At 40.9% G+C, this 123,825-nt stretch overlaps 2 protein-coding genes across 7 annotated transcripts; one reads left to right on the top strand and one right to left on the bottom strand.

The window, feature by feature from the left end:
• Positions 1-19,669: 19,669 nt before the first annotated feature.
• On the top strand, positions 19,670-63,586 carry ncoa4 (nuclear receptor coactivator 4). Of its 6 annotated transcripts, none has more exons than XM_072282503.1 (12): positions 19,670-19,753; positions 39,170-39,330; positions 39,488-39,628; positions 41,139-41,227; positions 41,708-41,816; positions 43,573-43,650; positions 45,463-45,573; positions 52,325-53,572; positions 54,707-54,787; positions 55,486-55,572; positions 59,816-59,904; positions 61,566-63,586. In XM_072282503.1, exons 2-11 carry the CDS (start codon positions 39,181-39,183, stop codon positions 59,867-59,869), a joined length of 2,148 nt encoding a protein of 715 aa, XP_072138604.1. In that variant the 5' UTR covers positions 19,670-19,753; positions 39,170-39,180; the 3' UTR covers positions 59,870-59,904; positions 61,566-63,586. The 6 variants fall into 6 exon arrangements, with proteins under 6 accessions (XP_072138604.1, XP_072138601.1, XP_072138603.1 ...); XM_072282500.1 differs by lacking the exon at positions 19,670-19,753 and adding an exon at positions 35,711-35,834; XM_072282504.1 differs by lacking the exon at positions 19,670-19,753 and adding an exon at positions 37,441-37,549.
• A 1,914-nt stretch (positions 63,587-65,500) lies between these two features.
• On the bottom strand, positions 65,501-123,565 carry timm23a (translocase of inner mitochondrial membrane 23 homolog a (yeast)). The gene is made up of 7 exons (XM_072282506.1): positions 123,315-123,565; positions 118,924-118,982; positions 97,891-97,984; positions 94,951-95,035; positions 81,784-81,842; positions 70,172-70,282; positions 65,501-66,625 (listed from the first exon to the last, which is right to left on the bottom strand). Exons 1-7 carry the CDS (start codon positions 123,436-123,438, stop codon positions 66,510-66,512), a joined length of 648 nt encoding a protein of 215 aa, XP_072138607.1. The 5' UTR covers positions 123,439-123,565; the 3' UTR covers positions 65,501-66,509.
• Between the last annotated feature and the right edge of the window lie 260 nt (positions 123,566-123,825).

The raw sequence follows: 123,825 nt of genomic DNA, 5'->3' as shown, positions 1-123,825 counted from the left end.
ATATTTTGTCTGGGTAGCCTCAACCTCAAACGATTTCTCAAACTTCCGGTAATGCCCCCCCCCAACTTTTTCCCTCTCTCACCTTATTTCCTTACTTGCCCATCACCTCCCTCCAGTGCTCCTCCCCCTTCCATTTCTTCTATGGCCTCCTTTCCTTTCCTATCAGATTCCCCCTTCTCCAGTCCTTTATCTTTCACCAATTGATTTCCCAGCTCTTTACTTCACCCCTCCCCCTCTCCCAGTTTAATCTATCACCTTGTACTTCTTCCTTTCCGCCCCACCTTCTTCCACTGACTTCTAATCTCTTTTTCCAGTCCTGATGAAGGGTCTCGGCCCGAAACGTCGACTGTACTTTTTTCTATAGATGCTGCCTGGCCCTCTGAGTTCCTCCAGCATTTTGTGCGTTTTACACTGCAATGAACATTTTTGTTTTGAGCCTAATGATGAACATTCATTTCCCTCTATAGATGCTGTCTGACTTGCTGAGTACCTCCAGCATTTAGAGTGAGGTCCTCCAGCATCTCTTATGTCTCCAAGGAAGGAGTTAAAATGAGGAACAGGATAGATATTAAATACAGAGAATGAAGGGTGCCCTCAATAAGAAAAAATACGAAGCAATTAAGAGGGAAGTTGGAAAAACAGATAAAGGAAAGGAGGAATTATGAAATTAAATCATCAAAGAAGATAAGCAAATTAATAACATATTTTAAGAGCAAATTAATGAAGAAAGGAAAATTGGGACAGGAATAAGGCAACCAAGTGATGAAGAGGGGTTCTCCCTAGTTTAGAGCAAAGTTCTGTCTATGTGAACTGCAAATCAATCCCACCACCTCCCAAACGCTTGTCCATATGGATGGGCTGTACATAGTTCAGGTGTTCATAAGCTGGCACACAGGCAATGACAGGACGATGGCAGAAATGTTAACTTATTATCTTGCTGTAGTATTTACCAGTGATATGGAATCAGATAATGAGATGAATATGGAATTAGTGCATTTAAAATGGGAAACTTTATTGAGTAAACTGATCAAAAAAGATCATAAACTTTCATCTGGAAAGATGGCATCAATAATGTTAAAATCTAAGAAAAAGATAGTAAAGATATTAGTACACATATTTAATAACTTATTTTAAAAAAGGCAGATAATTAATATACTACCAATATTCTGAAAAAGGGGTTAGAATCTCTCCAGAGAATAATAGACCAATCAGCTTAATATTGCTGGAAAGAATTCTGACAAAAAGAGATGAGAACAGCATTGAAAATAAAATCTATAATAATCAGCACCATAGTGGCTTTGGAATGATAAAGAGTGACTGGAAGAGTAATCTTGCTGCATTGTAAAAATGGAGTAGGTATTGGTATTGAAATATATGTAATTCAGCTAGGTTTCCCATAGAACTCTAAAGAATGTAGTTAGAGGCAGAGAGCAAAGTAGATTGCTGGCTAGATACGAGACAGAAACAAGGAGTAATGGGCAGCTAGTAGGCAAGAACCAGAAGCTGGGACCACCATTCCTCACAAATTACACTGATGATCCAGACAAGGAATCAAAAATATTTTTTATGGTTTACAGATTGAGGAAAGAATAATACTAAGGAGGATGGCAACAAATCACAAAAGGATAATAAATGTGCAGAATGGTTCGGCAGAGATACATTGGACCATACTTGGAGTACAATTCTGATCACATTATTAATAAACCTGATTCTGATTCCAAGGTAATGGAGAAGATACAGATCTGTACAAACTCCACTTTCCCCAATTGAAGAAAAATGAAGAATGATAAAGCAAAAATCTTTAAAACAAGAAAGAGGTTTTGATAGAGTGGATACAGAATGTTCCACTTGTTGGTGGTATTGTGTATATCTCAGTAATATTGAAATATATTATATTGTTTGGTTAAGCATTGTTTTGTTGTTTACATAATTCATTATGGATTATATGCAAAAATATACAAATTCCATACATCTTGATGCTCCCATGTGATACATACACACCTCGCTTAAAACTAAACACAAAGTTAGGATCTCATTTTGGACTCCCTTGCTTGTCTTCCAATTAGTTTGTTTTAAGTTTTGCGATTACAAAACATAATAGGTGGGACTCAACTACAGCCCATGAATATAAGAATGCCATCAAAAAATCCAATAGGGATTTTGATTAAATGTCTTCACCCTGACAGTGGGAGACTGGGAGTGGTTGAGGTTTACAGTGTAAATCTTCTCTGAGGATAGAATATAGAACATAGATCATAGAACAGTACAGCACAGTACAGGCCCTTCGGCCCACAATGTTGTGCTGACCCTTAAACCCTGCCTCCCATATAACCCCCACCTTAAATTCCTCCATATACCTGTCCAGTAGTCTCTTAAATTTTACTAGTGTATCTGCCTCCACCACTGACTCAGGCAGTGCATCCCACGCACCAACCACTCTCTGAGTAAAAAACCTTCCTCTAATATCCCCCTTGAACTTCCCACCCCTTACCTTAAAGCCATGTCCTCTTGTATTGATCGGTGGTGCCCTGGGGAAGAGGCGCTGGCTGTCCACTCTATCTATTCCCCTTAATATCCTGTATACCTCTATCATGTCTCCTCTCATCCTCCTTCTCTCCAGAGAGTAAAGCCCTGGCTCCCTTAATCTCTGATCATAATACATACTCTCTAAACCAGGCACCATCCTGGTAAATTTCCTCTGTACCCTTTCCAATGCTTCCACATCCTTCCTATAGTGAGGCGATCAGAACTGGACACAGTACTCCAAGTGTGGCCTAACCAGAGTTTTATAGAGCTGCGTCATTACCCCGCGACTCTTAAACTCTATCCCTCGACTTATGAAAGCTAACACTCCATAAGCTTTCTTAACTACCCTATCTACCTGTGAGGCAACTTACAGGGATCTGTGGACATGTACCCCCAGATCCCTCTGCTCCTCCACACTCCACAAGGATCTTCACCTTGCTGTGGTGAAGAAACATGTGAGTTCTTTTTATCATTAGGATTATGCTATCTAGAGTTTAGCCATAAAACCATAAAATTCAGGAGCAGAATTAGGCCACTTGGCCCATACAGTCTGCTCTGCCATTTCATCATGGCTGATCCTTTTCCTCTCAGCCCCAGTCTCCTGTCTTCTCCCTGTAACCTTTCATGCCCTGACTAATCAAGAATATATCAACCTCTACCTTAAATATACCCAATCACTTGGCCTTCACAGCCACCTGTGGCAATGGAATCCACAGATTCACCACTCCCTGGCTAAAGAAATTCCTCCTCATCTCCGTCCTATGTGGACATCCCTCTATTCTGAGGCTGAGGCTGCGTCCTCTAGTCCTAGGTTCCCTCAACATAGGAAACATCCTCTCCCCATCCACAGAATCAAGGCCTTTCAACATTCGATAGGTTTCAATGAGATAACCAACCATCTTTGGTATCACCTTTAATATTATTGGCTAGCTTACCTCTGTATTCCATCTTTTCCCTCCTTCTGACTTTTTAGTTGCCTTCTGTTGGTTTTCAAAAGCTTCCCAATCCTCTAACCCCACTTATTTTTTATCTCTTTGGCTTTTAAGTTGGCTTTGACTTCCCTTGTCAGCCACAGCTGTGTCATCCTGCCTTTAGAATACTTTTTCTTCTTTAGAATGTATCTATCTTGTGCCTTCCTAATTGCTCCCAGAAACTCCAGCCATTGCTACTCACCATCACCCCTGCTAGAGTCTCCTTCCAATCAACTTTGGACAGCTCTTCTCTCATGCCTCTGTAATTCCTTTTACTCCACTGTAATACTGATCCATCTGTCTTTAGCTTCTCCCTCTCAAATTGCATGGTGAATTCTATCATATTATGATCATTTCTCCCAAGGGCTCTCTAATCAATTCTGGTTCATTGTGCAACACCTAATACAGAATAACTGATCCATAGTTGGGTCAACTATGAGCTGCTCTAAAAAGCCATCTTGTAGGCATTCTACATGCTCCCCCTCTTGGGATCCAGCACCAAACTAATTTTCCCAATCTACCTGCATATTGAAATTCCCATGACTATTATAACATTGCCCCTTTGACATGCCTTTTCTATCCTTTTTTGTAGTCTGTAGCCTACAATTCCTGGTAAGACCAGGAGCTAAGTGCCATATGGTGGTAAGTTCAAGGGGAAGGCTCCAGACAAAGATCAAACCAACCAAGACCTCAGTGATCGAGCTGGCAGAAAATGATGACACAAGGTGGAGGAAGGCTGCAGCAGTGAAGAGTCCTCAGTCATCGTACATTCCATGCCACTGGACCCTCGCCCCCAGATCTGTCAAGGACAGTGTGGTTTCTGCCATGTGTCAGTCTCCCTACATTAAACAAAGTCATGCAGAGGCATTCATCATTAAGTGTGTCAGCCTTCCTACATTAAACAAAGTCATGCAGAGGCATTCATCATTAAGTGTGTCAGCCTCCCTACATTAAACAAAGTCATGCACAGACATTCATCATTAAGTGAATTAACTGACAACCCTTTCGGAGAACATCATACTCAATTCAAGTGATCACAAGATGCAAGAAGCTTCAAGTGGATCAACTGGTTTATTTCTAAACTGTATACCTTCTGTTATCCTGCATACATCCTCTTGAAGTCCATTGCCATCCTCTGGTATCATCTGTAAATTTGGAAACTGAGCAGTCAATTGTAAGACAATACTTCAAATGATGGTAGCTTAAAGTAAGGGCACCCTTAACACACAAATATAAACACACTACCTAATGCTGACACAATTGTGTTCATGAGGCCAGATCATATTCTAAGCAAAGTAGCTAACTGGCATCAGTGTCCTGGGTTCTTTGTGAAACCTTGTGGGTGAGGAAATACACATGCTCACAGACCCAGGAACAGTTGCAAGAGTGGGGCCATTTAGTACAAGGAGCTCTCCAAAACACTGCTCTATCCTACAGAGCAGTCAATTGCAAGACAATACTTCAAATGATGGTAGCTTAAAGTAAGGTCACCCTTAACACACAAATATAAACACACTACCTAATGCTGATTGCAAGCAATCAACACTACAGAGTTCTCACAACACACACAAACTGCTGGAGGAACTCAGCAGGCCAGGCAGCATCTATGGAAAAGAGTACAGTCGATGTTTCAGGCTGAGGCCCTTCAGCAGGACTGGAGAAAAAAAGATGAGTAGAGTTAAAAGATAGAGGGAGGGGAGGGATAAACACAAAGTGAGGTGAAACCAGAAGGGGTAGGTGTCAGGTAAAGAGCTGGGAAGTTGATGAAAAAGATACAGGGCTGGAGAAGGGGAAGTCTGATGGGAGGGGACAGACATCCATGGAAGAAAGATAAAGGCAAATGATACTTAAAGGGTTGACGGTGGATATGCAATGGCAAGCATTTACAGATCGCATGGATGAACTACAACAATTGTTCATCCCAGTTTGGCAAAAGAATAAACCAAGGAAGGTAGTGCACCTGTGGCTACAAGGGAAATTAGGGATAGTATCAATTCCAAAGAAGAAACATACAAATTAGCCAGAAAAAGCAGCTCACCTGAGGACTGGGAGAAATTCAGAGTCTAGCAGAGGAGGACAGAGAGCTTAATTAGGAAAGGGAAAAAAAGATTATGAGAGAAAACTGGCAGGGAACATAAAAACTGACTGTAAAAGCTTTTATAGATATGTGAAAAGAAAAAGATTGGTTAAGACAAATGTAAGTCCCTTACAGTGAGAAACAGGTGAATTGATCATGGGGAACAAGGACATGGCAGACCAATTGAATAACTACTTTGGTTCTGTCTTCACAAAGGAGGACATAATTAATCTTCTGGAAATAGTAGGGGACCGAGGGTCTAGTGAGATGGAGGAACTGAGGGAAATACATGTTAGTAGGGAAGTGGTGTTAAGTAAATTGTAGGGATTAAAGGCAGATAAATCCCCAGGGCCAGATGGTCTGCATCCCAGAGTGCTTAAGGAAGTAGCCCAAGAAATAGTGGATGCATTAGTGATAATTTTTCAAAACTCTTTAGATTCTGGATTAGTTCCTGAGGATTGGAGGGTGGCTAATGTAACCCTGCTTTTTAAAAAAGGAGGGAGAGAGAAACCGGGGAATTATAGGCCGGTTAGCCTAACATCGGTGGTAGGGAAAATGCTAGAGTCAGTTATCAAAGATGTGATAACAGCACATTTGGAAAGTGATAAAATCATCGTACAAAGTCAGCATGGATTTGTGAAAGGAAAATCATGTCTGACAAATCTGATAGAATTTTTTGAGGATGTAACAAGTAGAGTGGATCAGGGAGAACCAGTGGATGTGGTATATTTGGATTTTCAGAAGGCTTTTGACAAGGTTCCACACAGGAGATTAGTGTGCAAACTTAAAGCACACGGTATTGGGGGTATGGTGTTGATGTGGATAGAGAATTGATTGGCAGACAGGAAGCAAAGAGTGAGAATAAATGGGACCTATTCAGAATGGCAGTCAGTGACTAGTGGGGTACCGCAAGGCTCAGTGCTGGGACCCCAGTTGTTTACAATATATATTAATGACTCGGATGAGGGGATTAAATGCAGCATTTCCAAATTTGCGGATGACAGGAAGCTAGGCGTCAGTGTTAGCTGTGAAGAGGATGCAGGGTGACTTGGATAGGTTAGGTGAGTGGGCAAATTCATGGCAGATGCAATTTGATGTGGATAAATGTGAGGTTATCCTGTGGCAAAAACAGGAAAACAGATCATTATCTGAATGGTAGCTGATTAGGAAAAGGGGAGGTGCAACGAGACCTAGGTGTCATTGCACACCAGTCATTGAAAGTGGGCATGCAGGTACAGCAGGCGGTGAAAAAGGCGAATGGTATGCTGGCATTCATAGCAAGAGGATTCGAGTACAGGAGCACGGAGGTACTACTGCAGTTATACAAGGCCTTGGTGAGACCATACCTGGAATATTGTGAGCAGTTTTGGTCCCCTAATCTGAGGAAAGGCATTCTTGCCATAGAGGGAGTACAAAAAAGGTTCACCAGATTAATTCCTGGGATGGCAGGACTTTCATATGATGAAAGACTGGATCGACTAGGCTTATACTCACCGGAATTTAGAAGATTGAGGGGGGGGATCTTATTGATATGTATAAAATCCTAAAGGGATTGGACAGGCTCGATGCAGGAAGATTGTTCCCGATGTTGGGGAAGTCCAGAATAAGGGGTCACAGTTTAAGGATAAAACGGTAGTCTTTTAGGACCGAGATGAGGAAAAACTTCTTCACACAGAGAGTGGTGAATCTGTGGAGTTCTCTGCCACAGGAAACAGTTGGGGCCAGTTCATTGGCTATATTTAAGAGGGAGTTAGATAGGGCCCTTGTGGCTAAAGAGATCAGGGGGTATGGAGAGAAGGCAGGTACAGGGTTCTCAGTTGGATGATCAGCCATGAGCATACTGAGTGGCGGTGCAGGCTCGAAGGGCTGATTGGCCTACCCCTGCACCTATTTTCTATGTTTCTATAAAGAAAAAGTGGGAGGAGCACCAAAGGGAGGCAAGGTGAGAAAGAAAATAGGGGATGGGGAATGGTTGGGGGGGGGGCATTACTGAAAGTTTGAGAAATCGATGCTCATGTCATCAGGTTGGAGGCTACCCAAACAGAATATAAGTTGTTGTTCCTTCAAACTGAGTGTGGCCTCATCACGACAGTGGAGGAGGCCCTGGATAGACACGCAACCACACATCAAAGTTGCTGGTGAACGCAGCAGGCCAGGCAGCATCTCTAGGAAGAGGTACAGTCGACGTTTCAAGTTGCTGGTGAACGCAGCAGCAACTTTGATGTGTGTTGCTTGAATTTCCAGCATCTGCAGGAATCCTCGTGTTTCCCTGGATAGACATGTCGGAATGGGAATGGGAAGTGAAATTAAAATGGGTGGCCACTGGGAGATCTCGCTTTTTCTGGTGGTCAGAGCGTTGAGGTCCAGCTGAAGTGTCTTGGCCCAAAACATTGACTGTACAGTATTCTTTTCCGTAGATGCTTCTTGGCCTGCTGAGTTCATCCAGCAGTCTGTGTGTACTGTATTACTTGGATTTCCAGCATCTGCAAATTTCCTCTTGTTTGTGATTGCAGAATTCTCTCTCGCCCAAGAACAATGCTGCATTGTCACTGTTTCCCATCACTTAACCACCTTTACCTGTGAACTCTTTCTCCCCTATGGGTTTAAATCAGTTTATGAAAGAGATTAGCACTTTATTAAACACCTTTTTAAAAATCCTAATATGGCACATAAATTGTACTTTGATCATTTACCCTCAGGAACCTCAACATAAAGCTTTACCAAATTAGTTAAACAAAGTTTACCTTCAACAAATCAAAGGTTTTTTTCTCATCACTCCACATTGTCCAAAGGATAGCTGATTATGTTCTTGATTATCATTCTGAAAGGCTGAAGTTAAGCTGACTGGGCTGTAAATGTTTGTCCTTATACCCTTTCTTGAATAAGGGTCATGTTTGCAACTCTTCAGTTGTGTGTCACAACCCCATTAGCTTCAGGTGGTTTGAAAATGATGAACAATACCTCTACAATTATCAGCCCATCTTGTGTGCTGATAGGAGATGTGCTGATAATTGTACATTCACTATTAGGACTTGGATACTGTTACATAACCACCAACCATGTCTACTGCTCCATCCACTACAAGCATTTTGAAAAGGTAGATAATCAAGCTGTGTTCATTCAACAGTTAACATCTTAGTCCACGTGTATTTTTGAACTCCTTCAAGCATACAAACCGAAGCTGAAACATGAGGATCTGGTATGGTGCTGACCTGAGGAAAGAGATGAGCTCTTAACTAGCTGCTCTGAGTCAGTGCAGTCAATTAACCCAAATGACTAAGCCAATGCGTAACAGATTTTACCAATAGGTGTGTAAAGGGCTGTGTATCAAAGAAGTGTTCACCAACAGGAAACCATGAGAGATCCATTCCCAAATGAAGTCCAGGTCTGAGGCATTCAGCACAGTTGACCATGATCTGTAGGAGAAATTGAAGTACAGAGGTATTGAGGTGCACAGCGTTCAGAGGTGCCAAGATAATCCTCCCAGCTGTCAGTTCAGAGTTCAAATTTATTATCAAAGTATGCGTATGTTACCACATACTACCTTGAGATTGACTTTCTTGCAAGGCATCTACGGGAAAAAAGAAATACAACAGAATTTACAAAAAATACATAAAATAAGACAAAAGCTGACAATTAGAATTTATTCTTATTTTTTACATCCATCTCACAACATGAGGGAGAAAATATCTTTATGTTACGTCTCCGTTACAATGTACAAGCAATAAGGAAAGGAAATGTGGGAGGATGTTGCCCAAACATAATTGTTTTGTAGATATGTATGTACAGTCAGATACAATGTAACCAATGTGCAAAAGAAGACAAACTGTGCAAATAAAAAAATTATACTGAGGAAGAGATGTAGAGTCCTTGAAAGTGAGTCTGTAGTTTGTAGAATGAGTTCATAGTGGTGACTGAAGTTATCCACACAGGTTTGCGAGCCTGGTGGTTGTAGGATTATAACTGTTCCTGACCTGGCACTGTGCATCTAAGGCTTCTGTACTATCTTCCTAATGGTAGTAGCAAGAAGAGGGATTTGGCTGGATGGTTGTGGGGAGGTCTTTGATGATAGATGCTGCTTTTCTGTGGTGCTGAATCAGCATATAGGAGGGAGATTGAAAACCTAGCTGAGTGGTGCCACAACAAGAAGCTCTCACTCAATGTCAGCAAGACTAAGAAGCTGATTATTGACTTCAGGAGGAGGAAACCGGAGGTCCATGAGCCAGTCCTATATATCCAAAAGTGCAAGTTGCATAAAAGCTCACATGCTATCATAGGCTGCAAAATAAAGACGGGTAGCATCACACCCATCCTTGATGAGGTCAATCTATTCTATGCATGCTTCCAACAGAAGGTCAGTGAAATAAGAACAAGTGAAATGAATACAGCAGAATAGAGAGATTTGGGAATACAGATCCATAATTCCTGGTATGCAAAACACCAATGCCCTGGAATGGAAAATCCTAGGCGCAGTCCATCATGAGTAAAGCCCTCCCCATCACTAAGTGCACTTACACAGAGCTCTGTTGCAGGAAAGCAGCATCCATTATCAAGGACCCCACCACCCAGGCCATGCTCTCTTCTTGTGGCTGACATCAGGAAGAAGGTGCAGGAGCCTCAGCACCCACACCACCAGGTTCCTGAACAGTTATTACCCCTCATCCATCAGACTCTTAAAGCAGTGAGAATAACTTCATTTGCCCCATCACTGAACTGCTCCCACAACCTATGGACTCACTTGCAAAGATTCCATTTTATTTTCTCAATACGTATTTATTCCCAAAAGAGAGACATAATTAGGAATAGTCAGCATGGCTTTGTTAAAGGCAGGTCGTGCCTTACGAGCGTGAATGAACTTTTTGAGGATGTGACTAAACACATCGATGAAGGTAGAGCAGTAGATGTAATGTATATGGATTTCAGCAAGGCATTTAACAAGGTACCCTATGCAAGGCTTATTGAGAAAGTAAGGAGACATTGCTTTGTGCATCCAGAACTGGCTTGCCCACAGAAGGCAAAGAGTGGTTGTAGACAGGTCATATTCTGCATGGAGGTCGGTGACCAGTGGTGTGCCTCAGGGATCTGTTCTGGGACCCCTACTCTTTGTGATTTTTATAAATGATCTGGATGATGAAGTGGAGGGACGGATTAGTAAATTTGCTGATGACACAAAGGTTGGGTGTATTGTGGATAGTGTGGAGGGCTGTCAGAGGTTACAGTGGGACATTGATAGGATGCAAACCTGGGCTGAGAAGTGGCAGATGGAGTTCAACCCAGATAAATGTGAGGTGGTTCATTTTGGTAGGTCAAATATGATGACAGAATATAGTATTAATGGTATGACTCTTGACAGTATGGAGGATCAGAGGGATCTTGGGGTCTGAGTCCATAGGACACTCAAAGCTGCAGTGCAGGTTCACTCTGTGGTTAAGAAGGCATACGGTGTATTGGCCTTCATCAATCATGGGATTGAGTTTAGGAGCCCAGAGGTAATGTTGCAGCTACATAGGACCCTGGTCAGACCCCACTTGGAGTACTGTGCTCAGTTCTAGTCACCTCACTATAGGAAGGATGTGGAAACCATAGAAAGGGTGCAGAGGAGATTTACAAGGATGTTGCCTGGATTGGGGAGCATGCTTTATGAGAATAAGTTGAGTGAACTCAACCTTTTTTCCTTGGAGTGATGGAGGATGAGAGGTGACCTGATAGAGGTGTAAAAGATGATGAGAGGCAATGATCATGTGGATAGTCAGAGGCTTTTTCCCAGGGCTGAAATGGCTAATATGAGAGGACATAGTTTTAAGGTGCTTGGCAGAAGGTACAGAGGAGATGTCAGGGGTAAGTTTTTTTACGCAGAGTGGTGAGTGCATGGAATGGGCTGCCGGTGGTGGTGGTGGAGGTGGAAACGATAGGGCCTTTTAAGAGACTCCTGGATGGATACATAGAGCTCAGAAAAATAGAGGGCCATGGGTAAGCCTAGGTAATTTCTGAGGTAAGGACATGTTCGGCACAGCTTTGTGGGCAGAAGGGCCTGTATTGTGCTGTAGGTTTTCTATGTTTCTATTGCTTATTTATTTATTATTTTTCATTTTTTGTATTTGCACAGTTTTTTATCTCTTGTGCATTGGCTGTTTGTCCTGTTTGATGCTCTTTCATTATGTTTCTTGGATTTACTGTGAATGCCCGCAAAGAAAGAATCTCAGGGTTGTATATGGTGACATATATGTACTTTGATAAATGAATTTACTTTGAACTTTGGAAGAGTACAGTGAAAATTGACAAGGATGTTGCCAGGACTTGAGGAATTATAGGAAAAGTTAGTAGGTTAGGACATTTTCCTTGAGAGAAATAGACTGAGAGGAGATTTCATAGAAGTATACAAAATTATGACGATACAGATAAGGTCAATACAAGCAGGCTTTTTCCACTGAGGTTGGGTGAAACTAGGACTAGAGGTCATAGGTTAAGGGTGAAAGGTGAAATGTTTAAGGACAGCCTGATGGAGAACTTCGTCACTCAGACGGCGGTGAGTGTGGAATGAGCTGCCAATGGAAGTGGTGGATGTGGGTGCAATTGCAACAGTTTGAATCAGTGCATGAATGGGAGAGGCATAGAGGGCTATGGTCCAGATGGGAAGAGGCAGAATAACAATTTGGCATGGAGTAGATGGGCTGAAGAGCCTGTTTCTGTGCTATGGTGCTCTTTGACTCACCTGCCCTAACCTACAATCACAGTCACAAATGTCAGTCAACCTCCCTGGCAGCCAACCTGAATCAAGTCCCTAGCCGCATCTTCAGATCCTGCGTAGACCAGCTGGCAGAAGTATATGCAGACATTTTTAACCTCACCTTACTCCAATCAGAGGTTTCCATCTGTTTTGAGAAGACCACTATCACCCCAGTGCCAGAGAAAAACAAGGTAATGTGCCTTAATACCATCATCCCCTCAAAACTAATCAGTAAAATCCAAGTCCTAGGCAATCCTTGTGCAATTGGGTCCTGGATTTCCTCACTTGCAGACCACAGGCAAAATAGCAAAAATATCTCCTCGACAACCTTCACCAGCACAGGGCTGTGTGCTTAGCCTCCTACTCTACTCGTTTTACACCTATGGCTGTGTGGCTAAGTACAGCTCCAACACCATATTCAAGTTTGCTGATGACAGCACTGTGGTGGGCTGTATCAAAGGTGGTGATGAATCAGCATGCAGGAGGGAGATTGAAAATTTGTCTGAGTGGTGTCACTACAACAACCTCTCATTCAATGTCCGCAAGACCAAGGAACTGATTGTAGACTTCAGGAGAGGGAAACCAGAGGCTCAGAAGTCAGTTCTCATCAGAGGATCAGAGGTGGAGAGGGTCTTGATTTGTCAGGGCTTCAAAGGTCATGGACAGCAGGCAGGAGAGTGGGATTGAGAGGAAAAACAAATCAGCCCGATTGAATGGCATAGCAGTCTCAATGGGCTGAATAGTCTAATTCACGGGTCCCCAACCTTTTTTGCTCCGCGGACTGATTTAATATCGACAATATTCTTGTGGACCGGCCGACAAGGGGGGGGGAGGGTTGTTAATCACGACCGGCGTATAGGTGATAAGTCAACTATAAGTCACTTATCAGTGGCTAATACACTCAATTTTGTTTCTAAAAGGGTTTATCTAACGAATTTAATATTAAACACACAGTGCATATTTTCCTCGCATGAATATAGTGATGTCAATTATAAGTCATAAGAGGGTTCCTTATGTCCAGTCTATTCCGCAATTTAGTTTTCGTTGCATTCATTGCAGAAAACTCTGCTTCGCAGAGATATGATGTTAGAAATGGAAGCAAGGTCTTCAGTGCTTTCGTGGCTATCTCAGGATATTCAGCCTTTGATCCAGAATGCCGGCAGAGATGTTATGTCAAATATACTTTTCAGCCCACCGTCATTTGCAAGTTCGAGAAGTTGATCTTCTTCTCGCACTGACATGGACGATTCACCAGGAACATTCACAAATGGGTCACGGACCCATTCCTTTGCACGTCTTGGGTCATTTGCGGTTGGGAAGTAACGCTCAAATTCTGTTAACAGTGAAGATAGGTGTTCGCGCACCAGCTGTGAGCCTCAGTCTCTCCCAAATTCCCAGCTAATGTTGGGAACATGTCAAATATGCCCCTGTCCACTCGCCGTCCCCACAGTTCCAGTTTGGTTGTGAAGGCAGACACTTTGTCTGCCAACTTGAAGACAGTTGTCATTCTCCCCTGAAGTGACAAATTGAGTTCATTGAGCAGGTTGAAGATGTCACACAGATAAGGGAGTTTTGGTATCCACTCCTCGTCACTGAAGTGTGCTGCCAGTGGTGACTTTTTTCCTGAAAGAAATCTCTGTAGCTGCTCTCTTAACTCAAAAACCCTGGCCAGGGCTCTCCCCCTTGATAGCCACCTGACTTCAGTGCGTAAGAGAAGGTGTTTGTGCTCTGCATCCATTTCCTCACAAAATTGCTCAAACAGACGTGAGTTAAGGGCTTTTGCTTTGATGTGATTGATAACTTCAACAACGTCACTCAACACACTGTTAAGATCAGGTGACATTTTTCAGCTAGCCTGCATTTCCTTGTGTGTGACACAGTGTGTAGACTGGCATTCAGGAGCAACCTCTTTGACTCGGGTAGTGAAACCAGACTCGTTAAGCCATTCTCCAACAGCTGTGCTTCGATGTCCTCCGCTATGTCATCGATTCTCCTTGAAACTGTGGTAGCTGAAAGAGAAACCTGTGCCATCTTGTTAGCTGCAGCTTCTTCCAACAGTTCACGGCACATGTCCTTGGCAGCAGGCAGAATCAATTCTTCACCAACAGTGAAAGGCTTCTTAGCCTTAGCAATACGGCTAGTCACTAAGTACGATGCTCTCAGAGCACTTGCTCCTGTCCCACTTGCTCACGTTTTTTCTGCTCAAAAAACTCGATGGGTTTGTCTTTAAGTGCAGGACACTTGAGGTTCCAAAGCAGTTTTGAGGGCTTCATTGCCTCATTAGACAGCTTGTCTCCACATTTCACACACAGGGGGCTTGGACTGTGCGAGCCACCGGTCGCAATAAGGCCATATTTTATGTATGACTCATTGTATTTTCTGTTGAAGGAAGCTTTTTTTTTGCAGTCTCGGCCTCAGCTGTATGTGCATTATCATCATTGTTAGGCTTTTTATGTCCCCTACCATCTCTTCCAAAGAAACTCTCAAGCGACGTTTGTTTTTCACTCATCGAGTAGTTGTAGGTTAATGACCGACTGATGTCCTCGCATGGGTAATGACCTTGTGTGCATTCAAGTTCAACAGTGGGTGTGACAGGGAATGAGGAAAGGTGCAGTTGATTCATATCGTTTCCTTGTTGCCCGGCAGCATATGCTTAGCGGCCCGGTGGTTAGGGACCACTGGTCTAATTCTGCTCATATGTCTTATGGTCATATAAGAACCAGCTCCTCCTGTCAATTGTTCATTTTCACTAAGCGGCCACTGTTTTAGGTACCCCCTCCACCTAATAAAGTGATAATTGAGTGCAAGTTTGTGGTCTTCTGGTGCTGTAGCCCATCCACTTTAAGGTTCAACTTGTTGTGCATTCAGAGATGCCCTTCTGCACACCATTGTTGTAATGCGTGGTTAGTCGAATTACTGTCGCCTTCCTGTCAGCTTGAACCAGTTTGACCATTCACCTCTGGCCTCTTTCATTAATGAGGCATTTTCGCCCACAGAACTGCCACACACTGGATGGAGACTGTTGTACGTGAAAATTCCAGGAGATCAGCAGTTTCTGAGATACGTAATCAAATTGTCCCATCTAGTATCAACAATCATTCCATGGTCAAAATCATTTAGATTACATTTTTTCCCATTCAGATGTTCGGTATGAACCACAACTGAACCTCTTCACCATGTATACATTGAGTTGCTGGCATAAACAAGATTGGCTGTTCAGATATTTGCATTAATGAACAGGTGTACATTGTATCTAGTAAAGTGGCCACTTTATTGCTAGTTTTTGTTTCCAGTTTAGATTTGTTCTTATCCTATTGAAATTCCTTCTCCAATTGACTATTTTAACCTGAAAGTGGTACTTTCCCTTAACTCGCCTAAATCTTATGATACTATGATTGAAGTTCTCTAAAAGTTCTCACCATTTTGCTTGTTCCACTTGGTCCATCTCATTCCCAATTCAATTCTGCCTAATGACTCCTTCATTGTTGGTTGGAAACATACTAATCAAAAAGATTTCCTGATCCCATTGCAAAAATTCTTCCCCAGCATTCTTCCCCTTATATGGCTCATATTCCAGTATATGGTGACCCATGCATGGCTAAAATTCTCCATTATCTCACTCAATGGCTTTTTTACATCTCTGTAATTTCTCTGAAAATTTCCACCTCTATGTCCTTCCCACTTTTGGGTGGCCTATAGAATACTCATCCAGTACTGCGATTGTACTCCTGTTCTTTCTCAACTCTAACAAGATTGATTCTGTCCTTCACCTCCCCTTTCTAGTACCGTTCTATGTTGCTCAATCAATGTTGCCAACACCACTGTGTTTCATCCTCATCTTCCTTAACTTCCCAAACTTCTAGCAATGAATATTTATTAGCCCAATCCAGACCTTTCTTTTACCAATGTAATAGTCCCATATACCTTATTACGCTTAAAACACTCAAACCTTATAGTAAGTATATTACAAACCTACCTTACACCTTTTCCATACTCTCTTTTGGTCTGGTCCTTTTTTAAAAATTTTAGTACAGTCTCAGCCCTTCATGCAACCTTTAATCTATTTCTACACTACATCTTGGTGCCCAGACCCTCCTGCTACATTAGTTTCAAATTCTCAAATGACAGCACCTAATGTTTTCCTGACAATACATGTATGGCCTCGTCAAATTCCATCTTTGAGAATCAATCCCAGTGTCCTCAAGGATCTGAAGCCTTCACTCTTGCACCATCTTTCCAACCATACACTTCTCCATAATATCCTTCTAATTTCTATATTCAACTGAGCTGTAATACCAAGAAGTAATCTTCAGATTACTAACATTAAAGTCCTGTTTCATAAGTATTTTTAATAAATTTTTAAAATCTCATCCCTTGTTCCTCCTAGACCATTGCTGGTGAAATGGTCTGAGTCACCTCTGGATGACCTAAGGTGACTGACACAGGTGCTGGGGGGACGGTGGGGGTGGAACTGCAGACTGTTTCACAGATGGTGTAGGAGATACCTAATGGGATGGGGACGGTGGTAGTTTGTAAGGTTGTGCATTCCTTCCCCAGTTATGTTGGGCTTCTGCGTGCTCCCAGCACATGACAAAGTCAAAGAAGCATAATCTGATTCTAAATACCACAGTTACTTATTTAATCTCATCCTGTCAGAGATATTTTCCTTATTCAAAGTACATTTATTTTCAAATTATGTACACATTATACAGAGATTTCTCTCCTTCCAGGCAGCCACAAAACAAAGAAACTCATTAAAAGAATGTCAAATAACCAAAGTGCAGAGAGAAAACAAGTTGTGCAAATGATAAAAGTAAGCAAACAGCATTTAGAACAAAAGTGAGCCTACAGACAAAAAGAAAGGTATCACTGCATTCAGAGAAGGCCATAGCCTCAGTTCAGCACAGAATTGAGTAAACATCGCGGAGCAGCGAGCAGAACTGGCCCGACCCTTGCCTTTTCAATCTGTCCCAGCATTTAAATCACCCAAACATTGAGTCATTCCTCACTCTAGGCCCCGAGTCCTGATGACTTCATACCTTCTGGGCCTGGATCTCACCGCCATGTTTCGGCCCGTACCTGACCTTTCCATATCGGCCTGGCGCTTAGAGCAATCAAAACTCGGGCCTTTCCTTGCTTTCGTTTTAGTGGATGGGCCTCGCCTCCATTGTTTGTGATCGTTTACCAGAGAAAGTGTTATTAATAAAGTATTCTTTGCTTTGTCTGCTGCCAAAAGGAGGGAGAAGGTGGCGACGCCACGCAGTGCGTGCGGCTGTTCTGAATGATATCGTATTTGTGAAGTAGGATGCCGTGCACAATCCTGATTTGATGGAGACAGACGTGAGAAGCACGGAGGAACACCTGGAGAAACTTATGAAATGCCCGCTTTGCTGCCACTGCTACTGTGCGATCGAGAATCTCCGGAGGGAAAGACCCCAAATCCTCGGCTTTGCCAATTGCCAGGACTGGAGTCGAAGCGCTTGGCAGAAATGGTGCTCAGTGTCAGAGAGCTGGTCGGAGGCTCGGAGTTTTTGGACGGACTCGGACGGTGGTTGGATACTTCCAGGATGCTGCATCAGCAAGTTTGCGGCACTGGAGGTTTACCATCTGCGTGAGATGATGGGACTTCTGAGAGACTTTGAGACTTTTACCGTGCCCATGGTCTGTTCTTATCAAATTACGGTACTGCTTTGCACTGTTGTAACTATATGTTATAATTATGTGGTTTTTCTTAGTTTTTAAGTTGGTTTGTCATGTGTTTCTGTGATATCATTCTGGAAAAACATTGTATCATTTCTTAAAGCATGCATTACTAAATGACAATAAAAGAGGACTGCATGTCCTCATAATCTAAAAAAAAGTAGTTGCTGGACTTCACCAGCACCACCTTAAATGGGAAGCTACTTATACCTCCCACATCTTCTCTGCAAAAGGTAAACTAAGTTGTTTCCCCTTTCCCAGTTATGATGGTCTCAGGCCTAATCTGTCCTGTGACCAGCACGTAGGTGCCATCACAAAGAAGACACAACAGCACCTCTACTTTCTTAGAAGTTTGTATAACATCTAAAATTTTTACAAATGTCTATGGATGCACAGTGGAGAGAATCCTAAATGGTTGCATCATACCCTGGAATGGGAAAACCTCCAGAAAATGGCGGATACAGCCCGGTACATCATAGGGAAAGCCCTCTCCACTATTGAGTACATTTACATGGAGCACTGTCACAGGAAATCAGCATCCATCATCCACATTTTCATCTCGCTACTACCATCAGACAGGATGTAGAGGACCCTTAGGTCCCATGCTACTAGATTCAAGAGCAGTTATTACCCTAAAACCATCAGGCTCCTGACATAGGAGCAAAACCAAGCCATTCAGCCCTTTGAGTCTGCTCCCCGTGGCTGATCCCACTCAATCCCATACACCTGCCTTCTCACCATAACCTTTGTTTCCCCTGGCCAATCAGGAAACTATCTATTTCCACTTTAAATATATCCACAGTCTTAGGCCTCCACAGATGTCTGTGACAGAACTTTAGAACTAGTGTGGATAACTTCACTCACAACTATGAACAGATTCCACAACCTACACTTACTTTCAAGGACTCCACAACTTTTTTTTACTGGCACTTCTTGTGTTCTTTTAAACAACGGTTGTTTGCCAGTCCTTCTTTATGTATAGTTTTCCATAAATTCAAATATATATTTCTTAATTTCTGGTAAATGCCTGCAAGAAAATGAATCTCAAGCTAACTTTGATTCTTGACTTTGAAACATCATCCACAAATGTTGGCTGACCTGCTGAGTGTTTCTGCGGGAGCTACATTTCAGTTTGATTTCCAACTTAATATTCTGGAAGTTTAGGAATTAATTCGGAACTTGATTGTAGCGGGAAAAGGGACTGCCTATAATGTTCCACGATCTGAAGCTGTTGAACTCACTGCCAACTGCAGCTTAGAACAATGTAGGAGGCCGACGAGAAAGTTGAAGGCCTTATGAAGGGTCTCGGCCCGAAACGTCGACTTTCATTTCCTTCTATAGATGTTACCTGACCTACAGGCTTTCCTTGGCATTTTGCGCCCGTTGTGTAATGCGGCTGCGCAAACACGGGCTGGACGGTGGACGTCACTAATAAAGACGTGGACCAAATCATTTGGGAATAAAGAGGGATTCAAATTGAAACTATTATAAACATTTATTCAAATATCGAGAGTAATTTATCTCCTAAAGTATAGCTACTGTAATTAAAACAATTTTATGTGTTTCTTGTTTGTGTTTGATGTCGAATCTCCGAAACTGTTTAAAGTTACTAGATTTCACCACCCCTCAGCTTCCGTCGTGATTGGGTCGGTCCGAGATGTCGCCCCGGTTTTCGCGAGAGTTGGTGCTGGCGGAGTGGCGGTCGGCTGAAGGTTACGGGTGGCCGAAGTGACGGCTCTAGCGGGACATCGGGTGAGTGACTGGGCGGGGTGGGAGCCCGCATAGTGCACTGATGGGGAAGGAGATTCGATGTTGGGAAGGGGTGAAAGGGAGAGGAGGTGGCTGGAACCTGGGGGTCAATGATGTTGGCGGGGGGGTTCAGGGTGTATGCAAGGAGGGTGGGGGCGTCGTTGCGACGTGTGGCTGGAGGAGGGACGGGGGGTGGGGAAGTGCTGGGCGAGGAGGGATGGGGAGGGGGGGCTGGGCGAGGAGAGAAAAAGCTGAGTAGATTTAAAATGTTGGAGGAGGGGAGAGGAAACCACCAGGTGAGAGGTGAAACCTCAAGGGAGAAGGATGAAGTAAAGAGCTGGGAAGTTGATTGGTGAAAGGAGCATCAGAGGGAGGTGATGGACGGGCAAGGAGATGAGGTGAGAGAGGGAAAAGGGGTTGGGGGACATTACTGGAAGTTTGAGAAATGGATGTTTATGCTGTCAGGTTGGAGGCTACAAACACAATGTAAGGTGTTTCTCCGTCTCCGCCGCATCTGTTCCCAGGATGAGGCTTTCCGTTCCAGGACATCTCAAATGTCCTTATCCTTTAAGGATCGTGGTTTCCCTTCTGTCATCAATGATGCTCTCACCTGCATCTCCTCCATTTCCTGCTCCGGCCCTCACCCCATCCTCCTGCCACCACAACAGGGACAGAGTTCCCCTTGTCCTCACCTATCACCCCACCAGCCTCTGCATCCAGCACATTATCCTCCACAACCTCCGCCGCCCTCAACAGGATCCCACCACTAAGCACATCTTTCCCTCTCCACCCCTCTCCGCTTTCCGCAGGGATCTGTCCCTCTGCGACTCCCTGATCCACACGTCCCTCCCCACGAATCTCCCACCCGGCATTTATCCCTGTAAGCGTAAGTGCTCCACTTGTCCCTACACCTCCTCTCTTGCCACCGTTCAGGGCCCCAAACAGTCCTTCCAGGTGAGACAACACTTCACTTGTCAGTCTGTTGCGGTCATCTATTGCATCCGGTGCAGCCTCGTCTACATCGGTGAAACCCGACACAGATTGGGGGACCGCTTCATCGAGCACCTCTGCTCCATCCGCCACAACAGACAGGATCTCCCAGTTGCTCCCCACTTCAACTCTGCTTCACATTCTCATTCGGATATGTCCATACATGGCCTCCTCTACTGCCATGATGAGGCTAAACTCAGGTTGGAGGAGCAACACCTCATATACCATCTAGGTAGTCTCCAGCTTCTTGGTATGAACATTGAATTCTCCAACTTCTGGTAATTCCCTTCCCCTATCCCTATTTCACTCTGCCCCCTCCCTCAGCTGCCTACTACCTCCCTCATGGTTCCGCCTCCTTCTACTACCCATTGTGTTTTCCCCTATTCCTTCTTCATCTTTCCTGCCTATCACCTCCCTGCTTCCCCTCCCCCATCCCTTTATCTTTCCCCTTACTGGTTTTTCACCTGGAACCTACCAGCCTTCTTCCCACCCTCCCCCCACCTTCTTTATAGGGCCTCTGCCCCTTCCCTCTTCAGTCCTGATGAAGGGTTCCGGCCCGAAACGTTGATTGATCGTTTCCACAGATGCTGCCCGACCTGCTGAGTTCCTTCAGCTTGTTGTGAGTGTTGCTTTGACCCCAGCATCTGCAGAGTATTTTGTGTTTACAATAGAAGGTGTTGTTCCTCCAGCCTAAGTGTGGCCTCATCATGACCGTGGTAGAGGCCATAGATGGACATAGCAGAATGGAAAGTGGTATTAAAATAGGTGGCCACTGGGAGATCCGGATTGTTCTGGCAGATGGAGTGTAGATACTTGGCAAAGCAGTCTCCCAATCTGCATCGGGTCTTACTGATGTATATGAGGCCACACCAGGTGCATCAAACACAGGAAATGACCCCAACAAACTCACAGGTGAAGTGTCATCTCACCTAGAAGGACTGTTTAGGGCCCTGGATGATAGTGAAGGAGGAGGTGTAGGGGCAGGTGTAGCACTTGTTCCACTTGCAAGAATAAGTGGCAGAAGGGAGAGCAGTGGGGAGGGACGAATGGACAAGGAAGTTGTGCAGGGAGCGATCCCTATGGAAAGCAGAAAGTGGAGGGGCAGGAGGGATAGACGTGCTTGGTGGTGGGATCCCGTTGGAGGTGGCAGAAGTTTCGGAGAATTGCGTGCTGGATGTGGAGGCTAGTGGGGTGGTAGGTGAGGACAAGAAGAACCCTATCCCTGGTAGGATGGTGTGAAGGTGGGGTAAGAGCAGACGTGTGAAATGGAAGGATGTGGTTGAGGGCAGCATTGATGGTGAAGGAAGGGAAGCCCCTTTCTTTGAAAAAGGAGGACATCTCCTTTGTTCTGGAATGAAAAGGCTCATCGTGAGAGCAGATGTGGCGGAGATGGAGGAATTGAGAAAGGGGAATGACGTTTTCACAGGTAGTAGGGTGGGACGTGGTGTAGTCTAGGTAGCTGGGAGAATTTGTGGGTTTGTAATAGATATCGGTGGATAAACTGTCTCCGGAGATGGAGACAGTAAGATTGAGAAAGGGAAGGGAGGTGTTGGAAATGGACCAGGTGAATTTGAGGGAAGGGTGGAAGTTGAAGGCAAAGTGGATGAAGTCGATGAGTTCAACACTGATAAAGTATGTAAAAGGATTAACACTTCATTAAACAATAGCAGCATGTTTTTCTGAAAGAAACCACTGATCAACAGATGTGCTAATTTTGTTATTCAATGCTAAACAATATTTCTTCTTGAAGGTAGCTAGGTAGGGTTTCAGGATGCTTATCTCCTTGTGCAGTCATGCGTAGAGATAGGACAGCTCCAGTCTGTTTCATACATTTAGGCCATTATGCCTATTCTGTAACTTGTCTTTCGGTAAACTGTCAAGCAACAGGTAAGTCTGATTCCAACTTGGTATATGCGGGGGTATCTGAACGGATATATCCCTTCTGTAAGGGGAATTGTGAGTTAGTCGGTGGATCGGCAAGAACAGTCACAGTTGGATTGTTCCAGTTCGAGCTACTAACTGAGTAAGCCCCGGGTGCTTTGAATAAAGAGTTTGTACTTATACGGTCTCTGAGTGACTTTATCCGGACTCGACTTCCACAACACGGGTGCAGGAAGCAGCACCAAAGCAGTCGTTGATGTAGCGATGGAGAGAGAAAGCTAGGTTAAACAGGAGTATGTGGAAAAATTTGTTCAGGGTACTATTTTGATCTTGAGTACTATTATTAGACATTTACCTAATCACTGAGCAGTTGTGGAACTTGGCTAATCAACACTTGATGCTAGAGCTTTCAGTTATAGGCCCATTATTCTTAAACCCTGTTGTATTTATCAGAGGTTTCCAATGTTTAAGGTGATCTTGGTCTCTGCCCTTATCTATTCACCAGGTCCCCCTTTTGGAAGTGGTTTCTTGGCCATTGGAGCTTCTGCATGGAAGTGACTGAATAAATTGTATACTCAATAAATGCAGATCTGCTGAAGCCAGAGTAACACACACAAAATAGTGGAGGAACTTAGCAGGTCAGGCAGCACCTATAAAGAGGAATAAGAAGTCGACATTTCAGGTTGAGATCCTTCATCAGGACTTCAAGGGTCTCAGCTCACAACATTGACTCTTTATTCCTCTCCATGTTGCTACTTAATCTGCTGAGTTCCTCCAGTATTTTGCATGTGTTGCTCTGGATTTCCAGGGTCTGCAGAATCGGTTGTTTATGATCTGCTACAGCCAGTTGATTTCCTTTAGCAAAACAATGATATAAAGCAGAAAGGATGGGATCTTTAATCCATTTTATTCCTGTGTGGGAATTTGATGCAACATGAGGACACAATGTCACTGGGTGCATAACTTGTAGGAAAACATTGTCTTGCAAGTTTGTTTTGTAGCCCATCCACTTCAAAGTTCAACCTGTTCTACGTTCAGGGATGCTCCTTTGCACGCCACTGTTGTAACGTGGTGATCTGAGTTACTGTCATCTTCATGACGGCTTGAACCAGACTGGCCGTTCTCTTCCAACCTCTCTCATTTACAAGGTGGTTTTTGTTGTATTTTGCATCATTCTTTGTAAATTCTAGAGACAATGGTGCATGAAAATCCCAGGAGATCAGCAGTTTCTGAGATACTTGAACCACCCCACCTGGCACCAACAATCATTCCACAGTCAAAGTCACTTAGATCACATTTCTTCCCCATTCTGGTATTTGGTCTGAACAACAACTGAACTTCTTGATGTCTGCATGTTTCAATGCGTTGAGTGCTGCCACATGATTGGCTGATTAGATATTTGTATTGATGAGCAGGTATGCCTAATAAAGTGACGGCTTAGTGTACTTCAATACACTGTAATGATTTAATCTGTATGAATAGTATGCAAGACAAGCATTTCACTATCTTGTACAAAGGACATAATAAACCAATTTCAAATCTGACCAGAATATTTTATTAAGTGAATATATAGTCCCACTTAGCTAGCGCTATCAGAAAAAAAAGTAGTTAATCTCCAACCTGGACCAAATGATGTTCCCAGTGTTGGAGTGATCTGTTCATTAATAGTAATTCCAACATACTCGAGGTCAATGTGGATATATTTGTCTGAGCCGCAAGTTTGAACCCCAAGAGTAAGTTCAGGGTGTTCACTGTCAGCCTGCACCAAGAAGACACTCAACCTATCGACACACACACACAATGTTGGAGGAACGCAGCAGGCCAGGCAGCATTTATGGAAAAGGTCACAGTCGACGTTTTGGGCTGAGACCCTTCATTAGGACTGGTTTAAAAAAAATGAGTCATCTGCCCTGGTATCTAATGGCCGTATGAAGGGTAGGGATCATGATTATAAACTTCATATATAGTCATTCCACAAACAAGAGAAAGTCTGCAGATGCTGGAAATCCGAGCAACACACACAAAATGCTGGAGGAACTCAGCAGGCCAGGCAGCATCTATGGAGAAAAGTAGTCAATGTTTCAGTCATTCCATTTCAGGTGAGGTCTAAGAAGAGTAGCAAGACAATGGTGACTTGTGCTCTCCTAGATCAAGGAAGTACAGCGGTGTTCTGCATAGTGGGCCTCATGAACAAGTTCAACCTGACAGAAAAAGAAATGCATTCTCTTATGCACCATGGGTCAAAAGAAGGTCGTAAGTATTTGTGTCATTTCAGGATTGGAAATGGCTGGTCAGATGGTGAAGACTTGTGAACTGCTTAACATGTACACAGGAATATATGCTTGTCTACAAAGGGAACATTTCTTGTCAGAGAGATATTCAAGAATGGTCTCACCTGAAACATGTTTATCTGCTGGATATTAGGGCTACATCCACACTATACCAGATAATTTTGAAAACAAAGCCTTTTCTCATCATTTTGACCCTCCATCCACATTGAAGTGGCATTTTCATCCCCTGAAAATGGAGCTTTTCTAAAACACTCTCCAGTGTGTGTAAATTTAGAAACGATTGTTGCACGTTGCAGTGTGGACGGGGTAAACTGAGATATTTAAAAACGCTGTCATGACAACACCACAACAGCAATGCTTTTTCTGCTTCTGCTTGGTACTGCGCAGGCACTGCTGGATGGCTGTTATAACGTGCAGTCGGTGTGAACGGTGTGTGAGTTAAATTGTAAAGTGAGCTTTTTTGACTTGATCCCCTAAATTGATTTGATTGAGTCTACCTTTAAAAATATTAATGTCATAAATATTGCACAGGTCTGGTGGCAGAAGATTCCATTCTCTTGTTGATCTTGGGTAGAGGATGGCTTCATGTGTGTGTTGTTTACTTTATTGTCTACATTAATAGCTTGTTTGGAGTTAATCATCCCCACATTCTCCACCGCTTTGCTGAATTTGTAGTCATTTGTAACTCACAGAAACAGCTGGACTTCATTGTCTGTCTAAACGAAGAAGTCTGGTCTGCTTTTTCCAGCAGAGGTTTTCTTTGTATTCCTCAAAGACATTGTTGAAAACTTTCTTTCACTGTTGTTGTTGGTACTCTAGTTTTTGACCAATGGAAATAGCACAATGCTGCTGCGAAAATGTAAATATTATACTGTTGCCTCTTTGCTTGTTTTCTGTAGATGTGTCTACACATGCCCAGTAGGAGTAGATTCACCCAAATATCCGTTTTAATGTGGACAGAGATATTTTGAAAAACGCCTAGTGTGGACGCCTGTCGTTTTTACTCGAAACCGGTGTTTTCAAAATTATCCAGTCTAGTGTGGACGTAGCCTAAATTAGAAATTGAGCTGCTGGTGGGGGTGAATGTGCCTGAGGCATTGGAGCTGTTGCAAGTGATTTGCAGTGTTAATGATAGACCCTATGCAATCTGAACAATGCTGGGTTGGACAGTTAATGGATTGTGGAAAGGAGACAATGGTGGTGGAAGAGACCGTTAATAGGATTTTAGTTTTGCGCTTGAATGTGCTTTGGCAGCAGTGATTAAGGACAGATTTTCCTGAATGTAGTCAAGAGGGACAACTGGGTTTGTCAGGAGAAATCACAATCTAGGACAGACAGCTGAACAAAAGAAGATATTTGTGTAGATGTTGAAATTTTGTGTCTGCTGTGTATTGGTAACATGTTTTTGTAATTGTAGAATAATAATTAGGGGACCTGGAATGTGGGAGCCATGTATCTGTTCTCTATCTGCTTGTTCTATGTTGCATGTTTACTGTTTATTATGGTCATACATGAGTGGGGGCATGGTAAATGCAAAGGGAATAAGTTGTGTATTCTTGCTTATTTTGGCAGTTTGTACCTTGGGACCTGCGGAGGTTGTATCCTTTGCTGACTGGCAAGGTATTGCTGAGATAACACTCAATAACACTTATTTTTATGGTTGCTAATTGCTAATAAAGGGCTTCGACTTTTGGAACAATCATTGGAGTTGTGGGTGTGTCACACAAGTATGGTTGCAGCCAAGTGGCAATTGTTTTGATTTTATTTTGGATTAAGACTTGCCGCAAAAATGTGTATGGTTGAATAACAATAAACTTGAACTTGAAACATGTCCTGACGAAGGGTCTCGGCCTGAAACGTCGACTGTACCTCTTCCTAGAGATGCTGCCTAGCCTGCTGCATTCACCAGCAACTTTGATGTGTGTTGCATGCTTTTGTTATGTAGCCTCATGTGTGTGGCACCTTGTCAAAGGCCTTCTGAAAATCCAAGTACAGAGCATACACTGACTCTCCTTTGTCTATACTGCCTGTTATTTCCTGAAAGATTTCTAACAGATTTGTCGGGCAAGATTTCCTCTCAAGGAAACCCTGTTGCCTTTGGCCTATTTTATCATGTGCCTCCACATATCACGAAACTCTTCCTTAGAAATAGACTCCACTAAGGTCAGGCTAGCTGGCCTATAATTTCCTTTCTGCAGCCTCTCTCCCTTCTTAGAGTTGGGTGTCACTTGCAATTTCCCAGTCCCTCAATCATTCAAGAGTCTAGTGATTCTTGAAAGATCATTACTTATGCCTCCAAAATCTCTTCAGCTACCTCTTTTTCCTCCTTTTGACTTTTATTTGCATTCTATTGTTTTTAAAAGCTTTCCAATCCTCTAATTTCCTACTAATTTCTGCTATTTTCCTTTTGTGCTGTCTTTGAGTTCCCTTGTCTGCTCCAGTGACCTCATCCTCCCTTTTGAATACTTCATCTTTGGGATGTATAGTTGCAAGAAAGAGTTCGTGAACCCTTTGCAATTACCTGGTTTTCCGCATAAAATATGGTCTGATCTTCATACAAGTCACAATAATAGACAAACACGACCAACCTATACTAATAACACACAAACGATTGTACTATTTCTCATCAATACTGAGTACACCATTTAAACAATCACAGCCTAGGTTCAAAAAAGTATGTGAACATCGGGTATTGCCTTTTATAAAGGCTATTTGGAGTCAGATGTTCCAGTCATTGAGATGAGATCGGAGGCATAGGTTGAAGAGGTGCCCTGCTTATAAAAAAGACATGCAAAGTCAGATTACTGACAGAGCCTACTCTTCTCAGGAAAGAACTGTTTATGTGCACCATTCCTTGATCAAAACAACTTTCAGAGGTTCTTAGAAGAAGGATTGTAGAGATGCACGAAGCTGGAAAAGGCTACAAAAACATTTCTAAATACCTGAGTGTTTGTTAGTCTGCAGTAAGAGAAATTGAACTACAAATTGAGGAAATGCAGTACTGTTGTTACTTTTCCTAGGAGTGGTCATCCTTGCAAAGATCACACCAAGAGCATAATGTGTAATGCTGAAGGAAGGGTAATAGCAAAAGACTTTCAGAAATCTCTGAAACTTGCCAAAGTCTTTGTTCATGTGTCCACTGTAAGAAAAGCACTGAACAAGATTGGTGCTCTCCAAAAAAAAACATTGCTGCACATTTCAAGTTTGCAAAAGACCACCTGGATATTTCACAATGGTTCTGGGATAGTGACAAATGAGGCAAAAGTTGAACTTTTTGGCAGAAATGTAAACCACAATGTTTGGAGGAAAAAGGACACTGCACACCACCACCAAAACCTCATCCCAACTGTGAAGCATAGTGGAAGGAGCATCGTGGCTTGGGGCTGCTTTGCTGCCTCAGGGCCTGGATAGTTTGCAATCATTGAGAGAACAATGAATTTAAAATTGTATCGAGACATTTTACAGGAGAATGTCAGGGTAGTGATCCATCTCCTGAAGCTTAATAGAAGTTGGATAATGCAACAAGGCAATGATCTGAAACACGAGTAAATCAACAATAGAATGGTTTAAAAATAAGTAAATTTGTGTTTTGGAATGGCTGAGTCACAGTCCAGTCCTTAACCCAATTGAGATGCTGTTGCATGACCTGAGGAGGGCTGTTCAGGCAAGTTATCTCAGAAATATATTGACGAACTGAAACAGTTTTTTAATGGAGGAATGGTCTAAAATTCCTCCTCACCATTGTGCAAATCTGATCAGCAGCTACAGAAAACATTTGGTGGAGGTCCTGACGAAAGGTCTCGGCCTGAAACGTCGACTGTACCTCTTCCTAGAGATACTGCCTGGCCTGCTGCGTTCACCAGCAACTTTGATGTGTGTTGGTGGAGGTTATTGCTGCTGAAGGAGGTTCTGCCAGTGATTAAATACAAGGGTTCACATACTACTTCCAGCCTGGACAGTGAATGATTAAACCAGGGAATTATAAAGGGTTTACAAACTTTTTCTTGCAACTGTATGTATTGTGCACCTTCTGATGACCCCCCCCCCCCGAATTTCCAGCCATTGCTGTTTTAGAGAAAGATGGAACATTGTTTCCATTAAAAATGTTAAATTGCTCATGCTTAATCTGGATTACAGAGATTTAAATTGGAATTACATTTGTATTCCTGCATATCTTGGTTACAAGTGAATCTTGGTAACAATCCCAAAATGGAACAGAAACCTGATTTTCTTGTCAGTCAACGTGAGTTACATAACCAACCTGTTTAACTGGATTCGTGACATCCGATCTCTATTCAATAATAACAGCACACACTTCTGTCGTGAAATTATTGATGTTTGTTGTCATTGCATTGAAAAAGAGAGCAACTCTTTCAGTCTCGAATTGTGAAAATCCTGAGCTGCTCTCAGTATTTGTTCGTTTTAACATTCTTGTAAATAAAAATCTGTTTATGAAGTTCAGCAATATCAGTTTATCAACTATTCTTCCTGTTGCCAAACATTAAAAAAACAAAGCTATTTTGAATGAATTGAAACTGATTTCAATGCTGCAGTTATTCATAATTACTGGACACTTCTCTGATCTTAAATATTATATGTCTAATTCTCTCAGAATTTTCAAACTTCCTTGATCTTTCTGTTGTGATTGGTTGCTTAGCCTGCTTGATGATAGCAATATTACTGAATCTGAACAACCCCATTTGTTGACATTGGCATAAAATTGAAATGGTAAAAGGGTCCTTTACACAGGTTACCTGACCTTTATATGCAGCTGTCTTTGAGGATTTCGGCAAACATTGCCACTTCACTGCTGACTAAAAATCCAGGACATCCGAGAGCACTTTTGTGTTGTTTGTGTAAATCATATTGTGTCTCTGCATTGCAGGTTTAATGTTCCACTATTCTAAAATCACCACTAAAATATGTGGCTTATAAATGATCTTTTCACCACTGATGTCTGCAAGTATGCTTGCGCATCTGGTTGTAATTCATTTGTTTCAGTTTTATCATTTTAAAATTATCTGTTTATTTTGGTAATACAAAGTATTGAATAATCACCTTTGAGTCATCAGAAATTGTAACATTTAACATAAATTGTAAAATTTTCTTGAATCTTTTCCCTTCCCCCTTTCTAAAACAAACTTTTGAAAATGGATATCGGTTGCATTCTTTACAAGGATTAAAACATGTTATTAAGTGATTGTGATGTACAATATTAACTTTGAAATCTAGTAGAGATTGCAAATGAGGACAAAATCCAAATAATTTGCTGAGCATGTCTTTGAAATAAACTTTTACCTCCAGCTGGAAGGTGGGTGTGAATGCTGTGCATCTTGTGATATTTACTGATCGCGTCATGCTACCTTTTCTTTTGGTTGAGAAACTTAAGTCCTAAATCGATTATGAATTTATTAGACAGTATATATCTGAAGTTAAATGTTAAAGAGAAAGGTTCAGAAGTTCTGTCGTCTAATTCAAACAAAGGCTTGCAATTGGAAATGGAACAAACTTTGATGACAGAGCAACACACAAAAATGGTGGAGGAGCTAAGCAAATAAAATAGCATTTATAGAAGGGAATAAATAGGTGTCTTGGGTCAGGAATCTTCACTTCGTTTATTCCCATCATAGATGCTGCCTGACTTGCTGAGTTCCTACAGCATTTTGTGTGTGTTGCTCAAGATTTCCAGCATCTGCAGAATCTCTTTTGTCTGTGTTTGATGACTGACTTTGTACCTTAGACAAGAATGTAATACATTTGTATTTAAGGAAGCCTAAAATGGAGGGGGCCCTCACCTGTGGGAAAGGGGGAGAATATTGGATCTCACAGTTCCAAGTTTTCTGTAGGGTGGTTTTAATTATGGCCTTCCACATGAAGGAGCCTAGAAATGTGCATTATAAACGTAAAAGGTTGGATATGCTGACAGGTAGTTTCAGCTGGAACAGGGGTTATTTAGGGCTTAGCCGCTGGTTGGGCTGAATAGCTGTTGTACCTGTTTCTGCTTGGAGTCCTGTTCAGCTGGAGTTATTGGTCAAGGAAAGGCAGAATCTTCACAGAAAGAATTGATGACCAAGGATAAATATGCTTTAAAGAAAATCTTTTCTACTCAAAAGTGACAGACTTATTCAAAGAGTCTAATTTGAATAGAGACAATTAAATAGGTATTTTGAATGTTGGAAGCGTATGGGGGAAGAGTTAGGGTATGTCCACACTACGCTGGATAATTTTGAAAACGAAGCTTTTTCTCTTTGTTTTGCCCTCCTGTCCACACTGAGCCGGCATTTTTGGCCCCCGAAAATGGAGATTTTCGAAAACACTCTCCAGAATGAATAGATCTGAAAACGCTTAATATCCGGCGTAGTGTGTATGGGGTAACCGGAGAGATTTTAAAACGCTGTCATGACAACACCACAACAACAATGCTTTTTTCTGCTTCTGCTTGGTACTGCGCAAGCTGTTATAACGCGCAGTCGGTGTGAACGGCGTGAGAGTTAAATTGTAAAGTGAGCTTTTTTGACTATTTAAAAACACTGTCATGACGTGCCGGAACAGATGTTCATTGTTTTCTTGAACGCCACCACCTAACAATTTCAGAACAGATGGACGAGACTGAAGCCAGTTGACCCATAGCTTACTGAATAAATAAGTATACTCACTTCGCCCTGTTTTCTGTCCTTGCTTGTATGAAGGTGGTTTACCTATTTATGCAAGTACTTCTCTGACAATAGATGTATAACAGCCTAATGTAACATTGTATGGAAATACAAGATAACGCTGATGCAGACATTTTATACATTTAACAAGGTGCTTTATTAATGCAACAGAGTTAAACAATGTTCGTCGTCAGCTGGGTTATACTGTCTGTGAACTCCCTGTTGGTTGCCTCCATACGCTCCAGTATTTGTTTTTTTTTAAGTTTTAAGTCCTCCTCCGCGACAGTCAAGAGCAATTCCTTTAAAGTTTTTCTACTCTGTAACTGGGCAAACCCGCACTAAGTATATCGTTTCCTCTTCGCTTGTTTTCTGTGTGTCCTGCGCATGCCCAGTAGGAGGAGATTCGCCCAAATATCCGCCTAATGTGGACGGAGATATTTTGAAAAACGCTTAGTGTGGACGCCTGTCGTTTTTACTCGAAACCGGCGTTTTCAAAATTATCTGGCGTAGTGTGGACGTAGCCTTAGCTGAGCGACTTCAGGAAATTTAGTTTAAGGGATATGACGGTAGTTAAACAATGGTAAACGTCTAATATACAGTGCCTTGTAAAAAAATGTGGCCTCCCCCCCCCCCCCCCCCCAACCCTTTGTTCACATGAATGAGTATTACAGCCAGGGTAAACACGAGGAATTCTGCAGATGCTGGAAATTCAAGCAACACACATCAAAGTTGCTGGTGAACGCAGCAAGCCAGGCAGCATCTCTAGGAAGAGGTACAATCGACGTTTCGGGCCGAGACGTCGACTGTACCTCTTCCTAGAGATGCTGCCTGGCCTGCTGGATTACAGTCAGGGATTTTGATCACTTTAACTGAGAATTTTTATTTGTGAATCACATCCTTTTTTTTAAACAGTAGAGCCCAAAAGACAGGGACAGTTGTAAGATATTAGAAACTTAAAATTCAAAAACTGAAAAGTTAGCATTTCCAGAATTTTTATTCCCCTTTACTCAGTACTTAGTTGGACCACCTTTCACAGCTATTACAGCCTGTAGTCTTTTGGATAAGTCTCTATAAGCTTTGGAGAATGTGATGGAGCAAGATTTGCCCATTCCTCTTTGCAAAATTGCTCAAGCTGTGCCAGGTTAGTTGGGGAATGACGGTGGACAACAATCTTGAGGTCTTGCCAGAGACATTCGATCAAATTAAGGTCAGGACTCTGGGCCACTCAAGGACATCAATAGTCTTCATTTGAAACCATTCCATGGTTGCTCTGGCAGTATACTTTGGGTCATTGTCCTGTTGGAAAGACAAACTTCCTCCTCAGTTTGTTTTCTGGCAGAGGCTAGCAGGGTTTTTTTTTGTCCAAGATCTTTCTGTATTTAGCAGTATTCATCTTCCCTTCAATCCTGACCAGATTTCCAGTCTCTGCTGCTGAAAAGCATCCCCATAACATGATGCTACCTCCACTATACTTTACAGTAGGGATGTTGTGACCTGGCTGATACACAGTATTGGATTTATGCCATGTGTATCACTTGGTGTTTGTGCCACAAGACCACCTTCTACATCTTTAAAGTATCTTCTAGTGACACTTAACAAAGCTTTGATGGCCAAGGATGTGCTTTCTATTTAGCTGGGGCTACTTTCTTGTCACACTTCCATAAATACCCTTTTTGTGCAAGGCCTTAGAGATTGTACAGCCATGAACTTCATCTCTAGTTGTAGCCACTAACTTCTGCAGCTCACTCGGAGTGACTCTTGGTGTTAGAGTAACCTCTTACTGAAGTGCCATTTTTCCTCGGCGACTAAGTTTAGAGGGGCATCCTGACCTAGGCAGTGGGACCTGACACTGAGCTCTGAGGTATGTTCAGTGCTTTTGAGATGGTCTTGTACCCTTCCCTAGATTTGTGCTTCCCTGACTTGCCTCAAATGCTCTTTTGGCCTCATTTTGGTGTGGTCTGTTGAAAATCTGTCATCCTGTTGGATCTTACAGAGAAGGAGAGTATTTGTTATGGTGATCCTCCAATTTGTGAATTGGTGAGCTAATGTACAGTATTGCAGCTGAGAAAAGTTAGTGTAGTAATTACAAAGGAGATGAATACTTTTTCAGACTTACAATTTTGGTTTTTAATTTGTAGATGTTGACAAGTTTTGGATTTTTTCTTTTGATTTGAAATAATGCACAATGTTTTGCAGATTTGCTCAGAAATCCTACTTCAGTATATTTTAAATTTAGAAAATGAGAGAGTAAAATGTAAAAATTGTGGGGGCTGAATACTTTTTCAAGGCACTGTATTTTGCAACTTTCAATAAATACACCAATCATTGGCTAGTTAAATGTAGGTTGTATAAAATTGAAGGAAATAAAACTGATGAAGTGCATAAAAGGTCTGCCAATTTCAGAGAATGTAGAAACATTGATAAATATGGAATAAATAGAATGAGAGTGGTCTAAAGGGTTGTAGGAACATAAATCTTTAAACCAAAAAGCCACACAAATATGTGCTCCATTTGAAGCTACGATTAGGGAATTATGAGAAATAGATGACATGGGGAGTTAATATTTTACTTTAATGGCATTAAAATCATTTCTGTAATAGGTAACCAAAAAAAAAGAGACTGAAGAATTAATATCAGTAAATAAGAAATATTGGCAAAACTAGAACTCATGACTTCAATATTACTACTGTTCAGATTATGGAAATTCACCTTGGCAAGATTCACCCAAGTCGCCCCAATCACATACTGTTCCAGCTGCTACCATCCGGGAAACGGTACCATGGCGTAAAAGCCAGGACCAACAGGCTCCGGGACAGTTTCTTCCACCAGGCCATCAGGCTGATTAATTCACACTGATATAGTTGTATTTCTATGCTATATTGACTGTCCTGTTGTACATACTATTTATTACAAATTACTATAAATTGCACATTTAGACTGAGACATAACGTAAAGATTTTTACTCCTCATGTATGTGAAGGATGTAAGTAACAAAAGTCAATTCAATTCAAATCTATCCAAAAATTTGAGATATGGAATAAAATTCACTCTCGCACAGAAAGAAAATATAAATAAATACTTTTTTAAAACTCTCATTTCTTGACGCATATGCAGATGACACAGCTTTGTGTGACTGAAATCAGGATCTGCCCATTTTCTAGGAATGCAAACATGTTGATGCCCCGGGAATCTATGTCTGCCTTTCTCAGAGCACTGAGCATTGGTTCAATAATGTTCTTGCTGTTGCCATGGTAACACATCAGTTAGAAAGACACTGCACTACACCAAAATGATGCAAATGTGGAACTAGTTAATTTCTCATAAAAATTAATATTATGAAGTCCTAGTTCCAAATTTCAGATAGCTAATATGACATTTGTTATACTCGCTATAACCTCCAATTAGCGCAAATGGTGCTATACAGCGGCACTTTTTTTGGTTAAATTGAATTAAAATGCGCTAATTTACAGAATGCAGGCAAAGTTCAGGGTTATATATTCGTATAAAATTGCTCATTCTCCAAAATCAGCAGGCTCACTTTCACCCGAGAGCCGATACGCCATCACAGAAATCAGGACATGACAACCCGACGCATGCACATGGCCAGCCTCAGCAGCGACACCTACCAGAGCAGAAAGGCGGGGCAGCTCTATTTCGAGGCGTCACATTCTGCTAATCACTATCAGCATGTGCAGGGTTGGGACAGATCAAACTGAGACCCATCAATAAGAGATAATTAAATCTTATTGTAATGACGTACTTCGAGACACCCATAAAATCCTTTGCTGCAGTCAAAGGACAGCAGTGACTATATCATGTCCATTTAGGAGAGCACCAACCACATCATCGAGAATTTGGTGTTACTGCTTCGTATCTTCTATCCAGCATTAGGGTAAAAAAAATGTTCAGCCTCATTATGCCATGTGGAAAGGGAATGGGGACATTATGGTCAAGAGATGACGCCAAACGTCATCGGGAAGCGGCAAGGAGAGGGAGAGAACAAGAATCGGATGAGGCCAGGGCCGCACGACTCCAGGATTAGAGACAAACAACAAACAGCAGAAGAGATGAAGAGACGGGGGATGAAAGGGCTGCACATCTCTAGAATGACAAAAACAGGCACAGAAGGAGGAGAGAGGAAGAGACAAAGGAGCTGAGAAATGCACGTCTCCAGGATCAGAGACAAAGAACAAAGAGCAGAAGAGATGAGACGGGGGATGAAAGGACTGCACGTCTCCAGAATGAAAACAAGAGGCACGAGGGTGGAAGGTAAACCAGAAATGACGCCATCAAGAGTGTCTTTCGTTAAATGAGGAGGAGCTATATTTGCTTTGCTACGCTTCGTTCTTCTTTAATAAACTGAGCTTTTCTACTTCAGTTGCCAAAGCAAAGCGATGCCAATAGCATTCAGGAACATTTAGTGTTCATTCTGGTCACATCAGATTGCACTACCCTTCTGTCAAAGGGTGCCCCAACAGGTCACCCCGTTGTCTGTAATGCTATATAATTGTATTTAAACTGTCCACCTTTGGTGTCTTCCTAACAAGTACATCCTATTTGCAGAGTAAGCTTGCACTTGCCCCTCGTAATTTGGATGAACAATGTAAACTGGCCCTACAGTGCACTGTCACTTGTGCTTTCATTAGGATGAGATGAAGATTTGGTGTATTTTACCCCTGAAGGGGGCCCAGTTGGGCAACTAAAAACTCTTGGGATCTCTCAACTAGCTCAGGTCACACTTTAGCCACACATAGTAAAGTTCAAAGTAAATTAATTATCAAAGTACATGTATATCATTGTATACTGCCCTGAGACGGATTTTCTCGCAGGCATTAACAGTAAATACAAAGAAGCACAATAGAATCAATGAAGTACTGCACACAACAAAGTAAAGAACCAATGTGCAAAAGACAAATTGTACAAATACAAAAAAAAGAGAAAATAAATAAATATTGAGAACATGAGTTCTAGAGTTTTTGAAAGTGAGTCCACAGGTTCACAATGGATCAACAGCCTGATGGTTGAGGAGTAATGACCTCCTGAACCTGGTTGTATGGGATTTAAGGCTCCTGTAGCACCTCCTGAATGCAGCAGCAAGTTGAGAGCATGGTCTGAATGCTGGGGGTCCTTGATGATGGATGCTGATTTCCTGCGACAATGCTCAGTAGATGTGCACAATGGTGGGGAGGGATGGACTGGACTGTATTGCCTACTTTTCATAAGCCTTTCCGTTCAAAGGGAATTAGTTTTTGCATACTAGGCCGAGATGCAACTAGTTCATTCTACTCTCCACCACGCATCTATAGAAGTTTGTCAAAGTTTTAGATGGCTTGCTGAATCTTCGGAATCAGAATAATACATAAGGAAGCGTTCAAGGCAGTTGGCATTTGTGAAGAAGACAAGTCAACTTTCAGGTCGTTTGCCAGGTGCCGTTTTCTTAGCAAGTTCCTTGGCAAAATTGGTTTTCTTTGCCATTGCTGCTCAGCCTTCATTGTGTTGCTTTGTATTATTTGTAATTGTTACTACAAAGTGTGCGTGAAACGAGTTTAATCTAGTTTTAATCTCAAAGAATTTTTTGGGGCATTGCCAATGTTTCAAGCCGAATTTATCTTTTTATAATGTGAATTTTGCAAAGTTGGACAATCATTGGTAGGTTGCATGTTTTTTTCATGTTTTGTTTGAACGGTCAGGCAATCTTATCTGGCAGCTGTCAGCCTCTCCCGATAGGGTGCCCCTGAGCCTGTGTGCGCCTGTGATCTGCTGCTGCACTCTCTCCTGTGTACGTGCGCCCGGGCGACCTGCTAGTGGCGGATCGCTGACGCGTGGAAGCTTGTGGGCCGAGGCGGCGTGACGTCAGCGCGCAAAGCGCACGCGCCCCCCGCCAACATAAATAGCCGGGTGGAAGGCGGCTGGTACTGTAAAGCTGCAGAGTCGGGTCGGTGGTTTTGGGGGAAGTACACCGGTTCCTGGTATCCTGATTACGGGTACGGCACCAATTCCGGGCCGAGGGCAGCGTACTGAGTTAGGGTACTCCCTTTTCCTACCGTATAATCGGGATGACGTGGAACTGGGTCGGCGTCTTCCTCTGGCAGGGGCCTGCGCTCGGTTCTGGTGCCACTTTCGACGGCATCCGCACCGGTCCCGCGGTCTGTCTCTCTCACTCACTGACCCTGTGGACGCTCTCTGCTCGGTAGGAAGCAGAGCAGGCAGAGTCTTGGTTGGGATGACTTTGTTGGGCCAGTTGCGAAGAACCCGCTTACTCGTGGGTTTGAGCACACGGCTTGTCTTTTTTTTAAGACTGCAGTACATTGTGTCTGCACAGGTCGGCGACGGGATCTGTCTTCACCTCTGGTAGAAGCCAATCACAACTCCGCGTACTTTCGGCTAACGGTGGGTTTTAACTAGAAGTGAAGTGGCCAAGAGACTGGAGGTTAGGTGAATGTTCTGCTGGAGGAACTGCGTGGGGAGGAAGGAATTGTTGGCATTTCGGGTGCACACTCTGTATCAAGAATTGGAGATCCACCTAGGAATTGGAGATCCCACCTAGGCAGCATTAGAATTTTCATATGAGATTTTGCAGATGCTGGAAATATGAACAACACACAAAATGCTGGAGGAACTCAGCAGGTCAGGCGGTATCAATGGAGAGAGAGAGATCATTGTTTCTGCCCCAACCCATTTTTTTTTGGTTCGCAAGCCAAAAATATTAAGATGTGTTTTATTTCGTATCCGCGAAAAGGGATTTTAATGGAGATTACTGTTACCTTCATGTGATCACACTATGCGTAATCCTTTTTGGTGAAGTATTATAAACAACTATATGTCAAACCAAGGAGTATTGACGAAAGCTTTTTGAGCGTTTGTACTGATGCAGTTAAGTGTACTTATTGTCCTTCGATGGTTTGTCTTATTATCTTTTAGCTGTGACTCAATCTGTAGTGTATTTGCATATTCTGTATGGTCATTGCGTTTAATTTCTTATATATAGAAAATGTCATAGTGCATGGCATACTATTTTCCTCAGCTTGTGGAACTCCTATTTCAATTTAATATTTTCACTTTGAATTTCCATCATTATCAAAGGAAGATTACAGTAAATAATCTGGCAATTTAAGACATTCTTATACAGGGAATTGTAGCCTGTGCATGCAAGTGACTTTGTGACAAATTTCCAATGGCTTGTCAATGCTTTATTTTTTTGAAAGTAATCTATCACAAAACAGGATTGCTTAATCAGGAAATGCTTAAGTACATTTTTGTGTGTATGGGTATAAGTACCAGAGTAACAGTGCTCAACTGTTACAATATTGTAGTAGGTAAATGAGTTGATTTACCTGTCAAGGCACTTTCCATATGAAAACTCACCAATCTTGGTTGTTTGGGTGAAATTAGAGCAGTGTTTAAAGTAATTCACTGAAAGTTAATGCTTTTGGATTTTTTTCCCTTCTAGAATAACTAAATTCAATTTTGAGTTATCAGCATAACACTGAGCTGTTTTTAAAGTTCTGCCATTTGGTGTGGGTTGTCTAAGTGTGTGACCCTCCCTGCTAATCTTGTGTAGCCATGAATACAGTCGAATTTTATCTACCTCTCTCTTCTTTCAGCTAAGGCCAAGATGAATTCGATACACGCCCATGCTGGGGAGAGTGCCAGCTTCCAATTCAAAGATTCCTTAACTAATTGTCTACAGGCTAAGCGAGATCTTGAAACAGCCATCAACAATATCATTCAGGCTGAAAAGGAAATAAAAGCAAACAGCCATGAGGTAAAATAGCATGGATTGTAATAAGTGGTGGTCAAAAACAATGCGGCAAATGTAATAAGGATGATTTTAAATAAATCTATCTGTGGTATTACGCTGTAATGTAGGTGTATGAAATTTCCTGAATAGTGAAAGCCATTGTTCACTTATTCTTCTGTAGGTAAAATTCCAAATTCATAGTTGTATCAGCCGTCATATGGAGTGCCTGCGGAGTAGAGAAGTTTGTCTCTTGGAGCAGATTGACCTTGTTCAACAGCTGAAGGAGGAATCCCTGCAACAGCAAATTCAGCAGCTCTATTGGGTAAGGAGCATGTGTATTTGAGTATTTCCTTTAATAAGATGCAGCATGACATATCGACCCTTTCACCAATGTTTTCTCATAGGTTCAACTATCCAAAGTCAGTGGGATAATTAAAAAGCTGCAGCTAATGACTCGTTCATAATGCTCTGTTACTGCCTGATCCTCTTCACCTTGTTCATTCTTTTATCCACATGTTGCTTTTCTCATTGTTCGCTTTCCACTTGTATTGCATTTATATTAATTTTTTTTTTGCTTATTTATTCCCCATATGTCTAAAAACATAATCTGGCCTAAAGAACCGCCTGTCTTCAGTCGGGCACTAAATTACATTGTTCTGCCTGCTGACTCCAGGTTCATCCAACTTTGGAATTTTACTTCTTGCTCTCATTTTCATATCCCCAGCAGATCTTGCACTCTATGATCCTGCAGATTTTATATATTTATCCTTGTTTGATGTTGTGACCATTTGTGTTTTGCCGCCTTAAAATTAAAACCGCCTTTTTCAACTCCCTTACTGAAGCTCATTTGACCTTTAGCTTTATGGTTAGGTGTCCACTACGTGTGAATGTTTCCTCCTGGCCCCAGTTCTTTGCACTGGCAGCACCTCAGTGGAGTAGTTCTGGAATGAATTTTACCTTGTTCTTGAATTTTCAGGAATATACTATTACTATAATCTAAGTAGTATTCTGGGTTAGTATTCTAATTGGATTTTATCACCTCAGTGGCTACTTAGACCCCTCCCTCAGATCAAGGCTACTAAATCTAGTTTCATTGTGATGCAAAAAACATGCCCGTGCCACTGAGTGAAACTTCAACAGATCCACTCTTGGCATCTTGCTCCATTGGTTCGTCCCTTTCTCTCTGGATTCCAAGTTGAACAAGAGTTCTGTAATGTTTCGTGAGTGCATCAGTTTGAATTAAACAAACAGATCATGGTGATCTTAACCCTCAATAAACTAAGGTCCTTATGCCATGACCCCATTTGAAGTCGAGCCCTTTCTCTGCTGTACCACTTAGGCAGATGCTTCATCTCTTTTTTTGGACCAGAACACCGTTGATATAAATTGACTGGACACTGTTGCCCTCCCTGTGCACAAGTAACTTTTTATAAGGAATGACTTTTTATTGGTCACACCAACATCTCCTTGAATTGACTGTGCTGCTGGTCCACGTCAGAGGGTTGTTTTCTATGAAGCGGGTCTTTGCAATTATGCTGGACGAAGCGTGAACAGTCTATTACCTTTTGTTTTCAAATGACATTAATGTACTAGTTATGATTTTGTAAATCTCATATTTTCATAGTCATGTAAGTTTGCATGCAAATATCTATCAATTAGCTAAGTATGGTGTACTTCGAACTCTTATCTCCAAATAATTTGGTCAGGGCTCTGAATTATTAATCCTTTAATACAATCATTAGGCTATCAATAAATCTCATAAAAGAATTTCGACATATGTTAAGATTATATGCTTTATAAATGTATCAATGCAAATTTTCATTTCCTCCCAGCTGCTTGGTCAATTCAATTGCCTTATTCATCAATTGGAATATCCCCAGAATAACCATCCAACAAGTGAAGTTACAGCCTGCCTGGAGAGGTGAGTTACTTCAAATTGTAGCAGCTTTTTGTTGCTATTGTACCCAGCGTGATCTCTAATGAGAAATTTAAGGCTTGTGATATAAGTAGCTACCAGAAGCACCGCATTAATACTGTTGCCTTAGTTTCATGGATCTAGGTTTTCTATGAGTGCTCTAGGTTCAACCCACATCCCAGAGACATACTGGTTGTTTAGTTAATTGGTTACTGTAATCAACAAATGATAAGTGACAAAAGAATTAAAAGACCATTGATGGATATGTGTGAGTATTGAGTTTCAGGAAAATGAGTCTAATGGGAGTTGGCATGAATCTGACATTAAGGAAAAATTTGCTGCACAGTTGAATAGAAGTGTGAGATGTATTGACTTAGTTAATAGCACCTTTATTAAAAGATGAGCATTTTTCTCCAAACAAAATCTTAAGTAATCAATAAAACCTTTTACGAACACATTGATATTAAAACTTAACTCCATTTCCAGATTGAAGAGCCTAGCCCTGAAACCAGAAGAATCTCCAATCCTGAATTTTGAAGCTGATGTCCCTTCACTCCGCCAAGCCATTACAAGCTTTGGGGCCATTAAAACTCCGGTAATGGTCTTAACCTTTCTTAAATTAAGAAATATTTATTGTAATGAATAGGTGGGGAGAAGCATCTGTTTTTTCCTTCATTAGAGGATGCTTTTAAGAGGCGGGGTGAATATGCTTTATTTTGTGTCCATTTAGTTGAAGAACAAACTATTTCATTGGTAGTACTTAAACATTCACTAGCCTCTTACCTACAGTTGCAAGAAAATGTTTTTGAACCCTTTGTGATTACCTGGTTTTCTGCATTAATTACTCATAAAACATGGTCTGATCTTCGTCTAAGTCACAATAATAGACAAACACTATCTAAGCTAATATCACAGAGAATTGTACTACTACTACTAGTCAATACTGAGTACACTATTTAAACAATCACAGTCTAGGTTCAAAACAGGATGTGAACCTCTGGGGTAATGCTGTCTACAGAAGCTATTTGGAGTCAGATGTTCCAATCAATGAGATGAGATTGGAGGTGTAGGTTGTAGTTGTGCCCTGGCCTATTGAGAAAGACCCACAAAGTCAGATTACTGACAGAGCTTGCTCTTAAGAAAGATTTGTTTATGTGCACCATGCTTTGATGACATCTTTCGGAGGACCTTAGAAGAATTGTAGAAATGCTTAAGCTGGAAAAGGCGACAAAAGCATTTCTAAACACCTGAGTGTTCATCAGTCCACAGGAAGAGAAATAATTATGGAGGAGATTCAGCACTGTTGCTACAAAGTTCAGTACTGAAGGAGGTGAAGAAAAACCCAAGAGTTCATGAGTTCACTGTAAGAAAACCACTGAACAAGAATTGTGTTCATGGAAGGACACCATGGAGGAAACCACAGCTCTTCCAAAAAAAAACATTGGTTCGTCTCCAGTTTGCAAAAAACCATCTGGATGTTCCACAATGCTTCTGGGACAATGTTCTGCGGACAGATGAGATGAAAGTTGAGCTTTGTGGCAGAAATGCATACTGCTATGTTTGGAGGAAAAAGGGCAGTGCACATTAACACCAAGCCCACATCCAAACTGCGAAGGATTGTGGAAAGAGCATCATGGCTTGGGGTTGCTTTGCTGCCTCGCGGCCTGGATAACTTGCAATCATTGAAGGAATAGTGTTCAAAACTGTATGAAGACATTTTACAGGACAATGTCAGGGTAGTGGTCTGTCACCTGAAGCTTAATAGAAGTTAGATGATGCAGCAAGCCAATAATCCAAAAGACAAGGGTAAATCAACAACAGAATGGTTTAAAAGGAAGAAAAATTATGTTTTGGTATGGCCAGGTCAGTCCTGATCTTAACCCAGTTGAGATGCTGTGACATGACCTGAAGAGGGTTGTTCAGGCAAGGTATCTCAGAAATTTTGATGAACTGAAACAGTTTTGTATGGAGAAATGGTCTAAAATTTCTCGGGAATGAAAGGGTTGATGTACCCTTAATCTCAGGAATCCCGGAGAGGTTCTCCTCTTCCTTACTCCTACTTATGATTTTATTAGGCGTTGGCTCAGTGACCCTGCTACCTATGCTCTTTGCCATGCAAAAGCTGCTTTCGTAGCCAAAGTGGTGGGCACATTCATGATTTCTCTATTATAACCACAATGTTTTTTGGGCTGAATTTAAACCTTTAAAGTAAAATTAAGGTGACCCAACACATTTTTAGGACAGCAAATAAGTTTGTGTTCATACCACTTATAAATGTGGGTGGAAGTTTGGTAGCACTGATATTTGTTGTCTGCCTAAAATCAAAGGAATTAATTTCTGGTCTGGTGCAGGGTTCAGAAAAGGACTGCAAGAGTACTTGCGGCATGTCAGTTGATCTGGATTACTGCTTTGTACCAATGCTAGCAAAGGTAAACAATCTTTTTAGATATTACATCATTTGCAATCCTGATGTGTTGATTTTTTTGCTCTTGATTATCCAGTGTTTACTGGAGTTTACAAAGTACATTAATTATGCAGTTATTGAATGAATACCATGCAATGTCTTGGGAATGGTGCAGTTACTAAATACATGCTTTTGATCTCAGTAGGCACACACATATATTGCAGAATATTCCATCAAGAATTGAGTGTAAACTTGTGTTGGTGATTACATGCTTGCTCTTCAGACACAGGTTTTGTGGTTTCCAAAGCACCATACTAGTCTCCATCATTACTGAACTGATCGATCAATTTAAGTCCAATATTAATCAGGGTTTCCTGGAGTACAAGCTGATTTGCAAGTGAATTTGCCATGAAATGTTATGGAACTTATCTATTAAGCACCTTGCTGTTGGTCTCTTACCAGTTGTAACTTTGCACTTTGTGATGCCCTCTCTGAAACTGTAAAGGCACGCACATCATCCACTTTGGAAGGAAAAATTAAAGAGCAGATTATTATTTAAATGGTAAAATATTGCAGAATGCTGCTGTGCAGAGGGACTTGGGAATGCTTGTGCATTAATCACAAAAGATTGGTTTGCAGGTGCAACAGACTATCAAGAAGGCAAGTGGAATGTTGGCTTTCATTGCTAGAGGGATTGAATTTAAGAGCAGGAAGGTTATGCTGCAGCTGTACATGGTATTGGTAAGTCTGCAGCTGGAGTACTGTGTGCAGTTCTGGTTTCCTTACTTGAGGAATGATATACTGGCTTTGGAGATGGTGCACCAAGTTGATTCCAGAGATGAAGAGGCTAGACTATGAGGAGAGATTGAGTTGCCTGGGACTATACTCGCTGGATTTCAGTAGAATGAGAGGAGATCTTATAGAAACATAAAGAATTATGAAAGGGATAGATAGATAGAGGCAGGAAAGTTGTTTCCACTGGTAGGTGAGACTGGAACTAGGGGCCATAGCCTCAAGAGTTGGGGAGTAGATTTAGGGTTGAGATGAGGAAGAACTGCTTTTCCCAGAGAGTGGTGAATCTGTGGAATTCTCTGCAAAATGAAGCAGTGGAGGCTATCTCAGTAAATATGTATAAGACAAGGTTGGATAGATTTTTACATAGTAGGGGAATTGAGGGTTATGGGGAAAAGGCAGGTAAGTGGAGATGTGTCCATGGCCAGATCAGCCATGATCTTATTGAATGGCGGAGCAGGCTCAACAGACCAGGTGGCCCACTCCTCCTCTTTTCGATGTTCTTAATTATGAAAGCTGTATTAATAATTTTGATAAGCAGGTATTCATTTTATAAAAAGCTATATGTGAATGTCTACATTTCAAGTGTAGCATTGATTATAGTTTGCTGTGGTGGTAAGATATTATAGTGTTTTCTGTGCAACTGGTATTTATTTTGTAATCTTGCTGAGACATTTTCAGTTTCATTTGATGTATATAGATTTGTTTTGTGAATGATGTATTGTGGAGCACGTTTATGCATTTCAGTGGCATTGAATGATCATCAAATGGGAGCTTTCATCTTGTGAGAAGAATTACAGGTGTTGGTTCTATGCCTAAGGTGGGGGAATATGGCTTGTTTGCTTATAGTGCTTCTGTATTTGAAGAGTGCAGTATAGGTGACAGTGGGATACAGTAGACAATGTTCTGATGAACTATCATTTATATTAACATGAACTCTTTCTCTATCTCTAGGGTATTGTTGACTTAAATTTTTGAAACCCCACATTATTTTGTTTTTATATTAATGCATCTCTGATTCATATTGACTTTCTTTTTCTTGCAGAAGACATTCCCCAATGGTAATGAATGCCCACTTGCTGACTGGCTGTATGGCCCTCCAGTGAAGCGGATGCCATTCCTAAACATAGACTATCCACTGAAGCCACCCAGCCAGGTAGGTATCAGTGTCCTGCCTTTTGCAGTAAGCTATATAGCCTGGAACTGGGTTCCTTACCACTGAGTCCACCCTTCCTCTCCTCCAACAGATTCTGCCATTTTTCTACTTTAACAAAGGTAATTGGCCATGGCCAATCCTAATATCTTTGAACGTGGGTGGAAACCTGAGGTCACAGGCAGAACTTGTAAACTACAAATAGCACAACATTCCTTTCAGCACTGATAATTTAAATATTTCCATTTATGATAAAATGGTTATTTCTAAACCACTTACGAGTCATCTTTCTCACAGAGAAGACCTGTTTGTGCTGATGAGCTAGCAACTGTGTATTGCACTAAATTTCCCCAACTCCATTGTGTGACACTGTTCAATATTCTAAAACAAATACAACAGGTGCTGAAAATCTGGAAAATAAATCTGGAAATGCTCAGGAGATCTAGCAGTATCTGTGCTGAAAAAATGTTCTTTGATGACATTCATCTGAACAAGGTGGAGATAAAAGTTCTATGATGTAGTGAAAGAAGGAAAATATTCTGCAGGTGTAGAAAGGTGCATGGCTTGTCCCGCCAGTATCGCTATGGACCGCCACAGCTATCCAGATCAGGCAATGATTCATATCCACTTCTTCCACCCTCTGTTATATTTGGTGCTCTTCTTTGTGTCTTCCTCTACATTGGCAAGATCAAGTGTAGACTAGACATTGTAGAACACTTGCACTGTCCATTCGCCTCTCTGAACTCCTCATTCCATGCCATCGCTGTGTCTCCTAATCTGTCTCCACCTATAAGCTGCTGTCTCCCAATATCCCAACACTGCTTAGTTCCAGCCATCTGGTTTTTATTTACTCCAGACCACAGCGTCTATAATCTCTTGTGTTTCCAGAAAATCCTGTGTTGGATTGTACTTGAGAATGTATTGAACTTTGTTGGAGTGCCCAGGAGGCAGTGGATAGTGATATTGAGAATTAAAATGGTGGGTGGTTGGAAGCTCAGGATTCATGTTTCCCCATTGTAGAGGACACTACATTATTAGCAATCAAATATTTGTCATGGAAACACTAACTAAGAACACCAGAGTGACTTTTGAGTTTCATTTTAAGAGTTTATTAACATGATATCATGGAGAGTCTGCAGCAGTCTCCATTGCCACCAGAACTCTGAATTTTAAGTTGTACAGAACTCATTTGTACAGCAAGACAGATCCTGCTGGCTGTTGATGGAATAGCAGCACTTTTATAGGTGCTCCTACTCTTTTTAATTTACTGCTTCCAACTTGTTTTGAAAACTTACTTTTAAACGCTTTATAATGAGTTGTGCTAAAGCTACTAAAAAAGAAGAGGACCCTCCGGTAACTTTGGAAACTATTTTGGTGACACTTCGGCAACATAAAAATGAACTTTCGGAGAAGTTACAGCAACTCAGCGCTGAATTTAAACAGATAGATGGAAAATTGGATTCTATTCAAAAACTTTTAAGTGAACATGATAAACGGATAAAAGAGAACGAAGATATTTTGACGACGTTTGACACGAAGATTGACGACCTGGAACAGATCTGTGATAAACAGTTAAAGGCTAATGAAATATTAAGGCAGAAGGTTATCAACTTAGAAAATAGAAACAGAAGAAACAATCAACGTATTTTAGGTTTTAAAGAGTCATTCGAAGGCAATCAACCTTCGGAATTTTTTGCAAACCTTTTGGCTAATTTATTTCCGAATATTTTAAAATCTCCACCCAAAATAGACCGAGCTCATAGATCACCTGTACCAAGACCTCCTCCGGGAGGATGACCCTGCTCAGTGTTAATTTGTCTTCATGACTTTCAAACAAAGGAACTTTTAATTCGTGGAGCTCGTAGGAAAGGTATGATTGATTATGAAGACCAGAAATTCAGAAATGTGGAAGATTTTTCACCTGAGGTGTTGAATGAAAGCTTCAAGTTAAAAAAAAGTCATGTCTGAGCTGTATAATAAAGATTTAAAAAACACTCTCTTTGATACCCTGCTTGTCTTAGAATCATTTTGAAAAAGGGTTCTGAGAGATGGTTTTGCTTGACCGAAGAGGTGCAGGATTTCTTGAATGCTGAATCAATCTCAGAAGTTGTTAAGAAAAAAGCTAATAAGGAGAGAATTGAATTAATTCTGATTTCTTAGATTGATTAAACGTTCCTACACTTTCTGATGATAATCGAAAATAGCTGGATCAACCCATTCCTTATGAGGAAATTGCACTCGAGGAAGACTCCGGGTCCTGATGGATTTTTGGGAGAGTTTTATAAGGCTTTTTTCTCTTTGCTTATACCTCACTTATACTCAGTCCTTCTGGACTCTTTTAAATTAGGTAGGTTGCCACAATCTTTTTATGAAGCCTGCATTTTGCTTGTTCTTAAAAAGAATAAGGATCCAACTGAATGTTCTTCTTTTAGACCAATTTCCTTAATGTTGATACTAAAATTTTATCTAAATTTTTGGCTAGTAGGATTGAAAATATTTTGCCATCTATTATTTCTGATGATCAGACTGGATTTATCAAAAGTCGATACTCCCACTTTAATATTCGTTGTTTATTGAATGTTATTTATTCTCCTTCTAAAGAGATATCGGAATATGTGATATCCTTAGATGCTGAGAAAGCCTTTGATCGGGTTGAATGGAATTATTTATTTAAAACTTTAGAAAAATTTAACTTTGGGCCAGATTTTATTCAATGGATTAAATTACTTTACCTGTCTCCCTCCGCTCAGGTTCTTACTAACTCTCAGAATTCTAAACCATTTAAACTTCAACGTGGAACCAGACAAGGTTGTCCTTTGCTTTTTGATTTGGTCTTAGAACCTTTAGCTATTGCTTTCCGGGAATCTAATGATATCACTGCTATTTTAAGGAGGAGTATTACTCACAAAGTGTTGCTTTATGCTGATGACCTTTTGCTCTACATTTCTAATATGAAGTCTTTACCTTCCGTACTCTGTACTTTCCTGCTTTAGTCAGTTTTCAGGATATAATCTTAACCTTCATAAGAGTGATAATAATTTGGTATTAGTTAATACTAACCTTCCTTTTAAAATTGTAAGAAATCAATTTACTTATTTGGGCATAACAATTACTAGGAATTATAAATTCCTTTTAAAAGAAAATTTTTTTTACACTTCTGAATTATGTTAAGAAGGCACTATCAAATTGGTCACCCCTCTCTATGTCATTGGTTGGCTGAATTAATTCTATTAAAATGAATATTTTGCCAAAATTTTTATATTTATTTCAGGCCGTACCTGTTTTTATTCCTAAATCCTTTTTCTGGATTCTATTATATCTTCATATATATGGAAAATAAAATTTTTTCATTAAATAAAGTTGATCTTCAGAAAGCAAAAAAGAATGTAGGTTTAGCTTTACCCAATTTTAGGTTTTATTACTGGGCAGTTAATATACGGAATTTTACGTTTTGGTTATATTATATTAATCGAGAGGACTGTCCGGTCTGGGTTTCTTTAGAAGCTAATTCTATTAATAAATTTTCTATCATTTCTCTTCTGGGATTCTCAATTCCTTTATCTTTAAGTAATTTAACTGTTAATTTTGTAGTTAAACACTCCTTGAGGATTTGGGTACAGTTTAGAAAATAATTTGGTTTATTGAGTTTTTCACTTTCATATCCCATTTTTTAAAACTTTTTTTAAACCTATGACTGATGTAGTTTTTAAAGAGTGGAATAGTTTGGGTATTTTCAGGATTTGTTTGTTGGAGGTGGTCTCTGTTCATTCGAACAATTGTCAGCTAAGTATAACCTACCCAAAACTCACTTCTTTCTATATTTACAAATTAGAGACCTTTTGTGTTCTCAAGTACATACATTTCCTAAGAGTCCAGATAAGAATTTACTTGATACAATTTTTAATTTGAAACTCTTCCCTACTGGATCTATATCTAATATTTATGGCATGTTTTTGGGAATGAGAAATATTCCTTTAGACAAAATTGAAAACCTCTGGGAACAAGATTTACAGATTCCAATTTCTGAGTATACTGGGAATGAAATTTTTAAATTGGTTAATACCTCGTCATTCCCTTCTATAATTTAAAGTGGTTCATAGGGCCCATATGACTAAAGATAAGCTCTCTCGTTTTTATTCGGATATATCTCCCTATTGTGATAGACGTGACAGTTGAGAAGCTGCACTAATTCATATGTTTTGGACTTGTCCGAGTCTTGAAAAATATTGGAAGGAAGTGTTCCAAACTTTTTCGGTGCTCTTTAAAGTAAATTTTAAACCTAATCCTTTGACTGCCTTATTTGGTGTTGTTGGAGGAAATGATAGTGGAGTCAACGTTTACATATGTTGGCTTTTATGTCTCTTATAGCCAGGAGGGCGTTGTTGCTTAAGTGGAAGGATGCCACTCCGCCTACTCATACTCATTGGTTAAATGATGTTATGTCATGTTTAAATTTAGAGAAGATTCGTTGTTCAATTTCTGAACCTACAGAAGATTTTTTTTACATTCTGGGGACCTTTTTTGAATTATTTTCAAAGTCTTTGATTTGCTATTAAGCACAGATATTGGCAAAAAATTTTTTTATTATATGATAATTCTTTCCTCTTTTTAAAAAACTAAACAGCTGTTTTTTTTCTGGTAGTGGATTTAGATTTTTTTTGTATAACACAGTATATTTTTTCAATATTATGTTTAAATTTAAGAGGAAATATGTTCAGGAAGCAACTTCCTGAAGAGATGACATTTTAAAAAAAGAAATGTTAATAAGTACTTGTTATGTACCCTCCATGTTGATTATGCATAATAACATATAGTGTGAGGTAAAGATCCTTTGCCTACAAGGCAAATGTAATATCTTCATTTAATTGATCTGTAAGGCTTTGGTAGAAGGTTTCATGTACCTTTGTTCATATCACTTTAATGGATTATTGAAGTATTTGAGTAATTTATTTTTTCAATCTCTAATTTAGTGCATTCCATTCACATTTAGTAGATAGAACTCTTGAGGAAGTGGTTTCAAGGTAGATCAAGGTTTTGCTTTTATAATCCCTGAGCCAACTTAATCAGTCCTTTGATAAATTGATTATTATTATCACCTGTACTGTGGGGTGGCCTGATAGTGTAGTGTTTAGTGTAATGCCGTTACAGTGCCAGTGACCTGTTTGTAAGGAGTTTGCATGTTCACCCCATGACTACGGGTTTCCTCCAGATGCTGTAGTTTCCTATGAGTTAGGGCAAGTAAACTGAGTGCAATGTTGCCGCCACAATCAACGACATGTATGGGTTGCCCTCAGCACATCCTGGGACTCTGCTAGTCATCAACGCAAGCGGTACATTTCAGTGTTATGTTATGATGTACATGTGACAAATAACCCTTTATGTACCAAGGTGCAGTGTAAAACTTGTCTTGCATGCCATTCACACAGAACGATCCATTACAAAACAAAAGAGGGGCTTATCATGCTGCTTAATTTAGGATTGTTGAGGACCATTGCTTTATCATTGATTGTGATTTGTTTTATTGGACAACATAGGAAGAAATGAATTAACATTTTGTTAAAATGAGCCAGTGTTCAAGTAGTAATAGCAATAGTAATTGGTATGCAGTGAAAAACTTAATGAAGTCATCTGGTTATTAATTACAATTACACTTTATTACGTCAGAATGCAGATTGGATCATGCCAGCACAGTATAGATCTGGCTGTATCAAACACTGAATTCACACTGGTTAGATGATTTTTAGTTACCTAATAAATATGTATGTTGAATGATTTTTTAAAGTGGACTGCTGTCATTGGAATGAATTGACCATGTTAACACTGCACAGAGGGGACATTTTGAGATTTGGATTCATTAAAACTCATCAAATAATTTTTGAGACGAGCTAGTTAGGAACCATCCTTGGACTAGAGAAAAGTCTCAAATGGAGGAAGGAAGAGAGTTGAGTATGTCTGGAAATAGGAACCTATGAATTTGTACAGCTTCAAAATTGTATTAGGAGATGGGTGATTAAATTATACTTGACAAAGTACCTTGGAATTTGCTTATTGGAGGCAACTTTATAAGGAAAACATGATATTGAGCAGTGGTATAGTAAAATTCCAATAATCTGCCATCTGACTATTTAGAAATCTATTAACTCATTAGGAAACATTTTTACTTGCTGTGGGGAATCAGTTCCTGTGGGACTCCACATTTACTGAAATATTACTGTATAATATCATGTTTAGCTTTTTTTATTTAGCGATACAGTGCAGAATTATCCTTTCTGGCCTTTCGCACTGCACTGTCCAGCAACCCTGAAACCCCAATTTAACCCTCACCTAATCGCAGGACAATTTGCAATGACCATTTAATCTACTCAGTACATCCTTGGACTGGGGGAGAACCCTGAGAAAACCCACACATTCCACGCAGAAGGCGTACAGACTCCTTACAAATGATGTTGGAATTGAACTCTGAACTGTTTGACACCCTGAGCTGTAATGGCGTTGCGCTAACCGCCAAGCTACCATGGTGCCCAGGTTTAAATACCGAATTAGAAATGTATTGGAGTATTAATAAATTAACATCTGAAAGCTTGGAAAATGTGCACGTCCTGAGTGGCTGGATTAACAATTTTACTGTATTTGGAATTTTATGCATACTAATCAAATTAATGTTAAAATTTATCGTAGTGTTGAGATCATTGTCTGATTCCTTGTATTGAGGTTAGTATCTAAAATTAATTGTAGTATTTAATTTTCCCCACAGGCAGCATCAAATGTTCGAGCTTGGGAATGTCAACAGGGCCTTGACCACTCGCTGTCTTTCAGTAACCAAAAGAGCAATCCAGCTGAGAACACCACTACTCAACAATCCACTGAAACCACCAGGATCTGTAATCGGGAACCAAAGGACGCAGACTACTACAGAGAGCAGGCCTGGGGTGATCGACGGGGTCTTGAGCACTGGCTGCTTTCTAGCGAGCTGGAGAATGAATCCGCAGAGAAGAATGAAGCTGCAAAGAAGAATGAAGCCGCAGAAAAGAATGAAACTACAGAGAAGAAATCTGCACAACAATGCATGAGTTCTGCCCGTGAGATCCAAATTGATCTTAATTACTATAAATTACAGGCTTGGAGGCATCGTCAGGGCCTTGAGCACTGGCTCCTTCCTGTTGAGCAGAAGTCCAAACCTAGCAAGGAAGCTCCTGCACGTGAACGTTCTGAATCATCTGGTAGTTCTTCCAGTTTTGAGCTAGTAGAGCAATTTGACATGGAGATTGTGGACCAAGACGAGAAAGAACTGAGGGCACTCACTGGAAAAATGAGTGGCTGCAATGTGAAGCGCACACATGCTGAAAAATTGAGTAGCAGCAATGAGGAAGATAAGTGGAAATCCATAACTCGGCCTTTCAGAGAGAAGTTTATTGCCAGTGAGTGGCTTATGCCTAGCAAGTCTGAATCCTGTGTCAGTTGCTGCGCAGTTAAAACAAAAGCAATAGAAATAGAAAATCTTGGAAATTTGAAGTGCCTGAGTGAGCACCACAATGCCAAAAAGTCCCCACCTGCTTCACCAAATGCTGCTCGGCGATTTCAGCAGTCCATGTTGCCATTTCAAGTGGCTGATGTCTGTAAGGCTAATGAGCAATGCAGCAGCTTCTCTGAATGTGTGTGTGGACGGAGTTGTGAAAAGGAAGCAATCAATGAGTGGCTTCTCAAACAAGGAGGGAAGGACAAGAATGGAGTGCAGACAGACCAACCAAACAAAAGTATTACAGCACCAGAGAAGGTCGAATTAGAGCAGTGGCTGCATCCCTTGTCAAAATCAGCAAGACAGCTACTTACAGAATCTTCTGTCAATATTCCTGTAAAGTCACTGGAAGACTTGAAGTTAAGCTCTCCATTCAACACTCATATAAATCTAGTGGATAAGTTGATGTACAAAAAAAATGAGGATACTGAGAAAGGAGCTGAGCTTGAAGTGGAAAATAAATTTTTGTTACGCAAGAAAACACATGTAAGCATTTCTCCACTCCCTTGCTGCTCAAAAAAAAAACTGATTTGAATGATGGTAGTACCTTCACTATTTGTTCACTTAGCAGTTGATTTCTTATTTGTCACATGTAGGTAGATAATTCAATATTGAGAAGGAAAAGCATTAAACTATGACGTTACTTTAAAAAGAACAGCCACTTGGCATCGTGTTTTATAGTAAACCATTACGAGTTCATGATGAGTAGCACAAAATACTGGAGGAACTCAGCAGGTCAGGAAAGGAATAGTCAGCATTTTGGGCCAAGCTCCTTCATCAGGAGTGTATGGTGAAATTTTTTTGGATGAATCACAGTAATCAGTTTTATTTAGAAGTACCTGCGTTATTTCTCCATACAGCTTTGGGGTTATCTCTGCTAGGATCCTAGCTATTGTAGGTGATTCTTGGAATTGGGCAAGCTGCATTGCGCCCTGCATCTATGATAATAGGAGGCTGTCATTTTTGTCAGGTGTGGACTTAGTAGTGTAGGGGTAGATTTGGAATTTTTGTTTCTCAAATGTCTGGTACTGTAACTTGGGCCTCCCTATAGGAAGGTGGGCTAGCAGAGTGGATATGGTCTTGTGAATTGGATGGGATTGTTTGACTCAATTTATTCAGCTTGGTTTTGCTGAATTGTTTGTATTCCCATAGTTATGCCACTGAGGCACATTTGATCATACCAAGATAAGTGAGGTATATTTTTAAAACTGAGAAGATGAGTGATCTTGGGAAGGAATTCACATTTACAGTTCAAGAAGATAAAGATACTAAGCTGTAAAAAGACTCCAACTTCTAATGGAAAAGCCATGAAACAAAGCAGTCCCAAAATGACAAATAATGTAGCTTGTCTGATATTGGTACCTAGGTTTACCTGAGCTGTTATCAACTTGGATTTTTATATCTAGCTCAATACTATTAAACAAGAGGTTAAGAAGGTATAATGACTTATTAAGCATTACTTCACTCCTAATTGGGCAAAATGTTTTGAGATATTTGCCTGTTTAACTGAAATGTGTTCAGTGCAGTGCAGGTTTAGTGGTGCATTGAAAATTCTTTCAAAATAACAAAATTCAATAGCTACTTTTTTTTTTCACAAACATTTCCTGTGTTTGTCTACAGGGATTGAATGGTATCCCTGAAGTGTCCAACCTTGTATCTAATCTGAGCCTTTCTGTTGGTCGGGAGAAGCTTCTGGTGAAGGTCAGTATCTGTGTTACTAATACAAATATACTAACTTTGCTTATATAAACTTTGTTCAGCAAATCTTACAGTGATTTACTCTAACCTTTCAAAAGAGGTTTCCCAATAAGTTGTGCCAGTTCTGCTCTTGGGCCTTTATCCATATACTTCTTGATACTGAACATGGGATGGCACTGAACTGATTTGTACAGTGCTGTGGAATCATTGCACGTAGTGATATCTTCATTTTCATGTATTGCTAGGGACAGTGTCACAGTGTGAGGATAGCTTACTACTTGGATTGACACTGATTTATGTGTCGCTGCTCCTTGATATCTACCTGTAAAGTTTGTCAATGCCTTCTGTCCCCCAAATCTTTTGTCAGCTGCCCCCTTGGAGCTGTAGAGAAGTTTTAGATTAGACAAAACTGCCTTTAAAAATGTGGATTTCTTTGAAAATAAAATAATCTTTAGCCTATGTTTGATTTATTGAAGTGTTAGAGCTCTGATAATTTATGCATGTGGGGAAGAAATCGAAGTTATGTTTTCCAATAATTATCTTTTGATGGTGTATGGTTTTTATTGTAATAGAAAGGTGTTGGATTTAGTGTAGCTAAATACAATTTTCTTAGAGCACAGTCTTTGTCATTTAAATTATATAAATTTTTCATTGCATTCTGATTTGTGTTATCTGATTATTTTTTTTCTCTTTGCATTCAGGATCAATCTAAATTGTTTGAAGATTTGTTTTCACCCTTTAAGGAGCCTTTTGATCCAGAGAAATGGCTCTATGAAGGTTCTCACCAGGTCAGTAAGAATTAAATTGAACAATGATGAAAAAAATTCTGTGGTATATAAACCAGAACCATAACTCATTTGCTACGTGCTCAGTATTGATTTCTGCTGCACAATCTTAGGTGGACACGGAAACTAGTCAGCCTTTTGAGGCTGGATTGGTAGCAACTGACTACTGGACGCGTGTTATGCACAGAGACAGTGCTCTGATGATTTATTCCACACTATTGTTTTGCTTGGAAATTGTGATTATTAGAACCAGGATGATACATGAACTTGTGATACAGAGCACTCAGCAATTAAATTTAATGATGAGATGGCCATGGGTGTACTGATCTGTACATGTTCAGCATTTAACAATAGTCAAAAGTTTCCTAAAAGAAATCCACATGTTAAAGGAAGTTTTGTCTAATCGAAAACTTCTCTGCAGTTCCAAAGGGGCAGCTTTGAGAGACACAAAGCATCAACAATAGTCAATAGTCCTGCTGAAGAACGTCTACCTGAAACGTTGATTTCTTTTTTCTATAGATGCTGCCTGGCCTGCTGAGTTCCTCCAGCATTTTGTGTGTGTTGCTTGGATTTCCAATGTCTGCAGATTTTGTCATGTTTGTGATTGGATTACTACACTGTGAAGTCTCTTCCAGGGATGACTACCCTGAAGAAGTTTAATTCTTCCATTCAGGAGTTCAGTGAAACCCCCTCTCACTGCTCCCTGCTGCTCCCCTGTCCTATCGAAAGGTCTTGGCCCGAAACGTTGACTGTATTTTTTTTCCATTGATGCTGCCTGGCCTGCTGAGTTCCTCCGGCATTTTGTGTGTGTGTTTCAATAGTTCCTTTTAATATCAGAGAAATTATTACACTATATATTCTTCGCTGACATCCCTGTAAACAAGAGTGCACCAAAGTATGAGTGACAGTAGAAATGTTAAAACCCAAACACCCCCCCAACTCTCCCCTCTCCCACTTACTTCAGCAAAAAAAGCATCAGCATTCTCCACCCACCAAGCAAGCAGTAGCAAAACCCTCAAGAAAGACCATGATCTTGCAGTACGACAAAAAATAATTATACACCCCGACAGTTCAATATATCACAGGCTCTCTCCCCAATGAAGGGACAGAGAGGTATCACCCTTTCAGAGTGAGGAGACATAACAAAACAACTCGCTGATTTGTGATGAGAAAGTCTGCCGCATCTCCAGCTCGTTTTATCACTTGGCTTCTTTGCTCGTAGGCTTTGTCCCCTAAATTGTATTGAATGCTTGAGGTATTACATTTGGTTGGCGACAATGATGAGAGAATATATAATATGGGAGGATATTAAGTGATCTGTGGAATAGAAGAATTGTGTTTGTTCACAGATCCCCTTACCAATTGTTATTGATGCACCACAGAATGCATTCTGTCTGGGTGCATAGCAGTTTGGTATGGCAATTGCTCTGCATGTGATTGCAGGCAACTGTGAAGAGTTGTATGCACAGGTCAGCATTAGAAAAACCAGATTCTCCTCTACGAACTCTGTATGTCTATACTCACTGCCTCGGTAAAGCAGCCAGCATAATCAAATAACCCTTCCACCTTGCACGTTATCTCCTCCCTTCTTGTGTGAAGGAGGAGATAGAAAATCCTGAAAGCAGGTACCACCAGGCTGAAGGACAGCTTCTATCCCATCAACTTCAGCTGCTGAGTGGACCTCTAGTAGGATAAGATGGACTCTCGGCTTCACGGTCTACCTCTTCATGATCATTCACTTTATTGTTTACTTGTACTGCACATTTTTGGTGGCTTTTACACCTGCGTTGTTATTGTTTTACTCTAGCTCAATGCACTATGTAATGATTTGATATGTATAAAGTTTGCAGGACGTGACAATAACAAATGAATGGTTGCAGAATAGGTGAATAGCTGGTCACAAATGCAAAAGGGTCTCCCATATTATCAGAAGTTCCCTACTTCAGACTTTATCCAATTTATTTTGGAAATATACAGTTAAGAACACAAGAAATAGGAGTAGGCCATCTGGCCCATCAAGCCTGCTCTGCCATTCAATAAGATCATGGCTGATATGGCCATGGACTCATCCCCATCTATCTGCCTTTTCCCCATAACCCTTCATTCCCCTGTTACGCAAAAATCTATCCAACCTTGTCTTAAATCTACTTACTTGAGTTGCAAGTAAAAGTTTGTGAATCCTTTGAAATTACCTGGTTTTCTGCATTAATTACTCATAAAATGTCATATGTCACAATAATAGACAAAACAATCTGTAAACTAATACCACACAAACAATTGTACTTTTCATGTCTTTATTAAACACGTTGTTTAATTTTTCACAGTCCAGGCTGGAAAAAGGTATGTGAACCCTTGTGTTTAATAACTGGAAGAACCTCCTTTAGCAATAGCCTCCACCAAGTGCTTCCTTTAGGTGTTCATGATACTTGCACAATGGGAAGGAGGAATTTTAAACCATTACTCCATACAAAACTGTTCCAGTTCGTCAAAATTTCTAGGATACCTTGCATGAACAGCCCTCTTCAAGTTATGCCACATCTTCTCAGTTGGGTTAAGGTCTGGACTCTGACATGACCATTCGAAAACACAAATTTTCCTCCTCTTAAACTATTCCATTTTTGATTTATTCTTGTGTTTTGGATCATTGTCTTGTTGCATCATTCAACTTCTATTTAGCTTTAGGTGATGGACTGCTACCTTGACAATCTTCAGTAAAATGTCTTGATGCAATTTTGAATTCATTTTTCCCTCAACGATTGCAAACTGTCCAGGCCCTGAGGCAGCAAAGCTGCACCAAACCATGATGTTCATTCCACCATGCTTCACAGTTGGGATGAGGTTATGTTGTTGGTGTGCAGTGTCCTCTTCCTTCCAAATATAGCGGTGTACATTTCTGCCACAAAGCTCAACTTTTGTCTCGTCTCTCCACCGAACATTGTTCCAGAAGTGTTGTGCAACATCCAGGTGGTCTTTTGCAAACTTGAGACACGCAGCAATGTTTTTTTGGAGAGCAGTGATTTCCTCCACTGTGTCCTTCTATGAACACCATTCTTGTTCAGTGTTTTTCTTGTAGTGGACACATGAACAGAGACTTTAGCTGGTCTTTTGCTGTTATCCTGGGGTTCTTTTTCACCTCCTTCAGCATTGCATGTTGTGCTCTTGGTGTGATCTTTGCAAGGTGCCCACTCCTTGGGAGAGTAGCACCAATACTGAATTTCCTCCAGTTGTAGACAATTTTGCTTACTGTGAACTGATAAACACTCAGTTCTTTTAGAAATGCTTTTGTAATCTGTTCCAACTTCATGCAGCTTTATAATTCTTCTATGGTCCTCTGAAAGTTTTGATCGAGGTACGGTGCACATAAACAGATCTTTCTTGAGAAGAGCAGGCTCTGTCAGTAATCTATCTTTGTGTCTTTTTTTTGTATAGGGCAGGGCACCCTTACAACCCACACCTCCAATCTTATTTCACTGATTGGAACACTTGACTCCCAAGTAGTTTTTGTAGAAGACATTACCCCAGAGGTTCATATATGTTTTTGAACTTAGACTATGATATTTAAATGGTGTATCAGTTCTCAAGAGAAGAAGTACAATTGTATGTGTATTACTAGTTTAGGTAGATTTTGTCTATAATTGTGACTTGGATGGAGATCAGGCAAAAATTTATGAGTAATTAATGCAGAAAACCCAGCTAAGTGCAAAGGGTTGACAAGACTTTTTCTTGCAACTGGATGTAACACCAATTAGGCTACAGCTCGAGTACAGCATATTAAAATAAGTGTATAATTGTTCTAGCATGACTGCAGAGAATGTTGAATATTCAAGAAAATGTTGCAAGAAAATTTTAGCTATAAAGAAAGATAGGGTGGCTGGGATCATTTTATATAACAAGGGGTCAGTCAAAAAGGGATCTAATTGAGGTATAAAACTGAGTGATCTAGATCAAATAAGTAGGAAGGACTCTTCTACTAGCTGATGGGACACAACTTTAAAGTAACTGATAGAATTAAAGAGGATACTAGGGAAGTATTTCAGGTATTGCCTGAAAGGGTGATAGTGTTAGAAGTTCTCATTATATTAAAGAGGATAGTTTTGGTGGAAGAGCTGTCATCTCTAGGCTGTGGCCTTGGTTCTAGAAGGTGACATTTCCTTGACCAGCATAGATGTGAAGGGCCACAAGGCCTTTTGTATTGTAAATTTTCAAAGGTGTAGTGGGTTAACTAATGATCTCTGTCTGCATGCAGATTGAACAAGACCCAAAGGGAGCTCATACTCCAGAGCTTAGTGGAGTATGTTGATTGTGAGAAATGACCAGACATGGACCCTCTGTTAGGTTGGTATTTTCCCGTATTGCTTCTCTGTAATATAACCTAGAGCAGAAGTTACAGAACTTTTGAGTTAATGCTATGATGGGATGCCCTAAGCACCAGAGTTCCTGGGTTTGAAGTAGAATTAAGACTACCTATTTATTTATTTCATTGAAATGGGATGTCTATTTTGAGTGATTTTCCACAGACTTGGTCTTCTCATGGTATAGTTTACCCCCTTAGCTGGAGTTGATTTCACACAGGAGTCTTCATTCCTCTTGCTAGTTCATATCCAGTGGAAGGGGAAAAGTAATGCAATGGGAAGAAGTTCATCCCCTTGTCTAATCAGTGTTTAAATCAGAACCTCAGTTTCTGGGAATATGGGAGCTGCAGATTTGTTGCTGGAGGGACTTTGAGTGACATTTAGCATCAGTGGAGGCACAGAATGGCTGACATTTCTGGTTGAGACGCTGCATCAGGACCAGGTGTGTAGAAGAAAGATAAACGTTTTTCAGGAGTGAAGGAAGAGCAAAATGGAGGCCGGCAGGTGACGAAGAGCGGTTCCCTATCACCAGCCTCTGTCTCACATCTCTGTACTGGCTACCTTCCCTCCATGTGCTGTCCTGTTAGAGGGTCTTGATGCCTAATGTGGACTATCACTTTGCCTCCACAGATGCTGTCTGACCCACTGATTGTTTTTTGCTCAATTTTTTTTTATAACTTAAGTAAGGGCTATCAATAAATGGTGGTCTTCAAAGTAAAGATTTAGACTGTTTCAAATTGTGCCATCTGTTAAAAAAAAACTCTTAGCATGTCCCCATCCACTTAAATCCGCTCCCATGATATCCATTTATTGATTGATCAAATTAGTGGTAGTGATCAGTCCCACTTATTTGGTTTGCTATTTTATGTCAGGCTGTTTCACTGACCAAACTCTGGATTTTGAAGACCACCTCTCTGTTAGTTATCTGGAGTTGCCAAATATGCAGCTTTTCCTGAGACTTTTAATTCGGCGTTCTGCTGAAGGTGTATTTTTCTCTTTCTGATGTTCAGATGCAGCTGTTGCAATTGGTCAGAGTTGATCTCCCCCAAAGTAACGTTGGAAAATGGACACCTTCATTTTTGTATCTGCTGTGTTAGCCTAGTACAAGCCCTTAAACCATTTATTTCCAATTATCCTTAATTGTTGGTCAGTGGACTAGAATATGATACTCTGTTTTGTAGTACAAGGTTTTTTTGTTGATGTGTTTTAGCTGATTTTCTGTTCTTTCATTGACTGCTCTTGGGGATCTTCTGCTAGCCATGTTCAGTTTTTTAGGTATGTGTTTTTCTTGTGAGTGCTGTTTATCTGATGCAATGTGCCTGTGAGGCTGCTCTTTCTTTGCACCTGTGCATACTTGTACTTGTGAATATGACAAACTTGACCTTGACTTTAAAGCTTGAATGATAGTTGATTGACATCATTGGAGTAAACAATGATTAGATTGTTTGTTCTGTCCCAATCTGTTTGTTTTGTCACAAGCTTCAACTGGTTCCAGCAAATGTTCCAAATGTGTAGTGCTGCAATATGGTATTGATTGACTTAAAAGTTACAGGAGAAAGAGAAATTGGAGATTGGTGAATGTTTTCTGTCCTGTAAAAATTAATGTTCAGCTGATAATTTTATCTATCTTCTCTCTTTTTGTAGCTTTGAACCATCCATGCTACAGATGAATTGATTGACCGGCCTTTATTCTGGAGTGACATCAGGCACATTTATCACCTCAGATTCTGCTGAATTAATTCTTTGCTTCTGCCTTGAAGACCATTTTTGTGTTCAGATCCTTTGTGTGTGAGTTGTACTGTGAAACTCTGTAGCCTCAACATGCTAGGGAAGTCTATGTAATTGGGATTCCTTCATTCCTACCCCTCCTCTCCAGAAAATGACCATTTTCATTCTAGGCATTGTGCAACTGGTCTAATAGCTAAAATCCTCCAGAACAGGATTCATAATGCTTAGTGAGGTGAACGAAGCTCATGAGACTTGCCCTGTATTGGAGGATTTCTAGTTGATTTAGTTAGCACTACTGCTAATTACACTGTTGGAAAAGGTGGTGATGAATTATATTGACACAGTAATCTCTGCTGTTATAAACCAATACCTCATTGCCTTGTGTTGGGCATTAGAGTTGATGCAGTAAGTGCTTGCAGCAGAGAGCATAGTGCACCAGTTTCTGTGTCGGCAGGCTCAGTTCACATTTCACTAAGCCACTTCTATAGTGGATTTAATATACTTTGTGGTCTTTATCTGTCATGCAATATAGTAACCCAGTCCAGTGATAGACTTTAAATTACTGCAGTACAATCTGAGCTCAGCACAAATGAATACACCATTTCTTCTGAGATTGGTGTATTTGTGTTCAAGGTGTGTTACTTGCCTTTGGTGAATGTTAAGTCTTCTCAGACAGTTTATTTGCAGCAGATGTTCGCATTAGAAGATGAAATATATTGGATCTGTTGTTTTGACATTTCTAGTTAAATGCTTAGAGTCTTGAAGGAGGGTCTTGGCCCAAAAAGTTGACTGTTCATTTCCATAGTTGCTGCCTGACCTGCTGAGTTCCTGCAGCATTTTGTGTGTAAATGGTTCAGTTTTATTTCCTTATTTAAAGAAAATTGGGTTCTTTAGTAAGTTGCAAAACCAGTCTAATCCAGGATGACCAGTTACCGTAGTGGAATGTGCACAAGTGAAGAACACGGTAATCTGTCCCATTTCACTAGTTTTGCCAACAACAAATCCACTTAATCCATAACAAAATATTTGGTGCTAGCCAGTACTAATTTGGCACAAAAGGAATCAAGAACTTTATTCCATCAGTTGTACCCATGGGGGGGGGGGGGCGGGGAGGAGAAAGAGAAAATCCTCTGTCTAGTATAGTTGGAATTAACCACTTACTGTATTGGCTTTGTCTGTCACCCTCACAGAATGGTCATGATCTGACTACACGCCAGGTATTTAAGTTGTACTTGACAACTCCAATTCAGTGTGTGGCCTCCTTCAGTCTCTTCTAGGTGCTGTTTGATCCTGAAGATTAGGTCAGGACTCTTGATAATGGGGCTGAAAAATGCTCTGGGTGGATCTGTCAATATGTTGTAGGGCTAAAGAGTGGGTGGGCCTGGCAGTGACTGGCAGGTGACAGAAGACACAATACTGTTGCCTTGCCACAGGCTGGTGGAATGTAAATCCATTTAAGAAATTTAAAAACAGGTTAGGAAATAGCAGATTGCCATTGAGGACATGTACACAACTGGCCTTGTGAAAAAATTGCCATCAGTGGGCATGTTCTCTGTACAGCTTTGTAAACTTACTCAGTTTTTAATTGAATAGAATCCATCCCAATTTCAATATAATGATCAACATTTGCTTTTACCTTTTCCCACATCTGCTCACCTTGTGTTTCAGCTTAAATTGTATAAAGATCTGGGCATTGTCAAGTCCTTAAACTTGGTGACTTTCAGGATTGTGCAAGCCCTTCTGGTCTCACAGGACTTTAGTATTAACTGTTGTAATCAGTTTCATTACTGCTTTTGTGTAATCAAAATAAATAAACTACACTAAGTTACATCTATTCTTCCCTTTCTATTGCAAATATACCTTGACATTGCTTCAGCAATCATATTTATAGATTGTTTTGAAGTATGTAATCATCTCAATAAAATGCTGTAGCAAAACTAAGTGCCTTCATGTCTTTTATATACTGTACACATCGATTTTAAACTAGGCTCAGATGATATTGAATGAGATGAAACCTCTTGCCAGTGGGCTATGCTTTGGATCTGATGGGGGTGTTAAATGTGATTTTAAATACAAGAGTGCTCCATTTTTTTTTAGTTTTTGCTGGGTGCCTGTCACCATTTGTGAGGGTCTTGACTCTCCCCACAATTTTGACTACTCAGTTTTACCCCTGCCTCTTGTAGCTGATATCAATCATGGCTGATTTTTTAATCTGTCAACCCCATTCTCCTGTCTTGTCCCCGAAACGTTTACTAACCAAGAACCTATCACTCTCTGCCTTAAATGCACCCAATGACTTAGCCTCTGCAGCTCTCTGGCTATGAATTCCAGATTCACTATCTTCTGACAGTTTATTCTAAGGCTGTGCTTATGGATCCTAGACACTCTACTAATGGCAGATGAGGGCTGAACTTGTTAGTGGTTGTTGCAAATACATTTAACCCTGACAGGTTAGTAGGACTGCTGCTCAATCCTTCAATAACTACCACAATTGAGAGGTCAATGACATCTTTACAAAGGGCAGCTTTCATTATTGTGTCACTTCATTTGTGCTGTGGTATAAATCTGGCTGTTATAAACTGAGCATCCATGAGGTATGCAAGCCATCAGTGGCAGCAACAATTGAATTCCATTGCATGGTTCTGAATATCCCTCATTTTGTCACTAGACCAATTCTGGGTTAATAAAGTATATAGAAGGCCACATCCACCAGACAAAGTAAAAGCGAGATGCTAACCTGACAACTGCAAGATCTTCATATGCTCCACAATCCCACAGATACATTACATCAGTGTTTTGCAGTATACCATGTCAATTTAAGTCATTGGGCTTCAAAAGCATTTCTATTGTCTATAAGCACTCAATGATGTGAAAGGAGGTGTAATATTTTGCTAAGATTAGAACATGAGAAACTGCTTCATATAGAAAGCAATGATATGGAACTTTTATATGTCAAGGTGATTTGGAGGGAAAAAAATCTTTTGAAAGAGAGCTGAGTAGTTATGCAAGGGAATGGAGCAGGAAGATCTAAATCAGATTGCTCAACAAGGACTCAGCATACTCTGCTGCAGTAAGTCTATTAAACATTAGCAATCACCTTCACAGAATTTGTGGGTGAATGCTAAAGAAGTCCGAAGGGCGTAAAAAAAAGATTCTCAGAAGAAATTCTGCAGTCTTCTGGTTATAAGAAATTGAAGACAGTGCAAGATTAAGGAACTACCTCAATAAAACCATCCTTTATGCCCAGTTCCACTTCTTAAGACCATAACAGATCTTTTACCTCGGCTTCACATTTCTGTATTAAACCTTGATTCCCTTATTACTGGAAAAAAAACTGCCATGTTTTGTCTTTGCATACGCCACACTTAAAGCAATTTAAAAGGTGCTTTTACATGATTTAAACTGAGTTAAATAGTTCTTTAAGCTCCAAGCATTTGTGTAAATGTTAAAAATAAACATCATTTATTAACACAATAAATAGCTTTTCTTTATTTTGTTCTGTGCTTGCCATACAGTTTGTGACGAGATTCCTCCAATAGAATACATTTGTTTAAAAAAATACAATAGAACAGTTAAAAGGGTGGTGGCTTCAACCCAAATAACTCAGGTAATAGAGGAACAGTTCACAAGTTATTTTTCCAGCAGAGTCCCTATGGCCCTTTTCCTGGATTTCTCCAATATTTTACAAGTGATTAACAGATCGATGACAAGCTTCCCTCTTTGATACTCATTCTGAACAACTTTATTTTCAGGCACCTTAGTTTTCCCATTCCATTCCAGGCTACAATTTTATTTTCTTCACAACTATTGCTCTAAGATTTTTCCAAAGCATGTCCATGTACATAATTAGCAAGTATTTATATAGCTTTATTGCATGGGAAGTATATCAATATAACAAATGGTATGTGGTTTGCTTTGTTTGGACAAAATTGTTGAATCTGAAGCGATTGCAAATTAGACCAGAAGGTGGGGACCAGCACATCACCTCGACATTCTCACAAAAAAATTTATGCGCATGGAACTTTTTTTTAAACTAGGCACAACTTGGGCAAAGTTGGGCTGCATAATAAAGTAAGGAATTTAGCTAATCCATTTTCAGAGTGTGCTGCACAATACAGGAAGTGAGAGAAAACCATCTGATCAGCTGTCTTGCCATAAGTATGTTAAATCACTTGAATAAAAATCTAATTTGCTTTTTGGGGAATCAGCAGAACAGTTAGTGAACAATCAGGGCAAATCCACAAGGTTGCTGCTCTTAGATCAGACACACTGAGTAAAGGTATGAATGTTGTCAGATGGGATGATTATACTCTGTACCACTGCAGAGACTGAGATACCCATTAAGAAAAAGGTACCTCAATAACTTGAGTTTGGACATTATTACAAAGCTGGATATTGAAAACAGTTAAGAGGAACATAATGAAATAGCCTGAAGATACCCCAGGTATGGAAATATCCAATGTCTGATTGTATCACTACTCAACACTAGTGCAGTCTGCAGTTTCTGCTGATGGAGGGTTTGATTAATTAATAAATTATCCCACTGCTCATGACCCAAAAGTCATTCTACTTTGATCCATTCTATTTGGGATTGCTGCCAACCTGAGAGCTATGCCTGAGGGAGTTTGTTACTTCTGCAGACTCTGCTCGCCTCAGTGTCACAGTAAGACTGGGACCAATTAACCAAAAGAACAATACAATTCACTCACAATGTGAGTGCCTTCCATGTCAAATCACAAAAAAAAAAGGATAAAGTGGCATTTAATGCATATTTTTTTAAAAGATCAAGTCATTTACTGTACTTATTTCCTATTCAGATGTCTATCTTGGCTCTTCCCACAGAATTCCCATAGTGCAGTCTCAGAGGGAATGTCGCACAGATACACCCTTTATATGGTCCCAGTTGTTATAGAGAGCATAGAGTCCAGTCAGAGTGAAGCCGATAAATCCTCCCCGTGCAGCTCCACGAAGTCCAGCTGGGTAAAAATACAAGAATACAAGGAGAAAAGAAAGTTACGTTGCATGCTAACCACAGAAGATCTTCTAGTGCAGAGGTTCCCAACTTGGGGTCCACAGAGCACCTTACTTAATGATATTAGTCCATGGCATTAAAAAAAAGTTGGGAACCCCTGTTCTAGTGTTTTTTCTGATACAGGAGCTCTTCAGCAAAACTATAGAGAGGCAGATTAATAATGTCACCTGTAACAGTGAGCAGAATTTGTGAAGAAAGGAACCTACAAACCCCAACACCAACCCTCATTCTCTGTAAGGGATAGACATTTGTCAGGAGAATTACAGCTAGTTTGTTTGCAAGTGGGCTGAATTGACGAACTAGATCTCTCTAGATACACTTTAAGACAACAAAAATTAAAATCATGCAAAGTACTCTAAAGCCCTTTCAAACTCAGTGAATGAGGGCATTGCACTGTGGATGCATAGAAATAGACTAAGCAGGTTCTGTCATTCTGTTTGAATTACTGCAGTGTAGTCACACTGATACACAACGAGTGAAAACAGAGTCAAGCAGGGTCTGGTTGAACAGTTTTACTGTTTCAATCCCCGCGTGCTTAAGTGCCCGCTCCCAGCACCTCCCACACTTTGCGGGGCCGAAGTGACATCGGCTTCCGGGCCGAGGTCTGCCCCACACTCAGCCTCTCGGTTGCTGCTGGCTGGGGACTCGCCCACGACTGCTGGAACCAGTTTGCTTGCCGCGTGGACAAGCCGCCACAGCAGCTTTTTTTTTTAAAACCTAATTTCCTACCATATGTCTTCATACAATCTGTTTCAGAGGTAAGTGAATCAGGAGAATCTTTACGCTTCCCCTCAGTCTTTGGACTGGACAAAATTAACCATTGTTACAAATAGTTTACATTTAGGATTAGTCTAAATGGACTATACAAGAGGTCTGCCCTCACCCTTTTAACACAAATCTGAAACATAGAATATTATTTAATTTTATTAACCTAAATTTAGTCTGACAAATTATAATAACCCAAATATTTCCAATTACTAAGACTACTGCTAGGCATGCCCATAATTCAGTACCCCAGAGTTCTTTCACCACACCCAGCATAAACTGAGCTGAGAATGCAATGTACTTTATTCATCTTTAAAGCAGCAAGGCAAGAGGGCTTCTGACATACTTAGCTGCACTGCATTTCCAAGCCACAAAGGCAAAATGATTGGGAAGACACTCCAATGCAGCATTTTTACAAAATTAAATGAAATGGTAAGATAATTCTTGCGTTTGGGTCAGGGTCAACATTCAGTAGGAAGGATGGTGCCAGGCCAGTGACTCAGCCCTCAGAATCTGAAGAAGGTCACAGAACATCTGCCTGCAAAGATCTGAGGCAAGGGCAGGATATGAGGTTCTCTAAACCATTTGCTTCAATACACATCGCCAAATGTGTTCAGTAGCAAACCACAACAATACAAAAATAAACAGGAACAAAGACATTTGCACAATTCACAAGCGCACATCATCCCACAGCATTTCAAAGATAGGCACAGAAGGCTATGGGATACAAATTAAGACTTCAGATTTACCTTTTGTTTAATTCTTCTCATATTGCTAAGTAAATATTTGCAGAGGGAATACATTTAAATATTACAAGTTCATATAATACACTCAGTGAACTAAAGTGTCAAGACAGAGGTTATACCGTAGAAATAAAAATCTGATGGAAATCAGCACCTGTGGTGTTAATGTGGGTCTCCAGTGAAGCTGACCATTTAACAGTGAAGTTGACCATCATAGAATTGGGCCCAAAGTCAAAGTTAAAAAATACATCCCACCCAGCCGAGCATACCATGAAACAAAGTCGTCCATATTAACACCAGATTTGAAGGCAACTCGCAACACTCCATTTATATTCAACAACTGAATTGAACACATGGTATATCACCAGAACATTGAGCAATGCTCTGCACCACCATCACAAACTTTGCTGAATGAAGGGCTCTGTGAATTGAATTTGAAAGTTTGTATGACAGGCAATGTGGCTGTTAAAGGGGCCCATTTCTTTAAGTGTAGATCTTGATAATAGAAACCTTACACTCTGCCCTCTTCCAAGTAATTTAAATCAGAAATAAATGACAGCCTAGAACCAATCAATCCTTGCAGCCTGTTTAGTGTCTCCCATGAACTAGGAAGGCAGAAACATCAAGTCACCTCAGTAGCAAACAATCATTCAGTGGGCTGCTGGATTGTTTTTGTTGGAGCTGCATCTGTGCGGGCAACTAATGTGTGTGCTGTTTTAAACCGATCTCACCACAATGTGGATTTCAAAACCAAGTTTTGCAGTTGTATGACATATCCCAGGGTTACTGCTGGCCTTTGACTTTATCAGGGAGACTTCAGTGCCTAGTGGAGTGCCCAAAGAGCCAGTTCTTGGCATGCAGTTTTATTCCACAACAGCTATGCATCTCTGAAATGCAGCCCTGTGAGTTTTGGGACCCTTTTCCGAAGCATACCTTACTGTCATGATAGTAAACCTCAAAAATAGTAAACCACTACCAGAAACTTCTCCTTCATGAAAAGGATCTTCTTGTAAATTAATGAAATTCCTTAAAAAAAAAACACCAATTCATGTGGAAATTAGACCTTGATCACTCTGATTGATCCAGTGCAAGTTCTGCTTGTTTTTAGAGCAGCGCACAATAATTAGCTTTATTTATGTTAATGCACATGGAATACTGAATTCTGAATTAATAACTTTTAATTGGAATAATGAATAATGATTTAAGTTTTGTGCAATTAACAAAAATATTTATATAATTTTACAATGATGATTTCTAAAGTTACTTTCCAAAACAAAAATGAACCCTAGAGATCTCAAAACAAGTACACAAATACACCCACTGGCCACATTATTAGGTACACTTGCTCATTAATCCAAATATCTAATCAGCCAATCATGTGGCAACAAGTTAATACATAAAAGCATACAGACATGGTCAAGAGGTTCAGACCAAACATCAGAATGTGGAAGATGTGTGATCTAGGTGACTTTGTTGGTATCAGCTGGAAAAGTTTGAGCATCTCAGAAACTGCTGATCTGGGATTTTCACTCACAACAGTCTCTAGTTTACGGAGAAGAGTGTGAAAGACAAAAAGAAAACATCCACTGAGCTGCAGTTCTGTGGGTGAAAACACCGTCTTAATGAAAGGTCAGAGGAGAATGCCTAGACAGATTCAAACTGATAGGAAGGAGACAGTAACTCAAATAACCATGTGTTACAACAGTGGTGTGCAGAAGAGCATCTCTGAACGCACATGTTGAACCTTGAGGTGGATGGGTGACAACAGCAGGTCCATGAACATAGATACACTCAGCGGCCACTTTATTAGTTACAGGACATACCTAATAAAGTGGCCACAGTGTAAATGAACAATGGACAATCCTTACAGAAGGGCTGTTTCAATTCAGTGATAATTTTGAAGCAGTAGCTAACCAGACAACACACCAGTGGGCAAGCAGAATTCTAGATTAATGAAAGCTTAAATCCTATTTGTCATTTACCTGTAGATTTGTATAGTAAGCCAGTTAAGGTCCCCGCTGCCACTGTATTCAGGTCATCCTCTGCACCTCGAACCTTTTCAATCACAACACCAAATGTGCTGTACAAGAGAGCTGCATAAATAAATCAGTGTAAGTGATGTATAGACATAGATGCTCATGAGGCCTGGAGAAATGCAGACATCAATTGACTGACAGGCAATACAAACATGAAGCAGTACAAAGCTACTGTACCTCTGCAAAATGACCTGGGGCTAAGGCTACGTCCACACTACACTGGATAATTTTGAAAATGCTGGTTTCGAGTAAACACTAGGCGTTTTCCAAAATATCTCTGTCCACATTAAAATGGATATTTGGGCAAATCTACTCCTACTGGGCATGCGCAGACACATCTACAGAAAACAAGTGAAGAGGAAACTGTATAATATTTACGTTTCCACAGCAGTATTGTGCTATTTCCATTAGTCAAAAACTAGAGTACCAACAACAACAGCAAAAGAAAGTTTTCAACAATGTCTTCCAGGAATACAAAGAAAACCTCCGCTGGAAAAAGCAGACCAGACTTCTTTGTTTAGACAGACAATGGAGTCCAGCTGTTTCTGCGCGTTACAAACGACTACAAAGTTAGCAAAGCAGTGGAGAATGTGGAGATGTTTAACTCCAAAAAAGGTATCAACGTAGACAATAAAGTAAACAACACACGCATGAAGCCATCCTCTACCCAAGATCAACAAGAGAATGGAATCTTCTGCCACCAGACCTGTGCAGTATTTCTGACATTAATATTTTTAAAGATAGACTCAATCAAATCAATTTAGGGGATCAAGTCAAAAAAGCTCACTTTACAATTTAACTCACACACCGTTCACACCGACTGCACGTTATAACAGCCATCCAGCAGTGCCTGCGCAGTACCAAGCAGAAGCAGAAAAAGCATTGTTGTTGTGGTGTTGTCATGACAGCGCTTTTAAATATCTCCGTTTACCCCGTCCACACTGCAATGTGCAACAATCGTTTCCAAATTTACACACACTGGAGAGTGTTTTAGAAAAGCTCCATTTTCAGGGGATGAAAACGCCACTTCAATGTGGACGGAGGGTCAAAACGAAGAGAAAAGGCTTTGTTTTCAAAATTATCTGGCGTAACGTGGACGTAGCCTAAATAACAATTCAGAGACTTGATCTAGTAACTTCATGGAATATTCCTTCTCCAGTATGGAATTGCTTTACAGCCTAGAACACCTATTGTCAGTCTGAGAATTCAAATTTAAAATCAGATTATATCTGAAAAGTGGCAGCTTTCGTCCTTACAACTAATTACACAGCCAAAGTTCACTGATAACCCTTAGGAAAACTAACCCTAGCATTCTACTAATCTGCCTTGTATGCATTTCCCAGACATACACAGAACATAGAGCATTACACCTCAGTACATGCCCTTGGGGCCACGATGTCATGCCAAACTTTGAACCTACTCCAAGATCAATCTAATCCTTCCCCGCTATATAGCCCTCCATTTTTCTGTCATCCATATACCTATTGAAGAGCATCTTAAATGCCCCTATTACCACCATCCTGGCAGCGTGTCCCACACACTCATCTCTCTTTAAAAAAAACATACCCCTTACATCCCTCCACCCCCCAAAACTTTCCTCCAATCTTCTTCTTCATGTGCCTTGCACATTACACACTTTGGCACTCATGGCTCTCCACATCGAATGATCCCTGGCAGTGACAATGATATCTCGCACACCTAGATCTGTTAGTTCTTTCACAGTGTCCATATATTTTCTTCTTTGCCTTCCTCTACTGCGTTTCCCAGGCATACGGCCTTGTAATGTGAGGCATTCTATTTCTCCCTTTCTGATGACGAGGCCCAGGAATTTAAGACTCCTCTCATTTAATGTTCTCATTAAAGATCTTTTTGTATGGGCACGTTGGAGTACTGTCTCATTAGTTACCCTATCTCTATATGATATTTTCAGCATTCTTCCAAGAAACCACATTTCTGCTGCTTCAAGTTTCCTTGGAGTTCTGGTGTTATAGTTTATGTTTCGGAAGCATACAGCAAGATTGACCAGATATAACATTTCAGTAGCCTAAGCCTTGATGTCATAGAAATGTGTCTGTTGGTAAAAATGGGTTTCTACCAATGGCAATGACAATTCTTCTTTGTATTCCTACTTTACATCTAGCATCTTGTGATATAAAACTACCAAGGTAATTAAAGCTGGTCTTTTGTTCAATCTCTTGGTTACCGATGTACAATTGGCAGTTGGGAGTATCCTGCTGTTCTGATATTACCATACATCTGGTTATGTTCTTTTTTTTTTAAAACAGTTGATGGTTAGACCAAAATCTGCACTTGTTTGTACTACTTTGTCTAGGAGGATTTGTAGGTCTTCTGCAGCACTTGCTATTATAGAAACATAGAAAATAGGTGCAGGAGCAGGCCATTCGGCCCTTCGAGCCTGCACCACCATTTATTATGATCATGGCTGATCATCCAACTCAGAACCCCGCCCCAGCCTTCCCTCCATACCCCCTGGTCTCCGTAGCCACAAGGGCCATATCTAACTCCCTCTTAAATATAGCCAATGAACTGGCCTCAACTGTTTCCTGTGGCAGAGAATTCCACAGATTCACCACTCTCTGTGTGAAGAAGTTTTTCCTAATCTCGGTCCTAAAAGGCTTCCCCTTTATCCTCAAACTGTGACCCCTTGTTCTGGACTTCCCCAACATCGGGAACAATCTTCCTGCATCTAGCCTGTCCAATCCCTTTAGGATTTTATACATTTCAATCAGATCCCCCCCCAATCTTCTAAATTCCAACGAGTACAAGCCCAGTTCATCCAGTCTTTCTTCATATGAAAGTCCTGCCATCCCAGGAATCAATCTGGTGAACCTTCTTTGTACTCCCTCTATGGCAAGGATGTCCTTCCTCAGATTAGGGGACCAAAACTACACACAATACTCCAGGTGTGGTCTCACCAAGGCCTTGTACAACTGCAGTAGTACCTCCCTGCTCCTGTACTTGAATCCTCTCGCTATAAATGCCAGCATACCATTCACCTTTTTCACCGCCTGCTGTACCTGCATGCCCACTTTCAATGACTGGTGTATAATGACACCCAGGTCTCGTTGCACCTCCCCTTTCCCTAATTGGCCATCATTCAGATAATAATCTGTTTTCCTATTTTTGCCACCAAAGTGGATAACTTCACATTTATCCACATTAAATTGCATCTGCCATGAATTTGCCCACTCACCCAACCTATCCAAGTCACTCTGCATCCTCTTAGCATCCTCCTCACAGCTAACACTGCCACCCAGCTTCCTGTCATCCGCAAATTTGGAGATGCTGCATTTAATTCCCTCATCCAAGTCATTAATATATATTGTAAACAACTGGGGTCCCAGCACTGAGCCTTGCGGTACCCCACTAGTCACCGCATTAGGGTGGTATCGTCTGCATATCTTATATTGTTGATGTTAACACCTCCAATTTTTATCCCATCTAGGTCTTCTATTTCTCTGAGAATCATTTCACTCTAGATATTAAATAATTCCGGTAAGGCAACGCAACTCTGTCTAACTCCTCTTTGAATTCTAGTCCAACTGCTTACATTATCATCAATTTTTACTGCCGCCCTTTGGTTCCAATATAAATTTTGAAGCAATTGTTCGCCCCTTCTGTCAATGTTCAGTTTAGTGAGAATTTGAAATAATTTTTCATGTTGCACTTTGTCAAATGCTTTAGTGAAATCAATAAAACATAAAGACATCATTTTGATATTCAGTTACCCTTTCTGAAAGCACTCGTATGAAAATTGCGTTCGTAGTTCCTCTATCCTCAATAAAGCCATATTGCAGTTTAGAAGTTTCTGGTCTTAACTTGTTTTTAATTCGACTCAGAACAATTCTCAACAAAATCTTTATTATGTGACTCATTAGACTGATTGTTCTATAATTTTCACAGTCAATAGTTCCAGGAATTTTTGGCAGAGTTATAAATACTGATTTCAAGAGGTCATCAGGCAATACACCAGACCCATATATACCATTAAACAGTTCAAAAAGAATATCTATGCCCAGATCTATAGATTCAGGATCAGTTCCTGTGGATTGGAGGGTGGCTAATGTTGTCCATCTCTTCAAGAAGGGAGGAAGAGAGAAAACAGGGAATTATAGACCAGTTAGCCTGACATCGGTGGTGGGAAAGATGCTGGAATCAATTATAAAAGATGAAATTACGACACATCTGGATAGCAGTAACAGGATCGGTCCCAGTCAGCATGGATTTATGAAGGGGAAATCATGCTTGGCTAATCTTCTGGAATTTTTTGAGGATGTAGCTATGAAAATGGACAAGGGAGAGCCAGTGGATGTAGTGTACCTGGACTTTCAGAAAGCCTTTGATAAAGTCCCACATAGGAGATTAGTGAGCAAAATTAGGGCACATGGTATTGGGGGCAGAGTACTGACATGGATTGAAAATTGGCTGGCTGACAGAAAACAAAGAGTAGCGATTAACGGGTCACTTTTGGAATGGCAGACAGTGACCAGTGGGGTACCACAGGGTTCAGTGCTGGGACCGCAGCTGTTTACAATACATATTAATGATTTAGATGAGGGAATTAAAAATAACATTAGCAAATTTGCCGATGACACAAAGCTGGGTGGAGAAATGTGAGGAGGATGTTATGAGAATGCAGGGTGACTTGGACAGGCTGGGTGAGTGGGCAGATGCATGGCAGATGCAGTTTAATGTGGATAAATGTGAGGTTATCCACTTTGGTGGTAAGAACAGGAAGGCAGATTATTATCTAAATGGAGTCAAGTTAGGGAAAAGGTGTTCCTGTACATCAGTCACTGAAAGCAAGCATGCAAATATAGCAGGCAGTGAAGGACGCTAATGGCATGTTGGCCTTCATAACAAGGGGAATTGAGTATAAGAGCATAGAGGTCCTTCTGCAGCTGTACAAGGCCCTGGTGAGATCACACCTGGAGTACTGTGTGCAGTTTTGGTCTCCAAATTTGAGGAAGGACATTCTTGCTACTGAGGGAGTGCAGCGTAGGTTCACAAGGTTAATTCCCGGGATGGCGGGACTGTCATATGTTGAAAGATTGGAGCGACTGGGCTTGTATACTCGGGAAATTAGAAGGCTGAGAGGGGATCTTATTGAAACATATCAGATTATTAAGGGATTGGACACGCTGGAGGCAGGAAGCATGTTCCCACTGATGGGTGAGTCCAGAACCAGAGGCCATAGTTTAAGAATAAGGGGTAGGCCATTTAGAAAGGAGTTGAGGAAAAACGTTTTCACCCAGAGAGTGGTGGATATATGGAATGCTCTGCTCCAGAAGGCTGTGGAGGCCAAGTCTCTGGTTGCTTTCAAGAAAGAGATGGATAGCGCTCTTAAAGATAGCGGAATCAAAGGTTGTGGGGATAAGGCAGGAACTGGATACTGATTGTGGATGGCGGTGCTGGCTCGAAGGGCCAAATGGCCTACTCCTGCACCTATTGTCTATTATCTTCGAGGGCTTGTATCATTTCCACTGAAATGGCGAATATGTGGTGCCAGAAAAATATCCAGACCAATGGTGGTGGTGGTGTCACCTAAAATCACTGAAGTCTTCGGCAGCAGGGAGATGGATTCCAAGCTTTGGTGGAGGATTGTCTTTTCCTCCAATAACCATAAAATTATGCCCCCTCATATTAGCCTTTTCCACCCTGGGGTGGAGTGGGGTGGGTGGGGGGGGGGGGGGGGGAGGAAACACTTGCTATTCACTTAATCAATGTCTCTTTATTTTGTGGACAACCATCAAATCATCTCTCATCCTCCTTAATTCAAAGGAGAAAAGCTCAAGCTCACTCAACTTCTCCTCATAAGACATGATCTCTAATCTACACAGCATCCTGGTAAATCTCCTCTTCACCATGTCCAAGGCTTCTGTATCCTTCCTACAAGGCCATCAGAACTGAACACAATATTTTAAGTGTGGCCTAACCAGGGTTTTATAGAGCTGTGACATTACCTCAAGGCTCCAGGACTCATTCTCCTGACTAATGAAAGCCAACACACCATATGCCTTCTTAACAATGTGCATGGCAACTTTGAAGATCTATGGATGTGGATCCCAAGATCCCTCTGGTCCTTCACATTGCTAAGAATCCTGCCATTAAAACTCGTATTCTGCCTTTAAATTCAACCTTCTAAAAAGTAAATTACCTCACACTTTTCCAGGTTGAACCCCATCTGCCACTTCTCAGCCCAGCTGTGTGTCCCGTCAATATCCTGTCGTAAACTTTGACAACCTTCTACATTATCCACAACTCCACCATCCTTCATGACATCTACAACCTGACTAGCCCACCCTTTCATTCCCTCATCCATGTCATTTATCAAAATCACAAAGAGCAGGGAGTCCCAAAAAGGATCCCCGCTGAACACTGCTGGTCACCAAACTCGGACACAATACACTCCATCTACATCCACCCTCTACCTTCTATGGGCAAACCAATTCTGAATCCACAATCAAGATTCCCTGGATCCCATGCTTCCAGACTTTCTGAATGAGCCTCCCATGGGGAATCTATCAACTGCCTTACGAAAACCTTCACCAATGTGCTTTACCACATCCTCAAAGAATTCAATCAGTTTCATGACCTGCCTCTCACAAAGCCATGATGATTAACCCTAATCAGACTATGCTTCTCTAAACATTTGTAAATCCTGTCTCTAAGAGTCTCTCCAATAATTTGCCCAGCACTAAAGTAAGACTCACTGGTTTTTACTAGAGTAGTGTTATCCCTACTTCCTTCCTTGAATGAACGAATAACATTTGCCACCCCCAATCATCTGATTCTACTACTGTGGCCAGTGTGGACAATTTCCTCCCTCATCTCCTATAGTAACATGGGTTCATCCTGTCTGACCCCAGAAAGGAAGAAACAATGTAGAAAAAACTTGTAGTAGAAGTTCTGCAAAATTGTAGTTAAATTAGTCCTGTGGGAAAAAAATAAGTATTTTTCTTCAAAATAGTTCAGACTCCAAGCAAGAAGGCTGTGAGTGGAACAGCGAAGGATTTCCGGAGCAAAGGCGGTAAAAGAGAGGCAAGGCGGCACAGGCGCATGACGTCAACCAATAGAGCAGGAAAAGTTTAAAAAGACCTCCATATCCAGCGGGCAGCGGAGTGAGAGGTAGTAGAGTGGCAGGCCTTTGGCTCAATGGGCTTAGGTGGTAACGAGGCAAGGTAGGTTTACCTGTGTTAATTGTGGAAAGGAAGTATGTGTCTGAGGCCAATTTTCTGTGCTCGGTGTCAGATGTGGCAAGTCATGGAGTCTCTCAGTCTCCCGGACAGCCATATCTGCACTTGGTGTGTTGAGCTGCAGCTCCTAAGGGACCGCATTAGGGAACTGGAGATGCAGCTCGATGACTTTTACCTGGTCAGGGACAGCGAGGAGGTGATAGAAAGGAGTAATAGGCAAGTGGTCACACCGGGGCCACGGGAGACAGACAAGTGGGTAACAGTCAGGAGAGGGAAGGGGAAGAGTCAGGTAACTAGAGAGTACCCCTGTGGCTGTACCCCTTGACAATAAGTACCCCTGTTTGAGTACTGTTGGGGGGGACAGCCTACCTGGGGGAAGCAACAGTGATTGTGCCTCTGGCATAGAGTCCGGCCCTGTGGCTCAGAACGGTAGGGAAAGGAAGAGGAAGGCAGTAGTGATAGGGGACTATAGTTAGGGGGTTTGACAGGCGATTCTGTGGACTCAGGAAAGAAACTTGGATGATAGTTTGCTTCCCAGGTGCCAGGGTCTGGGATGTTTCAGATCGTGTCCAAAATATCCTGCAATGGGAGGGAGAACAGCCAGAGGTCGTGGTACATATTGACATAGGCAGGAAAAGGGAAGAGGTCCTGAAAAAAGACTACAGGGAGTTAGGAAGGAAGTTGAGAAGCAGGACCGCAAAGGTAGTAATCTCGGGATTACTGTTTGTGCCATGCGACAGTGAGCATAGGAATAGAATGAGGTGGAGGATAAATGTGTGGTTGAGGGATTGGAGCAGGAGGCAGGGATTCACATTTCTGGATCATTGGGACCTCTTTTGGGGCAGGTGTGACCTGTACAAAAAGGACGGGTTGCACTTGAATCCCAGGGGGACCAATTTCCTGGCGGGGAGGTTTGCTAAGGCTACTGGGGAGAGTTTAAACTAGAATTGTTGGGGGGTGGTAACCAAACTGAAGAGACTGGGGAAGAGGAGGTTGGCTCACAAATAGAGAAAGCTTAGAGGGAGGATAGGCAGGTGATAGAGAAGGGACGCGCTCAGACGGACAGTCTGAGATGTGTCTATTTTAACGCAAGGAGTATTGTGAACAAAGCAGATGAGCTTAGAGCGTGGATCAGTACTAGGAGATATGATGTGGTGGCCATTACAGAGACTTGGATGGCTCAGGGACAGGAATGGTTACTTCAAGTGCCGGGTTTTAGATGTTTCAGAAAGGACAGGGAGTGAGGAAAAAGAGGTGGGGGCATGGCACTGTTGATCAGAGATAGTGTCACGGCTGCAGAAAAGGTGGACGTCATGGAGGGATTGTCTACGGAGTCTCTGTGGGTGGAGGTTAGGAACAGAAAGGGGTCAATAATTTTACTGGGTATTTTTTATATGCTGCTCAATAGTAACAGCGATATCGAGGAGCAGGTAGGGAAACAGATCCTGGAAAGGTGTAATAATAACAACAGAGTTGGCATGATGGGAGATTTTAATTTCCCAAATATCGATTGGCATCTCCCTAGAGCAAGGGATTTAGATGGGGTGGAGTTTGTTAGGTGTGTTCAGGAAGGTTTCTTGACACAATACGTAGATAAGCCTACAAGAGGAGACCCCGGCTGGGGCGGGGTCGAAGCGCTCGGCAGAGATGGTGCTCGGTGCTGGAGGGCTAGTCGGAGACTCGATGTTTTCAGACGGACTCAGAGTCGGCTGTGGTCGGGTGCTGCATCAGCAAGGTTTGCGGCGCTGGAGGTTCATGGCAGAGAGAGTTTCTCCCTTCTACCGTCTGCGTGAGATGATGGGCTATCGGGACTTTGAGACTTTTTTTTACCGTGACCATGGTCTGTTTTTTATCAAATTATGGTATTGCTTTGCACTGTTGTAACTATGTTATAATTATGTGGTTTTTGTTAGTTTTAGTCCTGGTCTGTCCTGTGTTTCTGTGTTATCATACTGGAGGAACATTGTACCATTTCTTAATGCATGCATTTCTAAATAACAATAAATGAGGACTGAGTGTCTTCATAATCTAATCTAATTCTATCTCCTTTACAATAGCATTGGAGAGAGATAGGAATAGACAAGTTAGAAAGGCGTTTAATTGGAGTAAGGGGAATTATGAGGCTCTCAGGTAGGAAATTGGAAGCTTAAATTAGGAACAGATGTTCTCAGGGAAAGTACGGAAGAAATGTGGCAGATGTTCAGGGGATATTTGTGTGGAGTTCTGCACAGGTACGGTCCAATGAGACAGGGAAGTTATGGTAGGGTCCAGGAACCGTGGTGTACAAAGGCTGTAATAAATCTAGTCAAGAAGAAAAGAAAAGCTTACAAAAAGGTTCAGAGAGCTAGGTAATGTTAGAGATCTAGAAGATTATAAGGCTAATAGGAAGGAGCTTAAAAAGGAAATTAGGGGAGCCAGAAGGGGCCATGAGAAGGCCTTGGCGGGCAGGATTAAGGAAAACCCCAAGGCATTCTACAAGTATGTGGAAAAACAAGAGGATAAGATGTAAAAGAATAGGACATATCAAGTGTGACAGTGGGAAAGTGTGTATGGAACTGGAGGAAATAGCAGAAGTACTTAATGAATACTTTACTTCAGTATTCACTATGGAAAAGAATCTTGGTGACTGTAGTGATGACTTGCAGCAGACTGAAAAGCTTGAGCATGTAGATATTAAGAAAGAGGATGTGCTGGAGCTTTTGGAAAGCATCGAGTTGGATAAGTCTCTGTGACCGGATGAGGTGTACCCCAGGCTACTGTGGGAGGCAAGGGAGGAGATTGCTGAGTCTCTGGCGATGATCTTTGCATCATCAATGGGGATGGGAGAGGTTCCGGAGGATTGGAGGGTTGTGGATGTTGTTCCTTTATTCAAGAAAGGGAGTAGAGATAGCCCAGGAAATTATAGACCAGTGAGTTTTACTTTAGTGGTTAAGTTGATGGAGAAGATCCTGAGAGGCAGGATTTATGAATATTTGGAGAGGTATAATATGATTAAGAATAGTCAGCATGCCTTTGTTAAGGGCAGGTCGTGCCTTACGAGCCTGATTGAATTTTTTGAGGATGTGACTACACGCATGGATGAAGGAAGAGCAGTATATGTAGTGTATATGGATTTCAACAAAGCATTTGATAAGGTACCTCATGCCAGGCTTATTGAGAAAATAAGGAGGCATGGGATCCAAGGGGATATTGCTTTGTGGATCCAGAACTGGCTTGCCCACAGAAGGCAAAGAGTGGTTGTAGAAGGGTCATATTCTGCATGGAGGTCGGTGACCAGTGGGTGTGCCTCAGGGATCTGTTCTGGGACACTTACTGTTTGTGATTTTTATAAATGACCTGGATGAGGAACTGGAGGGATGGGTTAGTAAGTCTGCTGATGACACAAAGGTTGGGGGTATTGTGGATAGTGTGGAGGGCTGTCAGAGGTTACAGTGGGACAATGATAGGGTGCAAAACTGGGCTGAGAAGTGGCAGATGGAGTTCAACCCAGCTAAGTGTGAAGTGGTTCATTTTGGTAGGTCAAATATGATGGCAAAATATAGTATTAATGGTAAGACTCTTGGTAGAGTGGAGGATCAGAGGGATCTTGGGGTCCGAGTCCATAGGACGCTCAATGCAGTTGCACAGATTAACTCTTAAGATTGACTCTGTGGTTAAGAAGGCATACAGTGTATTAGCCTTCATTAATTGTGAGATTGAGTTTAGGAGCCGAGAGGTGATGTTGCAGCTATATAGGACCCTGGGCAGACCCCACTTGGAGTACTGTGCTCAGTTCTGCTCACCTCACTACAGGAAGGATGTGGAAGCCATAGAAAGGGTGCAGAGGAGATTTACAAGGATGTTGCCTGGATTGGGGAGCATGCCTTATGAAAACAGGTTGAGTGAACTCAGCCTTTTCTACTTGGAGTGACGGAGGATGAGAGATGACTTGATAGAGGTGTATAAGATGATGAGAGGCATTGATCGTGTGGGTAGTCAGAGGCTTTTTTCCAGGGCTGAAATGGTTGCCACAAGAGGACACAGGTTTAAGGTGCTGGGGAGTAGGTACAGAGGAGATGTCACAGGTAAGTTTTTTCACTCAGAGAGTGGTGAGTGAATGGAATGGGCTGCTGGCAATGGTGGTGGAGGCAGATACAATAGGGTCTTCTAAGAGACTTTTGGATAGGTACATGGAGCTTAGAAAAATAGAGGGCTATGGGTAAGCCTAGTAATTTCTAAGGTAGGGACATGTTCGGCACAGCTTTGTGGGCTGAAGGGCCTGTATTGTCTTGTAGGTTTTCTATGTTTCTATAGTTCTCACAATATCCGATATATATGTTCATAAATGTAAAACGCACTTACCCAAGGAGCCCAACGTGTTGGCCCACAAAGCTCCTTGCCGTGTGACCATGTTCAGGATTCTGCAAAATAAAACAAGCATTAGAGTACAAATTTATAATGTACTGAAACACAGCAAGACTTTCCATAACCTTTGGAAGTTGGAGAACAAGGGGTCAGGATTGGCAGGGTGGGCAAGTGTTTTCCAAATCCCTTGGAAAGCTGCAAAGTGACAGAATGGAATTTTCCTACAAAAGCTGGCAGAAGGATTTAATCAACTTCTAGAGGGATAAAGAGACTAAGAACCTATTAAAGGAGCAGAGGTAGATGAGCTGGGGAAAAGTAGTGTTGAAGCCTATGGGAAAGGTTTGTAAATGATTATTTGAAATACAGTGGATCTTGGTTAATTGGGACAGCTGCTTATTTGGGTAAATTCTTACAGAACTAAAACAAAGCAATAGCCAGGGTACCCTTCATTTATTTGGGACAAAATGGTGTTTAACTGGGGGAGGAGACTGTTGTGGAATGAGCAAACAGTTTCTAAAATAGCAACATACACAAAATGCTGGAGGAACTCAGCAGGTCAGGCGGCATCTGTGGAAAAGAGTAAACAGTTGATATTTTGGGCCAAGACCCTTCAACAGAACAAGTTTTTAAGCACAGGTTTGCACATACTTGTGTTCAAAAAGTGTCGATTTTTGTCACTGACAATTGGCAGGAAATAAGCAGCAAGACAATTCAGAACTCTTTTGCTCAATGCGGTTTCAAGCATTCAGGCTTGGAGATACCAGAAATGACCAGGAATGAAAATGAAACCATGTTACTACTTCAACAAGTTAACAACCACGAAGAATTTGAAGATATCAACAACCATCTTGAATGTTGCAATGAAAAATGAAGATTTGGAGGATGCAATCATGGACACCTTTGTATGAAGGCAGTCCATTATCTGCACTTGTAGTCTGTGTGAATTTTGTTCACTTGCGCTCAAAAGAAAGTGACGTGGATAAATTCCCCCATTGCTAAGTATTAGAAACTAATACAGCTTTATAGTACTATAGTGTTTTAATCTGTTCTGTATTTCATTTAAGCATGTAATTTGTTATTCAGTTTGCCTTTTCAATATCTTAAAAAAAAATTATTTTCATGAAACTTTGGCTAACTGGGACAGGAGCTTAATTGAGCCAAAATATACTGGGTTAGCCAAGCTACTCTTTGCACAAGTTGAGTTGGGAAACAAAAGTTTATTAGTGAAATACTGCAATGCAACTGTTGAAACTGCTTTCATTATGAATAAGCAAGGGATATACCACAAGGATTCATGAAGTGATTTCAAGTGTCCTAAAGGCAGCTATAAAACTAACAATTATTCCGCTAGACCATTGAACTACTGATTAATTCTGATGGTTGAATAAAAAGAGCTTTAAATGGTAAACAGAGCATGACATTTATTAAGGATCCATTAAAAAGGTGATAACAACTATTCCAAAAAGTAAGAATATGGATAGAATTAAGACAAATATTTCATGCAAGGGTATCAAGGTCACTGAAACAGTAAGTATGAGTCTTAAGAGCAACTAAGTCAGAAAAAAAAGGAATAGCAAGAAGCTCAGTTTCAATTTAATCATGCAGGAGTAATAGTATTATTTCTAAAATTTGTTATGTGCCAAGGTACAATTAACTGCTGTGTTGCTGAAACAATTCCATCTGCATTTCCACATGCTATTTGGTACTTAAGCACTGACCACTCAAATTAATTCTGAATCCTAGTATTTCCCAGGCAAGAGTAATGGAAGAAAAAAATAATTTCCGTTTCTGAAATATTCTTCATGCCAGAAGAGCCCAAAGCAGTTCACAACCATTGAATTTCTCTTTATGGGTAATCATTATTGTAATGTAGAAATCAGAGACAAAATAGCACTGAGTTTTAAAAAAAAAATCAGCCATGAGCATCCATGATTAAATCAGCCCATGAGAATAGCTTCCCTTCAGCACTGCGACAGGCATCAACTCACAACTTCTGCCCAAATCTCAGCAGAGCAACAGTTTATATTTACAAAAATTATAAATGGTGATTTTTTTTTATTAACTTATAAAATATCATGTATAAAATATCAACTAGTTGACAGAAAAGTACTATTTCCCTTTTCTCAACAAAATGAAAGAGCTGGTCATTGACTTTAGTGAGAAGAATCAAGTGCACACCTGTCTGTATCAATGGTGGTGAGGTGAAGATAGTTGAGAGCTTCAAGTTCCTCAGTCTAAATGTCACCAACAATTTGACCTGGTCCAGTCATGTAAACACTAAGTCAAGGAAGTACATGAATGCCTCTACTACCTCAAAAGGAAATGCAGCATGTGATGACTCTTTCCAATTTTTATAGATGTACCACAGAAGGTATCTATCCAGATGCATTATAGCTTGTTATGGCAGTTGCCCTGCTCAAGATTGCAAAAAAAATTACAGAATTATGAACATAGTCCAGTCCATCACACATACCAGCCTCCCAGTTTTGACTCTGTCTACACTTCCCACTGCTTCAGGCAAGCAGCTAATAGAACGATGGACTCTTTCCACCCCAATCATTGTCTTGTGTCCTCTCTCCCATCATGCAGAATAAACAAAAACTTGACAGAATATACCACCAGATTTGACATACTGGAAAGGTGGAAGACAGTGGACAAATGGGGCGACAGTGTAGAAATTGATTATTTGGTTTAAAGAATTATTCACTACTAGACAATTGGGTGACCTGCTGGGGCACCCTTTGAGAGAAGGGTAGTGCAGTCTGATGTGACCAGAATGTATATTAAATTTTCCTGAATGTTACTGGTATCATTTTGCTTTGGAAACTGAAGTAGAAAACCTCAGTTTATTAAAGAAGAACAACACGTAGCAAAAGAAATATAGCTCCTCCTCATTTAATGAAGGACACTTTTGATGGCATCATTTCTGGTTTATCTTCCACCCTTGTGCCTCTCGTTGTCATTCTGGAGACGTGCAGTCCTTTCATCCCCCATCTCATCTCTTCTGCTGTTTGTCTCTGATCCCGGAGACGTGCATACCTCTCCTCCACTGTCTATCTTTTTTTGTCCTGACTCTTTTGATCCTGGAGTCGTGCGGCCCTGGCCTCATCCGATTCTTGTTCTCTCCCCTCCTTGCTGCTTCCTGACTACGTTTGGCGTCATCTCTTGACCATAATGTCCCCCTTCCCTTTCCATGCAGCATAATTAGGCTGACCAATTTTCTTTTACCCTAATGTTGGGTATAAGATACAAAGCACTAAGACCAAAGGATGCTGATTATTCTTGATGATGTGGTTGGCGCTCTCCTAAATGAATGTAATATAGTCACCGCTGTCCTCTAACTGCAGCAAAGGGTTTTATGGGCGTCTTGAAGTATGTCATTACAATAAGATTTAATTATCTCATTGATGGGTGGCAGTTAGATCTGTCCCAATCCTGCACATGCTGGTGATTAGCAGATGTGACCCCTCAAAATAGAGCTGGTAGGTGTCGCTGCTGAGGCTGGCTGTGCGCATGCGTAGGGCTGTCGCGTCCCGATTTCCATGATGGCCCATCGGGTCTTGGGTGAAAGGCAGCCTGTTGATTTTCGGCAAACGAGCAATTTTACACGAATATATAACCCTGATCTTTGCCTGCACTCTGTAAGTTAGGGCATTTTAATTCGATTTAGCCAAAAACAGTGCCGCTGTAATGCAGCGTTTGCGCTAATTGGAGGTCACAAACAGACAAACAGACAGAGCATGAGAGTTTCAGTAGCATATAGATTACATCATTTAGCCTGATAAAATAGACTCAGTACACAAACTACACAGCTGCTCAAACACTCTCTGACCCAAGCAAAGTAACCTCAAACTATGGTGGTATGCATTTGTTTTTGTAATTCCAGGATCAACTTCAGAAAACACTATTTCCAAATACTTAATATTCAACATTGAGTAGAAGTAGTAAATAGAAGAGATATTTAAAATGAAAATGTACATGTAGAAACAAAAATGGGTAGTATTGCCATAGTCAGCATTTTGGAAAATTGGTATTTATACCACTTTTGAATCTATTCGCCAAAGCTGTGGGTTATACGTTTGTTAATGCAGTGACATGAGAATTGGATGTTTTAACTTTGAATATCAAATGCTCACCAGTGTAGTTTCAATATGTTTATATTTCTAGAATTTTAATGAATTAGGATGAAATTCATTTGGGAGCAAGAAAAGGAACAAACAAGAAACTTCCCTGCAATAATGCAGCATTCCTGCAAGTGAAATATAATTCAAATAAAAAAAAGATTAGTTATAACCTTAGGTTTAGAGAACCAGACTGATAAACATGTACTCACTGAAACAGCTGTACAACCAGTGATAACACATGACGCAAAGTTAGGTGACCTTAGGAAAATTAAATATTAAAACTCTGGGATTTCATGTCATTGTGGTGGTCAACATTTGCTAAACTTGCTAAGGCATTGCTATTCCAAGTATTCAAAGACAACGATGTGGTGTGAAACCATCAAAAATCAGCAGCTCCCATTTCACCAAACTTTTCTTCATATGAGCCTGCACAGATATATAGTGGTTGTTCTTCTGTTGTTCTACTGAAGAGCAGTACAGATAGGACAGATGAAAAGAGAAAAACAATGCAGCAACTTGAAAAGAGCTTAATTTTGACCTTAATGTGCATTTATGTAGATCTTTCCCAGTAGCAGCTGTTATGAAGGGTAGATATCATGGATCAATGATTAATAAAACAATATCATAATGTTTATGGAAGCTTGCTGTCCACAAATTATTTACTGCATATACATACAACAGTGGCTACACTTCATAGAAAAGTACTTCATTGTTATAAATTGTATTGGTCCAGTCCAAGGTTGTGAAAAACATTGCCAAGACAGCTGATGTTTTTACCAAAAGTAAATCACGGGTCTTTTCCTAAATGCAACCATACGGCTATACCAATATAAAGGAAAGGTATGTCGCATCCGGAGATTCTCCGGTTAGTGGACGATTTCCCTCCACGCCTCTCTGACGTAGTGGGGAACCGCGGACAAGGCAAGTTACAGCAGTGGTTTGCCATTGCCTTCTGCCGGGTGAGTTTCCAAAGGGATCACCAGCTCGTAACCCAGCACGGATGGAAAGCGTGCAGGGGAGCTGGCTGGGTGGATTTGAACCTGGTACCTTTCGTCCCAACGTCCAACGCTGATGCCACTACGCCACCATAACCCACTGAAATCAGTCAATGTAATCATGCAGTTCATTTTTCCAGACTGGAAGCTTAACTGAAGTGAACTACTTGAAGTGAAATAGTGGCAGTGGATTAATTTCAAGAGGCACTTATGATTAAGCAACTGGTGTTTTGGTTTCACACTAAAGGAAATAAATGAGTAACAACACCGAATGCAATTCATCTAAGCCCACAGAGGGTCTTGTAGCCATGCTATGAACATGTTGAAATATGGAATGAATGGAATTATTTGTTATACAGCAATCATTCCAAAGAATGGACATGAATCTTATTGCTTGTTTTCTTAATGGCCTTTAGGACTAAGTACAGTCTGTTATATAACAATCAGTGATGAACAGTAATGATCTATTCCACACTGCATCTCAATAAATAATAAATTTCAATTGAGAAAGGCAGCAACATCAGGAAGTGTAGAGAGCAACTTTAAAAAGTATGATATAGAATATGGTTTGAGCTAAAGTGGATTTCACCACTTCTCTGACTGCTGTGCAAACTTTCCGGGTCTCTGGCATCTCATTGATGTTCTTTAGATCACAGAACAGCCCTTCCTAAGTGGCTAACAGTATCATAGGCTTTTTAAAGACAGTTTAAGATGCGGAAGTCTGTATTCTGGCGGATATTCACAATCTTCAAGACATATCAGAGTTTCAATTAGTAGCAGAAAGCAAGCATTTTCCACTGAATTACATGTAGTGCATTTTGGTTCTTTGAAAGAACTATCCAATTAGAGCTGCTCCCCTGCCACTTCCCCTCCAACAAGCTTTGCAAATGTGTTTTTCTTTAATATAAATATGAACTGTTTAACATTTTTCCTGCAAATTATCTTAAAAATTAGTTCAAGAAGGGGAGACAATTTTTTATACTAATAGCTCTCATTATTTTCAAAATCAGTACACTTTTATTATCCCTCAAAAAGTAAAAACAGCTAAAATAAAAATAGCCCAGCAGCAATTTTTGCTTCTGCTTTGAATAAAAGTTACAGAAGCCCCTTTCACCATTGTTTCTTATACTTGACTACCTTCTCACATTGAGAGACATTGGAGAAGTTGCTCATTTCCTCCAAACTAAATGCATAGCATGGGTCCAAACTATGACTACCTTGGTGAGATACATTGACCAATGCTTTCTTCAGTTTTATTTGGGCTCAATCCACCTCTATTTCCAGTTCATCAATGAGCGTATTGGTGCTACTTTGTTCCCATCCCACACTGGAAAGGTTCATCACTTGTGCCCGTACTTTCAGCTGGTTCATCTGTTTTTCCCTTCACAGAGGACAGATTAGCATTAATATAATTGCAACCACACTAATTTAAGTACCTTGACAGTACCTCTTCAACACAGCTCTGTAGTTAGCTGTTCTGATGATGACACCTTCCAGTGCTGCTGGGATCTCTTTTACTATGGGTTTGCCTGCTCTAGCTCAATTACATCTGCACCATTTCCACCACTTCTAATCACACCCCTTCTCTTCCCACCCTCAGGAAAGACGGGGTTTCCTGTATTCTCCCACTTCCTTTTCCACCTGCCAGCTACCCAAAGACTTCCAGGTGAAGGAACAGATTACTTCTACCTGTTCAATTTATTGCACTGAGGGCGACCACTTTGTATCTAGGCTGCGAATTTACCCTCTAGTTCCAGATTGACACTAATTCTCCAGCCCAGTCTGACCTCCATCTCTGGACTCTTACACTTAGTCCAACAAAATTCAATGCAACCCTGAAGAACAGTAAGTCAACATCTGATGGCACATCACAGTCAGGAATTGACATATGATTCAACAATTTCAAATCACAAACTCTTCAAGACTGTATTAAAATTGATCAGCTCTGATTAAAATCAATTGTTTACCCGTTGCCCTTCTTTACAATTGCAGCCTGGTCTGCTAAATGTTTTCAACATTCACATCTCCCCATCTCTACTGCTCTGCATCATTGCTCCAATTTCTTTTGTCATTCTTGCTTCTTTGCTTGCACTCCCTTTACTCTTATCCATCTTCCCCAAATCAGCATCACCATTACCAATAGTCAGTCAGTCTCCTTTGGCATCCACCGTATCACAGAAGGAGAAAGGTGCTCTACTCCTCCACCCTCACTGTAACTTCCAATTTCTAACTTCAGAATTTTGATGAAAGGTCATTAAATCATTTTAATTACGTTTGTCTCTCCACAGATGCTGCCTGAGCCACTTGAGTATTTCCAGTGTTGTCACTACTTCCCATTAACATCCCTGCTTCAAGCAGAACAATCCAACATCATTAACAATGTTAAATCTCTTGTTCCCAGTGCCAATTTGGTAAAGTTCTACTGCAACCCTCCAAAGCCTTGATACCCTTTCCAAGATGTACTGCTCACACTTGAGCACAGTACTCAAGCCACGCCCATAACTCATTACTTTGATGCTTTTGTATCTTAAGACTTTGTATTAAAACACCCACAATTATACGTGTCCTTTCCAAAAGTTTTGTCAATTATTACGTCACATTCTACACCGGACCACGTGAAACCCTTTAGGTATACCTGTTCCTCCTTCCCCAATAAAAATGAACCATTTAATTTAGACTGCTGCTCATTTTCACTCTAAATATTTATTTATATTTCTCATCAGTTTCCTATTTCAGCAGCCTATGTGCTTGGCTGAAAATGAATTCTGCCAGAATTAATTTTTCCTTCAATTCTCTGTAACACAGAAGCTGGAAAATTAACATACATGGTTCTAGGTGTGGGTTAGAGAGGGCAAATAAAGAGAAAGCAGAAGGAACCCTCGAAGTGAGACGGTTCAATTAAATCATCGGGCATTTATTATAGCATTTCCCCAATTGCAACCTCCTACAGATATCCAATTGATCAGAGGTGCAATATAACACAAGAGACAAGTGGATTAACTTGATGATCAGCAAGATCCTTCCTGGGCTACTGGCTATCAATGATTACATTTAGATGCCCAAATGTTTACACTTATTAATATTTGCAAGAATTTTATGATAAAAATTCAAAACTAAAAGCATCAATCAAAAATCAAAGTAAAAAGAAATTTATACTTAAAATTCCTACCTCCACACTCTCCCAGTATTCATTCACCCCCACCACCAAACTTAATCAAGCTGAAGACTCACATTTTCTATGGGCAAACTTCCCAGTCCTGTTAGGGAATCAAAAGCAATCTATGCTGCCCTACTGGGACTCCATCTGAAGCACTTAGCTGGAATGGACTTCAGCCTCCACTCAGGAGTCTGAACCATCCCGTAGTTCCAGCCAAATAGATATGTCGGCTTTTCTGTGGAAGTCTAGGGTTGAGAGCTAGTTTTAATTAGAAATGTTGCACCTATAACTACAATTAAGTGCTAATCTAATCATAAAAGATCAATGAAAAATATACTGATCAAACATCTTAAAACTCATTTGCTTCTTCCTTCATTCACATTTATTTATCTTCGTATGATTCTTACACACATTGCAACTACCATTCCAAGGGGCCCTCAATACATAATAGCTGAGGGCAACCAGTTCTGAACTTTAATTGTTGAATTGAAATGAACTCAATTAGCCTTATTTATCACATTCGTCTGCATTCTCTTAGATATACATACCTTGGCAAAACCAGAATGTGGAGGTTATGATATACAACTATCATCAGGGTAGGCAAAAGTGCAAAAGAAATTTGCATACCTCTATCTTGGCATCAAAACGTGGAACACATTTTAACTCGTGGTAAGAGGCAGCCAAGTTGACTTGGCATTCAACATTGAAAAGAGTTTTGTCAAAGGTTAAAGCAAATGCTATCAAGGAACAATAGCCCTTTGCCAAAGAACAAAAATGTGGGCCCAAGACAGATCACTTTGGAGACAAAATTTGGGTTACATGATTTAATTTACATGATATGCAATAAAGAGCAGGCTGCATTGCTTTGTGCTTATTTCCATGATTCAAGTGATTATCCAAGATCTCTCATCACTGTGGGATTGTTCTGCTGATTTGGCTAACAACCTTTTCAATAACACTGAAATATAATAAAATGTCATTTATCACATTGGCCATTTGTGAGATTTCCCTATTCCAACTGATTATCACTTTTCTAAAGTATTTCATTGGCAATGCAACTATTAGGACAACACCTGACCGGTATTTGGACGACAAAAAAAAGTTCTCTATAAGCAAGCATTTTCAACTGCCTAACTTCTCTGCACCTACGAACAGGACAGGATGTTTTAATTACACTTATAAAGGTTATCCCTTTACGAATAGCTTACAAGCAAAAGGACAGCACTGTAGTGTAACTCTGTAATAGAGCAGGCAACTGGAGTTCAATTCCCACTGCTATCTATAGGGAGTGTGTATGATCTCCCCATGACCATGTGAGTTTCCTCTAGGTGCTCCAGCTTCCTCCCGCAGTTCAATGATGTACAGACTAGTAGGTTAATTGGGCGGCATGGGCGCGCTAGGCCAGAAGGGCTTGGTTCCATGGTGCATCTCTAAATTAAATTTAAAATTAAAACATAGATAATCTACATAATAAAAAAAAAATTGCTCCCTGATACCCATTTACTCCAATGACAATTATGACTTCCTGCCCCATAGAAAATCTGTGTTCATCTTACAGAATTTGCATGTTTGAAATCGTTGCAAGGTATTCAGAGCCTCAGGACCATTACTCCATTTGCTGGATTTGGAGACGAATCTAGACTGGCCAGCTGCTAAAGCGTCTTGCACAAGTGCAGCTCCCCCTCATAAGGTGGTGGTAGCCCTGTCTCTGCTTTTGGTTACAGCATAACAAATGCTCATTCAGGCACTTATATAAAATTAAGTTTACTTTCCTGTACTTGTGTAAAGGGAATAAAACAAAATGTTTGTACACTTGTGCATTTCAACAGATAAAACTGGTAGAAATTAATGTGTTTTAAAAATCAATATTACTCGTTAATATCCAGATTTTCTAATTTTTCTTTATAATTTAGCAAACTTGATTTGAAATAATTAAATTGCAAACCATAACAATGAAATAGAAGGACTCATTGAAGAGCATTAGAAATGTACAGGCCCTTTTAGTTCACTTTGTCCATGTCAAATGTGATGTCCATCAATGCTAGTCCTATTTGCCCAAATTATACCCATATTCCTATCCAAGTACCTGTCCATGCATCTTTTAAATGGTATAATTGTATCTGCTACTTCTACTTCTAACGGCAGCTTATTCCATATAACCACTACCCTTTATGTGCAAAATTTTACTCCTTTATAAAAAGTATTCACCCCTCTTGGAAGTTTTCATGTTTTATTGATTTACAACATTGAATCAGTGTATTTAATTTGGCTTTGTTGGCACTGATCAACAGAAAAAGACACTTTCATGTCAAAGTGAAAACAGATCTCTACAAAGTAATCTAAATTAATTACAAATATTTAATTAATTATTTTGTGTTTTAAAGTATTCAACCCCTTTAACGTGACACATCAAATCATCACCGGAGCACATAATTTAGAAGTCACATAATTAGTTGAATGGAGATCTGTTTTTGGAGACCTGTGTGCAGTCAAGGTGTTTCACTTGGCTGTAGTAAAAAATACCTGGAAGGTCCAATTACTGCTGAGTCAGTATCCTGGCAAAAACTACACCAGGAAGACAAAATAACAATCCAAGCTACTTCACAAAAATATAATTGAAAAGCACAAGTCAGGAGATGGATACAAGAAAATTTCAAAGTCACTGATCATATCTTGGAGCACAGTTGTCAATCATCAAGAAATGGAAAGAATATGGCACAGCTATAAATCTGCCCAGAGCAGGCTGTCCTCAATAACTGAATGACCGTGCAAGAAAGGAACTAGTGAGGGAGCCACCAAGAGGCCTGTGACAACTGTGGAGGAGTTACAAGCTTCAGTGGCTGAGATGGGAGAATGCACATACAACAACTGTTGCCCGGCTGCTTCATCAGTCGTAGCTTTATGGGAGAGTAGCAAAGAGAAAGCCACGGCTGAGAAAAACTCACATGAAATCTTGGCTAGAGTTTGCCAGAAGGATTGTTGTCAGACTCCGCAGTCAGCTGGAAGAACGGCCAGCAGCCTAAGCGCTATGTTTGGTGTAAGCCAGTCACTGCACACTCAAAAACACACCATCCCATGGTGGTGGCTGTATTATGCTGTGGGGATGCTTCACTGCAGCAGGCCCTGGAAGGCTTGTGAAAGTAGAGGGTAAAATGAATGCAGCAAAATACAGAGGAAATCCTGGAGGAAAACCTGATGCAGTCTACAAGAGAACTGCAACTTGGGAGAAGATCTGTTTTCCAGCCAGATGATGACCCCAAGCATAAAGTCAAAGCGACAACAGAATTGCTTAAAGGCAAAGTTAATCTCCTGGAAGTGGCCAAGCCAGAGACTAGACCTCAATCCAATTGAGAATTTGTGGCTGGGCCTTGTGACTGTTCACTCATGATCCCCACGTAATCTAACTGAACTGGAGCAGTTTTGTGAAGAAGAATGGGGAAAAATTGCAGTGCCCAGATGTGCAAAGCTGATAGAGACCAATTCACACAGAGTAATTGCTGCCAAGGGTGCATCTACCAAATACTAACTTGGATGGAGTGAGTCATTATGTAATCAATGTGTTTTAATAATTGCATTTTGTAGAAATTTGCTTTCATAAGAGCCTTTTCTGTTGATCAGTGTCAAAAAAACCAAATTAAACCCACTGTGAATCAATGTTGTAAAACAATACACATGAAAACTTTGTGGGGGCGGGGGGGGGGGAGGAGGAGGAGGAGGAGGAGGAGAAACAGACACTGTTCATTCCTTCCTTCTCACCTTGTATCTGTGTCCGATAGTTCTAGACTCTGTTTTCCTGTAAATAAGATTCTATCCACCACATCTACAAGATCACTTCCCAGTCTCCAACGTTCCAATCAAAATACAGCCTATCAATGTCTCCTTTTAACTACAGAGTCACAGAATAATACAGCATGAAAACACCATAATCCTCCAAGCCCCTCTATTCCATTACCCATCCAAAAACATCTTAAATATTGCATTTTGTGTCCCCCATTACAGCTCTCCATTCCAGATGACATCCTAGTGAATCCCTTTTGCACTCTCTCAATTCCTATCACATCTTTTCTGTAGATGGTGACCAGAACTGCACACATTAAACAAGACCTAATCAAATTTTTGTACAACCACAACAAATCCTAACTCTTATACTCAATGACTTATTCTATGAAATATATGAAGTGCCCTTTTCAACATTTTATCCACTTGTGCCACCACTTCCAGGGAGCACTGGACTTTCAGCTCAAGGACTCTCTGTATATCATTGCATCTAAAGGCCCCAACATTTTCTCCATGTCCTATAAGAATTTAACTTCCCAAAGTGCATTACTTCTCATTTGTTGGAATTAAATTTTGTCACCTCTCTAACTTTCCAATTGATCTATGTCTTGCTGTACCTCAGGCAACAACTTTGTTAATGTGTCTGCCTTCTGCAAACTTACTTATCAAACCACACATATTCTCATTCAATAATCAGTTCCACATCAATCCTTCCAGTATACCAAATGTTGCAAACATTTAGTCAGAAAAACACTTGCCTACCACTGTCTTCTGTCTCATATTACCAAACCAATTGCTCGATTCAGTTTGTACAAAGTGTCCAAATCATTAATGTAAAATGCACAGGATTTGCATTTGGAAACTACCTTTCAATCACTAGAAGACTAATTAACATGTCTATCTTGAAAAACTTAATCAGAGGTAACCATTCATAATGGATTTTCAGAACAAATTATTTCTGAATTCGGCATGTGCATTTTCCACAGCATCGGCATCCTTATAGTTTTAGTTAAAACTGTTTACTTGCTGCAAATTCTATGGGTTATACATTTGAAGCCTTGCCTGCTCATTATAGAATTCAGAGAGGAATCTGCTTTGGAAAGATACTCACTGAACATTTCTAGGTTTTGACCATGCCATATCCTGAGTTTCCTTCAAGCCCAGACGCAAGCCATTTACTGCACCGATAGCAGCACCTGATGAAACAAAATTTTCAGAGGGAAATTAGAAACATAGAAAACCTACAGCACAATACAGGCCCTTCAGCCCACAATGTGTGCCGAACATGTACTTACTTTAGAAATTACCTAGGGTTACCCATAGCCCTCTATTTTTCTAAGCTCCATGTACACTCCAGGAGTCTCTTAAAAGGCCCTATCCTATCCGCCTCAACCACCGTTGCTGGCAGCCCATTAAAAGCACTCACCACCCTGTGTAAAAAAATTACCCCTGACATCTCCTCTGTACCTACTTCCAAGCACCTTAAAACTGTGCCCTCTCGTGTTAGCTATTTCAGCCCTGGGGAAAAAGCCTCTGACTATCCACACGATCAATGTATCTCATCATCTTATACACCTCTATCAGGTCACCTCTCATCCTCCGTCGCTCCAAGGAAAAAAGACTGAGTTCACTCAACCTATTCTTGTAAGGAATGCTCCCCATCCAGGCAACATCCTTGTAAATCTCCTCTGCACCCTTTCTATAGTTTCCACATCCTTCCTGTAATGAGGTGACCAGAACTGAGCACAGTACTCCAAGTGGAGTCTGACCAGGGTCCTATGTAGCTATAACATTACCTCTCGGCTCTTAATCTCAATCCCAAAGTTGATGAAGGTCAATGCATAATATGCCTTCTTAACCACACAGTCAACCTGCACAGCAGTTTTGAGTGTCCTATGGACTCGGACCACAAGATTCCTCTGATCCTCTGCACTGCCAAGAGCCTTACCATTAATATTATATTCTGCCATTATACTTGACCTACCAAAATGAACCACATCACTCTTACCTGGGTTGAATTCCATCAGCCACTTCTCAGCCCAGTTTTGCATCCTATCAATGTCCCGCTGCACAGGCAATAATCCCGAGAGGTCCTGCTTCTCAACTCCTTCCTAACTCCCTGTAGTCTGTTTTCAGGATCTCCTCCCTTTTCCTGCCTATGTCGTTGGTACCAATATGTACCATGACCTCTGGCTGTTCACCTTCCTACTTCAGGATATCATGGAAATTGCAGAAGGAAACAGGGAAACTGGTGCCAAATGTTACATTAATAACTCAAATATGAAATAAATTAGAGACTCATGGAGGATCAGCATTCTGTTAAATTTATTGATAAGTATATCCACATTGTATTACTAATTCACGTATTTCCACATGATCAAGTGCTCTGTATTTAATCCTGACAATTAGCCGAATAAGAAACCATTATGAAACCATTTCTAATGGATCAAGATTACTTTGATTTTACTTGTACATAACAATCAGGAAGTGTGGTATGTTCATCTACAAATTTTTCACCCATGATTAAAGCAAACAAAATAGATCAAACAGTTCCCTCTATTTCCACTGAACTGACATCTTCCACTTCCATCAGTCCGTAGGAACAGTAGCAAAATTAATTCTACATAGAGATTACTACAGAGCGGTTCCTTAAGGTTGTCATAGCAAGGGATGGGTAGTGGGGAGAAGGTCCCACTACCTATTAAATGCTCTCAATGCCATTCATCTTAAATAATCTCTGAAAACTAAGTCCAGCTCCTGGCCTTCACATATGGCTTAGCTACCGAGTCCAGCAGAACCATTTCTACTGACAGGAAAAGGGGCAAAGGCTAGTTACTGCTGCCTTAAAACCAGGCAGATGGGGCTCATCAGCTGTGGTTAGCAGCTCATCTAGAACAATAACTCTGATCTTAAACCACTGCCTTGCAGCTATACCCACACATGGGAGTAAACCGCCAAGGAACAATCTGAACTGGAGTTCTATGTTGAATTGAACACTGACTGGCAACTCCTGTGACACCATTTGTGCCAAACAGTATTCCTGCTGTTCCTTTCGATTCATCAGCTGCATGGAAAGGGGGAGCTTGCTGCCATGGGCAACAGCTTGCTCTCCATTCCCCTGGCTTGGGGACTGATGATGCTTCTGGCCGTAGAAAGGGTGCAGAGGAGATTTACAAGGATGCTGCCTGGATTAGGGAGCATGCCTTATTAGAATAGGTTGAGCAAACTCGGCCTTTTCTCCTTGGAGCGACGGAGGATGAGAGGTGACCTGATAGAGGTGTATAAGATGATGAGAGACATTGATCGTGTGGATAGTCAGAGGCTTTTTCCCAGGGCTGAAATGGTTGCCAGAAGAGGACACAGGTTTAAGGTGCTGGGAAGTAGGTACAGAGGAGATGTCGGGGCAAGTTTTTTTTACTCAGAGAGAGTGGTGAGTGTGTTGCTGCCGGTAACAGTGGAGGAGGCAGATGCGATAGGGTCTTTTAAGAGACTTTTGGATAGGTACATGGAGCTTAGATAAAATAGAGGGCTATAGGTAAGCCTAGTAATTTCTAACATAGGAACATGCTCAGCACAACTTTGTGGGCCGAAGGGCCTACATTGTGCTGTAGGTTTTCTATCTTTCTATGTTTCACCAACAATGTAGGAAGCTAGGACGTAACATCCATGGTCGACTCCCACCAGTGGAAGGCCTCCTACAAAACAGTTTCTTTTGGGAGGAGAGGGTGGAAGCAACATAATTCAATGTGCATCATGTATTCCTAGACAAGTTTTCAGTGTCCCGTGAAGCACTTTACTAAGGCCTAACTTGATGCAAAATCTTCTAGTCTCTAACTGAACAAAGACTCTTTGTCACTACTTTGCACCTGTTCATCACTAACACCCCCATCCCCATCTTCTATCTTTGGAGCTAAACCTATACACCTTCCTTGGAGACCTCAGCTTGCGTTAGTTGATACATGTAAAAGTGAAATTGAGAGCCTACAGGATTTAATTTTGGCTTACTCAAATGGCATCACTCATCTAGTGATTAAAAACAAAGCAAACATACCAGTCATACAGCAGCCGCCAATTGTAAAAAATGCCAGCTCAAATCTTCCTCTTGTCTTATTTGCTCCTGTTGGTAATATAAATTCATCAGTATCCTGAAAAAGACAAGAAAAAGAGAGCATTGTTCTCTACAGTGCAAGTTAACGTTATGATACATCGCTGTTGGAACTTCCCTGCTGCTGATATCTCCATTCCATCCAAGATGACACGTGCTGACAATGCTAGACAAGTCTTTCGTATCATCAACATTAAAATATACTCTTGCACTTGTACCAACTAAAATCATAAACAAAAATGCTGACAAAAGAAATACAGGTCTTAATACTGACCACGGAAAAGGATTAAAAAATGTGTAGTTTGGTGGTGGAAGTTAAAGCAACGTATTATTAATTTCAGATTTTCAAAATTCACAAGAGAAAATCTTGGAAGTAATAAGCATGTCAGAGAGCACGGGAGTCATTCACTAAAACAAAGATTAGCTTTATTTGTCACATGTATATTGAAATCCTTACATTTCTTTATAATCACCAGGAGATCCCAGTCTCCAACTGGGGATTGAAAACCCCCATCCCTAACTCTTGAATATAAAAGGTCATTGTTAAGACCTTTGGGGATGTGTAAAAATTCTTCAGTGAAGCCCCTGACTGTCCTGTCTACTGTAACGAGGACACCCTGGCAAGCCTCATTTAAGATGAAAGAATAATAGAGTAAAATGTGTTGTTTGTGTCAATGAGCAACACAGTCAGCGGATGTGCAGGGGCACCAGTAAGTGTAGCCGTGCTTCCTGCCCCACCATACATGTCCACGAGAGCTTTGACTAGCAGCCAGTCTGGACATTGGCAGCTTGGAGAGGAGGGGATTCCTGGTTGGTACGTTGCCTCTCAGGTGCCAGGACACCTCGGATCAAGTCCTCAGTATTCTTAAAGTGCGAAAGTAAGCGACATAAGTCATGGTCCATGTAGGTACCAATGACATGGGTAGGATGAGAGATGAGGTTCTGCATTGGGAGTTCAAGGAGTTAGGTTGCAAGTTAAGGGCAGGGCCTTCAGGGTTATGACCTCAGGATTGCAACCCTTGTCACGTGCTCAAGAGGCCAGAACTAGGAAGATTTTACAGCACAATACATGCTAAGGGGTTGGTGTAGAAATGAGGGCATAAGACTTTTGGATCATTAGGCTCTCTTCCAGGGAAGGTGGGTCCTGTTCAGAAAGGATGGCTTGCACATGAATTGGAGGGGCACTAATATCCTAGCTGGAAAGTTTGATAGGGTTTAAACTAGAGTTGCAGGGAAATGGAAACCAGCGTGCCAAAACAGTTAGTGGAAAGGTTGTGGAAGCAGATGTTGGTAAGACTTCAGTTAGGAATCAAAAGGTTGGACATGGCTCAACTAGTGTCCTGATCTGCCAGTATTTCAATGCAACAAGTATCATAAGAAACGTGGATAATAATGCTGAAGATGAGGTAAACAACAGGAATTCTGCAGATGCTGGAAATTCAAGCAACACACATAAAAGTTGCTGGTGAACGCAGCAGACCAGGCAGCATCTCTAGGAAGCGGTGCAGTCGATATTTCAGGCCGAGTCCTGACGAAGGGTCTCGGCCTGAAACGTCGACTGCACCTCTTCCTAGGGATGCTGCCTGGCCTGCTGCGTTCACCAGCAACTTTTATGTGTGTTGCCTGAAGATGAGGTAGCAGGTTTACAAACAGAGGCGGTGTGTGGTGAGGAGAGGCTGTTGATAGGGCAAAACTGCAGTCAACAGGATGAGTTGCAATGTAAAAGGTGGACAAAATTGAAGAGGGTGAATACAAGACTGAAGGTGTTGCTTCTGAATGCAGGCAGTATACAGAATAAGGTAAAAGAACTTGCAGCATAGTTGCAGATTGGCAGGTATGATGCTGTAGACATCACTGAATCATGCCTGAAAAGATTACAGCTGAAAGCTTAATGTCCAAGAACACACATTGTATCGAAAGGACGAGCATAAAGGCACAGTTCCATTGGTATAAATGAAATCAAATGATTAGAAAGGCATGACATAGGGTAGGAAGGTGTTGAATCATTGTGGATAGAACCAAGGAACTACAAGGGTAAAAAGACCCTGATGGGAGTTGTATAAAGACCCCAAACAGTAGTAAGGATATGGCCTACAAATTACAATGGGAGATAGAAAATACATGCCAAAAGAGCAATGTTACAATAGTCATGCGGACTTCAATATACAGATAGATTGGGAAAATCAGGTTGCTGCTGGATTCCAGGAGGGGAAATTTTAGTGTGTCTACAAGGTGGGTTTTTAGAGCAGCTTGGGGTTAAGCCCACTAGAGGATCAGCTATTTTGGATTGGGTGTTGGGCAATGAACCAGAATTGATTAGAAAGCTTAAGGTAAAAGAACCCTTAGGGGCAAGTGATTGTAATATGATTGAATTTATCCTGAAATTTGAAAAGGTGTGTCAGTATTACAGTGGAGTAGACAGAACTACAGAGGCAGGGGAGAGGAGTTGGCCAGAATTAATTGGAAAAGAACACTGGCATGGATAATGGCAGAGCAACAATGGCTGGAACTTCAGGAAGCAATTCGGAAGGCATAGGATATATGCATCCCAAAGAGGAAGTAGTATTCTAAAGGAAAGATAACACAACCGTGACTAACAAGAGAAGCTAAAGCCAACATAAAAGCCAAAGAGAGGGCATATCATAGAATAAAAATTAGTGGGAAATTAGAGGATTGGAAAGCTTTCAGAAGGCAACTAAAAAGTCATTAAGGTAAAATGGAACATGAAAGTAGGCTAGCCAATAATATTAAAGAGGATACCAAAAATTTCTTCAGATACATAAAGTTTAAAAGAGAAGCGAGAGTGGTTATCAGACCACTGGAAAACTCTGCTAGAAAGGTAGTAACGGGAGGGAGGGGGAGAACAATGAAATGGTGAACGAACTGAATAAGTATTTTGCATCAGTCTTCATGGTGGAAGACACTAGCACTAGGGTGGAAGTTCCGGGTGTCAGGGGTCATGAAGTGTGTGAAATTACCATAACTAGAGAAAAGGTTTTTGGGAAACTAAGGTCTGAAGGTAGATAAGTCACCCGGATCATATGGTGTACACCCCAGAGTTCTGAAAGAGGTGGCTGAAGATATCATGGAGACATTAGTAATGATCTTTCAATAATCACTAGATGGTCTGGAAGAATGGAAATTTGCAAATGTCACTCCACTCTTCAAGGAGGAAGAAAGACAGAAGAAAGGAAACTATAGGCCTGTTAGTCTGACCTCAAAGGATGGGAAGATGTATGAAGTCTCAGGGTACTCGGAGGCAAGTGATAAAATAGGCTGTAGTCAGCATGCCTGATAAATACGTTAGAATTCTTTGAAGAAATAACAAGCAGAATAGACAAAGGAGAATTGGTTGATGTTACGTACTTGGATTTTCAGAAGGCCTTTGACAAAGCTACCACACATAAGGCTGCTTAACAAGCTACAAGCCCATTACAGGAAAGATTCTAGTATGGATAAAGCAATGGCTGATTGGCAGGACGCAAAGAGTGGGAATAAAGGGAAACTTTTCTGGCTTGCTGCCGGTGATTAGTGCTGTTCCACAGGGGTCCGTGTTGGAGCCGATTCTTTTTACGGTATATGTCAATGATTTGGATGATGGAATTGATGGCTTTATTGCAAAGTTTACAGATGATATGAAGAAAGGTGGAGGAGTAGGTAGTTTTGAGGAAGTAGAGAGGCTACAGAAGAACTTAGATTAAGAGAATGGGCAAAGAATTTGAAAGGTTAACTATTTTCTAAATGGAGAGAAAATACAAAACAGTATAGTGCAAAGGGACTTGGGAGTCCTTGTGTATTATTCCCTAAAGGTTAATTTGCAGGTTGAGTCTTTGGTGAGGAAGGCAAATGCAATGTTAGCACTAATTTCAAGAGGACTAGAATATAAAAGCAAGGATGTAATGTTGAGACTTTATAAAGCACTGGTGAGACCTCACTTGGGAGTATTGCGAGCAGTTTTGGGCCCCTTATATACAAAAGGATGTGCTGAAACTGGAGAAGGTTCACGTAAATGATTCCAGGATTGAATGGTTTGTCATATGAAGAGTGTTTGATGGCTCTGGGCCTGTATTCGGTGGAATTCAGAAGAATGAAGGGTGACCTTGATAGAGTAGATGTGGAGGGGTTGTTTCTATGATGGGAGAGTCCAAGACCAGCCTCAGAATAGAGGGATATCCTTTTAGAACAGAGATGAGGAGGAGTTTCTTTAGCCAGAGAGTGGCGAATCTGTGGAACTCTTTGCCATAGGCACCTGTGTCTTTATGTATATTTAAGGCAGAGGTTGATAGATTCTTGATTGGTCAGAGAATGAAAGGATATGGGGAGAAAGCAGGAGATTGGGGGCTGAGAGGAAAATTGGATCAGCCACGATGAAATGATGGAGCAGAATGCATTGCCCAAATCTCCTCCTATATCGTATGCCCATAATTCACTAATTTTAACACATATGCCTTTGGAATGGAGGAGGAAACCCACGCAGTTATGGAACATACTAACTCTTTACAGACAATAGTGGAAAATTAACTAGGACTGCTGGTGGTGTAAAACATTACTCTAACCACTATGCTACTGGGCCACTCCAATAGTAACACTGATAATATGCTTGGGCAAGATTTTTAAAAAATGGGAACCACTGTTATACAAGAGGGTAATAACCATGAGAAGTAGATTTTGAAAATTAACTAGAACGTAGACATTAATATTCAGGTATAAAAATACAACTTAAAAACAACTGGATGACAGGTGAGTGAGTACAGAAGGAAAACTACTCAGAAATCCTGATTGCTCAACAGTATTTCATTTGCTCCATTTAAAAATCACTGGAAAATTTCTTAGACTACTGTGCAACTTAAAATTAAAACTGCATTGGACGCCAATATGAATAATATCCAAGAATCAGGAATATCCGCCAGTCCGACACCAAGTCACAAGTGTGCCAGATTATTGGAATTTCAGCAGTGGTTGCTCTAGCATTCTGGCACTAGATGGCATGATGTGTTCGGTCACAGCAAAACAAGGTAACTAAACAAGGTTCTCTTCACACAAATAGACAAAACGCTTTCCTCCCCACCTTTCACCCAGCCACATCAAAAGGCAATCAGTTTAAAAAAAGTTCATACTTGTAGCAGGTTAAATTACTTTAAACTGAAGCCACTTCCAAAACCATGGGCACATGGGAAATGCAAATTCTCTAAATCAATTTATAAATATTGGAAACAGAAAAGGTAGGAAAAAAGGTCATTTCGATAAACAAATACAAAGCTCCATAGAAATGCAAAAATTTCTTTGCCCTGTTGCTTCAGTACTGGGTTCAGAGCCTACATTCCAAAAAATCTGCTCCAATAAAAGCAGGATGGAAGAATATAGTTAAAAGACAGGCAGAAAGAACCTTTTCTTCTTTCTCTGCCCTCAGCTTTTCCTCTATGTTATTTCTTTGATGATTTGGTTTTTCAAATTTTTAAACATAAGAACTATTTGTACTGTGGATACTACAAATCAAATGACATGCCAAAGTTATGCAATTCAGCACCTCATAGCTATGGTCCTCATTTTCTGGCGAGACCTTTGCCGTTTCCACCATTCCTCCACTGCTCTGTGCCATTAATGCTACAGACACGCAAGAGGTGACAGATGAGAGATCAAGAGTAGAGGGAATGGCCTCAGGATGTTCCATGAAGTATCCAGGCATAAAATAAATGCTTGGTTACCTTTCACAGTAACGTTTAACATGGAAAAGCACTAAAAGTGCTTTACACTGCAACAAGGTGACACCCTGTTTTCCAGATTACTATGAAGGACGAGGGCTATTACTAACAGACTGCATGTTAATCAAGTGTCAAGCGAACTAACATTAAGTCAAATTTATACAAACTAAAATTATTACTAATCTACTATCAAAACAGTTCTACGATCATGACATTAATGGGTGTAATCATAGGAGTTTTTCAAGAAATTTTATTTCTTCACAGAGGGCATGCTTCATAGTGTTATTTGGCACCAATATTGTAACAAAATGGGATACTCTCACCATCTCCTTATGGCAATCTGACCTTCACTCTAACATAACCATCTAGGACAAGGACCCAACACTGGTTTCACAGTCATCATAGCTTGTCACACCAGACAGCCAGCCACTCTAGTGTTGTTTGGTTGATGTTGAGCAGGTCAGTGTCAGCTAAACCAGGTGAGAATGGCCAGTTGCGCAGAATGTGTTCAATGTTCTGCACCCTTTCGCCACACTCACAGGATTCGCTGGTCTTTAAACTCCACTTCACCATATTGTCTCCTGTTCTACAAACTCCCGCTCTCGCTCTGTTGAGAGTGCACCACTTCCGCCTGTCAAGCAGTGCCCTGTCTGGTAACATGTGAAATGTAAGAAACCATGCCAGGAAGACTGCCACAAAAAAAAATACACAAGAATTGGCATTGCCGTGTAGACATGACACAAGATTATACAAATGACAAAAATGAAGATAACCTGTTAGGGGACAGAGTTAAGTGACGTTCCAGGCTATGGACCTGATAACAAGTGTGGTCCATAAACTTTTACTTCATTGCAGGAGACCAAAATATAACTGCAGTATTCAACTGAAACAGCCGCAACAACCATTAGGGCCACATAGACAATCTTCTCGTGTGGACTACAAAATCACTAGTACCAGAATTGATATTTAAAAAGGTTGTATGCAACGGATAAGGCAAAGGACCTCAATAACACAAAGGCCACAATATTGAAGACTTGAGTTCCAGTATCAGCCCAACCTATCTTCAGTAAAAAAGTCAAAACCAGAAGGATGTTGGAAATCGACAGCAAAAACTCAACCAGTCAAGCAACATCTGTGGAAGGAAATAGTCAACATTTTAAAGTCCATTGGAAAAGAGGGAAGTACAGATGACCCCTACGTTGTGGCAGTTTGGATAAAAGAATTATCTTTATGGAATTCACAAATCACTATAAAAATACTGGGATACAGAATAAAAACCTTATGAAATTTATGTAAAGTAAATAAATTGTTCTTCAACTTGCAATTTGTGAAGCATGCATAGATGACACAACTTCACATTACACAAAAAACTGTGGCGTACATTCAGTGGCCACTTTATTCGGTAGCTCCTACATGTTCATGGTCTTCTGCAGCTGTAGCCTATCCACTTCAAGGTTCAACGTGTGCTTAGGTGCTTTTCTGCACAATGCTGCTGAAACAAATGGTTATTTGAGTTACTGTTGCCTTCCAGTCAGCTTGAACCAGTCTGGTCAGTCTCCTCTGAACTTTCTCATTTAGAAGGTTTCGTTGTTTTTCTGCACCACTCTATGTAAGCTCGAGAGGGTGTGAAAATCTCAGATCATCAGCGTTTTCTGAGATATACAGACCACCCCGAATAGCAGCATCATCCCACAGTCAAAGTCACTAGGTTACATTTCTTCCACATTCTTAATGTTTAATCTGAACAACTGAACCTCTTGACCATGTTTGCATGCTTTTATGCACTGAGTTGCTGCCACATGACTGACTTATTACACCTTGTTAAAGCAAATATCTAATAAAGTGTACCAAATAAAGTTGCCATTGATCATAGATTGTTTTTTCAGAAGTGCACTCTCTTGCCTTGTAACACAAGTGTCAACTATACAAGTTAGCTTTCAGTAGGAGAGAAGGTGGGGCAGGAATGTATAAAAGAAAGGGAATACATACATCAGAATCAGGTTAATTATCACTGGCATACAGTATGCTGTGAGATTTGGTTTGCGGCAGTACAGTGCAAAACAAAATTTGTCACCAAATAAACAGTGAAAAATGAATAACCTGTTAGTGTTAATGGACCATTCAGAAATCTGATGGAGGGGAAGAAGCTGTTCCTAAAATACTGTGTGGTCTTCAGGCTCCCATACCTCCCTGGTGCTGGTAATGCAAAATGGCCAAGCATTAGATGGTGTATGTCAGCAGTACCCAACCACCGGGCCGCGAGGAAACGATGTGATTTGGCGATAGGAGTCAGCTGCACCTTTCCTCATTCCTGAATTTATTTCCTGGCATAATTTACGTATTACTATTTAATTATTTATGGTGCAACTTTAACGAAAACCAATTCCCCCCAGTGACAATAAAATATGACTATGACATTCCCTGTCACGCCCACTGTTGAGCTAGAATGCACGCGAGGTTATTACGCACGCGTCATCCATGTCAGCACGGGAAGGAGATCAATGACGGCGGGCTGAAAAGCATGTTTGACATAACATCTCTGCCGGCATTCTGGATCAAAGTCAAGGCTAAATATCCTGAGATAGCCATGAAAGCACTGAAAACGTTGCTTCCATTTCCAACATATCTCTGCAATGAATGCAACGAAAACTAAATTGCAGAATAGACCGGACATAAGGAACCCCGTTCGAGTATCGCTGTCTCTCATCACCCTTTGATGGGGCCGTCTTGCTGCAGGAAAACAAGCCCAGGGCTCCCACTGATTCAGCGATATTGGTGTGTTGCAATGATTTTATATGTTCATACGGGGAAAATATGTGCTGTGTGTTTAATATCCAAACGTTACTTAAAATGTTATGATGCTATTGACTTATATAACCATATAACAATTACAGCACGGAAAGAGGCGATCTCTGCCCTTCTAGTCCGTGCCGAACGCTCGAACCTGCCTCTACTACTTCTACTGGAAGTTCGTTCAACACTTACTTCAAGCTCCCTGTCCTCCCGATAATTGACATCACTATATTCATGTGAGGAAAATATGCGCTGTGTGTTTAATATTAAATTTGTTAGATAAACCCTTTTAGAAATGAAATTGAATGTATTAGCCACTCATCACCTATATTGCATTCGTGATTAACACCCACCCCCCAGCAGAATCGCCAAAAACGATTTATAGAAAAAATTGGCACATACACGCATGCGCAAATTATGCATGTGCACTGGTGACCACACAAGGCTTTATGGTCATTGTAGTCTTTCGGGGGTAAACTCAACGTATTTGACTGCCACTCTTGTTCGTTGGCAACCCTGCCACCCCCCCCGGTCCGCAAGAATATTGTCAATACGAAACCCGTCCGCAGTGCGAAAAAGGTTGGGGACCCCCGGTGTATGTCTTTAATCATGGATGGCACCTTATTAAAGCAATGCCTCTTAAAGATATCCTTGATGGAATTGGCTGAGTCCACTACCCTTTGCAGTTTTTCACGATCCTGTGCGTTGGAAGTTCCATACCAGGTGCTGATGCAACTAGTCGGCATGGTCTCCACTATACATCTGTAGAAACTTGCAAAAGTCTTTGGTAACATACCAAATAGTCTTAAGTATCTAATGAGGTAGAGTTGATGGTGTGACTTCTTCACAATTACATCATTGTGCTGAGCCCAGGATAGATAATCTTGAGATGTTGATGCCCAGGAACTTGAGCTGCTCACCCTTTCCACCTCAAATAAAGACTGGAGTGTGTTCTCCTGACTCTTCCTTTTCTGAAGTTCATAATTGATTCCTTGGTCTTGCTGACATTAAGTGTAAAGTTATTGTTACAACATCACTCAACTAGCGAATCTCACTCTTGTATGGTTACTCGTCATCTGAGATTCTACCAACAAGAATGGTGTCATCAATAAATTTCTAGATGGTGTTTGATCTGTGCCTAGCCACACAGTCATAAATGTAGAGCAGTGAGTTAAGCTTGCGGCCTTGAGGTGTGCCTGTATTAACTGTCAGTGAGGCGGAGATGTTATCACTGAGCTGCACTGACTGTGGTCTCCAATAAGAAAGTAGAGGATCCAGTTGCAGATGGAGGTAGAGGTTTTGAAGCTTGTTGATTAGTACTGAGGAGATGACGGTGTGAAACACTGAGCCATAGTCACTAAATCGCAAGCTGATGTCTAGTTTTCCTGTTGTCTAGGTACTCCAAAACTGAGTTGAGAGCCAGTGAGGTTACATCTGTTATGGACCTGTTGTAGTGGTAGGCAGATTGCAGGGGCCCAGGTCCTTGCACAGGCAGGAGTTATTTCTAGCCATGACTGGCCTCTCAAAGCACTTTATTACAGTAGATACGAGTACTACTGTGTAACAGTCATTTAACCAACTCACTCTGCTGTCATTGGGCACCAGAACGATTCCTGCCCTTTTGAAGTAAGTGGGAACCTGACTGTAGCAGCGAGAGGTTGAAGATATCCTTGAATACACCAGCCAGTGGGTACAGGTTTTCAGTACCCTGCTAGGGACCTTCTTGAAGGATGTTCTTGCATATGCCTCTTACTGCTGCCACCTGCTGTGGGGATTTGCACATGCAAAGTGTAATTCTCTTTCAAAGTATGCACAAATGGTGTTGAACTCATCAGTGAGTGAAGCATGATAGCTGTTAGTTTTTACCTTATAGGAAGTAACTGCATGCAAACCTTGTCACAGCTGTTGTGCACCTGATTGTCCTTAGCTTCACATGGAATTACCTTTATGCCCTCATGATGGCCTACAGTAGGTTGTACCTCTTGAACGCCACAGGTCCAGTTCTCAACAGAATAAGAATCTGGTGTGTTTTCAAAGGCTCCCGCTCATCCATGTAGGTGCTGATGAAGTTGGTGATAGCTGCGGCATATTCATTTAGATCTGAGGATGAATCCCTGACCCTCTCCACTGATTCAAAGTTACCCATATCCAGTTATTCAAGTTGACCATACCTTTGCTGTCCTCAGTCTCCACTTATGTACCAGCAGTAATATAACCAGGTAATCATACTTGTACAGGATGGCATGATAAATGTTCTTGATAGTGGCCCAACACTGATCAAGTACATTGGCTCCTCTGGTACTGTGGTGACATGGTGGTAGTTTGCCCGTCTTCAGTGAGATTTCAAAATGCCATTCCTAGACAATCTTGCCTAGTGGGATAGTCTTTATCATCGAGGTCAACTACCAAATTCTGCAATAACTTTCCTTGATGAAAGTCTAGCACTTTGGTGATATCGAATCATAGATATTGTACAGTCTTCATTATGACTTCATCCTTTTTAAAATGAGGGATAATCTACCACTCGTTTGTCATAATAGCTTCCTGTATTTGCCATTTAACTAATATGGTTTGTGCATAGGAGGTATGAGCTCTTGAGATGTAATTGCTCAGCAGTTAAAACAAAAATGCTTCTTTCTGACTTTTCATAATTTCACATTTCTCAGCACACTTAACTCATTATATATTATAGCCTCTGAATCATTGTACAGTATAAACTTGTATAAATTACACATTTCCTCTAAATATTTAATGAAGAGCTACAGCCTAGAAATCCACATTAATGAATCTTCAATCTTTGCTAATTACTTCAAACCTGAGGGCTGTAATCTTAAGAACTAATGTTTTATTATTTGCAAAAGTAAATATATTACATCCTTTGCTTCCCATTTTCTACCCTAGTTAATACTCTTAAATTCTTGTTTTCAAGCATGATTTTTCTTCCTAGACTATATATCCAATTGCACTGTGATTATTTTGAGATACCAGTAAACAATTCCTAACCATGGATTCTAATGTTTTCTGCTAATTGCTTTAGGCTAACTGATCCACAGTTCCTCATTTTAATTCTCCCTTGGAAGTTGCTGTCGTTGTTTTAACTCTCCCTCTGAAGTTGTAGCACAGCAGTGGAAACTGAGCAGTTTCAAACTCCTGGGAGTGCACATCTTACACAACCTTTCATGGTACCAGAATATATCCTCCACTGTCAAAGTTCACTAACGCCTCTACTTTCCAAGGAGGATGGAGAGTGCTCTAAGCATACCAATACTCATGACCTACAGATACACAGTAGAAACCATTCTAACATGCTGCATCACCGTGCGGTACGGAAACTGCACTGTGGCATAGAGGAAGGCTCTACAAACAGCCCAATACATCACTGGTACCACCTACATAACATCAAGGACATAAATACAGAAAGGTGCCAGAAAAGGATCATAAAAGAGTCCACCCACACGACTTGTGGACTGTTAGTCTGACTCTTAATCAGGGAAGAGGCTCCCACCAGGAGGTACTTCTCCTAAGTCGCCTGGGTGATCAACACCACTACTCATTAACCCACCCCACCACCATTATATATACATCCCCTGTGTCACTTTCTGTACGTATCAGTCTATGCATATTTGCTTATACATTATGTTGTATAGGACTGCTTTTATATATATATATTCATTGTTTTTGTTTTATTATATTCTTTATGTTTACTGTATTTTTTTTATAAAACATCAAATCTGGAGTAACAATCATTTTGTTGCACCTTACATTTGTGTACTGAAGAACTTATAATTTTTTAATCTGTAGGGGCATTCTAAAATGTAGAGAATTATAGAGTCAAAATTGTTATCTACACTTTGACCTCTAAAAATCTAGGATACCCAGAGGGAATAGGAAACATGAACTGAAAATTGAAAATGCTAGAAATGATCATCAAGTTTGAGATGGTCACTGTGGAAAAAGAAAGTTAATGATTCACATTGAAATCTCTGACAGGGGAAGAAAGTGGGAACAAGTTGCTGAGCATGTGAAGGAATGGAAAGGACAAAAGGAGGTGGTCAGGATTGCTGAGGTTGTTTCAGTATTTTTGGAGCTGCTTAGAGATTAACAAGGAGAGAGGGGAAAAAACTGACATAGGGACACGTAATTCTGTGAAATGCAAGCCACAGCAGGTAGTGTTTTGAACAGTGTCTGTGGAACAAGAATGAATTGTTTGTCATTGATTTAGATAATGGAATTGATGGCTTTGTGGCAAAGTTTGTAGATGATATGAAGACAGGTGGAGGGGTACGTAGTGCTGAGGAAGCTATGTGATTGCAGCAAGACTTGGACAGTTTAGAAGAATGGGCAAAAAAGTGGCAGATGGAATAGTGTTGGGAAATGTATGATAATGTATTTTGGTAAAAGGAACAATAGTGCAGACTATGTAAAGGGGGAGAAAATTCGAACATCAGACAAGACTCCCAGAAGGTTGAGTCTGTGGTGAAGAAGGCAAATGCAACGTTTGCATTTATTTCAAGAGCAGTAGAATATAAAAACAAGGAGATAACGCTGAGGCTTTATAAGACACTAGTCAGGCCACATTTGGAGTACTGTCAACAGTTTTGGGCCCCATATCTCAAAGTATGTGTTATTATTGGAGAGAGTCCAGAGGACATTCATGAGGATGATTCCGGGAATGAAGGGGTTAAGATACGAGAAGCGTTTGGCAGCTTTGGGCCTGTACTCATCGGAATTTAGAAGGACGTGTTTGGGGGGGGGGGGGGGGGGTGGAATCTTTCTGAAACCTACCGAATGTTGAAAGGACTAGATAGGGTAGATGTGGAGAGGATGTTTCCTATGCTGGGCGTATCCAGAACTAGAGGGCACAGCCTCAAAATTGAGGGACGACCTTTTAGAACAGAGGTAAGGAGTAATTTTTTTAGACAGAGAGTAGTGAATCTGTGGAATGCTCTGCCACAGACTGCAGCGGAGGGCAAGTACATGGGTATATTTAAGGCAGAAGTTGATAGTTTCCTGAATGGTCAGGACATCAGAGGATATGGCGAGAAGGCATGCATATGGGCTTGAGTGGGATTTGGGATCAGCCAGAATGGAATGGTGGAGCAGACTCAATGGGCTGAATGGCCTAATTCTTCTCCAATGTCTTTGGTCTTATAAGTACACTTTAACCTAATTAAGCAGCTGTCCCAAATAGCTGAAGTTTCATGGAAATAGTTAAAAGGGTATAGACAATCTACTGTTTAACTAAGTAAAAATGACATATTTAAATGGAACACAGAACACTACCAATACTACTAATCAGTAAACTCCAAGACTTTGGCTTCAATACCCCCTTGTGCAATCAGATCTTGGATTTCCTCACTTGTCAACCCCAGTCAGTTCTGATTGGCAAAAACATCTCTTCAACAATCTCCATCAGCACAGGAGCACCGCAAGGATGTGTACCTAGCCCCCTGCTCTACTTGCTTTACACCCATGACAGTGTGGCTAAGTATAGCTACAACACCATACACAATTTTGCTGACAACACTGTTGTGGGCTGTATCAAAGAGGGTGATGAATCAACATACAGCAGGCAGATTGAAAACTCGATTGAAAACAATAACCTCTTACTCAATGTCAGTAAGACCAAGGAACTGATTGTAGACTTAAGGACAGGGAAACCAAAGATCCGTGAGCCAGTAATCATCGGAAGATCAAAGGTGGAGAGGGTCAGTAACTTTAGATTCCTGGGTGTCACTATCTCAGATTACCTGTCCTGGACCATCATATAAATGTTATTGCAAAGAAAAAACGACAGCACATCTACTTCCTCAGGAGTCAGCGGAGGTTCAGCATAGCATCAAAAACCATAGCAAACTTCTATAGATATGCAGTGGAAAGTGTGCTGACTGGCTGCATTATGGCCTGGTATGGGAACACCTTTGCCTTTGAGTGGAAAATCCTACAAAAAGTAGTGGATTCGGCCCAGTACATCTTGGGTAAAACCCCCCCAACCATTGAACACATCTACACAAAATGTTGCTGTAGAAAAATAGCACCCACAGATCCTCACCACCCAGGTCATACTCTCTTCTTATTGCTGCCATCAGGTAGAAGGTACAAGTGCCTCAGGACTCACACCATCAGGCACAAGAACAGTTACTACCACTCAACCATCAGGCTCTTGAACAGAAGGAAATAGCTATACTTATTTAAGCACTCTGTTCTATTGTTATTTCATGCTCGTTATTTATATCTGCATTTGCAGCTTGTTTACAGATCCTGATGTTTACAGTTACTGTTCTTTTAATTTGCTAAGTATGCCTGCAGGAAAAGAATCTCAAGCTTGTATGTGTTGTGCATGCACTCTTAAAAAAAAGTTTACTTTGAACTTTGTACTATAAAACTGTATATTAGATATCAATGGAGGAATCATCCAGTGTACCATTCCGAGTATGGGGTAGCACTTCTGGTGATGTGTCCATTTTGGGGCAGCTTACTCACCTTTGGTCCCCACCAGACACTCAGTTCTTAACTGCAACTACGAGTAGCTGTTAGTACGCTACATCAGCCACACCCTAGTACACTGCTTCGACAGGTAGGCTAATCCAGGTGAGTTTCACCATTGGGCCTCATACCCCAATGGAATAGAAACATGCCTATCATAGCATGTGAAGTCAGCTCTGGTGGACTGGGAAAATGAGATCAAGAGTGAGATCCAACTGCCCAGAAGGCCGTTCTGCAAAACCTTGAGGACAGCGAAGGCATGATAATGCACAGAAGTCGTTATGGTTATCCACTGTAACCAAGGAAAATCCCAGTTTATGACAACTATGCGTACCGCTGGATCCAGATTTCCGAGGTCGAAAGAGTGGAACTATCCCAGTCCAATGGTTTTTCCACTTCATAAACCTCCCACACAGGTTTCACTGCTATCACTGGATACAACATAGAGCAACAAGCTGCTGTTCTTTTGATTGACTGTAAATGAAAATGAGTGGAGACACCTAGTGCAAATAATGCATTGTATTCATACAATGCTTTCAACTACAGGTTTCCCCTGCTATCCGAAGGTACAGTGTTCCCATGAAACTCCTTGTAAAATGCTTGTAAGCCAAAATGTCATAAAGCGAAGAAGCAATTACCATTAATTTATATGGGACAAATTTTTGAGCGTTCCCAGACCCAAAAAATAACCTACCAAATCATAATAAATAACACAAATAAACCTAAAATAACATGAACATATAGTAAAAGCAGGAATGATATGATAAATACACAGCCTATATAAAGTAGAAATAATGTATGTACAGTGTAGTTTCACCTATCAAAATCGGGAAGACAGCGAGCCAAAATCGATTTGGAGAAAAAAAATCAGCACGTACACGCATGCGCACACAACTGCCCGCACAAGGCTTCACGGTCATGGTAAACACATGTATAAAGCAGACTTTCTTTTAATTGTAAAAGCGAAAATCCTCTTTGATTAGCAAAAACAGGTACTAATGTAGGTCTTTCGTAACAGTGAGCTGTCATAAAGCGAACGTTCGAAAAACGGGGGCCACCTGTATTGCATCCTTCAAATTCTTCATAGTTCCTAACTTGAAGTAGAGAAATAATTTTATTTTCACTCCCAGCTGTTTCTGGCATCTCCAAGCAGTGAGCCAAACAATTCCAAATGGTCTGACTGCTTATTTCTTGCCAACTATCACTGGCAATAATCACTGCTTTTTGAACACAACACACACAAATGACAAAATTTAAAAACTGTAGACTTTCAACTGGTGTGGTGTCTAACATCTACACAGTTCACGCAGTTGACAGTAGTCAGAAACTGATCAGCAATAGTGTCCTGTCCCAATTACGTGGCATAGTGTCCCAAATAAATGAAGGGAATCCCAGCTATTTTCAATTAGTTTTTGTTCTTTAAGAATTCTCCCAAATAAACGGCTACCCTGGTTAACCAATGGACCAATTAACTAGAATCCACTGTATATATTTATTATAAGAGGCAAAAGAAAATGCTGGGGCCTTGAAAGAGATTTTTAAATCTTCACAGGTGCTAAGTAACATAAACCATGTTATGGGTGAAAGAAGTTCTCCCTCAGATCCCCTCTAAAATGTTACCCTTTGCCCGAATTCATGTTCTCTTAGATACTTCTGCTATGGGGGAAAAAAGTTTCCTCCTAATCTGCCCCTTCTACACCCTTCATCATTCTGTATACCTTTACCCAGTACCACCTCTGCCAAGTGCTCCAAAAAAACAAAATGTCATAACTTAAATGATCCATCCCATACAATTACCAAATCCTCTACACCTTCTCTCATGCAATCATTTCCTTCCTGTAGTGATGCAACCAGTATGAACAAAAGTACTTGAAGTTACATCAAACCTCCTGATTCTTCTACTATGTATCCCAGCTACAGGGCCCTGGCATCCTATGACTTTTTCCCCACCTTACCTGTGCTGCCATCCATAGAGTTTGTAGGATTGATACACCAAGGTCCCTCGGTTGCCAAATATTCCTGAGGATATTCATTGTGTATGCCCCATCCTTATTAAGTGAAGGTCAATAAGTTGGGTCCATACTCATTGAATTCAGAAGAATGAGCTGCTCTTAATGAACGAGAAGATGAGATTTCCTATAATTTACATATTTAAATTCTCTTCCATCTACTCAGCTTTCTTAATTATTTTCAAAATTCATTCCTCATTTACTGCATTCTTTGAGGAGTTCTAAGTGTTGAGCTTTTGCTATTCGTTACAAGCTTTTTTGCTTCATCTTTTCCTGTGGACTCTTAACAACCACAAAAGGTTTAGTCAGAGAGTTCCTTTTTCTTTTATAAGAAATGTGCTTTGTCTGAATGCTGACTGCCCCATTCACAAATGTTTCCACTGCTCAAAATTCAAAAGTTCAAAGTAAATTTATCAAAGTACATATATGTTACCATATACTACACTGAAATCCATTTTCTTGCAGGCATTTACAAGGGAAGAATGCAATAGATTTTTTTTACAAAAAAACACAAATAAAAAACTGTCAAACAACCAATGTGCAAAAAAAACACTGTGCAAATAAAAATAATACTGTTTGTGATGGTGGTAATGGTAGGGCATACACAATGAATATTAGGCCTTAGGAATATTTAGAAACACAGGGACCATGCCAATACCATTTGACTTTCAAATACTTGCTTCCAGTCCACTGTAGCAAAATCTCAGGATTGCCATTGCCTGAGTATAATTGTGATCCCCCATGTTACATCTTTTCTAAGTGTAAGAAATGAATTGTGATCATTGTTTCCAAAATATTTTCTACTGTGAACCTTGTATTTGCCCAGCTTTCCCACCTAAAAATCTAAGTTCAGCATCATTGACACCCTTGTTCATTCAGATAATCCTTTTGGATGCATTTCAAGTATCCTGTGCCTTCTAACATCCTTTACTCTGTTGTTGTCCCCACTAACGTTACAGGTAATACAAATCTGCCACTGCCGAGTTATTATTGTTACATTTCTCAGAACAGCAAATTGAAGGTAGACAAGCCTGTCTCCTACTACACTCCAACCAGTGTGATTAAACCATTTCAGCTCTGCCCCTCCCCCCCACTCAAGTGGTCCTGGTGCTTTCAGGCGCATCATCTCACAGCTGTAACTTTCCTCAATCAGTATCATCGACCACCTCCTCCTCAAACCTTCACCCCTATATCTTGCCAGAGACTTCGAAACACCTAAATTTTAAAGTTTTCATTACACACCATATCCAGTTTTGGCAATACACACAACAAAATGCTGGGGGAAACTCAGCAAGCCAGACAGCATCTATGGAAAAGAGTACAATCAACGTACCAGGCCGAGACCCTTCATCAGGATCTGACGAAGTCCCGATTAAGGGTCTCGGTTTGAAACATTGACTGTACTCTTTTCCACAGATGCTGCTTGGCTTGCTGAGCTCCTCCAACATTTTGTGTGTGATGCTTGGATTCCAGCACCTGCACATTTTCTCTTGTTTGTGATTGGACATCCAATTTTGCCTCATTCTCTACCGAAACTGTCGTCGGGTTCCCATTCCCTACTAAACTATTTTATCTCCTCCCCAATGGAATTAGCAAAGCTCTCTTAGAAGATATTGGTTCCAGCCCTATATATCCCACTTCCTCGAACACCAGTAAAGCCCCAATTTAAAATAATCAATTTAATTTTAGTCAAGCTATCACTTGCAGTATCTTCCCATTTCTGCATTCACCAGCATGTGGCAGCTGTAAACATCTGGAGCTTACTAACTTAGAAACCTTTCAGTCACTACTTATGCCTACACCCTTTTATTTTCCTGCATGGCCAAGTCTTTCTTAAAATAACGAAAGTGAGAACACAAGCTGTTTTTTTGTCGCAGGAAGGTAGGCAAGATGTCTGTGAAAGGGTGTAAACTAAACTTGTCAAAGTAAAAATTAATTTAAAAAAAACAGCAGTTAAAGATAGAGGTGAAAAATAGAAATTGCAACAGATACAAATGTGAGAGAACGAGAGAGAGAATTTTTAAAAAAAAATACACTATCAAGTTGCTAGGACTATGTGCTCCAAAGATGCCCAATGTTAGCTTAAGGAAGAACACCTCTACACATAGGGGTGAGGTGGAGAATTCAAGCAACAGACAATGGGAAAGTCAGGGTCACTTCCGTTGACTGAATTGGGTTGCTTTGTACATGACTTCTCCAGTGTGGAGGGGCCCACATCAGCACCTTCAAATAAATTAAATTACAAAAAGTGCAAGTGAATTATTGCTTAAAGCAGCTCAAAGTCTGAAATCCAAAAGGAATCTCTTTCTGCTTACTGCATTTCCTACTTCAGGGAGCAAGGAGAATGGTCAATTTTCCAAATGGCACGGAACCTGCTTTCAACAGACTGAATGCCCTAGCATGTTTCCATTTACTAGATTAGAACAGAAAAGTACAGCACAAGAACAGGCCCTTCAGCCAAAGTTGTAAATTAGGAATTAAAGAATTCAAAACCCAATTCAATATGTAATACCTGTGTGACCAGAGTACACATAGATGTTAGTTGTCCTGTGAGATCAGCAGTTGGTCTGCCACCTGTCCTCAGGGGGAGGAGAGATAAGGAACAATGAAGCAGCATCTGGAGATGTGTAATGAAGGGACGGGAGAGAGAGCTGTCTGGAGCGGCTCCCCCTTTGAACCCTGAACTGTTTGCAGTGATGGACAGGCGATACCCCAGCAGGGGGATAAAAAGGGACAGGTTCGCTAAGGCAGCGCACACACGACACCCAAGTTAACGAGACCCTGGAAGCGGTGCGCCTCTCACAAGTCGGTGGGAAGTACCAGACCTTAAACGCACAGGGTGGAAAGGTACGATCAGCGGGAACCCAGTGTGTGTCCGCCCCTGCTTGGGTGCCGGGTTCACTGCAGAGGATCGACCGCATCTGGAGGAGGGGTCATAGTCGGTGACATCACAAAGGACCCGCCCAAAAGCTGCTTATGAGCAATAACGCCGGTCTGTGAGTGGAAGCCGTTTCTGAATGATCAGTCGTTCTCTCTCTCCCTCCCCCCACGTTGTCCATCGCCATGGCAACGATTACTGTGAACTGAACTATTAAATCGAACTTGACTTTTGTGTCACTTTGAAATTGGTCATTTACCCCTAGACAACGATAAAGCTTGATTGATGCTGTTATCTTAATTCTGTGCACATGTGTGTTTATCATTGCTGAACTGTTGCATTTATTATCCTTTCGATTACTGTGTTGCTTGTTTCTTTAATAAAACTTTCTTAGTTCTAGTAATCCAGACTCCAACTGAGTGATCCATTTCTGCTGGTTTGGCAACCCAGTTATGGGGTACGTAACACCTGCCTGAATCAAAAGCCCATTTAATTAATTTCCCTTTGAGGTAATTCTATTTATTTACACTTACCAAGGAACCCTTTCCCCCCTTTTCAGCAAATTCCCAATCTTCACTTTTAAGAAGTAGATCATTCATTCATTTCAACCAACTTGGATGATCTGAATGCTCTTCAGATCTTGGACAACATCATAGATGTGTTATTGAAAGGAAACAACAAAAACTAAATTTCAGGCCAGGAACTACAGCTGCTGTCACTGTAGTGCAATCATGAGGTGGAGTGAGAACTGGCATCAGCCAGCAGTATATTTCAGTGGTGTACATCTGCTCCTTCTGAATCCACATTCAATTTGTCAAGAGAAAGCTAATGCACTTTTTTTGAATGCCTAACATCAGTTTTGACCTGGGCACCCAACCAACAGAAGATTAAAAGTAGAGGCTGGGTTCATCATGACATTAATTCCACTCCTACAGAATTGCCAGAGAATCTCAAGAAACCTCCCAAATAAAGCAGTGGCATTCTGAATTGTGTATCTGTCCTACATCATTAATGAACATAAGCTGTTCTATACATCTCAGCCATTAAAAAAAGTCTTGTTGCAACCAACGTAGAACCTTGATTATATTGGACAAAAACATTTTCTACTTACCTGGACCAGATATCTAGGATCAAGGTTCAAATATGGAGACAAAGGGCTCATCCCAGTCACTGAAAACAGTAAGACAGCAACAATAAGTCCCAGCAACATTTCATCTTTTCCCCCCTCCTCAGCCCACCAAAACTCATTCCTTTTTCCCCCCACACTCACACCAGAAATTGGTGATATCATACCTTCTTCAGGAAAGGAAACAATCCAGCTGGAGGTTACACATACTACTTTGAGAATTTCCACTTTGCAAGAGTAGAGATCCTCATTTTTTTTCTGATCAATATGACTTACTGGATGAGAGCCCCTTTCATGCTCATTTTCAAATGGAATTGGATTGCACCTATTTTGGTGCACCAAAAGATGCATTTAGCATTAACGCTCAATTAGGTCTCCTACAAAATAAGATGTAATATTAGCTAAAACTAAGATTAGAGCAATACTGGGGTGGTCTATACCTGGAAAACAACCAGAAGAGACCACATATTGTGGATGAAGCTACTTCTATTATCTCTCCTAAAGATATAGGTCACAGGCATTGGATTTCACTGGCCACCGCAAGCACTGGGAGGACAAACTTGATGAAGACTGTGGCATTGATTTTTCTCCACAGCAGAGGGCAGGGAAAGCCCTCTGCAGTTCCTCCAGCTCGATCTGTCTTTCTTAAAGACAATCATGATTTTGGCAAACACCTCTCTTCAGATACAAATGATGAGCTTATAAATTCATTTTTTTTTAACTGTTGAATTTTAAAACTTCAATGGGATAGCATCTGCGGCCAAGGCTTTGTATCTTTAGTTGGGGAGTGATCTTTTGGACTCCAGTTTGCATTAGCGCTAACTGTCCATCTTACCTGGATGTTACCAGTCTGACAAATCAACAAAGCATCCTGTTACTAACTGAGGTGCTATGAAAACTATCAATGCTGACAATAAAAACCAGAGACACAAGAGTAATTATATTTGGGCATAGCGGACTAAACAGCCTCTAAATTTATCTTGAAGCCGCAGAGTAGTGTACAGTTAAATGCTGCAAGCTTCCCCAGAGTAGTTAAAAAGACTCCTCAGGATTTATAAAGTAGTCTGACTGGCCAATAAGAAATTCTTCCAGAATTGCTTATAGACAACCCAAAAGTGAAAATATACAGATGCTGGAAAACTGAAATTAAAATATAAAACAACCAATGATAGGCAGCAGCTTGAAACCTGTTCAATTTCTAACTTTCTCTCGATCCCATGAAAGATTAGTGTGAAATGGTAACTCAGATTTCTTTCATAGACACTATGTGATCTGAGTATACCCAGCATTTTCTGTTTTATACTGAACAACACTCCATAAAATAAATTCAGATTGTTTCTATCTACACAAAGTCTATAACCATTATCGTACCAAAACATTATTGAACAGAAATGAGTACCAAGGTATGTTTATCAGTTGCACTGTGAAACTACTTTGGAATAAATGAGCACATTTTCATTATTAAATACATGTCAGTATAAAAATAATCCTTTATTGCTAACACAAGTTTAAAATCTGCTGGCTGCATGTTGACAGAACACTAAAGTTATCCTTGTGCCCTTGACACTGAGCTACACAGCTCAAATATCAACTCTATTTTACTCTCTGCAGATACTTCAAGCTAAGCTTATAAAAATGGAACTTTGTACAACTTCACTTTTTTCCCCTCACTCACCCACAAGAACTTTTTCCCCTTAATTACATTGAAACATACAAAATACTACCAAAAACCAAATCCAGCTAAACATCTACAAATTTCTTCCCACCAACAATCCCAAAGTCCCATCCCATATCATCTCCCTCTGCAAAATTCACATTCCAATCAAGATATCACAAGATATTTAAATACTCTCAACTGTGCATCAACTTAGTTTAACATCTGTAGTTGGGAAAATGCTTGAAGATATCATTAAAGAAGAAATAGAAAGACATCTGGAAAGAAATGGATTCATCATGCAGATGCACCATGGATTCAGTTAAGGTGGGCCCTAAGCGCAGTAGATAGAGAGGAACCAATGGACCTTATTTACTTGGATTTCCCGAAGGCATTCGATAAGGTGCCACATAAAAGGCTTATCCGTAAGAATGCATAGAGTTGGGGTTAATGTATTAGCATGGATAGAGGATTGATTAACTAATAGAAAGCAGAGAGTTGGGATACATGGATGTTTCTCTGGCTGGCAACCAGTGGTGAGCGTTGTGCCACAGGGATTGGTGCTGGGCCGGCAACTGTTCACGATATGCATTAACAATCTGGAAGAGGGGACCAAGTGTAATGTATCTAAGTTTGCTGATGACACTAAATTGAGTGGAAAAGGAGGATACGGAGAGTCTGCAGAGAGTTAAAGATAGGTTACATGAGTGGCACACATCAAAGTTGCTGGTGAACGCAGCAGGCCAGGCAGCAGCTCTAGGAAGAGGTACAGTCGACATTTCAGGCTGAGACCCTTCGTCAGTGAGTGGATAAGGGTCTGGCAGATGGAGTACAATGTTAGTAAATGCAAGGTCATCCACTTTGGAAGGAAAAATGGAGGATCAGATTGTTATTTAAATGGTAAAAGATTGCAGCATACTGCAATACAGAAGGACCTGGGAGTGTTTGTGCATGAATTGTAAAAGGTTAGTTTACAGGTGCAGCAGGCTATCAAGAAGGCAAACGGAATGTTGGACTTCATTGCTAGAGGGATTGAATTTAAGAGCAGGGAGGTTATGCTGCAACTGTACAAGGTACTGGCGAGGCCACATCTGGAGTACCATGTGCAGTTCTGGTCTCTTTACTTGAGGAAGAATATACTGGCTTTGGAGGTAGTGCACAGAAGGCTTACCAGGTTGATTCCAGAGATGAGGGGATTAGACTACGAGGAGAGATTGAGTCGCCTGGGACTGTACTTGCTGGAGTTCAGATCTTACAGAAACATAAAATTGTGAAAGGGATAGATAAGATAGAGGCAGGAAAGTTGTTTGCAGGTGAGACTAGAACTAGGGGACATAGCCTCAAGATTCAGGGGAGTAAATTTAGGACAGAGATGAGGAGGCACTGCTTTTCCTGAAGAGTAGTGAACCTGTGGAATTCTCTGCCCAATGAAGCAGTGGAGGCTACCTCACTAAATATACTTAAGACAAGATTGCAAGGAAATTAAGGGTTATGGGGAAAAGGCAGGTAGGTGGAAATGAGTACATTGTCAGATCAGCCATAATCTTATTGATTGGCAGAGCAATAAGATGGCCTACTCCTGCTCCTATTCCTTATGTTCTTTACCTTCTCAAGTAGTACACAAAACTGTTTTCAAGTACTAGCACTCATCAACCACCACCTTTATCCAAACCAGAATTTGCTACCAGTCCACAATCATATGAAGTAACATTAAATTTGGGCTACACCTCAACTTTTGCAGCATCTCAATTCTTCTTGTCACTCCAAGCATACATTATATGAATCCACTACCTTAGAATCTCATATTCCTTATTCACTACACTGCACTAATGGCTGACCCTTCAGACTTACTCGGTTAGTCACTTCAGAAGTTTTTTCTGCAAATATACTATTTTCTTCTTTCTCAGCCCTTCCCCCTAAAGATTTGAGACACCTTCCTTTCTCTAAGGCTCTGCACTGAAATTCAATTTCACAAGCACCAGCCAAACATCCTAATTAGTTTAATCACTCTCAGTCGTTCTTTAATTAATGGACAAGGAAAGAATCCCACTAGTACCGCCCCCCCCCCGCACAGGTGCAGGAAATCAGAAATGAAAATCAATACATCAGGCAGCATCGGGGTGGGAGGGGAGAAGAAACTGTTAGTGGGTTGATGAGCTGAAATGTTTACTCTCCCTCTTTCAATTACTATTCCTTGGTGATTTAAGTAGCTCAGACTTCTCCAGCATCTTGCTTGTTGCTCTAGATTCCAGCATTTTTAAAAAAAACCTACATTTATATAACATCTTCCACACTGCGGAAGTGACTTGATATTCCAGACGAACATATATGTAACAGATAACGTTTATGTTTTTCCCCTTGGCATGATAATGTGACTTAAATTTAATATCACAATTTCCTTGATCCAGCTCTCAGGAATGAAAATCGGATGGACATACAGATTCGACAAAAAAAACGTGCAAAGTTAATGAGCAGATCACTTGTAAACTGCACCTACGATGAACAAAATTAATCAGTTACATAAGAGAACGTACAAAACACCCGTAAACAATGTGGGTCGCTGTACTTATTTTAACATCGTGAGCCAGTTATAACGGGTGCGATCAGACCGTATGTATTGTTAACATTTTGAACACATGTACTGACTCATTGCCCCTTTAACCCAGGGCGAACAAGCTGCTCCTCCATTCGTCGCTCACGGCCTATCCCGCGCCATACTCACAAGGGACACGGGAAAGGTCGGGCTGAGAATAATCAGCTACCGAGCTCCCTGCTGCTCCCGCACCACCGCCACCGAAAAGACCGAAGCCAGCCCGCAAACCTCCGCCGGTTCCCGAGTTGTCCATTTTTTTTTAACTATCGAAATGGAATAAAAGACGAAAAAAGCTCCCGTCACCGACTGTCGAACTTCACACACCGAACGTTTAGACCATAGTAACCACCGTCCGCGCGACACTTCACAGCAGCTCGGACAACACACATTACGGCGCATGCACCACGTGACACGCACGTTGCTGCTGCGCTCGACGCCGTGGTGTTGAGGCTATGATCTCATTGTCAGAATAGTTATTTACTCAGGAAGTTTACAAATGCAAAGGTCATAGACATTTATTTTAATTAATTTTGTTACATTTAATTAATTTTAATACGTTATTGTATTGCATTTGAGTTGCTCTGTACATACATTCCCACAGAGGGACCTGGACAGTAGTTGAATTTTCTGGCCCATATTG

Source organism: Mobula birostris, chromosome 18 (assembly GCF_030028105.1).
Source record: "Mobula birostris isolate sMobBir1 chromosome 18, sMobBir1.hap1, whole genome shotgun sequence".
In the NCBI taxonomy this organism is placed as follows: Eukaryota; Metazoa; Chordata; class Chondrichthyes; order Myliobatiformes; family Myliobatidae; genus Mobula; species Mobula birostris.
The sequence above is the reverse complement of the archived record's forward strand: the minus strand, read 5'-3'. Positions and strand labels throughout refer to the sequence as shown.

What these genes read in the sequence shown, in the direction of transcription:
- ncoa4 (XM_072282500.1), top strand. Translation starts at nt 35,726, where the DNA reads ATGCACGTCTCCAGGATCAGAGACAAAGAACAAAGAGCAGAAGAGATG. An exon ending in TGTTACGCAAGAAAACACAT is followed by an intron (nt 53,573 to 54,706) that starts GTAAGCATTTCT and finishes GTTTGTCTACAG; the next exon opens with GGATTGAATGGTATCCCTGA. An exon ending in TCTATGAAGGTTCTCACCAG is followed by an intron (nt 55,573 to 59,815) that starts GTCAGTAAGAAT and finishes GTCTGCATGCAG; the next exon opens with ATTGAACAAGACCCAAAGGG.
- timm23a (XM_072282506.1), bottom strand. Translation starts at nt 123,438, where the DNA reads ATGGACAACTCGGGAACCGGCGGAGGTTTGCGGGCTGGCTTCGGTCTT. An exon ending in ATCCTAGATATCTGGTCCAG is followed by an intron (nt 97,985 to 118,923) that starts GTAAGTAGAAAA and finishes TGTCTTTTTCAG; the next exon opens with GATACTGATGAATTTATATT. An exon ending in TGGCGGCTGCTGTATGACTG is followed by an intron (nt 95,036 to 97,890) that starts GTATGTTTGCTT and finishes TTGTTTCATCAG; the next exon opens with GTGCTGCTATCGGTGCAGTA.